The sequence below is a fragment of the Aulonocara stuartgranti genome (assembly GCF_965226115.1).
Source record: "Aulonocara stuartgranti genome assembly, chromosome: 3".
Lineage (NCBI taxonomy): Eukaryota > Metazoa > Chordata > Actinopteri > Cichliformes > Cichlidae > Aulonocara > Aulonocara stuartgranti.
The window spans coordinates 46,733,284-46,877,462 of record NC_138941.1 but is presented as its reverse complement, the minus strand read 5'-3'; the positions used below and the strand labels follow the sequence as shown (position 1 = coordinate 46,877,462).

Here is a 144,179-nt window from a genome sequence, read left to right as displayed (position 1 = left end):
GAGGCGGCCAAATGGGCCGAGGAGTGACACAACCCAAAGTATGGTGACCTTCCTGTCAGAAGGTCAAGAGAGGGAATGTGGGAATAAAGAAAGTATTTTACTGCTACATATAGCTTTCATCATTATCATTGCATTAAAACGTTCATTAAAAGCTACCGGCATTAGATTAAAACTTTTACTAAAGGTGCAGCTATAATCATTTTATACACACATTGCATTGTGCTCATGAAGAGTTGATGCTCAGTCCATTTAAAGGTCTTAAGCTTCATTTGGCGCGATGTCCCGACGATCCATGGTGTAAGTGACTTGGAGCAGCAGAAGGTTAAAAAGGCATACACGCTTACAAACATAAATGATCATAAAGATAGGCCAGGCCAAAGGCCTGGAATTCATTTACCTTCTAACTGCATTTGAGTTTTCCTAGTAACAGGTGACAGAAGAAGAGTCGAGAAGATTGCAAGCCCACAGGGACCATCTGGAGGGTGAAACAAATTGCCATGTATGGAAGAATGTGATAGAAAGAGGAACTTCTCTGTTTTTAGCTTTTTAATTGACCATTTACTGTAACTGATCCATGTCATATTCTTGTTAACGCATGAAGGGGCAGAACCCTGATGTATTAAAAGCAGTCTGAAGTGTATTTTTGGGCGAAGATCTATGCTGATGTGTTGCAGTGTATATCTTTCCACGCCTGTATTCAATAAAATCATTGTTTGACTGCACTCTTCTGGGCCAGTGTTGGTTTGTTCTTATCCTCAATATTTAGAATTCGGGACACAGTGTAGCAGAAATGATGAGGATGATGATGGCAGCAGCAGCCATTCTTCTCTACGCGACTAGCTTAATGTTGTTCGTTTGTAATTTACGTTGAGTTGGCTAACCACATTATTAAATTAATGCATGTAAGGTGAACTAGCAAACACCGTCGTAGTTACATGCAGCTGTCTTCTTGTTTGATGGCAGATACTCCCTTCACCCTGGCCAAAAAGGCTAAAATGACTAAAGAAAAAGTGGAAAACAGTTAAACATGAGAGGTTTTTGGACAAAGGTTTCGTTTAATGTAGGTCATGCTATCAAGTCGAACCCCAAGTTGGCATTCATGCTCAGCGACTATACTCAGGTTTACCCACCTCTCTGACTGCAATAATGACAATAATTTACGCAAAATCTACTTCAAATTGTATTCAGAAAGGACTTGGATCTAAAGACCAAGCACTCAGATTTGTCAGAAAACTTTCCCTGTGGCTTCTATACAGCCAGACTTCCCAACCATGAGCTCCCCGCCCCCTTGTTGGCCATTAGAAAGAACGTTGTCCTGATGATAAAAGAAACTCACAAATTGCCCCTTTAAAGAATTACGTGGCATTTGCCCTTCCATGAGCCTGGCTCTGCTGGCTCTTCCTGTTAAAAAGGAGTTTTTCCTTACCACTGTCGCCTAGTGCTTGCTCGAAGGGGGCTTGTCGAGTATTGTGGTTTTCTCTGTATTATTGTAGGGTCTTGACTTCGCAATATAAAGGTGATTGGTGTTGCGATTTGGCGTTGTGTAAATAATATTGAATTGAAATAGTCAGAGCCCTACTTACATTTACATCTGTAATTACAAAATCTTCACGCTATTAAACTGGGCTGATATTACTGATGTATCACAGACCAGATGTGTCAGTTTTAGACATTTCTTAGAAACATTACAGCCATTATTGAAAGATGGTAGGCAAGGTTGTGTCGTGATGTTATATTTGAACTTTTAAATATTAATATGCCTCAACAACTCTCAGACCGCCTACTGTTAACCACTTAATGCCGTAATTGGTGTGGTAATGGTAACCCCCTCCATGAGTCTGAATATGGATGCGTGATGCAAACCACCTCCTTCCGGGCATAATAAATAAATAAATAAACAAGGACAGAGCTCATATTTTCTCCAGATTCACTTTGAGCTCAATTGGATCATCGCACCTTAAGTGCAGGAAACTCCCGAGCCGGTCCACAAGCACTCTGACAACCTTTCCCTCCTCTTTGTCTCCTCGTCTTTTTATTCCCTGCTCCTCTCTTCTCCTGTCTCCTCATTTATCCCCTCATTCACTGTGAGCCACATGAATAAAATAGCGAACAAGGTTGTGATTTCTCTTGATGCACAACAACGCACGCACACACTCATGCTGCCTTCAGTTAAAGCGTGCCGCTTCCCTTCTCTGTGCTGTGCACATCGTTATGTATGAATCACGCCGCATGATCAGAATACAGATGAAACGCGCGTGTGCACGTGTGCATGTGTGCTTTCATTGACGCCCTCTCCATGTCCAACTTCATTCATCTTTCCGGCAAAGCACCATGGGTAATTGTGAGCCGTTACTTCATCTCGCTGTTTTGGTATGCTTTGTAGCGCAAAGCTGGTGTGTCTGTTTCACTTTCTCCTTCCCTCAGTATGTGTGTGTGTGTGTGTGTGTTTGTCTTGATCGACTCCATTTCTGCAGCACTCACACTTTTCTCGCTTCTGCTTCTGTGATGACAAAGCACACCAAAGTCAAACTGTATTACATCACTGATGCATTTCCAACATGAGGCTATGTTCTTCTCCTCCTCCTCCTCTACCTCGTGTAGTCTGGGCTGAAAGTCACCAGAGGACAGGCGATTCACATTGAGGAGACTGAGTTGTGTAACGTCTTGATATTTAGGGCAGTGGTGCCTGGTTATGCTTAGGTATCACACATACTGGGAAGATGTAAAGTGAATCCTTAGAAGTACAAAAACCCTAAACTGTGGGCTCGGTGGGGCTATTAAAGACCAGGATGCACAGGTTTTTGCTGGGTTAAATCCCTGTGCACGCACAGGCTGGGAACATCTCAGCAGTGAGAGTGGATGACTAATACTACTCCCACCCATTCACTCCCCTCCCTTCTCTCTTTGTCCCCTCACTTTCACACACACCTACACATCCCTTCACAAAACAGCCGCTGGGTTTCCCTCGAGCGTGATGCTTAAAAAAGAAAAAAAAATCACCTAATAACTTCTCTTTAGTCTTCCTTTCCTTCGCAGTGCTTTTGGGAACATCAGATGTGCTGTGCTGACGTAGCGGTGGCACCCACATATCTGTAGTAATCCACATCGCGGCACTGACGGCCAGGCGCCACAATGAAACAGCATCTCATCGTTAATTTATGAAATGACAGTCAATGGGGAAAAATTCAGGAACAGTGCAGTAGCAGAAACCATCTAACACTGTGATGAAACCGGCTCTCACGAGGCCCATTTAGGCGAGGGTTCCCTCTGCTGCAGAGGAGAAGTTTATTAAAGCTTCAGAAATCACCAATTAACAGCAGCTCAGCTTGGAGCCAGCATCAGCCCTTCACAGAGGTTGAATCACAGCCTCATCTCATCTGTTCAGTGGAGGCTGCGTGAATCGGGCTTGATAAAGAAATCCCTGCTGATAGATGTGCTCGGGAGATGGACAGCTAGACCAGTGGAAGTTCTGAGTTTGATCTGGTGAGTACAAATCTGTGTAAGAGAGGGTTCATGGATGATATCTGAACGTATGGTTCCCACTGTGAAGCATAAAGAAGGAGCTCTAAGGATGTGTGAGTGAAGAGGCTCAGGGAGGGGCGGCCATCTTTTTCCCCTCACCCTGACAGGACAAAGACATGCTGTGGAAGAGAGCAGGTGCAAAACAAAAACAAAAAAAGTCAAGCAAAAGTAGAAAATACAGAGATCCTCCCAAGGTTAATGAAACCAAGCTAAAACTTTCCATCCATCCATCCCAGGGTCGCCAGGGGGCTGGAGCCTATCACAGCTGCCTTAGGGTGAGAGGCAGGGTAAACCCTGGACAGCTCACCAGTCTGACGCAGGGCTAACACATCGAGGCAGACCATTCACACCTATAGGCAATTTAGAGTTACCAATTAACCTAACCTCACTAACTTGATGTCTTTGGACTGTGGGAGGAAGCTGTGGGAGGGAGAAGTACCTGGAGACAACCCACGCAAACTCCACACAGAAAGACCTGATGGTGGAATTGAACTCAGGACCTTCTTGCTGTGAGTAAACAGTGCTAACCACCGTGCTGTTAAACTGAAAATAAATGTGAAAAAAACATTTTCATTAATTAAAGTGATTAAAAAAAACCTAGACTTATCTTTGTGAAGAAGGAAAGGAAGAAACTGGGATTCTCAGTTCATCCAGTTTTCACAATAAGGCAGCAGCAAGGAGAATTTCATGGGCTGATCCAGGAGTTGAAGCTACTGCTAGCTGTGTGTCTGAGCTAAAACAGAAGTTATCAGTGTTGTTTTACATAAAAAGCACAAAAAAATGAGCAGGCAAGACCAACCACCTGTGGTTGGATCCTGTTCAGAATGGTACAAATGTTTCATGGAACTGGTTAAATTCATAGAAATCTAGCTGTCACTGTAAAACTTTCTGATCTGCACTGACCCAGATCTGATGAGCTGAAGCAATGACTCATCTCAACGCTGATCTTGTCGCACTGAGGAGTTCCTACACCAGTCACAGGCCGCGATGATTTTCCTCTTGTTTCTTCTTGTTTCTCTTGAACTAAGGTCTTAGGGAGCTTTTCTTCAGATTGAATCACACGCTGAATCACCAGTGGCACGCTAGTTTCTTTCCCAAGCAGGAAAAAACATACATTATTCAGCACGCTGCTGTAGGATTAAGAGGAGGACACTGACTTTTCAGGCCTACCAAATCCCTGCTGCACTGAGGCTGTGTGATTCGGTAGTTAGCAATAGCTCCAGGGAGCCATAACTCTGCTTTGATTAAAGGTCTCAGTGAAAGGTCAAGAGGGAGAGGGAGGCTGAAAGAGCACAAGAGAGCAAATTGATGGACTACAGAGAGCTTTTGGTTGATGGGAATGCAAATGCCCCTCTTCACAGTCCAAGTGAAGCTTGAAGTGAGTGGGTATACTGCTGTGATATCATAATGAGTTGGAATGACTGTGCTCTAAAAACATTTTAAAATAATCTCCTTCATTACCTTTCTGTGGAGCTCGTAAAGTCCTATTTAGTCAAAACAAACAGCCAAATGTTTCTAGTTATTATTTTTTATTCCCCAATTTCTGCACCTGTGCGAGTTTAGACTTTATTTCATTTTTATTTCCCCTGTGGGTTTTGTGTTTCTGCTGCTGTTTTCTTTTTCTGTTCTTTTTCCATCCTTGTGCCTGCCATGGAAGATTTCGGGACACAGGAAAAAATGGACCATGAGTTTGGGAGAATTTTTATAACTTTTCTCTATATTTTCTCAGAATTGTATCAAAATCAGAACTTTTTTCTCATAAGTTTCTTTTGGCAGTTAGCCTTTGATCTCAGAATTTAGATTTATTTTAGAATTCTGAGTTATTTCTCAGGATTCAGGCTTTAATCTAAAAAAAATTTGGACATATCTCAGAATCTAGATCTTTTTTCTCAGAAATTAGACTTTGATCTTAAAATTAGACACATTTTAAGATTTTATTTTCTCAGAAGTCAGACTTATCTTTTTCTCTCAGAATTCTGACAAACTGAAAACATTTTTCAGATTCTTTTCTTAGAATTCAGATCTTAATCTCACAATCTCTCTCAATTCAGTAACACTAAACTTTGATTTATTTTTTAGAATTCTGTTTTTCTGAGCATTAATTTCAAAATTCAGATTTATCTTTTTCTCAGAATTCAAACATTAATCAGAATTTTGACTTTTTTTCAGAATTTAAAATGTATCTACCAGTTCTCTATGACTATAATAAATCAGTCGCTTCAGTGTGTGTGTGTGTGTGTGTGTGTGTGTGTGTGTGTGTGTGTGTGTGTGTGTGTGTGGTTATGCAGCTTGTTGTCTTTGCACCTCCATCTCAGTTCACAGAATTCTCTGTGTTCCACTTTCGGGCTGGATTTTGGACTTGGGTTTTGTCTGCCCTTTGCTTGAATTGTCAGCCTTACCTTACTACCTATGTTACTGACTTTGGGTTTCAAGGTAGGTATATTACTATTTTAACTTACGAACTCTAATTTCTGGTGGAAAAAAAAAAGTCAAAATTGAGAAAATTTCAAGTTATCAAGGGAAAACTTTGAGATGATAATTCTAAATTATGAAAATTTCATTTATTAGAAATTAATTGAAATGTTCCTACTATAGACCTAGTTTCCTATTTAAATTTCGTAATTTAATCAGCTGAAGGCATGTGTTTTTCTTTTTATGTTTAACTGTCAATCCTGACAATCCTGCTTTTTGTTTTGTAGTTATTCCATGAGTAGGTGGTATTAATGTGGTTTTTGCATTTTATCTGGGATATATTAACTGTAGTTTATGGAAGCCTATTTTCGACAATTTAAAAAAAAAAAAAAAGTAACCATAACTCAAAATTTTGACTTATTAACTCAAATAGCGACTCAAATTTCAAGTTAGCGCTGCCAATCAGTAATCTACGTGAATGACGTTGTTTACTTGTTACCCGGAAGCTGAAGCCCTCAGCTACAAATGCTACAGCTAACCTAGTATTAGCTTAGCCAATACTAACTTAGCTAATACAGTATTACAGCCAGTCATGAATGCACAAATTCCTGAGTATTTTTAGCGTGGCTTCACAAATGATGAAATCCTTCTGTTATTAGTTGAATCACTTGGCGTTACTATCAGCAAATGTACTCTCGAAAGCGCCAATTTGTTGCTATACATTGGTAGCTCACAATCCGGTTTTGAGTGCGAATTTCGCCACAAAAAAAAGTATCCATATCTCGAAATTTCACATTTTCTTTTCTCAAAATTTCAAGTTAATAAGTCAAAACTTCGAGAAAATAACTCGAAATTTTTAGTTATCAAGACGGGGTTTTTTTGTACGGGCTTCCATAGTAGTTTCTAAGTAAGTGTACATGTAAGTAAATTAGTCTTTAAAAAAAAAATTCCAAATCATGAATTCAGACGACTTTATAAAATCCGGAAAGTCGTCAGTGACTCACCCTTCAGACACTATCACTCAATTGCTGATTACAAATGTAACCTTTAGCTACTGTGACACCAGTATGAGCAACGTCCACAAGTCCTAAGTTTGAGGCTTTTTTAAAAATATACTCTGCAGATTCAGCTCACATCTAAATCCCATTCATTTATTCACATGGCCCATCACAGCTGTAACAATCTGTCATGCGCTCATATTTTGGCTGTTGCACTCCATTCCTCTCTTCTTATGCCCATCTGTCCATAAAGTGCAACATGTCCTGTTTTCCTGCCTCGGGGTTTTCCCCAACCGTATCTGTGCATTCATTTATCAGTCACAGCAGCTGGACTCAGACCTGTGTGTTTTAGCGACTACCCTCCAGTTTCTGGCTGGGGTCCTCTGGATGGAGTCCAGGTCATGGTGACCAGCTGCTGTTCTGCTTTAATAGCTCTTGCCCAGACCATGTTGTCACCAGATGGCCTCTCACCTCTGGACACATGTTGCCTTCAGTCAATCAATCCAACTTTATTTCATTTTTTTCTTATTTTAATACTTCTATTGTGACAAAATAATAATTTTTAGATATATTCAGCTGTTGCCATAAAGATTATGCTATCAAGACTCACACCAGCATTTCCTATTGTTAGCTGGACCCTCTGTTTCCTTCAGAGAGGTCTTAATGGTTTGAAGCATGTATTCAACAAGGTGCTGAAAACATTCCTGAGAGATTTTGGTCCATATTGAGACAACAGCATCACACAGTTTTGTTGGCTGCACATCCGTGCTGTGCTCTGTTCGACTGAGATCTGGTACCTGTGTGGAGGCCGTTTGAGTACAAAAAATCACTGTCATGATCAGGAAACCACCTTGAGATGATCTGAGCTTATCAACATGGTTTGTTGTCCTGCTGGAAACAGCCATCAGAAGGTAGTATGCTGTGGTGATAAAGGGATGGATACAGTCAGCAACAACACTCAGGCAAGAGTTAAAATGATGCTCAGTAGGAGCTGAAAATGTAGGATGCATGATGGATCCAAGCTTTAGTGTCATTTATGCTCGGCTGGCACCTAGTGTGGTCTTCTGCTGCTGTGCATTCAGAGATGCTCTTCTGCACACCTTGATTATAACGAGTGGTTATTTAGGCTACCATAGCCTTCTTACCGGCTCAAAGCATCAACACAGCATTTTCTCCCAGAGAACTGCCGCTCACGGGATATTTCTCTTCTTGCGATCTTGAACATGCTCTGTAAACTCTAGAGATGTTTGTGTCGGAAAATCCGATCAGCAGTTTCTAAAATACTCAGAGCAGCCTGTGTGAAATCCACAACCACATTCAAAGTTACTTAAATCACACTTCTTCCTCCATTCTGTACTCAGTTTGAACTTCAGCAGGTCGTCTGGATCATGACAGGTTGGTTAATTAAATATTTAAATGATATATTGTGGCTGGTGAGTGAATAAAAAATTCTATTTGGTATGACTTTTTTTTTTATCTCATATTTTGTTTTCCCTTAAATGTCATGTGATCTAGAGCAGACAGAGTGCACTACATGATTAAATATGAGCTCAGACCAGATCTTCAATCTGTTGCTTGCAGAGCTTGTGAAAGGGGGGAATAAAAATCATTTCTTGTCTGGAAAAACAAAGATAATATTTTAATTTTATAGCTCAGTCTTTACTCCTAATAGTGCATTTTGACTATCAGTCATTCTTAAAGCCCTACAGGCTGTGTTCAAAGGGCCTGCTTTGTCCTACATACAATTAAAATTTAACCATATTCAGCTTTCACAGCTTTCTTAAGAAAAGTAAAGAAATTAAGTAACTGATTAACGATTACGTTAAATAGCAACTTGTAAAAGTAGGTTTGCTTTTTTCAGTTCACCCTGTAATCTTTTTAAGCAATCACAGAATGACAACTGCTTTACTGCAACTATTCTTTACTGCAATTTCTCTTGATGTAAAATGTCACAGCGCAGCTCAGGGGAAGGATGAATGAGACTAAATCACATATAAATTTAAGATTTATTTAACAGGCTAGAGAATGAAGAAAAAAAATATAAACATCAATCACTTCAGTATCGCCTGCAACTCTTGGTTGAATGGAAAATGCATGTTGTAAAAAACAAATGGACTCAATATCTAAGTAACCAGCACCAGAGTGTCTAATTTTTTTATGACGTTTAAGAGCGTGAAGTCAGAAAGTGGTCAGCGAGCGGTAACAGGAACTCACGCCAGGCCCAGTGGCGTACCGTATACGCACATGGATGACACACGTAGACACAGTTGTGTCTTTTTGCCCATAGGTCCTACTATTCCAGTTAATTCGTGTTAAGGCGACTGGCAGGACTGAATGTGTGTGTGGCCCCTGCTGTGAGTGATGTGGCTGAAGGAGTTTCCCGCAGAGTGCTACAGTGGTGTTTTGTTGTAAGTCAAGAGGCAGCCAAGGACCCCAGTGTGTGTGTGTGTGTGTGTGTGTGTGTGTGTGTGTGTGTGTGTGTGAGAGAGAGAGAGAGAGAGAGAGAGAGATGGAGAGAGAGAGAGAAACTGTATAACGCTGGCAGAGGGGAAAAAGTGAAGATAGACAAAACAGTTATTGCTACCGATATTGCTCTCAGGAGCGAAGGGATCCGGGGAAAATTACAAGAAAGATGGACTGAAACGAATAAAAATCACAACAGGGGGAAACCATAAAGAGAGATAAATAAAGAATGAGAGAGGAATGCAATCATACCTTTCTGCAAACTCCATAAAGTCAATAAAATAACTTATAAATAAAAGTGGAGACCGTCTCAGTGCTTACAAACAGCACACAAAGTGTTCTGCTGTAGCCTGACCGGGAAAATCAGGTGATAGCTACCTGTAGGCAGGGCTTTGTCCTCTGTCCATACAACAGAAGGACATGTTGTCTTTAATCTTCTCATAAAATGAAATGTTGTGCTTTTGGAAATGTCTTTGTACTTCAAGGCTTCTGTTTAGGTAGATAGTAACTGTGGTGTTATACAGTAGAGAACAAGTCGAACTTACGTTCGATGTATAACCTATATGAGAGAGATAGCCTTTATTTGTCAGTTGCAGGTCTTTTGCCCACAACCGAGATGACAGACCTTGCCGACCGTACATAAAATACAAAAATCATCACATTGGGGAGACAGGTCAGGCTAGGTAGCGAGGAAAAAAAACATCGAAATGTGTAACACAGAAGGATAATACAGGAATGCACAGGTATCAACACACCATAGCACAATAAACACAGCATGGGATAGTGTTCCAGTGTGTACATCTGATCTGGGACCGCTGCAATCTTCGACTGCGCCTCCAGCTGACCCGATGTCCACATCATGGGGGAGGTAAGCGTTGGAGGTGGCGTTGGATAGGGAGGGTGATGCGTCAGTGAGTGCTTATCAGTATCAGTATATATGTGTGTGTGCGTGTCCATAGTTCAGCTGAGACAGTGTCCTTCGCCCCGCCAGGCTAAGTGAACAGTCTTCCAGCCAACCCAGGTGGCCTTGTAGGGAATGGGAAGGAACAGACTCAACACAGTCGTTATCAGGGAGTTTTTGTTCAGCTCCGGCCTTGAGCCCACAGCTGGCGCCGAAGGGGTAGCCGCATTATGATGGTGATTTTTCTTTTGCAAACAACTCGTGAGAATTTCAAGCTGTTTTTAACACTCCGACACTGGTCTGTCAATCTCCCGTTAATAGCTGCGAGTTTCTCCGTGATGTTATTAGCCGTCGATTCTGTGGTCTTGTCACCCTTTTGCTCACAGAGCAGATTCTGAGACCTCGCGACCGCAGCCAACTGATCCGAGATGTAATCCAGCTTCCGCCCAGAGATGTTGTTCTGAGTTGATTCTTTCCTGATGTAATCCAACATACATACGCTCAGAGGTCTTATTCTGAGCATTCACTGCAGTCGTAAGCGCCTCCAAGCTCTTAACCATGCTGCCTTCAGTGAGCCCTTTCTGAGAAGTCGCACCTGTCGTTTCAATCCCAGCGGGCAGCCTTTGAACAGCTGGTTCCGCTCTCTTAATTCTCCGATAATCCAGGGCCAAGCCAGCTCCGATCAGCAAAAACCCTGTTATCATGGTTCCGAATAGGTAGCTATCTTCAGCGTCCTCGATCGACAGTCCCGCCAGGCACACGATCCTCTGCCACCCGTCCGTCGTGTATCCGGCAGGGAAAGTCCCTCCAGGGCACTCGGGTTCTCCCGAGCCCAGACTTCTCGTTAAAGGGTGTCAATAGCATTCAGAGACCAGTTGATCAAATCCATAATTCTCTTTTAGGTTTTAGACACAGACTGTGAGAGGGTGTTCCAGGGAAAGTAATACAAAAAAACCACGAGACTAGACAAGGACATAAGAACTAGCAGGGAAGATAAGGGAGAGGAGAAAAAGTCCGTCCGCCTCCTCCGAGAGCCAAAGACAAAAAAATATATGTATATGCACTGTGTTGGGTCATTGTGAAGACGTTGTTTTCACTACATTTAGCACTGATTTGCCCTCATTTCAACTATCTCTGTGCAACCCAAACAGAGAGAGCTTCATTAGCGTTAGTATACCTTTCTAATCAGGAAGACATCAGGGCTTTTTATCTGTCTGCACACTCTGACTAGGGAGGGATTACGTAGCACGAACATCGTTTTCCTGCGGAAAAGATCTAGCATTGATGTAGTTACCACTAATATAACACCTACTATAAATACTTAATTCAGTGTTTAGGCTGCTGCAAACATCTGTTTGGTATTGAAAAATGATTTATCCATACACAGGGACAATAACTACATTTAATCTAAGAAAACTCAATTCTGTTTTTTTTAGGACAGTAAAAAAAAACAGAACATTTCCCATCAATGAACAGAAACTTTCTGTTTTATAATTATAGCACATTCAGGGAAATGAACTACCAGAACTTTCTGTAGTTTTACATTTTTTATTTCTTGGTGTTCAAGCTAAAAGAGCTGTGTTGACAGACTTCTTTCATTTATCTTTTTTCCATTCTCATATTTTGACGTCTCAGGGCTCAGATGCTTCAGTGCTGCATGTAAGATGAGTTTGACATCTCTGCACTGAATGCTCCGCTATGTTCACCAACTTGTGGTGAGTAGACCGCAACAGCTGCTTATCTTTACTTAAACCCACTAATCAGGTTGTTAAAGCAATGAAAGTAATCCATAGAAAAGCTAAAAACCTACTTTTCTGTTAGCAGGTATGCTAGTTTGTTAGCATGCTACCTAGCTAGCTAAAAGGAGATTTTCATCACACTCTTCAGTTTTTTCTTTGTTTGTTTGTTTGTTTTTGGCGCGGCTGGCATCAAATATGGACCCACCTTTGAATTACAAAAGCTAGAGTGGCAGCTTTTTAAAGATGGAAGAAAACGGAGGCAGAGAACATGTGCGTGTGTCGGTGTGTGAATGTGAAAGGGTGATGCGGTCGGACAGGCTGTTGTCACAGTGAGCAGCTGGAGGTTAGGACCCCACTGTGCCACACCAAGGCTATCTGACACACGCACGCATACACATAACCACGCACCTGTCGGTCCAAATTACTGTTAACATGGGTGACTTGAGAGCCACACAGGGGCGTCAGATGAAAATAGCTCACTCTTCTTATTCATAGAATGAACAGCTTTGACGCTGAGTGAAAAGGGCAGTGCGGGTGCGTGTGGTGAACCAAAGCTGCATGTCAGTGGACATAAACGTGTCACTTGGACTCTTTGTTGTGGCTTAAACGAGCTCTGAGAATCCTGTCAGTGATGCTGCGGTAAGAAATTATTACTTTAGCAATAATTCAAATGAAGATATGAAAACGCTTCACCATCCATTCATTATCCACTTTACTGTTTATCCATCCATTCGCTTCCGCGTATCCTTTTCAGGGTCGCGGGGGGCGCTGGAGCCTTTCCCAGCTGTCATAGGGCGAGAGGCGGAGTACACCCTGGACAGGTCGCCAGTCTGTCGCAGGGCTAACACACAGGGACAGACAAGCATTCGCGCTCACATTCACTCGCACATTCACACCTAATGGCAATTTGGCTTTTCCAATTAACCTATCCCCACAAGCTGCATGTCTTTGGACGGTGGGAGGAAGCCGGAGTACCCGGAGGGAACCCACACAAACACGGGGAAAACATGCAAACTCCACACAGAAAGACCCCGGCCTGATGTTGGAATTGAACTCAGGACCTTCTTGCTGTGCGGCAACAGTGCTAACCACCGTGCCACCGTGCTGCCTAAACTAAACTTTACTGCTTAGTTTATCTTAAAGTCAGATTACTGGTTTAACCACTACACACTATCAAAATAGATAATTAAAGCAGTTAATTTCCTCAGCATTTGTTTGTATTATTAGCAGCTCTGCACACATTGATGTGAAAAGGAACATTTTTCGCGTCAGTGTGTGCAGAAACATGCACGTAGAACATGTAGAATCACCTTTAGCAGCAACAGTATGAAGTAATCGTTTTTTGTATGACTTTATCAGTCTCTCACATCGTTGTGGAGGAATTTTGGAACACTCTTCTTTACAGCACTGCTTCAGTTCATAGAGGTTTGCAAGCATTTGTTTATGCACTGCTCTCTTAACGTCTTCTCACTGGTTCTTTCTTTCTTTAGCAGAGAGATGAAGCTTTCTCATGGTAACCTTTCCAAACAACTCTTTTTTTTTTAAGTCTTTTTCTAATTGCACTGTCATGAACATTTAACCTTTAACATGCTAACTGAGGCCTTTAGAGTGTGAGATGTAGTTCTTGGGTTTTTTGCAGTTTCTCTTACCATTCCACGGTCCAACCTTGGAAAGGAAAGGAAAAATTCCCATTTGACAGGAAGAAAACTCCCTCAAAACCAGGCTCAGGGAGGGACAACCATGTGCTGTGATTGGTTGGGGTGAGGGGAAGAAGTCAGGACAAAAGACACACTGAGAAAGAGAGCCAGAGATTAATGATAACCCCACCCTGCCTGCAGTCTCTTCTTCTCTCTCTTTTTCACTCTCCGTTGCTTTGGATGGCCAAGTATTTAAACTCATCCACCTTCACTCCACTACAATCGTTCACACAGTCATATGAAGACTTTTTGAAGCTCAGTATCCTACAGACATGCTGTGTTCTCATATACACAACAAATTGGATGAGTTTGTTGGGACATTCACTCCTGGGAAGATTGTGGCATTATGTTAAAACACATCTGAATCCTCCAGATGTGCAAACTGCCAAAACTTCTGCTTTTATAGAGGTGATGATCAGTTAATGATGATGACTTAATCAAGTGTATTTGATTGTCAGCACCTGGCTGCTTCCTGTGGAAACAGTAAGGGACTGCAGAGTCTTGTGAAACTTTATTTTACACATAATTGTAACTCTTCATCTTTGGCCTGCATCCGGTGATCACCAAAGCTATAATTTCTTAAGATACAATCTTTCTCTTGTCTTGTTATTAATCATTTTGCTTGCATAATAAGACTAAGTAGCTTCTATGCATAAAGACATGGATTTCCAAAGCTCACATACTTGCTGTTATGCTTCATGAGTCATTTCAGCAGAGTAAAAAAAGCAAATTTAAGAAAGAAATGTAAAGAAAAAAAGTCCTCACAAAGTATCAACAGAGAAAAGCTAAATTCTATTATTAGGTCATAGCAAATAAGCAGAGTCATCACCCTTCTGTTGTTCTGGGGTGACAGTGGTATTAGTAAGTTCAACAAATGCCCAAAACAGTATGTTTTACATTTACCAGGAGCTAAAAGGATTATTTTTGCCTGTAGTACAAAGTCAGGTGGGAAATGTAATAAATTGAGGAGGTCGGGGTGGATGGATGGTCAACACACAGTCTTCTTTTGGCTTCTTTGCCCCGTCTAACCCTATCCCTCCTCTGTCACACCAACCCTCTGCATTCACTACATCCATGACTCTTCTCTGAGGTCTTCCTCTGTTCCTCCTGCCCGGTGGCTCCATATTCAACATCCTTTCTCCAATACATCCACTATTCCCCCTCTGTACATGTCCAAATCATCTCAGTTTTGTCTCTCTTAGTCTGTCTAAAAGTGTTCAACCTAAGTTATCCCTCTGATGTACTCATTTCTAGTCCTGTCCATCCTGGTTATCCTCAATGAAAGTCTTAACATCTTCAACTCTGATCCATAGATCATACCATCATGTAAACCTTCCCTTTCACTCTTGCTGCTGTCATTAATCACCCTTGACACTCATCTCTGTTCAGTTCAGTTTTATCACAACAACAGTTGCCTCAACACACTTTATACTGTAAGGTATAAAACCCCAACAGTCAAAAGACCCCTTATCATCAAGCACTTGGCGACAGTGGAAAGGAAAAATTCCCATTTGACAGGAAGAAAACTCCCTCAAAACCAGGCTCAGGGAGGGACAACCATGTGCTGTGATTGGTTGGGGTGAGGGGAAGAAGTCAGGACAAAAGGCACACTGTGAAAGAGAGCCAGAGATTAATGATAACCCCACCCTGCCTGCAGTCTCTTCTTCTCTCTCTTCTTCTCTCTCTTTTTCACTCAGACAACCACAGCATACACGGTGCTGTGCAGAAAGTCTTGGGCCACCCATCATTTCTTTACCCAAATGGAAAATAGGAGGGATTTATTGAAATGTGCAAATATAAATGTAAATGCAGTATATAAAGCAAACACAGAGGTCCTGTGTCAGGTCTTTGCTTCATTTTTTCTTAAGGACCTGGCTTTAAATTGGTTCTCTGAAGTTGTTTGTTATGCCTAGACTCAAAGGAGTTGGGAGCCATTTTTATGCTTGAATGATTCATGGGCTAATGTTCAGTAGCTGAACAAACAAAAAAGCATACCAATGAAAATGGTCAGGTACAAGAACTGGACTGATATTGAATGAAAAACCAGCCCATATCCAAACAAAGACTTTGAGAGACCTTCAAAACACCTAGAGAACTATTGCTCAAGACCAGTTTGATAAAGTATAACTACACTACAACATCTGCTGTAATTGTGTGGTACAGCAACTGCTTTGAGGTCGAAAACATGTGGTAACATTTGCCCAACAGATCATTTACAGCAGCTTCTCATCATTAGAGGACATTTATATTAACAGATGCAGAAATCTATCTATCTATCTATCTATCTATCTATCTATCTATCTATCCATCCATCCATTTTCATCCGCTTTGTCCGGGGCCGGGTCGCGGGGGCAGCAGCCTAAGCAAAGAGGCCCAGACCTCCCTCTCCCCAGCCACCTCCTCCAGCTTATCCGGGGGAATACCAAGGCGTTCCCAGGCCAGCCGAGAGATATAATCTCTCCAGCGTGTCCTGGGTCTGCCCCGGGGCCTCCTCCCGGTGGGACATGCCTGGAACACCTCACCCAGGAGGCGCCCAGGGGGCATCCTTGTCAGATGCCCGAACCACCTCAGCTGGCTCCTTTTGATGTGGAGCAGCAGCTGCTCTACTCTGAGCCCCTCCCGGATGGCCGAACTTCTCACCCTATCTCTAAGGGAGAGGCCAGCCACCCTTCGGAGGAAGCTCATTTCTGCCGCTTGTATCCGCGATCTCGTTCTTTCGGTCACTACCCACAGCTCGTGGCCATAGGTGAGGGTAGGGACGTAGATCGACCGGTAAATCGAGAGCTTCGCTTTTACACTCAGCTCCCTCTTCACCACGACGGACCGGTGCAGCGTCCGCATTACTGCAGCTGCAGCCCCAATCCGTCTGTCGAGCTCCGGCTCCCTTCTCCCATCACTCGCGAACAAGACCCCGAGATACTTGAACTCCTCCACTTGGGGCAGGAACTCATCCCCGACCCGGAGTGGGCACTCCACCCTTTTCCGGCTGAGAACCATGGCCTCAGATTTGGAGGTGCTGATCCTCATTCCCGCTGCTTCACACTCGGCTGCGAACCGCTCCAGTGCGAGCTGGAGGCCCTCACCCGATGAAGCCAACAGAACCACATCATCCGCAAAAATCAGAGATGAGATTCTGAGGCCACCAAAGCGAAAGCCCTCCGCCACTTGGCTGCGCCTAGAAATCCTGTCCATAAAAATTATGAACAGAACCGGAGACAAAGGGCAGCCCTGGCGGAGCCCATCACCCACCGGGAACGAGTCCGACTTATTGCCGGCAATGCGAACCAAGCTCTTGCAACGGTTGTATAGGGATCGAATGGCCCGTAGCAATGGGCCAGACACCCCATATTCCCGCAACACCTCCCACAGGACACCCCGAGGGACACGGTCGAATGCCTTCTCCAAGTCCACAAAACACATGTAGACTGGTTGGGCAAACTCCCATGCACCCTCAAGTATCCTGGAGAGGATAAAGAGCTGGTCCAGTGTTCCGCGACCAGGATGAAAACCGCATTGTTCCTCCTGTATCCGAGGTTCGACTAACGGACAAACTCTCCTTTCCAGCACCCTGGCATAGACTTTCCCAGGGAGGCTGAGGAGTGTGATCCCCCTGTAGTTGGAATACACCCTCCGGTCCCCTTTCTTGAAGATGGGGACCACCACCCCGGTCTGCCAGTCCACAGGTACTGCCCCTGATCTCCACGCAACATTGCAGAGGCGTGTCAACCAGGACAGCCCTACAACGTCCAGAGCCTTCAGGAACTCGGGGCGGACCTCATCAACACCAGGGGCTCTGCCACCAAGGAGTTGTTTAACTGCCTCAGTGACCTCGCCCCCGGAAATTGGCGGGTCATTCCCCTCATCCCCAGACTCTGCTTCCTCCTCGGAAGACGTGTCAGTGGGATTAAGGAGGTCCTCAAAGTATTCCTTCCACCGCCTGACAATTTTCTCAGTCGACGTCAGCAGCGCTCCGCCAGCACTATACACAGTGCAGGTAGAGCACCGCTTTCCCCTCCTGAGACGTCTGACGGTTTGCCAGAATCTCTTCGAGGCAGCCCGAAAGTCTTTTTCCATGGCCTCTCCGAACTCCTCCCACACCCGAGTTTTTGCTTCAGCCACTGCCCGAGCCGCATTCCGCTTGGCCTGTTGATACCTGTCGGCTGCCTCCGGAGTCCCACAGGCTAACCAAGCTATCTATCTGTCTATCTATCTATCTATCTATCTATCTATCTATCTATCTATCTATCTATCTATCTGTCTATCTGTCTATCTGCTAGCAAAATATAAAGAAATGAAGGGTGGCTCGAGACTTTAAGACTTTTGCACAGTACTATATTATGTGGTATAAAAAGATTTAAGAGACACTTGCATGTGGTGTAGTGTCTGATACCTCCTCTGCTGTCTTCCTGCAGCTGATGACTTCACTTCATTACTTCAGTTAGCATTTTCAACAGGCATGCTGCCGGGTTTATAAACTCTTGGTTATGTTTTATTTTGTGTTTGTGTAACGTAGCTTTTAGTGCCACTCTCAAAAATTAATCAGCATTACATTTGTGAAGGGGTGCTTAATGACCAAATAGTTAAAGTGGTTAACTACGATGTCAAGTGTATACAGTCAGCTGTCAAATAAAGGCAAATATGGTGTGTTTTAATTTGTAATAGCAGTTGCAGCAAATTATTTGGAATGTTAAGCATTACTTTAAATTTGTGTGTAGGAAGGTGTGATCTCACACAGCGTTGATGGTCTGTGTCAGTCATGCACACGCACATACAGTAAGAAGGCAGTTATTTCATGTGTAATGGGCCAGCTGTTCCAGCTGTGATGCAGTAGACGGGTACCTTTTCCCCCAAATTTAATTACGAAATTTCTCTCTGCCTTGATTCATGTGTGACATGTGGGCTCACATACTTACATGCACATGCAATCTCCCCGCTGTTAAGGTTACATAACGCAGATGCATCAGCCATACCTACTGCTGCGTCGCTCACTTTGAAGAGCCTCATTCTTCTTGCAGCACGCAGCTTTTTAAATGCCGACGACTTTAATAATATTACATTTTGAAATTTTGTTCGGTTGATTTTATTTTTTTATTGATGAATGTATGAGTGTGGTTCATATTTTTAAATGCAACAATCATCTCGGTTGTTTGTGTTTTATAAGAGATGCTTCTTTTTCTATTTGTCTGATTTCTTTTGTCTGACTCACTATCTTAATTGACTGAGTACAAATATTGTTTCACCATTAACATCGCTAACGTCATGAGAAAAGGCTTGGCATGCTGTTATTCAACTAAGGTCCTTTGTGCACAGACTGAAATAAAACAGATAATTCCCCATTTTGTTCCCTAAAAACTATAGAAAGACTCCAAAAATCTCTTTGCTGTTTCAGAAACTTCACAGAAAAGTTTAAATCAAATATTCCCAACACATGCACATGTACAAAATGCATATGAAATACTTTCATTGCTCTTAATTTGAACTGTCAGTACTATTTTCTTTCTCTTGTGTCAAAAATGGTCCAGTTCTAGTCGGACACCCTGGTAAATAAAATGGTTCAGTTTAAACATGCTGAAAGTATGAACGTGGGAATCACAAGATTCCTTTCTATACTTTAAATAATTTCAGCTTTGAACCATTTACAGTATAGCCATTTGACAGGCTGGGGAAGCCTAAGATAAGGTGGAGATGCACAGAGACCCACTTAAACTTAATACTTAAATGCATTTTTTAATTTTTTTTTATACGGGGTGTTGTAAACTCCAGTGGGTTTGCTTTTTTGTGTACGGACAAAGTTATCAGTTGATATGTGCTATTATTCTTTGTAGATTCACCCAGCTCAATTCAACAAGATAAAAGCAGATGTTACATAAACTATCACAGCTTATTTCAAACACCTAGACAGTTTTAAGCTGGAATAAAAGGTAGAATTTGGTGAGTGAATCAGCTTAAACTGATGTCTGCTGTCTCTAATGTAACCTAACAGGTTGCTGGGGCCCTGGCTGGGCCTTGGGGGCTTGGGTCCTGGTTGGTGTGTCGCCGGGGCTGTGGGTGGATGGGTGTATGGGGGCTCAGCCTTGGCACGGGGTGCCGCCAGTGCATCAAGCCACCTGGGGGGCTCTTCAACTGGTGGGGGAGGCTGTTACGTCTTGTAGGAGGTCTCCTCTCTCCAAGAACTCACTCTGCAGGTGTGGGAGATATAGGAGAGGTGGAGGAAGAACTCAGCCTGTGTGTCTATTGTCTTGTGTCTTGAGAAGTCTGGGCTCGGGTGAGCCTGACTGCTGAAGATATCTATCTATTCGGAACCATGATAACAGGGTTCTTGCTGATCGGAGCTGGCTTGGCCCTGGCTTATCGAAGAATTAAGGAAGTGGAACCGGCTGTTCAAACCCCCACAAGGCTGCCCGCTGGGATTGAAATGATGGGACGAGGCGTGAGTTTCTAAAAATGGGCTCATTGAGTGCAGCACGGAGAAGATCTTGGAGAATGCACGGCTGCCGTGAATACTCAGAACAAGACCTCTTCTGAGTGGAAAACTGGATTACATCTGGAGGGGCTAGCTCGAATAACACCTTTGAGCGCAAATTGGATCAAATCTTGGGAAGTGCACTGCAGTCGTGAGTTCTCAGAATTGTCTCTTTGAGCAAAAAGAACGACAACATCACGGAACGTAAGTTTGGATAACATGGAGGAGAGTTGGCCGTCCGATCGGAGTCTGGATTATGGGGCCTCCCTGCTGCTGCCAAGTCGGGGCAGTCTGCTTCTCTCCACCCCAGGGAAGGGGGTAACACTACCTGGGTCTGGGTGGAGTTTCCCCCTCCAGGGGCAGGGGTACCTAGACCTGGGGCATAGAGTACGCTTGGGGAGTGTGATTGTGAGTACAGCGTCTCTTTATGTCTGTCTCCACGTTGGGTGAGTGTTGAGTAATTGCATATGAGAGCATGAGGGTGGGAATGGATGTTTGTATCTGTGTGTGCCTGTATGTCTGTGTCTATATGTCAGGTTGGGACGCCACCTCTCTGGGGACATCTCAGGCCCTCCAAGGTATGGAGGCCTATCTCCCCCCACCACTCCCCCTGCCAGTGGCAGACGCCCTCAGACATCGGTGCGTTGGTGGTTCTTGGTGTCCGGGGATGGGCGTCCAGGTACCCACCAGCTCACTCCTGGTGGCTGCTTGTCGGGGCCTGGAGCCTGGGGCTCGCTCAGTCCACTTCAGAGGTGGGGTGCCCCCGGCCTCTCGGCCTGGGGCTCGGTCACTCAGGCACGGCTGGCTGCCAGCAGAGCTCACGGGCGCGTCACTGCAACTCCCCCTGGCTTCTGCTCCGCGGCTGCTGAGTGAGCCCTCATCTGGGACTCTCCTCAGCTCTTTCCGGGACAGTGGCGCAGCTGCCCCTCTGTTGGTCTTCCATGGTCTCTTGTGTTCTGGGGGCCTCTGGATGTCTGGAGTTTTGATCTCCTCCATACCTGCTTCATGCCCCGGAGGACGGGGCTGTGGCCCCCCCACACCCTCTAGCAGATCATTACATGAAGGAACCTTTTAAAAACAAGCGCGTCCATGCTCACAGGTGTACACACGGGTGCTCACACACACAAACTACACCCTTTTTGGCTCCTACCTCAAAGCACACTGTGCGCTGTCCATCCAACGTGTGGCACAATAATATTCAATATTTAGTATTTACTGTTATATTCACATAGATCATCGCGATGATTGCTGTTTTTTTGCTTTTTTTCTCTTTCTCAACAGGTGATCCAGGTGATTGATATATGTATTTTTTGTCTGTTTGTTTTGTTTGCTTTTGGGGGGTTTTGCCCTTTATCACTGTTCCTCTTCCCCACTGTTTTTCTTTCCCTCTTTCTTTCCCCCAGTCAAGTCTGTCCCATGTGTAGCAAGTGAAAATAAAATAAACAATAAAAGCAAAGGTGAATCAAATAGACCATTACGGCAAGGCCGGGATGGTCTATTTGGTAAAGTAAATCCGTTGGGCATCTTTCTTTGCCTTTAGACAACAATTCTGATGGCAAAAGAACCAAACAGGACAGGAGAAAAAAAAAAAAGAAGGGTCATCCAAAACTGACACCTGTACTGTGAACAAATTACAAGAATTGGGAAGAGAAAGATAGATTGAGGCTCTAAGTGAGACTGTGGGATGACATTACTTTCTTATTATTGAGCACCTCCAGGCAGTAACACATGAAAAATGAACTCATTCCACAGTTTTAGCCATTATTCTACCTTTCCTACATTGTTCAAGCCCACTTTAACGCTTGTGTGTAGCACAGAAAACATAAAAGTATTCTAATGGAACCTCTACAGGAGCTCTTATCCTCAATTAGGATGCAGAGAAGGAAGCTGTTGACCAGATTTCCGCTGGAAACACAAAACATATGCAAATTTTATTCAGCAGACATTCTAAAGATACATTTAACAGACTTTGACGTGTAGTAATATGTCGAATTGCCCCTTAACTTTTATGCTCTTTACTCATTGTGCTTTTAAAATTCTCAAAGGCCTTATCCCGAGCAACTCAGTGATTAGTGGCACAGTCCTTAATTTGAGTCCATGCATTATAAAAAGCTTAAGTCAAGTGCTCTTGTATGTGATACTCCAGTCCCAGCAGCTCTGTGGTGTGGAGGTGGGGTGGGTGTTGTTCAGTCTCCATTTAGCTTCGGCGTATTCCCCTGATGGGAGTAAGGAGGGAAGCTGAACTCAACATTTACTCAAGACAAACTCTTCTTAGTTTGACATTTGGTGCAATTCAGATTATGTACAGCTTCATCGATTAAGTTTCCATGAGCCTGACATAGACTGAGCTCTGTCAATGATCGTTTCGTGTTTCCCTGCAGTTCTGTGCTAATTCCTGAGCTCTTGTTGTCCGGGAAATGATTTCTTAACCACTGACACATCAGATTGATTGGAGTTTTAGGTAAATGTCAGCCTGTAAAGTGACTCTATCACATTTACACAATCCTATGAGGTAATCTATGTAAACATGTTGGTGCTCAAACAGACTGATGATTTGGTCAATACTTTTTTCTTTGTTCTTGCTCCTTGGACTTTTGTTGTGTTTCACATATTGCGATTTGTCCTGTGAGACAATAATGGGTATATTTTGAAGCATGCGCAAGATCGCTTTGATCCAAAGATATAGAGGAATTAATGTCATTTTTTTGCAACACAGTGTAGCTGTGCTGGATTCGTAATGACAGTGAGAAATCTTTGCAGTACTGTGACAGCAAAATTACATTTTAATTTACTGCATGAGCGCGTCGCTGCTCCTGTTTTTGGTTGTGAAATTTCCACGGGATTAGTACAGTTGTTGCTATTAATGCTTCTTACAACAGGACTGGCAGCTCCTCTGCTGCTGCTAGTGCTGATGATTCACCTCCATTATTTGTTGTGTCTCTTGGTAAATTAATTTGTTGCCTGAGGTTTAGTAAACTGCACTTTGAGGTTAACACCTGCATGCTTATCTTGATGCCTCTGGTACAAGTATGAGTAGTTCACTCACTGGCAACACAGTCATAAATAAAGTTTTGTGGTTTCAGTCAGCTTCTCACCAAAATGTATTGCTTTTATTCTTTGGGCCAAACACAGCTGATTAGTGCATTTCTTACCATATTAGTTACACTTGTTACATTGGTTGGTGCATTGGCTCCTGCAGCATGTTAACATGAATCTACAACCGGTGAAATGTGGACATCTAACTTCTTTTGTTACATTATTCCGACTGAAATCACTTCAACACCTCTAACCAAGCACAAGATTATTTATTGATACACTGATTTATATTTATTTATTATTAAGTGGCAATCGTGGCTCAAGAATTGGCAGTTCGTCTTGTAATCGGAAGGTTGCCGGTTCGAGCCCCGGCTCGGACAGTCTTGGTCGTTGTGTCCTTGGGCAAGACACTTCACCTACTGCCTACTGGTGTTGGCCAGAGGAGACGATGGCGCGATATGGCATCCTCGTTTCCGTCAGTCTGCCCCAGGGCAGCTGTGGCTACAACTGTAGCTTGCCTCCACCAGTGTATGAGAGTGAATGAATAGTGGAATTGTACAGCGCTTTGACGGTCTTGAAAAAGCACTATATAAATGCAATCCATTATTATTATTTGGCGATGTTAGTCCTAATAACATATTTAACATACATGGACCCCATGTTGGTAGTAGGAATGTTAAGCCCTAAGAAAAACTCACTGTTTTCCTTTGTTTTCTTGTGTTGTTTCTTATTGGGCTAAAAGCACAAATATAGCTGAAATATGAAGGTTTTTCTACTTATTTTATTCAGCAGTACTCAGTAGTTATTCTGCTGGCTACCTTTGGCCCTCATCCGTTCATAAGGGAAGCGGGTAACTGGGGATTCGAACCAGCGATTTCCACCTCCACAGTCGTAATACTAACACACTGAGCTAAACCTCCGCGAGAAATCTGTTCATAAGCCTGTCTCAGCATGTTGCTTCATTAGCAGCTCTGTGTTTGTGTGACGTGTAAGACTCCTGGTTGTAGAAGCCAACAGGATGTGTTGCTCTGCTCTTTGAGGTTACCACCTGTTCGCTCTCTCAGTCTTGTGTTCTCATGGAAACCAATATGGTGAAGAGCAGGCCCAGTCAAACACACAATGGCCTCTTTGTTTTTCCACTTGTGTCTCTCTGTCTGTCTGTCAGTGGATGGGTTATGTTCATCTTTCCCCTCTTGTTTTTTCCCCCCCTGCTGCTTGCGTTATTGACGAGACTCACGATGCACTCACCTAATTTCCAGTCCTCGTGTTCACCTGTAATTTTCTGCCAGAGCCATTGAAGTTTGACGTGCAGTCTGCACTTGTGGCTCAGCATGGGTGTTCAAAGCAGGTCGGGTGCATTAGACCAGCCTTCAAATGGCAGATGACTCAAATGTTCCTGATCTATGTATCCCACAGTGGTATTTATAGCTTCAATAGATCACGGAGGGGGGGATGCACTCAATTTTTTTTCTTTGTCTCTGTGTACTGTACCTCTGGCTCAGTTTCTTTCCTGCATTTGCTTCTTTATGTTTAGTTATCCTCTGCCTCTTTTTCTCCATTGTTCTTGCTTTAACAACCTTTCTCCCTCTGCCTCCACATGCCGTGTTTCTTTTTTTGCCATCAGGTATCATTCATTAAATGTCTCTGCTGTTTGATTCAACTGTGTCAGTGGGTCTAACACCTGTAGGAGACCCCAGCTGAGAGCAGAAATAGCATTCAGAAACTGACCTCGCTCCCATTCGACAGCTATTCAGGAGCTTTTACTGTACATGTACACGCAAATGTAGTGTACATGCAAGATGATAAAACTTTAAATGGACTAGAAGTTAGATTACTTTTCCATCTGCAGATTTCCAGAATTCAGTAATGAGCTATTACAGCTTTCTTCATATGCCAGTATTATTGCAGACATCACCAAACAAGTTTTTAAACTAGCATTTTTAATTAGTTTTACAATATTTTAACGATATGGATACATCGGCTGATACTGGCTATTTGCTGATATCTCGTGTCTGCATTTATAATGGTCATTAAATGACAATTAAAAATCTAAAAAAGAGATGGGAGAAACACCCTTGAATCATTGGAGGAGTGTTGACATTGCATTGTTGGTCCTTCTCTGCAGGCTCGGTCCGCATGACGAAGTGTTGTTGGAAAAGATACTGAACCCCAAATTGCCCACAGTGCATCTGTTGAGAGTATGCAGAGTAATTAAAATGTGCATAAAAAGCACAAAGAAGCAGTGTATGGATGAGTGGGTGCAAATGCAAATACAAGTGAAGCAAAGAATGCAAAACAAAACAAGAATATTATTGTATTCTTAAACAAATACAATCTGTCATCTCTCAGGGTGATAATGTTGATATTTGGGGAGAAAGTTATCTTTTTTCTTCGAAACAAAAATAGAAAGGAAAAATGAGACTTTGCCGTTTTTAACAGACGCTCACGTGCCAAACTATTTCTTGGGGTCAACATGAGATGTCAGGAGGTTGCCTGGTGACTGCTCAGCACCAGGCAACCAGCATATAACCATCTGTAAAATGATTGATTACTGTGTTTGCCTTTTTTACACAGACTCGGTTATTAGGCTGTGAGGATGCTGGGGTGGCTTGTCACCTTTGAATGGAGTCCTGTCAGCGGTTTATCTCTCTGTTTTTATACAGAGCTGGGTTAAGGAGGTGGTGGCTCTTAATCCCTACTCGATGCAGATTTTTCAAGTCTTTATGTTAATCTCAGGAAACCACTGCGACAGCCACAGAGATGTGTGCCACTCAAGGTTTTATTTGTGACTCATACGTTCTTGTATTTTTCAACTGACACATAACAGACTTACAGAGGGTTTGTATCCTATGTGCACAGCAGCCTCGCATAAAGCTATTTAACTCTATGCAAGAATATAAATTCACTAAATTAAATGAAATTGGACTGTTTTAGAGCACAAAGGTACCATTTTATGTATTTTTGATTTTCTTTATAGGCTCCTAAGACACTCTGGAGTTGGATTTTCTTCATACTGTACACACAGTGGTGTGAAAAACGTTGTTACCCCCTTAAATCTAGAAGAAACATAGCATAAACAGTATACTACCAGTGTAGAGGATGGAAATAAGCCAAACAACTGCTTACATCTTTTTAAATTCAGTTGTGTACATCCACAAAGAGTAGCCTGTACACTTTTTTGTAAATAGGTTGTACACTAAGAAAAGCTAGTAGAGCTCTCAATAGAAATTAATATGTGTTTTTGATGTGATCTTTTCCCCACACTGAGCCACCAATTTTAGGGTTCCCCTATCTGCTGAATGCCGGAAGGACGCAACCCATAAGAGCAATGCTCAGTGGCTAATGGATCTAAGAACAGACCATAGCAACCTCCCTGACCTGGGTCCAGTAACAACCACTGAGTTGGACAGTACAAGACCCCGACACGCCTACTGGCTGAAGAAGCTGACAGCACTCCAGGAGTGTCTGGCAGCACAAATGAACCAGCTGCTAGTTGATGAGCGAGACAACCAGAGTGGTTAACTGAAATCCGGACAGTTCTGATCCACAAGGATCCCGAGAAGGAACCGGTTCCATCCAACCGGCCTATAACTTGCCTCAGTACCGCATGGAAGTTCCTGTCAGGTGTCATGGTGGCTAAGATGAACAGGCGTATGCCTCAATACATGAGTGGGGCACAGAAAGGAGTTGGCAGGAATACCAGAGAAGCAAAACACCAGCTACTGGTAGACGAAGCAACCACCTGAGACTGCAAGACTACGCTGACCAATCTGTTCACCTGGATTGATTACAACCTGCAGAAGGTCAGGCAAGTCCTGAGGATGCAGCTGAATGGTAAGAACAGTATCTGGGCTATCAACACCTCTGCCCTCCCCGTGATCAGATACCCTGCTGGGATAATAAGCTGACCAAAGGAGGAGGTGAAAGCCACTGACATGAAGACAAGGAAGCTCCCGATCATGCATGGTGGGTTTCACTAGGAAACTAGGTGAGTGTCAGAACCACGGTCGAGGATAGGACAATGAATATCCACGAGTACATCAGGAAGATGTCCACAACCGACAGCATGCTCAGTGAATACCTCAGGCAGGAGAAACCCAAGAAAGAGGAGCAAGGGGAGGAGCCATCATGGCAGGACAAGCTCCTGCCCAGTATGTACCACCAGCAGATAGAGGAAGTGGCTGACATCCAGAAATCCTACCAGTGGCTGTAAAAAGATGGACTAAAAGACACTCCAGAAGAATCAGCAAGAAAAAGAAGAGGCCAGCGTTACCAAACAACAAAATCCAGAGGCCCAAAATGAAAACATGTCAGAGGAAAAACAGAAAAAGAAGCGCAACTGGCTCCTTAGACTACTCACTTAAATGACTTCAACTCTGTCTCCTATAATATCACAGCCTAATTAAAAACGATATATCAAAATCACAATACCATTACAAAGGATTGGAAAATGAAATGTAGGCTGTTTCTTACAGAAAATGTTTTGGTAATGTAGTTAATCCACTGGAAAACAAAGAGTAGTCAAAGTGTAATAGTTTGTTGCTCCTCATATTTGAAAAGATGGAAGCAAACACAAAATTTTCTTCTTTTTTAAAAAAGAAATACACATAGAAAACTTGCAGAATTTAATCAAAATATTTTTCACTTTTAATATGAAGAAAAAGGGATTTAAAATATATTAAAAAACAACTCTGATCCATATCATAAGTAAAAACAAACACATTTAAGTCACAATAACAAAACCGTCAGACTGATAAAAGACACTTCAGTTTAAAGAGGAACGTATTCAGCACTGATCAAACGCTAATCACATTATCCATGACAATGTAATAATCTATTTAAATGAATTTCATAACTAATCAGGGCTGATTATAGTCACTCACTTTTTGTAATGTGACTAATAAGAAATAACCAAAATATCGCTCGAAGTATCAGTCTTGTTGACTGATACCAGTCTATTAAATGACGCTCTCCGATGTTGGGGGTGCGCGTCGTATCACATGAAAGTTAAAAACATCAAAGATAATTTGAAGTATTATTATGACAGAAAGGAAAAAATAACTAACAGCAAAAATAAACCGTTATGGAAAAAAATATCGGTATTCTGCAAACCTGCTGTTTCAAAGACTGTATTGTATCAGCCCAACATTTCATAATCATGCAACCCTACTCTGTTTAATTCAGATTATATGTAATGACACTTTTTCAGATTTGTTAAACTCTGTTCAATGAAGCCTTTAAATCAAAACATTTAAATACAAGAAAGCTTATTTTTTATTTTATGCTCAACATATTTACTCTGGAGGTAGGTGACACTGAGAAGATTGTATTTGAATTTTCCGATAAGCAAAATAATGATTCAGCAAGCCACTCTAATCCTTATCACAGACAGACACTGTGGTGAGGAATAATGAAATGTCCTCCTTTTTTCCTCGCCATCTTCCCCTTTAATCCTCGTCTTGCCATTTCCCGATGTTACGAGCGGCCTGTCTCCCATCCCCATCCTCTTTTCTTTCTGTTCTGCTGCTCTTCACCTCCCCTCGTCTCATCACACGCCTCATTAGCCTTAACCGTGATTACCCCTTCCCACAGATCAAAGGAGAAATCGTAGACCACACTTAATAATTAATACCCTCAAAGAGCCTATCGTTAGACTTCACCACCGCTTATCGAGCTTCCAATAACAAGTCAGCCTCCTCTTCTTCTTGTTTTTTTTTTCATTTCCTCTTATCCTTTTTCTTGAATTTCCTCTGCATGCTGAGTCTGTTCCTGTACACCCCAGGTTCATTTCTTTTAATAGAACAAATCACTAGGTGGCAGCATAGTAGCGCATGGTGCATACATTGACAAGGCAGAGGGTGCACACACTAAGTGAGCTTCAGGAACTGCATCATGTTGGCTCCAAACAATTTAAGATGCAGTACTGAGGGCTTGATCCAGGATTAGTGAAGGAATAACTGGAATAACTGCTGCTCAATTCCCCTGAATGTCTCTAATTACCCAACGCAATAAGCCCGGGGTCGATTTCAGATCAATTCAAATAATGTTGCCCTCACCCATTAATGACCTTTTAAAAGCATATTGGTTCTTTGCCAAGTTTTTAACCTCTGTTGTCCTAAAGTTAATCAGGAGATCAATTGCAAAGCACTTAGGAAGGCTTTAAGGGTTTTTAAAATCTCAATTATTTGGAAGGTATAAAGCAGATACAGTTTGCCTGTGCAGTTTTAGCATGTTACCACAATCAGCCTGAATATGCGGTTTGTTATTAGTTGTATGTAAATAGTAAAAGTAGACATGGTTTGAAAGCAAGAAGCAGGTTTTTTTAATCAAAACTGCCACAACAGATAAGATCAATAAGAAAGATATTTTATTTTGAAAATATTCTTGCCTGAATGTGACTTTATGGTATAACATGTAATATTTTCTCTGATAGAAAGAAAGCTTGTTAACAAAACCTTAAATCTTGTTTCAGTATCCTGTAATTTAGTCAGATAGGTATGCAGCTACTGCTTTGACAACAAACAAAAATAATAACAGCTGATTTCAAAAATAACCGTTAAAAGACACATTTAATGGCTGAGTAAGGAAACGGTTTTCTTCAACAGAAGCCATTAACTTCCCTCCGTGAACTCTCTTATGTGACTCATATTCGATATTTGTGGGCCGGCTTATTTTAAGATCTGATGTAACAATTTCTTGCGCTGTGTGTGTGTGGGTTTAGTTGTAGGTGGTGACAACATGAATGACAGTAGGATTAGGACTGGGATTATGGCATTTCCCATCTGATATGTGTGTCACTGAATGTGTGTGTGTGCCATCAGACAGGCTTCCCTGTTTATGTTTGACCCTTCTGTTTCTATTATAGAGTGTTAAATATGAAATAGTAGATTTAACCAAAAATAAAGCTATTCAGCTCTTGGCAACAATGTAAAGGAGTGTGTTTACAACCAATTTTTGAATTTGATTGTACACAGGTAGGTAAAATAATATATTTGGACAGTTAAGGAGCATCCAACCAAAACAAAGCCAAACACTACAAACTGCAGTTTGTAGCACTGTTACCTGCTAGCACTGTTAGCACTAGCATTTCACTCACCTACAGCAGAGACTTCCTGAATGGTCTGTTACTACAAGTAACTGCACAACAAGACATATTATAGGCTGGATAATTCTATAAAAATGCTTCAAAAGGCACTAATAGTTCAATCATCTAGAAAGAGCATTTATGTGTGCTTTACATGCAACTCAAAGGCCCAAAACACGAGCATAGTGACCACAGAGAAACAGCAGCACCACTGCTTTCTCCAGAATACTAAATAATGTGTATTTTCTCTGCAAACAGCAGCAGTAATAAGCATGAGAATACAAAGCGAGAGCAGTTCCTGCGATGTGTTAGCTGCACATTATTAAAGAGATAAATACAGGGTGTGAGAGTATAACTGGCTTTGTGAAAGATTAGTACAGGAAGTGCGACAGTCTGCTGCATGATGATAATGATTGTGCGCTAATTTGCCCTTCAGTTTGATACGTAACACAGAGCTGTTAATTATCTCTCTGTTATCAGTTTCTTTTATTGCTCGCCTCTGATTGCTGCTCATGCTGCGCGCCACTCGGATGAGGACGAGAGGAAATTTGACAACCTGTAAGCAGCTCCCTGGGAGACCTTGAAGGAGGTGTGTGTGTGAGAGAGAGAAAGAGTTTGTGTGTGACAGATCGAGCGAAGGCGCCAGGGCCTTGGCTCTTCCTCATCTCTCCTGCCTCCTCCTGCTTTTCCAAAGAACTGTAGCTTCTTTGGTCTGATTGGTAAAAGAAGCACACGAAACACCTGATTTATCTCACTTTTAATTAGCACAATCAAATGATAAAATAAAAAAGGTTTAAATTTTCCTAAACGTGACACAAACAACACAATCCACCACCTTTTTGTTTTTCTGCTCTGCTTTCTACTCTGTGCTCACCCCAAATGGTGGAGGCAGATGGCGGCCCTCTTTGAGCCTGCTCTGAGCCATGTTTTTTTTTTTTTTCTATTCCCCTACTGCTGCCAAGTGTTTGCTCATAGGAGATCACTGGGTTTCTCTCGTTACACAGGTGACTGTGAAAAACGTTTCAGTGGATTTTTAGGGTTGTTTTTCAAACAGAACTTGAGCACAGTGTTAGTTCACGCAGGCCATGGAGTTAAACTCCGCCTGCAGTCCCAGTACATCATCTAATAATAGCTGATCTCGATGCCAGCCCACATCATCTGGTGCCTCAGGATGGCACCTTTGAGAGACCGAGGTGATTACACATAGCATAAAGACACGTTGGTTCTTTTGAGAAAAACTGGTTTTATTTGCCCAAAACTGCAAAAATATACAAAATAAAGTAACAACACAGAGGTGAAATGAACAGAATTACCTGCTCAACAGAATAAAACTGATCTAAAGTGGACAGAGCGGACTTAAATTGTGGCTAATCAGACACGGTTGATCCATAAGGGGAACAAAAATAGAAACAAATCTAACAACAAAAAATTTAACCAACTAGTAATACTCAACACAGCACTAAGCAAATAGGCAATACATAAGTCAAAGAAAATATATAACATTGGAGATAAATTAGTTAATACCCCCTTAGAGAGCTGCACATGGTCTGGTCCAATCAGCACATACTGCATACTGTATATAAGATATTTAAGTATATAAGTCAAATACATAAACAAGAATCGTGTGTCATATTTGTGTGTGCAGTGTATGACGTTATGATAATTAAGATCACTCCTACTGTTTAAAAGTATTGGTTGATGGGGGTAACCAGCTTGATAGCTGTGTGGCTTCAGGTGTCTTCTTCTTTTCTTTGATCCGTAGCTGGCATTAGGCCTGGATTGGCTCCTAAGCCTATACGCTGCTGTGGGTGCCAGTGGTTGTCGCATTTCCTTTACAACTCAATTCCATGGATGGCGATCGTTGGCGATTGTCCTGGCCTCGTCGAGATTTATTCTGCGATCTCTGATGTCATCTTCAACCTGTTTTAGCCATGTTTTCTTCGGTGCCGTTTGTGGGATTCTCCATTGGTTTGATCATTTACGCCAGAGGAACTCCTGTCAAACTTGCTCCTCGTTTGGTTATCGTATCTCTGTTGGATGTCCTCATTTCAAAGGTGGTCTCGAAGTGATCACAGCAGCATATATAGGGCAACTTAAACAGCTTTAGCCTGTGCATAGGTCTCTCTCTTGCAAGCACCTTTGCAACCCACCTTCAAACTAGTTCCATGTTTGTTAGGTCTATTGGTATTGGTGTCTTCTCTGTTCTGTACAGGGTTATTACTGCAGATCTGCTGCCTTAGCATGGGAATACAATTAATGCATGTCTTTGACGCCGCATCGTTGATGCAGTCTTGTTCCATAAAGCTTCCCATGCCTTCATATCACTCAGGGATCATCTCAGAAGCTAAATGTTTAGTCTGGCTGAGCACTTTTATTTTGAAAATTCATAGTTCCCTATGCCGTTCTTGTGCCAGACTGTCTGCCCTTCTTATCTGCTCTGTTCAGTTTAACATGGCTCTAGTAGATATAATAGAACGCAGTGCTACTTTAAGTGATCGGATGCTTCTGCAACACCGGAATTGCGGGAATTGTCTTGGGTGGGTGCAGTCAGCTCTAGTGGCTGCATCACAGCTAAATTGGGAAGCCACCAGGCGCAGTGTATTCCCGCTGTTCACCTTTCCATTTTTGTACATCACAGCCTTGGGATGGTGGTCTTAGAACAGAGCCATAAACTGTAGAAATGTAAATTAGTGGCCAAATCTTCAACACACTGGGAACTGGATATATCTGAATTTGAAACAATTTTCTGGACAAAAGAAGAGAAAAAGAAAACAGCTTTTATTCTTTGAAACAGAATAGATGTGCTTCCCAATTTTCTGATCCATGTTTAAATGGTTTTCTTCTTCCCCACAGTTGCCAAGTGCTTGCTTTCTGGGGACTTTGTGATCATTGGGGTTCTTTCTGCAATATTCTTGGGTTTTTACTGCACACTATGAAGGTCCTCCCTCCTACTGTTACTGATAGCATTTAAACAGATCAATTAAAAGAGAAATGAATCTGGAAAGGCTCTCCAATTAAAGTATCTGTTAAGGAGAGATTTAAAAGAGGTCACTGACTCTGCTGATCTGATTACCTCAGGCAGCTCATGCCATATCTGCAGGGCTCCGTTACCTTGATTTTTTTGGCCATGCCAGAGGAACAGATAAAACACATCTGTCTCAGGCTTCCTACAGGCTCAATGCTACTAATCGATCGATAAAATACTCACCGCATATGTCCCACAGTGAAGTGTTCATCTCTAACCCCAGCTCCAGAACAATTCCTCATGGAAATACTATAAAAACAAGTCCCATACTCTCAGCTGACATGTGTTTTATTTCTTTCGCCCTCGGTCGTCTTCCTCCCTCCCTCATCTCCATCCTTTCGCCCTTCCTTCTTTCTCACTGTTGTCAAGGGCAACCGGAGGAAAGAGTCTAATACAATAAGGACATCACCTGATCGTCAGGGGAGTTCATCAGGTGTGAGCGCATGCCTGTGCTTGTGTCTTGTCTTTTTTTTCTCAAGCCAACAAACAACAACAACAAGAAAAAAACACACATTTACAGGTGGAGGAAGGCTGAGGCTGAGGAGGGCACACACACACACACACACACACACACACACACACACACACACACACGGGGCGTAAATGAAGTGACTGTTGGCAGGCTCACCGCTAATTCAGCATGAATATTTAATCAACTGTAAACAAATTACTATTGCACTGAGTGCTGCCAGTGTGTGTGTGTGTACGTCTGCCTGTCACTCTCCTTGTATCTGTGTTAGTGTGCACGTGTCACTCGCTCTGACTCTCTACCTTATTAATGCAGATCTCTCTGTCTCACTATCTCTCAAATGGAGCTCCAGCTCTCCATTAGGTGTGGGCTCTCCTTATTGACTGAGCTGAAATTTGAGCGCAAATCAGTCAGCAGATCGAGATCTGAGAGAGCCGAAGCGCAGACGCTTAAGTGCGAGGCGAGTTTTTGAGAGCATGTCTGGGCAGCACTTTGAGCGAAATAGATGCGTTATTGTGTGCGAGAGGAATGCTGTGCCACTACATTTTTAAACCAGTCCGTTTGCACCCCCCTTCCTGTGAAAAGCAAACACATTAAAAGCAAAAGATTTGACTGGACCGGCTCTCAATTGCGTCATTATTCGTCTAAAGGATTATTATTATTGTTATTATTTTTTGGCTCATGGTTATAGATTTAGTGCAGCATGAGTTGTGAGGAGTTCAACTGTGTTTTATCCCCTTTCTCGGTTGGTTTCACTTGAAGAAGCGTGAAAGGCAAAGCAGTATAGGAAAGCAAGAAAAGAATAATCACTGGTTTTTTTCTTATGCTTTATGAGCCCTCGGGATTTGTCATGGCTTGTTCTGGATTTAAAATTAAAATATATATGTATATGTATACAGAGAGAGCGTTCATTTTTCAAGCCGTGCACAGGTTTCCACAAACAAATGAAAGCTGGAGATCATGTAAAAGGACTGAAAGCTCCAGAGCGGCTGATAAATGGAACACGAGGTGAGATTGTTTGCTGTCTGCGAGCAACATTTAAAGCCTCTAACTCCAATTGTGGAAGGTGTATTTATTCAATCCACGGATGACTCTGTTTGACTTTGATTTCTCAGGCATTGGCAAGTGCTCCATTCTGTCCAAAAATGCTTGATACCCCAGCCTGTCAGCCAACAAAGGCAATTAAATGTATACACATAGGAGGCACTCAGTGGCTGTAGGTCAGGCAGAGCTAGAGCAGGTGGTGCAGTCCTCACATCCCTCGGTCTACATTTCGATTGCCGTTGGGTTGGATAGTAAAGCTCAAACTCCATTGCAAAATGCATCTGTAAGAATGTGTGTGACACTTAAAAGTGCAAAAAAAAACAAAGGCTCTGTATGCATGTGAGTGAATTGGTAAATGCTACCTGTAGGGTAAAAAGGAGGAAGACTAAATCTATATCTGTAAACTTGTACACCATTTAGACAGTGGTCCTAAATATGACCCGGGCTTTCGTGTAATTCCATAAGCCTCCTTTCATGTATGGGACCGGTTGGGCCGGGGGTCTACTAAAGCAGCAGACAGGTATTGGAAGGCCAAAAGGGCAGCTACAGAAGCGTTCGGGAAGGCTGTGGAGGAGGACTTTTGGCAGGCCTCAAAGAAGTTTTGGTGAGCAGCAATTCAGTAATTGGTTGGGTAGGAGAACTTCTGGCCTTTGAGGAACTCCTATCCAGCCAAAATTTCCACTGTAAAGGAGGCAGAGCCTTAGGACTTGGTGGAAGTGTCACCAGTTACATTATTACTTGTAGATGTTGCTGGGTTATTGGAAAGCTCCCTGGTGGTTTAGGTGAGATTTTCCCTTAAATCTTAAGGACTCTGGACATTCTGGAGCTGTCTTGGTTGACATATCTCTTTTATGTTGCATGCAGGTCTGGGACTGTGCCTGTAAAGAGGCAAACCAGTATGGTGGTTCCCCTTTTAACAAAGGGGGACTGCAGGGTGTGCTCCAATTACAACCTTCGAAGGAAAGTTTATTTTAGGTGCTGGAAAAGAGACCCTGGAAGACTGTTGAACCTTTGATTCAGGAGGAGCAAAAGGGATTCCTTCCTGGCCATGGAACAGTTAACCAGATCTTCACCCTTGTAGGACCGCTGGTGGAATCACAGGAGTTTGACTATCCAGACTATATATGTTTTGTAGATTTGGAGAAGACTTACGGCCTTACAAAGGTCCCTGGGGCACCTGACGGCTATACTGTAGGAGCATGGTGTCCCAATCCTGTCCTTGATTTTCATGGACAGGATCTCAAGGCATGGCCAGGATAAGGAGCATTTCTGCTTTTTGTAAATGATGTGTTGCTGTTGGCATCTTCAGAGTGTGCACTGGAGCACTTTGCAGCTGAGTGTGAAATAGCTAGGATGAGATTCAGCATGGTGGAATGCTCCTACTTTGTACGTAGAAATAGGTAGAAATAGCATGCCTCAAGCAAGGGACTTCATGTATCTTGAGGTCTCACTCACAAGTGATGGAAAGGTGGAGTGAGAATATGACTGACGGATTGGTGCACCGTCAGCAGTATTGCAGATGCTGTACTGAACTTTCCTGGTGTAGCTTTATGTCCCGACCCTCACCTCAGGTCATGAAATCTCGGTAATGACCTTAAGAGTTCTGAATACAACTGGACGAATTTTCTAAGCCTCTGAAAGCGGGTGAGGAGCTGACACATCTGGAGAAATTGCACAGTTAGAAACACTGCTCCTACATGTGTCAAAGATGCAGTTAAGGTGGTTCTGCTTTGCGTTGTGAAGAAGTCACTTGAACTTCTTAAGAGGACTTCTTCAGTAACCAAGTGACTGAAGGTCACCATGTGACGTCTACTGTTTGAAGAAGTCACTTAGATGAGTGACAAAACGTTTCTTCCACTGAAAATGAAGAAATGAATGAAGAGAATGAACTTTCTAAGATTTCCTTACCTGGATGATTGAGCATGCTTTCCAGCTGCACACAGGTGTCCATAAACCAACCACGTCCATCATGCGCCCAAGTCAGCCCAGGCTGAGAAACGGTATACCGTGTGCACGTAACAACAACAAAGGATTGTTGGCATTTTAATCGACTTTTGCCTTTCAAATCAACGCTTGGCAGCGCTGTAATTACACACTTATTGTTAAGCGCTAATGCACAATCAGTAAAAGCTCATTGCGTGTTTGTTTTTTCTTTACCTCAGGACGATTTTGATTAAACGATGTCTTCCCCCTCATTCAAAGGTCCACTGTGTTAATTAACGTAGCTCTGCTTATGTTCAGCAGGTCTGTTTTTCCTGCTTGCAGGCGCATGCGTGTGTGTGTTTGTGCACGTTATTTGCTCTCAGTTTAACCCCGATACGGCGATTTGAAGCGTCTCAACACGGCCGCTTTTAAATCTCTCGCTCGCTCGCTCTCTCTCACCCCCTGCTCCCTCCCTCCCCTTCCTCCTCTTGCTACCTGATTCAGATCCGCTCCGACGCTATGCGTATGACCGCTCTCTCTGCAAGGCGAGCACCACCGGAGAGACCCGCACGCCGCCGCTGCTCCTCCTCCACCACCACCTCCTCCTCCTGCTGCTCCTCCTGCCGCTGCTGACCGCCGGCCGCCCGCGCAGCAGCACCCCGACGCCGGCTGGCGAGCCACCCAGACAGGGTAACCGGAGCGGGGCAGAAACAGCGCACCTGATCAAGCTCCGCTGGAGGAGAAATCAAGCAGCGAAGGTGAATAATAAAAACATTTTATAAAAACAGGAGGGCGCAGGAGGGGGGTTAGATATATATATGTGTGTGTGTGTGTGTTTGTTTTTGTGTGTGTGCAAAGCAAAGGAGGTGGTGCTGGCCGCAGGTCGCTGATGGACGTTTTGAGCTGAGGCTGAGCCCAGCTGATAGATATGCACGCGGTCCTTGTACACGGACCGGACTGTTTTTGTGTCGCGTGTCCGCCGACAGCTCCCGCGGTAAACAGCGAGGACAGACACGGCTGATGGATGGTCTGCGCTCGGCTCCAGCAAGCCCGCTGTGCGTGCATCCGTCTGCGTGTACGGCTCTCTGAAACATGTGAGCCACAGCAGCGCAGTTTGATCGGCTTTTTCAAAAGGAAAAGCCCGCACACGCACACACAAACACACACACACATTCTTCAGCGTTTGTGCTGAAGTGTGTTTTTGAGCGCTTATGTGTGCAAGTTTTTTGGTGTCACCGGGGGCGGCAGAGAGGTGAAAGATGCGCAGACAGGTTTTTGAATAATCTGTCCAAGTCGTAATCAAGGAAACGCACACACACACACACACACACACACACACACACACATATATATGTTGACTGTAAGGGTGTGTGTTCCCGGCACTGCTGCATGCCAAAACACGTTGTGTGTGAGATACGCAGAGGCTGGTGATGAAGCATGTTTCTGTCTCCACCTCCCAATCATCGCTGTATGTATTATTATAATTGTTTGAGTTTGTGTGACTTGCCTAAAAGGGCCCTAAAAAACCCCCAAAACACCGTAAACCTCAAAGTGTTTAACGCTCGGAGACAGGAAGACCCAAAGAGGAACCGAGAAACAGAAGCGCCGTGTGCATTGTGTCTGTAGCACTGTCAGCTGAAAGCCTGCCATGGAAGGAGGAAGGCAAATTAATCAGCTGTGAAAGCCACACTTTGTTTATACATGTTGGGAACTTCCAGCAAAAAAGAGAGAGACAACCTCCCCCTGCCAAAAAAACCCGAGCTTTTCTCTGTTGATCAATAATTCATCTCTCCGTCTTTTCCAGAGTTGGCCCTGGATAGAGTTCGGCAGGAGCGTGGCGTCCCAGATCCTGCTGCTGCCGCTGCTGTCCCGTTCCTCATCATCTCTCTTCTCAGCCCGGCTTTCACCTGCCAAACTCCACCCTTCTTCCCTTCCTCCTCTCCTCTCTCATCCCCCCACCCCTCCACATCTTCTGCAACTTTTCACCCATCTCTCTCACCCCTTTCACACCCGTGTCTCTGTTTCTTCTTTGTTATCCTCGCCCTCCTACTCCTTCTCCTCTCCTTTCTCTGTAAATTCGTGATGGCGTCCAAACTGAACCCCAACGTCCTGTACGTGGCGGGGGCTGGGGAGTCGCTGGGATCACCGCAAGACTCTGAAAGGACTCATATTGTGAGTACAGTCCACTTCTTCTTCACACTTAAAGCTAAAATTGGAAAAAAAAAGAGAAAGAGAGAGAGATTGTGAAAGTATAGGTGGGGCTCCTCAACAGGTTTTGCTTCCACTTTCTTTTCCTTTCCCTTTCAGAAGGGGTAAAAATACAAAAAAACAACAACTCTACACTTTTAACAATGGGACTAGTCAACTTACACGCCCTAATTTATAAGTAATACAATCCCTTAGCGAGAGTCTTTTACCTCGGGTCGTGTCGAGATAACAAAAGCCTTGACTAATCTCGACCTGCAGGTGAAAGAAGACACGTGCTTTTAAACGAGATACCTCATCTGCATGGAGCAGCCTTTAAATACAGGAATTATTAACAGCCCCTTTGAGCAGCGAGTATAAACCTTCACTATATGTGACAAAGTTACCCTGGAAGGAAGCAGCCACGGGGAGATGTCCACTCTGCAGGGATCAGTGTGGATAAACTCTGAGAAAGATTCGGGAAATGTGTGAATGGGAACACAAAGTAAGAAAATGTAGCCGTTAAACTGTGTTTTTGATGACCAAAGACAGGATTAGAAATGAATACATCAGAGGGACATGTGCAGGATAGAGAATATAGTGGACAAAGGGTGCTGAAGATGGAGCTTTCAGGCAGGAGGAGAAGAGGAAGATCTCAGAGGATGTAGTGAAGGAGAACACACGGAGGGTTAGTGTGACAGAGAAGACCCTAAACGGAGCAGCTGAAAGAAAACGACTACATCCATCCGCCCCGACGACCTCACTTTATCATTTTTCCCACACATTTATAGAGTATCAGCGACATGTACTGAATTTGACATCCCTGACTTCTTGACTCGCGGAAAAGCTTTGCAGCAGGCTCAGATTTCCCACTGGGGAGGAGGAGGTGACGTTCTTGTTTTTTTGGGGTGGTGGCTTTGTTTAAGAAGTTAAAACTACTCGCTCCACGATGGTGCGTACACGTAAAGCTCAGTCATCTTTGTTTGTTTTTTTTACGTTGCGTTTCAGTGAATGCAGAACCTCTTTTGTTCACCACAGGCAGCTTACTCGCCTGCAGCTACATCCTGCTCAAATGTGATTGGTCAGTAGCACTCAGGCTACAAACCAGAAACCTTCCGGTACCCAAAAAAATCTCGTGCCTATGCTGACATTTTCTGTTGTATATGCAAATATTCAGATCAGCGAGTGCCTAAAGTGCACTTATGTAGTCTAGGTACATCTTTTACAGTTAGTGTCTTTTATTTTGAAAATATTCATGCTAAAAAAAAACCTGAATCATTGGAGCAGCATTTTTTTTTAAGTTTTTTTAACTCCTATAAAATTAATATTGCTTTATTTTTTTTAAAGAGCTGTAAGAGCTACCTGAGTTTCTATGATTAGGTGATTACTTGGTCGATACCAAAAATTTGTACTATCGGTCCATTTTTACTTTTTCTGTGTAGGTGACGGTGGGATTTTACGTAAGTTTACCATAAAATGTTGCTCTGAGTAAAAAGCCCAGCAGCCAAACTGCTGAATCAGTGGCTGAACGCTTCCACTACAGTTTGAAATGAGGACATTTTACGGCTCCTGATCTCACATTCATTTTCGGTGATTTTATCTCCTCTTCTTGCAGCCCGGTGAAGCAGGTGAAGAGTCATCAGACAGCGATGGAGAACAAGAAGAGACGTCACACAAGCTGATCCGCAAAGTTTCGACCTCGGGACAGATAAGGGCCAAGGTAGGAGGAAATGGTGTATGTGTGTGTAGGTGGGATTATAGCAGGTAGAAGAGCTTGTTTTTGACACAGAAAGAAATGAGGTAATATTAGTGAATCTGTATCATAGATGATGGATTCAGCTGCTTTTTTTTTAACCTTTCTCGACACGTTGCAGTGCTTTTAAGAGCTTTTCTGAACTTTATCCATTCTCGACCTGACTCCTCTGAGGTAAAAAGCATCATTAGCGAACCAGAGTGCGGTAATATTTTTGGATTCAGGCAGGCGCTCTTCAGTTAGAGAACATTCATGGAAAAATCATGGAATTTCCGATCAGGGCCATGTTGATAACCCTGATTAAACATTTGAGCTGCTTACTTATTGAAGAACCTGCACAAAGTTTAGACTTATCACTGAAATGTGGGCATGTGCATGTGGGTCTGAAGGACCCTTGCCTTTCTCGGAGGCCTCGCATATGATAATCAAATGTATGTGAAGGGACGTTAACCGCTACCTTGCATCTTTAGCAGCCTTTTCTCTGTGTGACTGTCTCTGTCGCAACTTTATCAACCGTTAAATCAGACCTCTCATCCGACCTCTCCTCTGAGGTCAGCTAACTTCCTTCTAACGCCTGGTCTGTTTCCTGCCTGCGTCATTTTCCTCTCTTACCGCCACTGTGCTCATGAGCAGTGTTCAAATCAATGACAGCAGTAAGAGCTCCCTTTCTTACTGGACTTCTGGTAGATGTTATTGGCCTCTGGACTCACTCTTACAGTAAGATATTGATGGCTTGATAGTATCCTGTTACTGGCATTTAAACACATACACAGAAGTGTGTGTCGTTAGTTATTGATGAGCTAATAGCAATAAAGAGAAATGCATCATTATCAACAGAGTGATTAATGTGCAAATTATTATTCTGTATGAGTGTGTGCGTGCGTGTGTGTGTGTGTAAATCATTATCCATTACCTGTATTGACCCGCAGCTGTAAAACACACTCAGATCAATAGAAGACACAGGATACCTGCTATCCCTGTCGTCATGGGAATGGCATCCCATAATGCCTCATTTGTTTCTGTTGCAGACAATAGGATTGGATAACAGTCTAGTATTGATTGGCTGATCTCACTCGACACTTATATACACTAACATATGTGTGTGTGTGTGTGTGTGTTTTGTTTAGCGTTATCAGCAAGACTAGAACGTAGATAACCAAAATAAAAATAATAAGTAGTGTTTTGAAAAAAAAATTAAAACTTATTTGGAAAAGAACTGAACTAAAAAATAAAGAGGTATAATAGAGGAATAGTCCTGTCTCTGACATATGCCCTCCATACAATAATAATTAAAAAGATTAAAACTAACATTAAAATTAATAAAAACTCAAATGAAAATATACTGAAATAAAAGCAAAAAAGTCTGTTAATCTGCAAAATATTTTCCTGTTTTTTCACATGCATCATCCAGTTTAGATGATTGGATTAAAAAAAAAATTAAACAATTGAAAGTACAAGGTACGGTTAAATCATACCGAAGGGTATATAACCTATAAAACACAAGACAAAAGCTTAAAAGCAATGAAAAAAAGAAAATTAAATTACTTGTGTCATTTACGTATACATATTTTTTTTTTTTTTTAGAGAAAACGAACTAAGAATTATTCCAAAATACTTGAATTACTTCTCACCAGAGCATCCATTCTTAAGTCATAAACCTATCTGCATACATATTCTATACTAGCAAAAACCTGCAGCACATTTTAAAAATTTTCATTTTCAGTGGTAAGTCAAACAAAAGTTTTTTGTGAACGTTACGTTACGTATTTGGATGCCGCGCACGGAATGTGGCACATGAAACAAATGCATACAGACAAATTTAAACAATTGATATCTGTAATAAATTTAGGGAAAAAAACATAGATGTTAAAAACTGCCGTATACGTGATTGGTATATGCTAGCTAAGGAGGAACGAGGGTACATACAGACATATATATGTTTATATAGACATATAGTGAGAAAAATTTGCAGTTTATTACATAAATAAACTTATGAAAAACATTTTTCATTTATTTCCTGAAAGACACAACCAAAGGTTACTAGGGAAAAATATGTATTCCCTGACCAGGTGGTGAGTGGTTACAGGCTGCTGGCTAGGTGAAAATTGCCAACGTCACCAATGGAAAGCGCAGGGTTGCGCGTAAACACTCAGCAACTTCATTTACTCTTGAAGAGTAAATGTGGAGTGTGCGAGGTTAACTCGGCGTTTTCCATGTAAAGTACAGGAGACCACACCAATCATAAGGACATCTTTGCTGCAGCAATGTCTTTTTGACCGATTCAATTCAGTGCCAGCCAGCAAGCACTTGCCAACCGATGGGGGCAGTGCACATTTTTCCTCCAATGATATGTGCTTGCCAGCAGGTTGCTGACCAGTCTCTCCAGCCTGGTATGACAGAATCCTAAAACGTCACATTTAATTGCTGTGATATTGAAAGTAACAGCTAAAATGTGCCCAAAATGTGGCTTTAAAGATGTGTAGATCGTTTCTCATTGGATGAAACAAAAATTGCTGCTGGTTCGGTTGCTGGTTGTTTGTGTGCAAGTGTGAGATGATTAGAGTTTGTGTAACTAGAGTCACATGACTTGCTGTAGATTAAGCTAGTCATCGACTTCAGGATTATGCTTCAGTGACAACAATAGGTTGAGAGGATTAATGAGCTTGTGTGTCCCTTCATTTCTCTGAGTGCATGCAGGCGTGTGTTGGGTGATTTTGGCTGAGTTTGTTATTTGCCAAAATGTCTCTTTCTTCCTCTATTTTTTATGGCTTTTGCGTGTGTTATAGCTGAACGCCATCACTACATCAGTGCTTCCTTGTCTGCTTCATTTGACTTGCTTCAGTTTGTCCCCTGCCTATTACCTGCCTTGTTAGAGCTGCGGTCTGTCGGCACACTTGTTAAGGAGGTGCTAATTCTCATCAACTGTGACATGACTTCCTGACACCATTAGGTTAATTCAGTTCCTCGGCGGTGATTCGCTAAATAATCATACAGATGTTGTGGTAGCTCTCAGAAACAAAGGGCGGGTCATTTCCATTTCACTGTGGAGACTGTGGTGTTAATTAAATATGTTTGGGTTTAAAGACCAGCTTTAGATGCACTGTACGATCAGCAGGGGATATGCTGGTAGTTAACTCATGAGATTTTCAAGCTAAACCTACATATTCAAGGCTCCACACAGGCCTTTGGCGGTTAACTTTGCCTAGTTAGCTGTGCATTTTCATACTATTTCTGATCGTTTAACAGTGTTATGTGTGAAATAATAATAGCACAGTTAACAAAACAAGTAAAAAAAAATACATTTCCTGTGGCTCCGGGTAAAACTTCCTTGGTGGGTGCCAAATATATATACATTTATGTAGGTCAAACCTTGATATTTATGACTCTGCATGGCAATGACTTATGTTATAGTAGACCTGCAGACGAGCTCAAAAAGTGAACATAAATTAGGTAAATGTTCATTAGATTGTCCCTCTATGTTCATTAGTTAGAGTAAAATTAGAAGTCCTTGTTGTGTGTTTCTCTTCTAACAAAGTTGTTTCCTTTGTGCTCTTTATGGTGACTTGAAAGACCAATGATAACTAAGGGGACCCAAGTCCCCTCAGCCTGTTGCAGCTACATGACGCAAAAGTTTGTTTTAGTTGGGTACAGCGGTTAAAAGGTTCATGAACATAGTGACCTGAAATCTGGCCCATGTTCGTGAAGTCAGAATCAACTTTTATTGACTTCATGTTCACAGGTCAAGATCAGTGCAGCGTCTGGAAAAAATAAACACATAAAATTAGCTAACTTGACAAATTAAAATTAGACCTGTCACAATACCAGATATTTAGGGCTTCCTAGTTCTTAAGTATGTAAGGATAGCCTAAAATACTTGTACCTGTATGCTACCCACCTGATTTCAAGAATTACTGGTGTATCGGCATTTAAAGTAGCAAACAAATTCTTGGAATTTTGATATTGAATGGTACCGCAAGTATTGTTTTTGGTGATATGCTAATCATGACATAATGTGAAACAAAGACATTTTATATCCAAAGGTTGAAGTCTCCACAGATGGTGAAATGCAACTTGACTAGTTGACAAGGCGGTAATTCTGCTGTTTGTGAATTGACTTCAGTTTTTGTCTTGGACTGGCTTGTTTATGCAGGCTTTTCAGAAACTAAACCCAATGCTCTCTGAAAAAAGACAAACCCTTTTGTATGTGTGCGGGTTTTTTCTTTTCTTTCGGTGTTAAAGTTGTAGCCTGGGCGCAAAGATGGGTGTACTTCATAAACCACAATTTGAGCGGTTGTTATATCTCATGTCCTGTTCTCCATTTCCTGTGTTTCTCAGCCTTTAGTTCTCATGTCTGATATTGTTATCATTATTGGTAAATGGTACATTCATATCAGTATAATGACATGCTCAAATACCCTTCAAACAAAACCAAAATCTTCAACCTCTAAATAGCTTGTTTCCCTCGTTTCTACGGTGCTTAATATCCACCAGCAACAGATAAAAGCCAGCTGTTGGGACGTGAAGTTTCAGCAGAGCTGTGACAGCATTTCTGTTCACACAGCTCTTTAGAGTAAAGATGACGGTTTCTAAATTTAGTGAGGTTTAATTTATCTAACCAACTACCTGACTAAAATAGAAACAGACTCTGAAGAAACTCTGAACTGTATTTAGAACTGATTACTACGACGGTTAGGGCCAATACAAGCTGCCAGGGTCATACTGTTTGACTCTGCTCTTTATTTCTCCATAATTTTGCTTCTGTATTTAGTAAATATAAAGTGGAAGTCTATTAACTTTTTGTGTCAGATAGACAATTCAGTGAACATACTGCAGCTTCACATATTTCAGCCAGTAAGTAGCATAAATTAGAACCACATAAACGATGCGTCACTAAGGATTAGGGCTGAACGATTATGGAAAATAATCTAATTGCGATTTTTTGCCCCAATATTGCGATTGCGATGCGATATGCGATTATTTTTTAAGGTCTTTGTCTTCTGTATTATTAAACAAAGACAAGCAATACATCATATAGTATGGCCAATACTATATTACATTAATTTTAAACTGTTCTTTCCTGGAAGACAGACCTCTGTTATGATGACATGAGGTGATGCATGAATTGATGACTGACATTTTTATTTAACTTCTTCAATCACAACAGTATATTTGAACATACACAATAGTTTATTTTTAGCTTACAAACATCTGAGCATAAAGTGCTGACAAGGAACCCTGGTGTAAACATTAAAATGAAAGTCAGTACAATGTGCAGATTGCAGAAATATACATAAACAAAATCAGTGGCTTTACCACACTCAGTTTTTCGACATCTGTGAACTACTAGACAGTCATTCAATTAAAAAATAATATTAAATAAATAAAACTAATAAATAAAAAATACACACATCTTACTGATCTCTGCAGTCAGTAACATTACACATAAAGTGCAAACATAATAGCAATTGTATAAACACACACACAAACACGCCTTTAAAATTTAAAGGCGTGAAATTGGACGGTCTAGTTCTGATTAGCGTCACCGCTGTCTCGGTGGAGTTTAATAAACTCGGCCGTCTGCTCCTTGCTATCTAAAATATAACCAGACACTGGTGTAAATTCTCGACTGTCTCATACTTCTGTTTAATAAGTTTTCTGTTTGACGTTTAGTCAGCTGTGTGAAAACCAAGGAGGAACCCACCCGGGGGATTAATAAAGTTTTATTTTATCTAATCTAATAACTTTAATCTCAGCCAAACCGATTTACTCACGAACAAACAAAACACTGAAAAAAGCCCAACAATAACATTTTTAGGTTGTCTAAGTGACTTATATATTACGTTTAACCCGAGCAGCGAAACTCCGCGGTGATCTGAAAATGATGTGCCGGGAGTTGTGCCGTTCAGTAACCCTCGAGCTCCCGGCTAGCTGTCGAGCTGGTGGGTAGCAGACGCCTCTGAAAACGTCGAAGCACTTTTGCAAATATGGGATATCTTGATAAACCGAGCAGATATTTGATGTTTACACAACTACTTTCTCGCCTGAAAATATGTTAAAAGTTTATTTTGTGACCCAGAAAGATTAGTATGAGTAATTTTAAAACTTAGTAGCGGCCGCCATTGCTGGAAACTGGAGTTTGGCTGGGCCGCGCTATGAATTCTGGGATATGGTAGTAATTTGGACAGCCTTCGGCGCGTCGCTGTGACGTAATCGGTCTACAAATGCGGCCTCAGGAGGATGCAGCCCATGAATTTGGACATGTCCAGAGTATAATCGCAGCCTTTGCGGTTAGAAAATTGCACTTGATCATGTCGCGATATTATCGCAAATGCGATATATCGTTCAGCCCTACTAAGGATACGGTAACAGTTCAGTATAGGTCATCAATACTGCATCTGATAATGAAAAAAGACACATTTTTAACGTGCTTCATGTAGTAATTTATCTATTTCAAGGCAAATAATTACCATCAATTAACATCTTAAAAGCTTTTTTCAGTCTAAATTGCTGACATTTAGACCCTGTGCTATATGAGTATACGATGACTGCAGGAACTGTTTGCATTTTATTTCAGCTGCAGTACACTGTGCATGCAGGCATTTCTGCAACCTTATCTCAATAAGACATCTTCACTTCTCTCCACAGAGGGCAGCTATTTGTTGAGCATTGTTGATTATCTTGGGAAGCTGTTGAAACAGTGGTTACATGTTTATCGGCCTAGCTGCAGGCTGATGGCTCACTTGAGATCTTGAAAAGACTAAATCAACGTTAGTTGCTAAGGATTGTTCAGCATGTTGTGTCTTAAAAAATGTGGCATTTTTGCTTAAAAAAGTGAAACAAAAAGAAAGGAGAAGCTATGCAAGAGAATTCATATATCCACTTTCATTTTGTTAGCGTTTGCGGTGTTCCAGCATTGTGACATCTACATGGTTAGGGCTATTTCACCACTTGCTTCTTTGGCATGCTCTTGACAGCATGTGACAGCAATTTTTTTTCGCTTTCATTTGAATGGAGATATTTTTCAAAATGAAAGTATAAAAACCCTAAAAAACAGTTCAATAGTTGATTGGTAGATTGGACTGTGAAACTGAGGGCACTGCACTTTTGATTGACGACTTGTTAGCCACCTAACATATCCTGGATAATCCTCCTTTCTGGCTCTAATAATTATGTGAACTTAATTTTATTCAATTTTATCTGAAACGGCCAATTGAGCACATGAAGTCATCGGAAAATTTTTTTACAGAGGTCAAGAATTATAGCCAGTTCTTGAAGCCGGGGGTGAGAACACCAGGGCCTCCACCTTTGATGGCCACCTGATGCACTAAGCACCGAAGCATCTCCACATCAAAAGGTTTCAGTTGAGGTGCCTCTTAGGTGAGGTATTCCTACTGGGAGACCGAAGACTCGCTGGATAGTCTCTCGACTGTCTTGTGAACGCCTCGTTGTCGCCCCAGATTAGCCGGAGGAGGTGGCAGGGTTGAGCTTTTTTTTCAGACTGCTGTCCCTGCGACCTAAACCTGGATAAGCGGCAGAAAATGGATGAACATGACAATATTATTCAAAGAAATTTAAGTTACAAGTACTTTCATGATAGCTTTTTATACCTGGAAGGCATGCCCATCTTTTCTACGCACTATGGTGTGACAACCTTGACAGATGTGCCTGTCTTTGAGAGGCAATGGGAAAAAGTCAGATACAGAAAAGCTTGCTAGCTAACTAACTTGTTTCTTTCCCCCCAACCTTTCTTTGTCTGGCCTCCCTTTACTCAAAACCTGGCACTATTAAGATGTTATGCTAGTGAGTAGAGCCACAAACCGTTTACCACCACAGATTTACTTTGATTTGCCTGTTTCCACTGCACAATGGATTTCTGGTTTTCTAATTCACCACAGGATGGTCAGGCAGCAGCATCTTTGGAACAGGGAGCAGTTCTCTTGAGGGAAATTATCATCTGATGTTAAATTGTGAGAAACAAAAACTGCTGGATGTGGTGGCTTTTAAGTTTTGCGCTGTCAGCTGTCTTTTTGTCACATGTTGTTGCAAAAGTTCTGTTTGTAACTCAATGTGTCTGCGTTCTGCGAGCGATCTCTGATTTTCTTACTTTCTTTTTGTCTTTCCTTCTTTTTTTGTCCTTGTCTACCTCCAGGCTCAATTACGTAAGGTTTTGCACTCTTTCTTTACTCTCCTCTTTTTATTTTCCCAATCCTATTCTCCTCCACCTCCTCTTCTTCCTCCTCCTCTTTGCAGTACTCACATTTACTGTGTGGAGGATAAAGGAGACACAGGAAGAGAATGAAGCAGAAAGGCTTCTGTGAATTGTGTGTTTGTGTGTATGTAGCACTACCACTTACGTTTTGAGTAGGCCGCCAACTGTTATGTTATGTTATGAAAGTAGACAAAGACACACACACTCATAAACGTGCAAAGAAAAGGCCAGTCCCGTCATTAGGTTTTCACCTTCGTCTCCTCTCTACCTTCCTCTTCTTTCTCATTTGTCTGTTCCCTATTCTTTTGTAATTTCTTGCTGTGACTTCCCCTCCTTTGGAGTGATCACGTCACATCCTGTCCCTTTCCTAACATCCAAATATTTTCTAGAATTTCTAAAATTGGTAACTTCTTAACCAAAACCCTTTCCTTCTAAAATAGCAGCAGCGCCACTTCAGATTATGTAACCAGTCGTATTTCTGGCTTTTAGAGTGGTGATTAACAGGTAACACTTCTTCTTTTTCCCCCCCTCGCTCCTATTCCTGTGGATTTCCTGCACGATGCTTTGCTGGAATCAAACCCACTATATTTGTTCTTTTTTATCTGCATCTCGCTCCCAGTGCAGAAATCTGTGTGGGTGTTCACTGCAATGGAGATGAGGACAAGTTATAGATGTGTGCGGATGGATAGAGAGGGGGGGGTGACAGACATGGCTTTAGGAGAGTGCACGAGCGTGTGGGACGGCCGGTGTTGTGTGTCTGTGTGCTGTGCTTTGATTTGTGCCCTGGGCTTGATGCGATACAGATGCAGAAGTGTTCGGTTCAACACGGGAGAGGGAGAGATGGAAAAAGACGGGGAGAGGAGAGAGAGATGAAGATGGACAAAGGGGAGAGAATTAGCAAGTGTAAGAGGGAGAGAGGTGGAGGCAGAGTGGAAACACATCCAGAGTCGGTTATATAAGAAATCCACACAGCGAACAGCAGGCTCTAATATCCATATTTACCGTTACAACAGGTTGGCAGGACTGGTGAGGAGGCGGCTTGACTATTTAAAATGTGTTATTCAGTCACTGGTACAAAGATTGCTCAAAACACATTGTTTGTATCCTTAAGGCTTAAAAAAACACGTGGTCGTTGCTAGGGCTGTGCGATATGACCAAACTCTCATATCCCGATATAAGAAATCTATCGTCCCGATATCGATATAAATCACAAAAATGTAACATTTTCTGTAAATTCTGTGAATCTCTGGCAGCTCGACTTGCGTGAAGTGTTTCCAGCTGCGCGTCATGTACCTGGAGTTGAGTGTTTTAACCGATGCATGAAACTATACATTTTTAGACATAAGTTGTAAAGGCCGCCGTTTTCTTTGTATTTATTACACGGCGTGCTGCGGGGAAAAGCCTGTTCTAACGTTTGAGTCTAAGGTTTATTTTCTAGCACCTGGCGGCTCTTTTTTGCTTCTCATCCGTAAATAATCTGCTCTTTCACGAGATTCAGTTTATTTTGAAAAGTCTCAACAGGATCTTGAGCTTTATTGTGAAAGGTTTATGTGGAACATAAACAAGCGGACACGCGATGGTGTTACCGTCGTTGTTGCTAATGACAACGCATAAACACAGACACTTGTCCGTTCATAGTGTGGTTATATAAAATATAAGAGAAAGAGAGAACTTTAAGAAATTAATATAGCCACTACAATGACCATCAAAATGATGAAAAAATATTGCCGTAAACAGTTTATTTTGCGACACCACGAAACAAACGATAGCGTAAAATGAAACGATAGATGTTTTTATATCGTCATCCGATATATATCGTTATATTGAACAGCCCTAGTCGTTGCATTATCTACCTCAACATTTAGGACATTTGATCAGCTCGTTTTTGTATATTCAGCTACTTAACCCGGCTTTCGGGTTTTCTTCTCCTCCTTTAAAGCTTTCATGATACACGTTACGTGCTTGTCCCCTGCTAGCTGCCAATTTAAATCCCGATTTAAGTTCTGGAAGGTTTCAGTGAGGTAAAAGACTGAGAAAAAAAAAGGTTCGATTCACTTGGAGAATGCCGTTACTTTTCTCGATGTGTAGATAGCAGGATTGTCTTTAGTTTCCAGAAAGCATCTATACCCCATGAATGTTATTTGTTGAAAGCAGTGACACAGTCCTGAAACAGAGGAATAACTCCTTTTAGACCACTTATTCATTTTATGTAGGATTAGCAAAGCCTATTTACTAGTTGGAAATGTTTCTTGTGCACACAGCCAAGCCAGCTAAAACTGTCTTTTAACTGTAATGAAACATCTAAGCAATGTATTCATTTCTTGGAATAAACATCGAGAAATACAGTCAGATCTGCCTGGGCCTTAATGATGGAGCAATTAGGTAGGTACGTTACATCATTGATCCCACAACAACATTGTTGGATTACAGCAGCAAGATAAAGGACAGAAGGGCCTTATATTGTGAGAGAGTACAGACGTTTCTATGTAGAACAGTGATAGTGATTGGTTTGGCTCTAGCAAATGTGTGCCTTTTAGCCTGGATTATATATTTGTTGGTTCACATTTGTTTAGGGATTTTTCATATTTGCAGTTGGTTATTTGGTACCAGCTGAAAGCCCTCATAGCCAGAACTTTGTTTGACTTACCAAGATGATAGCCAGCTCAGCACGACTGACTCTTTTTAGGTTTATGTAATCCTGATTACAAAAAGATATTTTAAGTATATTGTACTTACTTCGTATTATAATCCCGTGAACATTAATTAAAGTAAAACCATGATTTATTTATCAACAAACGACAAGTTAAAATTCACACACATTAAGAAAAAACAACAAAAAACTCCAAAATGTCAATCCCAAAAGATTTAACCTACATTTATGCACGAAGAGGTTGATGATAAAAAAGCATGACAAACTTAAAAGGAAGTGGCCTCAGTATGTGCCCAGCTGTAGTAAGAATGTACTAAGGATGCTAAATTTGTAGAAGGAGAAATACAATTTTGTGGAAACTCTATTACTGGGTATTAATATTATTAATGTAACTAAATAAGTTAAGTTATGACTTGATAAAACAATTCAGGTTAAAAATAATTTCACACAAGTAAACCTGAGATTAGTACCTTGACCCTCTTCTTTACCGCCACGCTGGTAAAACGCAACGCTTATCAAAGACAGGAAAGCACAGACTAATTAACTGGTCAGTTGGTGATGGCGAATGAGAGGTCATAACTGCTCTCTAGCCTTGTGTGACTGAGACCGGGACTCAACAAGTACACCCAAATCAAAGAATGTGCTGTAGTAGGTCTATAACTACTATATTTTGTGCCCAGTCATGGCCTACTGACGTTTTACAAACACACGACCACTAACCACGCAATGTTAACTTGTTTGCCATTTTAGATGTATGACCATTATTGTGACCCCAATCATATAGACCTAGAGACTGGTCTGCAACCATCTGGCAACCACCAGTTGTGAGGGGGAAAAACAGTATCTTCTGCTACAAAGTGACTGCTAAAGTTCAAGTCAGGCAGATCTACATACCGGTCAGTGACACCCTGCAAACCACCCATCACTAGAGAAAAAAATCCATTCCCCAAACAGTTGGCAAAAAAACTCCTTGCGATTTCTTTGGTTGCCAACATATTGCTCTGATCGTACTTTCAATGGAATCAAAGGGCTTTATTACAAACTCTCAGCTATCCAGGGATTACACTTTGTTTTTTACAGTACCTATCCAATATGGCGAACAACTTTGAATAATGTGCGCTTGACGTCACGTGAGAAACCTCAGTAGTGCCACAGTGACATTTCCTTTACTGTAAAGCTTTGTGAACTAGGGCAGATAAATCGACGTTTCTGCACATGATAAGAGTTCATGTGTTTAACTATGTGCGGTTGTTTCTCAGATGTTTGATTCCTCACAATGGGGCAACCGTGGCTCAGGGGGTTGGGAATCGCATCTGTAACCGGAAGGTCGCCGGTTCGATCCCTGGGCTCTCTGTCCTGGTCGTTGTGTCCTTGGGCAAGACACTTTACCCTACTTGCCTACTGGTGTTGGCCAGAGGGGCCGATGGCGCGATATGGCATCCTCGCCTCTGTCAGTCTGCCCCAGGGCAGCTGTGGCTACAACTGTAGCTGCCTCCACCAGTGTATGAATGTGAGAGTGAATGAATAGTGGTATTGTAAAGCGCTTTGGGTGCCTAGAAAAGCGCTATATAAATCCAATCCATTATAATGACTCTGACTAAACATCAGTATCTGTCATCAAATGATGAACAATGCTCTTTCAGCCAGACTCCTGATTCGTTGCCTGTAAGACATTAATTTAGTTTTGAGTTAATAAATGTTAAGCTTCTTTTGACGCTCGCTATCATTATATACATTTGAAAATCAATGAAAAGATTGATGGTTAAAATATTTCTTGGTGGTACTTTTACTGTTCCTGCGTTCAAGTACGAAGCAACGACACACAAAGCAAGTGGTTGTGTATCCCCTTTCAGAGTATTAATGGTGACATTTTAAAAGTAGTTTGAACAGTGAATAAACATTTTTTTCCCCTTAAAAGCTTCTTTCATGATTTGCAGTTGCAGCGTTCAGCAGAGCACTTTAAAATATTACTCCCTGTAATTTATAGGTAATGTATGATAAAGTGGCTAACTCCCAGGATCCACAAAGGGCACCAATGTGTATTATTGATCTGCTCTGATGAAATTACTCTACATAAGCTGTTTATCATACATGCATGAACACACACGCACACAGTCTCAGGGCCTAATTCGGAGTCATTCTGTCTCCTCGACTTCACCGGTGTTGGTTAATTGGAGCCGTCAAACTCAGTTTCTATTGATTTGACCTCATGTTTCCCCGAAACGCCAGGCCGTTCGACAGGGGGACTCTTTACAGTCAAAGAAAGAAGAAAGTGCTAGAAAACTCTGGGCTGCATTTAAAGAAAGCAGGAAATCATTTAAAGAGGTGTGAAGAAACAAGCTTTGTTTGTGGGTTCAGGAGGAAAAGCAAGACTTGTTAAGTCATTTTTGAATAACAGGAAAGTTCACAAATCATATTGTTGTAGCGAAACTCTACGAGGTGTGATATTTCTGATTTATCATGATGAAGAACATTCAAATTATTCTTTTTGTGAACTTAGCTAAAATAAGATCACATACTACAGAAATGAGTGAAATCTACTGAGGGAAACAGCCTTGAAGCCCCCCCCTCCCCCTGTTATAAGAACGTAACTTCCTTCTTATTGCTGCCTTTACTTCCGATCTTTTATTTATGTCCTCTTTTCACCGCATGTCTTTTGCGGTCATTCATTGAGTCTTTCATTGCTCTTCATTTATCCTACATTGATCTCTAAATGCTCCCCTCTTTCTCTTCTCCGACCTGTCCTTCATCATCCCGCTATTCCTTCCTTTCTTTTCATCCGCTCGTCCTTCATCTGTTTTGTGAAACCCCTCATAGTTTTTCAAGCTTCTTTTCAATCGTTTAAGTTCAGGTCCTGCTCACGTTCAGAGTAGTGGCTATCTGGCAGTCCAGAATATACAACATACGTGTTCGTGTTTTGTAGCTGAGAATTACCGGTCATTGTAATGTGACTTTTTTTGTATCATTTGTGATTGAACTGGTGAAAGATGCCTTTGAAAAACATTAAAATACTGCAGAGGAATCTGAGTCAGCTCATGTCAGGTCTGTGTGTAGTACACTTGTAAATTCCGTGCTTGGTCCAGGCTGGATAGATTGGGTCTAGTCTGGATTCATCAAACAACCCTACAAACAGAATTTGGTTGAGTCAGTGTAACAGGGGTGTCAATCATAAGGACCAGAGACCACAATCGGCCCAGGAAGAGACTCCAGTAGACTCCTGTCCCAATAGACAGCTTTGGAAAATGGGAAGGAGGGCATGCATTTTGGACCTTTACCTGTGTTTTCACAAGTTTTACAGTTTCTCCTGCTGATAAAGACTTCCCTCACATCCATTCATACAACACTAAAGTAACTAAATAGACACTGCCTGACAATAGATAAAGAGTTAAATGTCAGAAAAGTCCCTATTTTTTTTTACTATCCATTGTAGACATTTTCTGCGACTTAACCAAACATGCCTAGTAATATAGTAACATAGTAAGTAAGCCACATTCATTTTGATTAGCTAGCATTGTGGCAACATGTCCATTGGTCACAAGAATCGCTACTCCTACTGAATTAACTTAAACTTAAACAAGCTGATCATGGGAAAGGTCTTAACCCAAACTGTGCTAAAGGTTTTAAAGGAAGAATCCCTTGGATTTAGATGAACCGCAAACTGGATGAGTAACATCACTGATGTTTGGTTATATTGGTCTGTAAGGTCTTAATGCATGCTCAATCATCCAGGTAAGTAAATCCCAAAAGTTGATTCTGTTGATCTGGACGTAACGTTTTCAGTGGGAGAAACGTTTCGTCACTCATCCAAGTGACTTCTTCAGTCTCAGCTGACTGCAGGTTTCCCCAGACTTATTGTACATTTTCACAATAACTGAACCTAGCCCACTTAATGAACAATGGGCTGGGAGGCCTCTCTATGGTAAATGGCCTGGACTTTGAACAGTGGTTGTTGATCAATGGTCACAACAGTTTGCAAATTAGTGGTCAAGAAACTGCTCTCACAGCCCATTGTTCATTCAGTGGGCTGGTTTCAGTCACTATGCAAATGTACTGTTTATAAGATTGGGGAAACCTGCAGTCAGCAATGAAGAGAATGAAGAAGTCACTTGAATGAGTGACGAAACGTTTCTCCCACTGAAAACGCTACGTCCAGATGAACAGAATCAACAGAATCAACTTTTTGGGATTGGTCCGTAACAGTATCACAATGTGACTAGCTGGGGATTCTACAGAGTTAGCAAATGCTGCGTGAATGGAACAATTACATACTGTAGTAAGTTTGCAAGCCGTGCATTCTCGGATGGTTGCATTCAGAACTGGGAGGGTAAACAGCTTTTAATGTCTGACCTGAGTGTGTGACATTTTCATTCTAGGCGATGCAGAGGCGTTAATGTCTGGGTAGAAACAATGGCAGGCTTTTGAGAGCCCTTATTCCTTCTGTTGTTGAGCTAACTTGACAGGTAAAGCTAATTTTCTTCTTCTCTCAGAGCTCTAAAGGTCTAAAGAGTCCTTTGAATGTAGATTATGTAGTGTGGCTGAAGCAATGTGAAAGCAGTTGAGATTGTTTTGATTCAGCAGAAATCTATATCTATCAATCTATTGCGCCTGAGTAAAGCGCGCATTAGAAAAAAAAAACACTGTTGAGCTTTGATTCTATTTTTATAGTCTTGATATAGCACTACTTGTGGTTATTTTCTTCATGATTACATGTTTATTGTGGTTGCCATCTTTGGCTTCACTCCTGCAGAACGTGCTGTGCACAGAGGTTTCCTCCTCACATCTCTCATGTTTCACTGCAGGTTTTCGTGTCTTTCATTTTTTTTGTTTTATTCACGTTTTAACATCATTGTTTGAGCTTAATGTGTCTGTCAAATGCTCACTTCCCACCCTCACCTCAAAAGCTGCAGCATTTCTCTCACAACAATCTGAGCTGAGCACAAACATCAAAAAAGATTTAGATCAGTCAAACCAGGTTGACTTCAGGTGCATTTCCTCGTCCCGGCATCCCCGTATTGATCTCTCTCCTCACGCTTTCCTTTCTCTTGATTTCATTTCCCCTCCCCTCGTCTCCATTTTGCTCTATCATTCCCTTTCCTATGCATCTACCAAGCCTGAACCGTCATCAGTCTTCCGCAGGCAGCAGGCCATTAAAGAAAGTGTGTGTGCTGTGAGACAAAGTTGATGAGTTATCTGCAGCAGCTGTGTCTACCATGTTGACGCTCACTCATGGAAATGTGCTAATGATGAGGAGAGAACAATATCTTGTGTGTGTGCTCATGTGTGCTCTCGGTCATTAGCAGAAGTGTGTGTGTGTGTGCATTTGTGCTATCACTGACGGGCGTTTCAGTCTCGGCAGGTGTGCAGTTGTGTGCTAATGTGCTAACGGTGCGTTATCAATCAGTGAAAGGTGTTGCGTCCATGCGCATTTACCGCTCGTGTTCCTCTGCTCGTTACCGGAGACTGACAGCACAAAGCACGAGTTTCGGCGCGCGTTTGTCTCGTGCCTCTGAAGCGATATCTCTCTCTGCCAGCAGGAGATGGATAATATACCCTCAACTGGTTCCGTTCGCTGAAGCTGCGCAGTTTGAGTTGACTTTCCTCACAGGTTTCTGATAACATCTGCAAATGTGTCTGTTTTTTTCCCTCGTAGCACCTGCAGGTAAAGGCGCTACGTGCAGCGTTTTCAACATTTTACAACTACATTTACAAAAAAGTGTAAATAAACATGAAATGATTTGCAAGTCATTCGAATGCTATAAAACAGCATATGAGCTGTTGCAGCTGAGAAGTGTCATTTGTCATTTCCTCGTTTTTAAAGCTGAAAAAGGAGCGTTGTGTTGTAGCATCACAGCACTTTTTTGCATTTAAGGACTGCCGAGACCAGTTGTTCAACTTCACAAGTGCTTTGCTATTTTTGCTCGATGGAGGATTTCAGCTGCCCAGGATTGCGTGGTGTCAGTTGACAGCTGTGGACAGCAGCAGGGCCAGCCTAGCACCTGGACTCTCACTACGATGACGTGCTGTTGGAATATGTGCAAAGTCAATAAAAGCAAGTCTTACGGTAGTTCATGGGATAGGCACGGTCTTTATTTTCATGTCCCTGAGCACAACTTTTCCTGACTCTGCTTGCATAAGTATTGATTTGTGTTCATGTGTATGAACAGAAGTAGTTTTTTTTGTTTCGGGTTTTTGTTTTTCCATTTTATCGCTTTGCTGTAAAAAGCCGATTAGGTATTGTTGTCACCCTGCCGCTCGGGCCGACAGCATAGACACCCAAGTTTGCGAACTCAGAAATTAGGCAGTGTACAATTCTGATACACTTCCATAGGTGTGTTTTATCTACTAAAGATCTCAGATGAGTTTGAATCTCGGTCAAGTTTTCTGAAAATCTTGATAACAATAACCTGAGAACAAGGCGACTGAAACTGATACGATAGGTGTATCTACCAGAAGGCTGAGTGGTAGCAGTGGCGGCTGGCAGTATTTTTTGCATAGTGCCGCGAAGAAATCGAGGTGCATGAGGCAGCAAAGCAAGGCCGTTGCATTCAGCCTTGTGACACGGGTCACCTGCTCAACCATCGAGCTAAAAACCCAATATTTTGTAGTTTCAAAAGGCAAAAAAACGTCTGCGTTTGGAGGGGTCATTCATACATCGAGTGATCTCACTGCTCATGCTTCAGGATGAGGTTCAAGTCATACACGTCACAGATTTGTGTCATTTTAAATGTGTTGCTTGGTTAGGTTTCATATATAGAAATCACATGGTTAGATTGGTTAGAAAATGTAATGCTTACCAGGTCTTTTTAAGCTGCCTTGCTATGCTGACACGTCCTCCCTTTCACTGGACAGAATACACGCTTCTGATTAGAATTATACATCTCACTAAAACATGTCACTTACAAATTTGGTAAGTAACATGACATGAAAAAAGTGACCTGGCGATTGGTGTTCATTGCAAATAATTGCTTTCTGCTTTCACTTATATTTTACATGAAAGACTTTTGTATTTTGTATACAAAAGACTGAAGGCTGTGCAACTCTAAAGTGAGGTTGCAGGGTGGTACACTTGCGTTTCAGTGCATGAAAAAGTAAATTGGGACAACGTCCAAATATTGCAGAAACCCTATTAATGCTTGGCTGAAAGGGGAAGTTGGTGCAATGGAAGGGAAATGACAAATAAATGAAGATGCCTGTGAAACTTAAGGCTTAGATACCCGCTGCCGTTTGTGCTCGCCTATATTTTCCTTCGCTGATAGATTTTCCAAGCAGTATGAAGCAGTGTGCTAACTGTAACATTATTTAAATCAACACATGAATAAATCAGAAATCAGCTTTCCATCCTGTTTTCCATGTTATCGTTTCTGTAACCGCTTCTTCTTCTGCACCAGCAGCAGCACTTTATACCCAGATCCTAATATTAATGTAACAGTAAGAGATGGAAGTGCACAGTAATTTGCAGCTTCCGTAGCTATTATTCAGTGAATTTGCTTTAAATTTGGCGTTTAATTTCGTCGGAAACCCGGTAGACTGCTGCAGCCTTGAATGAGAAAAGGCCTGAAAGTTAGAAAATTGGAGCTTTATTAGCTGATTGCATTGTGGGATTGTTGTTGTTTTTTTTGTTTTTTTATTGTGGTTTAGTTATTTTCAGTTGTTGCTTAATTTCAGTTTTTTTTTATGGCGCTGCAAATGATGTGTGTGCAGCTGTTATTAGAAGCACAATACCCTGTAGAGTAGAAAAAAGTGTTGCGTTAGCCTGGAAAGCTAACTGGAAAGCTAACGGCTTAAAAGAGAAGTAAAGATGTAGCTTCATGTCTCAGGTCTCGTATATTGTATATGGGCTTTGTGCAAGTGTGGGAAAGTTGATTGCAGAAAGAAAAAAACAAAACAATACATTAAAAAAATTGTGCCACTAGTTAGATGCCAGATCGTGCTGTTCAGTGAGTGCAGGCTGTTTCTGTTAAGAGGACGTGGAGGCCAAAGCACTTCCTCTGATGCATACACCTCGTCCTATCAGGGTGTTGGCCTTTAAAAGCAGACAGTGTGCATTAGGGCAGTTTTACACTTCTCTCTCTATCTTATTTCCCCGTTTCCCTCTTTCTGTTTGCTTAACTTTTGTGTTTCATTTTTCCTGTTTTGCTTTCACGCCTCAGCGCGCCTCTCGGTTTTATTTAACCCTGCTGCTATCTCTTCATCTTTTTTTTCTTTTTTGTCTCACAGGGGCCAAAAATAGACTCACTCTCTCTCTGGGTTTTTGTCAGCCTCGCTCTCTCTCTTAAAACCCCTTTAACAGGAAGTAAGAGACAGCCACCACATCGTTCACACACACACACACACACACACACACACACACACACACACACACACACACATATATAGTGCTTTTGCAATACTGCTGTCCTGAGAGATCACATATATTTAGTGATTCCATTTATTCTTTTTGACTCCACCTTGCATTGCAATACTTGTGTGTGTGTGTGTGTGTGTGTGTGTGTGTGTGTGTGTGTACATGCATGTGTTGAATTGCCTGTGAGCCCATGCACTGTTATCAGCCTTGACTTTAAGTACCACATGAAGAGAAAGAGACTGAGTCAGCAGCACAAAAACACATCTGTTAATGACACTTGAAATAAAGTGTGTGTGTGTGTGTGTGTGTGTGTGTGTGTGTGTGTGTGTGTGTGTGTGAGTGTGTGTGTGTGTGTGTGTGTGTGTGTGTGTGAGTGACAAAGAGAAAGGGAGAGCCAGCTCTATTCATCATATTCACTAGTGCATTTCCTACAATTACAGTAATTACAATTATTATTCTTACTAATGCTGCTGCTTACCTGCTGTGTTGCAGTACATATTTCATTATTACAGTGTCGTGATCATTAATTTGTCCTCCTCTGACAGCCTGTCAGCGGCACAAACTAAATGCATGCTCATAAAACTGCTTTTTTTTTTAGGTTTAAAAAATATTACACTGTCATGGTTTTTAATGTAAAATCCGTCATAGAGCCTAGTACACTAAGCACCCTGGGTATGCAACTCGTTTTTAGTGCTTTATATCATTATTTCCTCATCGGTCTTGAAAGAACAGGCCTCTTCAGCATACTGGTGGACAGTTAGTCCGCTCTTATTCTGAAAGTTCAGTAGCTACAAACCAGGTAGTTATTAACCCTTCTCTATGAAGTAGTTCGGTATGTTTTAACGATGGCGGCAGTGATAGTTGTGTTTTGTGTGAACGCTTGTAGTGAGTGTTGTGTTGCTTTCTCCTTCCATATTTGCCCTTTTGCTCCATCTTTGAAGGTGGACAGTTGAAACAGCTGTGTTTAAAATACCTTTCTCTATTGGTGCAGTCAGATGACACCTAATTATAGGCAATACCTTAAGGTTACACTTTGTGAAGTAGCAAGAAGCAGCTGCAGACAGCATGTGTCACTGAGGTCTTTGTCCATAGACAAAAGGCATCCCAAAAACTAAGAAAACAAACCAGGAATCACCAACTATTATCCATTTAGTTTGTTTTATTGAGACAGTAAGGTGAGGCCCTGTACATACATTTTTATAAACACCCGTATACGTATTTTTATAAATAACGTATACGTATTATTTTATAAAGATTAGGAAGAGTATCGTATATGCAATTTTAAAAATAAAAAACACATATACAGGTATTTTTTACCAATAGTGTGTGTACATATAGGTTCACACGAATACAGTTATGTTTTTTAAAAATACACGTATACGTTACATGTATTTATTTGTCAGGCTCTGTCCAGAGCATGCCAAAGCAACAGTTGGCGATGTATCCATGAAGCCATGAGTATACTTTCTGTGACTGCTGAGGTACGGGTGATGTCATTAGTGATTGTGTGGGATGGCCTTTTTGGAGCAAAAACTGGCGTAAATCACAAAATGCACCTGCTGTGTGGCAGCTCGCCTTCCACCGTCTTGTTTGTTGTTTGGATGTTGGTTTGTTGGTTGCACTGCTTTTGTCATCTTTGTCGATGCGTACGACTCGCTGTTTCATTCAGCGGATCCCTCTCGGGAGATTCATAGTTTCTCAGTGTGTGAGGGCTGAAGAGAAGTCGTTTGATGTAAGAAGACGCCTTTTAGTGTGTCACAAACCTGTGTAGGTGTGTGGTTCACTTCCTGCAATGTGTTGCGCAAGAGGGCTCCCCCTGTGGATTATTTAGACGGTGACAGTAATATGTGTAATCCTATGGATCTGAATTACTCAGAAACTTGAGATGTTACTGATAACATGTAAGCATGCGTGGCCAGTTTAGTCTTTTAGCTGTAATTACTATTTGTGTACTATGAATATTCATTTTGAAAGAGTAGAATTACTTAAATGTACAGTGGAACCCCGACTTACGAATACCCCATTTAACAAAAAATTCAAATTACGAAGGCACTTAACTGCAGTATTTCTGCCCGTGTTATGGCAAAATGCCCGCGTAACGAAATCCGCTGGCTCTGATTGGCTGAGCCCACAATGCCCTCCGAATCATGTGACAACCCCTTTGCTTTCGTACTTGTGCTTCGCTGTTCCACTTGAACGACATATTGTTGTTGCAGTTAGCAATTAGCCTATAGCCTATCGTTCACTCAAAAGGCGCGATGGGTGCTTCGACTTACGAAAGACCCTTGGGAGCGAATTAATTTCGTAAGTCGGGGTTCCACTGTGACAGTAATAACAAGTCTGCGAGGTTGATCTTGAGTGTATTGAGTGCATTTTATAAAGCCTAATTAAAATCCAGATTCAGGGCTGAAGAGAAGAAAGTGTGGCCAAATGAGGACTTTGAGCTTATACGTGGCATGCAAATACTTTGATTATCTGGCTCACACCGCGACCTTGCATTACAACCTAAATCGACATCCTGCTACACCACATCAGATTTTGTGCGCTGCAGATGTACAGCAAATTATAGTGATAACGGCAGGGAAAGAGATCAGAATATTAGAGATTAAATGAGTCAAAACCTGTAGTTCACAGAGGGGCTTCGATTGCAAAAAAACAGAGAACAAAAAAACTGTCCTTAGATATTAGCGCATCTTCCTGGAAACGATGAGTAAAATCGAGAACGAGAGCGACGTAGAAGTAGAGTACACTGGCAGTCAGTGTGACTGTACTGGAAGGATGTGGCTTCCCTTCTAAAAACAGCACATCTTATTTTTACACAGCTGTGTGTGTGTGTGTGTGTGTGTGTGTGTGTGTGTGTGTGTGTGTGATGTTCGTAACAGAGGAAGACTGTTTTCATTATGAAAGAAAGGTACAAAGTGAGACACAGGCGCAACATGATAGACTGACATAGATGTAGTAGATAGATAAATTGATTGATATGATTGGATGCTTCTGTTTTAAATTGTTTACGGAATGGAGGAAAAAGACGATGAAATTCATTTATTTTCTATTTCTGCTTTGGTTGTTGCTCGTAAATCCCCCTCATCTTCTTTTTGTCTTTTCTTGCTTCTCACCTTGGCTCTCACTCCTCAGTTTATACATCGCTGCAGTACTTTAGTCCATATGAGTGACTCACATGGACTAAAGTAGAGAAATTGGTTTAAAAGTGATATGAGTTAGACAAGTAAACAAAAGCATGTGTGAGAATTTTTGCACGGTTATGATAGAAATGCACTGCATGTAAGCTATACTGCTGATAATGATGACAGTCATAACACAAAGTTGAGGGTTAGCCTTATAAGTTGTGTTTTGGCTAAAAAAAATACAAGTTCAATGGTAAAAAGATTGTTTACGAGCAGTAAACCCGAGCGAGCTTCCTGCAGGAGCGTTCATTTGTGCTTTCGGTTTCAAGTCGCTGGGACTGAGCTGCGCCTGTGGTAGCGTTTGTGCAGCACGGTAGCTCAGTGGTTACCGCTGATTTCATACGGAGAGAGCGGCGTGGGTTCAAATTCACGTGTGGCATTGAAGGCATGAAGAGTATCACTTCATGGTTAATTAAAGTAAAAAGAAAAAACATCCCAAGTGTCATAGCGATGTGCCAGCAAAATTCAAGCTAGCAAGCAGCGTACGTTTTTTAAATGTTTGAACTATACTTAAGGCTGACTCCAGAATCAAGTCAGTCTCCAAAGACTTCCTTGTTAAAATACCCAACTTTACGGGATTAAAAAGTTGGTTTAAACCTTTGAAAAATAGTAAATAACAATCAAAAGTAAGGTTTTAAGCTTTAAGGATAGTTACCCCACGGTGGCCAGAATGCTGTAAACGCATTCTGGTGATAGTGTATAACAGGTATAACAGGTGATAGTGTAAGTCTTTGGGTGACATGAATGTAAAGACAACCCCAAAGGTGCTGCTGTAAGGCTGGGCCAAACAAGTCAAACAGTCCTAGAGACCAGTCGGTGATCCCCTGGAAACCTCTGGTCACTAGTGACTTATGGATGGCACTTCTTTTATTTGTTTTTCACTGGCAGAAAAAAGCTTCCACGCTGTGCGACTGAAGCCGAAATGTCCACCATATAGTTGTAATCTCCTAAAAACGTTGGTCAACTGTGCTAAACTGCTATTTCATGGTCACAATGGATTACAAAACCAAAGGGAAGGCATGAAGTCTTGAAATGCTTTTGGCAACACAAGGTGAATTTCAGCATTTTCTTGCAAATAATGATGGTATTTTTCATTGTGTCTGCTTGCACAACCCTAACTGCTTTGCAGTTTGTAGTTTCTTAATGTGAGCACTAAATAAGGAGTTGGCCCAAGCATTTCCTGTGCAAACACTGAGCAGCTTTTCACACATGCCTCTCTTAAGCATGTTATTTTGAATACAAATATTATTTTCACTCTTGCTAATTTGACTGCATGAGTTAACACATGCAGGAAAAGACCCAAGACCTTTACAAGGGTTCAGCGCTGGGTGAAATCGAGAGGGTATAAATAAAACCCAGTCGGTCTCTCAAAGGAGCTTGCCTCCTTTTCTCCATTTATGTTGAGCGCACACAGGCTAGAATATTCATCCCACTGACTTTCTCCTCATATAAGGTAAACTCCAATTTTTCCAGTTGGAGGCTTGCAGGACACGGCTGAAGGAAGGCGGCCAGTGCGTTGGTACTTTCTATGCAAAGACCTGTGTTCATAATCAAGTATTTGGGTTTACACTCATAGACATAGACAGTTAGGGTCTTTTTTGGTGGTCGGGCCCCTGCTGCTGACTATGAGGGGAAAATGTGTGTGTTATGACCAAATAAGCTGTCAGGGCCAATCCATCGTTAAGTCTGACGTCACTAGCCGTGTCTGGGCCTAAACTCCGCTGCAGGTCCATATATCAAACAATCACTATGGCATTACTGAGAGTTGAAAAACTGTCTAAAGTCTTTCATCTTTAATAAAATGATCAGCGTTCTGCTCTACCAGGTGTAACAATTGAGTTTAACATCCAGCCATCCATGAAAATGGAATTTATGACATTTAACGGAGTTAGAAGTTAGCAGGAAGTTAGCTCGCTAGCTTCTATCTAAATACAATATAGCATGTCCTGACTGCGGGGTTTTGGAAACAAATTAAAACGTACAGCTCTGTTATCACTTCCAACATAAATGAAGACAGGAAACTAAACAGCAGTGACGTTTGTAGGGTTACTGAAGTTTGGCTAGCTGGTATATAACGATGTGCTACCTGACCGCTAGCGACACAGCTATGTTAGCATAATATAAACAAGCTAACTTTTTTTCCACTTGATAAAAGTTAACGTGAGTGTTCTCGGTGGTCAGGAACAAATGTAATCGCATGGCAGGATGCTGTAAAAGGACCAAACTTCAGCCAGGAGAACAACTGAGATAATCTATCCACAATACAAGGTTAGTCATTCATATACTGCTGCATGGGCTGGGCTGTAGTTCCATCCTAAGGTTTTAAAAACTGAGCTTAAATAAATGATTAGCGGTAATAAAAGCCGAGGGAGGTCAACAGGGATCACTGACTGTTTTAGGAGCTTTTTGAGATTAAATAGAAGAAAATACATAACATTAAACATGTTAACAACACCCGGAAGTAGGATTCGTCATGTCATCACTGAACGACCGGATATCTCAGGATCTAATTGTGTTTTTGTTTTTTTTTGTCCTCAAACCACAGTTAAAAACCAAAAACAAACGAGACGTTCTTGCTTAATAAGTGACTTAAAGTAAATCAAAAATAAAGCTTTTATTTTGTCATTACTGATGAGTCACGCTCCCCTCATGAAGACTTTGGAGTTTTTTGTTTACATAGGCTTCCCAACTTCCAGCTGGCGTCTGTCCGGCACACCTTAATTTAATTTAAGGACATCCAGCAAATCAACAGCATCTCAATTAGTGGAGATGGAACACTGCTGTGTGGATCCAGCCCCCCTTTGCGACTCAAGCCGATGACGCTGGCAGATTTTATCACACAAACCTCGCTTTAGTCTGGCTTTTAAAAGCTTCATTTCATTGATTGACCCTGTTGCATTTACTCTAATTGCTGATGCCTACATATATGTGATTTTCTTTTTATTTAAGTGTCCTTTTAACCTTAGCAGGCAGTGTTATTTTTTATTTTTGACCTGACACTTAGCTTAGTAGGCCGCAGAGCCTTTCCAGGTTTGGAATGAAACTTCCTCCCAAGGACATCACTGGCACAAAAAGATGAGGACAAGACGAGGTATAATCATATTAGGAAGGAGCGCTTACCCAGCCCGAAGTCGCCAATTTCACTCCATTTCCATCTCTGTCTTGTTCTCTGACTCGGCCTTTTTGGATCTCAGTGTCTTCCCTTAGTCATCAAGCTTGAGGCTGAGCCAGACACTGAATCATATTAGAGTTAGCGGTATTGGCAAGTTATCAGAAAGACAAATATACCCCAAGTTTCTCTCCATCTTTTCCTTTTTCTCTTGACTCGTCTCAAGATTTTGAGTGTAGCTAATGCGATTTGGCCTCATGTATGTGAGCAGATACATGTACTCAAGACACTCCTAAAGTGTTGACATGCACCGAGAGTTGTACCAGGAAATAAAAACACATCAGGGTCATGGGAGCTTTTAAAACACAAAGACCTGATTAAATATCTCTAACAATGGAGAGGACAAATAAAGAGAGTAAAAGAAGAGCGAGAAGGGGTGATGGAAAGGAGAATAGAGGAAGTGCTGAGGAATGGGTGTGTGAATAGGTGTGTTTACTGGGTGTTATGGTGTGTGTCTGCTTACTCCAGACTCCTTTTGTATTTAAAGTAGGTCTGTGTTTGTGTGTGTGTGTAAGGCTAAAAATAAATTGTCAGGCAGGACCGTCTCCTGGAATTTCATCTTTAACACCGAAACAAAGCAGTGTCCCACATAACCCCTGCATGTGCATGCACCACACACACCTCAGTGTTGTAAATCTGCAGGTGAAGGCACAGAAAGATTGCGGCCTGGGAATCCAGCCTGCGTGTGGCTTCCTGAATATGTCTGCCGTGGAAGTGCGTATGCAAATGAATGCGCATACATGTAAATGTCAGCATGATTTACCCCACATCCTCATACCGTGTATATAAATAGCAGCAGAACAAACAATATGGGAAGGGTGCATTAACGCCACTGTGTCATGGTTTTAGGAGGGAGTTTATCACTGTCCCTTAAATTAAATAAACTGGGCAGTGGATTTGTTACTGCTCAGATTTAAAACCACGTTTCCCATGAACACGTGTGGGTCCTTTCACAATAAAGTAAGGCATTTGTTGGTTCACGTTTTTACCCCTCGGCTGTTAAAAGCTGACGAGGGTGTTGTCACCACCTGGCAATGACCCCAAGTTTGTGAATATTCAATTAAATTCAAGTTTATTTATAGCACAGCAACAGTTGCCTGAAGGTGCTTTATACCATAACGTAAAGACCCTACAATAATACAGAGAAAACCCCCAAAATCAATCCACCCTCTATGAGCAAGCACTTGGCGACAGCGGGAGGGAAAAACTTCCTTTTAACAGGAATTCTACCTCAACAATAACCTTTAGTTAGCCTGCAGGCTGAGACTATAAGGCCTGAAACACATTTAAAAAATGGCATTATCTTGTTCACAGTAAACAAAGCAACATCTGAGACTAAAGACGTAACCGGTTACGACTTACAGTAGCACTTTTTTTGTATTTCATGCATGTCTGTGCAACATGTCTGCAGATGAATGAGTAAACGTGTGCACATGATAAGATCAGCAGCGTGTTGTTGTGGCTGAAGCGCAGGATTCCCTTCAGTCTGACGAATAGAAGCAGGAATCTGAGACACAGATGGAGCGCTGGGGCTCCTGCTTCTGTGAAAAGCCACACACACACACACACACACACACACACACACACACACACACACACACACACACACACACACGTTTGTCATGCTTTCTGCACCACCACTAACCACTCAGCGAACTCTTTGCTGAAAGTCTATTTTTGTCATCCTGTGTCTATGTTTGAGAAACCGAGCTTATTCTAGAATCACGCTCTTTACTGTATTTGGTAAATCCCCGACCGTTCTGTCTCTCTTTGTTTATGCATCAAGTTCCTGTTTTTCTTTTATTTCTTTTTCTTTTTTTTCTGCTTCTGTCTTTTGGCCTTTTTCTTTGTTGTGTTCCTTTTTTTGCCTGTTGTTACTTTTTTTCTCTCGTTTCATTTCCGTTCTTTGTTTTTCTTTCTTCTTTCATTTGCTCTTCCTGACTCTTCTTTTCTTTTTATTCACTTTCTTGCTTTTAAAAAATGCTTTTTTTAATCCCTTTTGCAGGCGTCCTTATTTTCATTTTTGCAGAGGTCTGTCAGTCCGAGCGTACAGCCATGCTGCGCCGCAATCTGGCGCTCGTCACACGAACACGCAGGGATACACACTTTAAGCGCAGCGTCGCACGAACGCCCACGCACGCTCCCACCCCCACCTGTCGTGCAGGCGAGAGAGGGGAAGAGACCTTGTTTTTACCGCAAAGAAGCAAAGTTCAGTGCATGTATCAAAGAAAGGAAAGTCTTTTCTTTGACTTTTGTTTTCTTCCTTTCTTCTAATAGGGTCGAGCACAGCTCTTCTTCTTCTTGTGTCACACCAACGTTTAGCCAGCGTGGCTTGATTTTCCAAAACTTTCGCTACACAATATATTTTCAACACGATAAACGTCTCAGACTTGAATGTTTGTGTTGCTATTTTAAGCTTTCTTGCAGGGCGATGTTAAAGCAAGACGTCTCACCAGGCCGCCGTGTTGAAATGAACATGAGTAACACGTCTAAGTGTAAAAACATCTGATAACAACAAAAAAACATTAAATAAGAAGGAAAGGTTGTTTGAATCTGCCTTTAGAGACACAAAGTTAAAGTTCAGAGGACGACAAAGGCTGTAGATGTCTTCTTTAAGGTGTTAAACTAGTTGATAAGTTTGTTGTGTAACTTTGGTCAAACGACTGTTCATACAGCTAAAAATTCATAAGATGAGTCAAATATAGACTGCTTTCAGACAAACTCTGACATTTTTCCCTTCACTTGGTTTCTTTTCATACTGAGAAAATTACAGGGAGACCAAAATGTGTCACTACAAACCACGTGAGAATGTTGAGTCAGCTTACTGGTCAGATGTTTCTGGTGCTGGAGGAACAAAAGTAAATACTGTGCTCTGGACTTTGACCACCTTGACCCTTTCTCCTTTGCTTCCGTTTTCTTACTTGTACCTGTATACAGATTCGATCTGCAGTAAATGAGTCATGTATCGTGTCTTTGTTCTGGCTCCTTCCTCTCACCCCCAACCTGTTGCAACAGATGGTCGCCCCCTCCCTGAGGTTTCTTCTTGTTAAAAGGGAGTTTTTCTTTCCCACTGTCGCCAAAGTGTCTGATCATAGGGGGTCATCTGATTGTTGGGGTTTTCTCTGTATTATTGTAGGGTCTTTACGTTATGATATAAAGCACCTTCAGGCAACTGTTGCTGTGATTTGATACTATATTAATAGAACTGAACTAAAAATTAAATTGAACATTCTCATATGCACATTTTCAAAACAAACATGGACAACAGACATTAAGAATACAACAAAATTACAAAATGCTTAAGTTATGATAAAGAACTCATCCAATGTCAGGATTGTGGCATATCATATCATATATCATGTAAATGATGGGGCTGGATCAGGTGACCCTGAATCCTCCCTTAGTTATGCTAGACTGCTAGGGGCTTCCCATGATGCACTGAGGGTTTCTTCTTCACTCACCTTTGTTCACCTGGCTGTTTTAGCGCTATAGAAGAACCAGTCCATATACCATTTGCCATATACAAGTAAAAATGGAGGCCTTTTAAAGCATATTTTATGGCTTTTTGTATGACAGTGCTAGTGTAGTTTGCTTCTTCTGCTGATTTTTTACTTTTACTGATCATTGGCACTAAATACAGTAGAGTGAGAGTCACCTAGGCAACTGGAGCCAGAGTGCAATTAAATTTTCACTTCAGCTCATTTGTATTTATATAGCACCAAATCAGGTTAACAGTCACCTCAAAGCACTTTAAATTGCAAAGTAAAGACCCAAGAATATCAGAAAGAAATCCCACCAATCACACGACCGCCTGTGAGCAAGCATTTGGCAACAGTGGGAAAGAAAAACTCCCTTTTAACGGGAAGAAACCTCCGGCCGAGCCAGGCTCAGGGCTCTCTGCCCTGACTGGTGGGGTGAGGGGAAAGAGAAGACAGCAGTAGTGGTGTCAAAATATGAACGAAGAAGAAACAGTGCAGCATGGGAAGTCCGCAGAGACCTATTTCAGCATAACGGAGAGTTCAGGGTCACCGGATAAGTCTAAACTTAAAAGTAGAGATGGTGTTCGTTAGCTGAATCCAAACTGGGAGCTGGTTCCAGAGTAGTGAGGCCTGAAAGATGACGGTGCTGTCTCCCATTCTACTTTTAAACACCCTCGGGACCACAAACAAGCCTGCAGTCTGAGGCAAAGTGCTGTGTTGCCCCAAAATGTGTTTTTAGCCAAATCTGGCAGTGCTTTTCCTAAAGACTCTGAAGTCCAAATGAATTCTGACCTGACTTTTTAAGCTGAGACTTGCATATGTGATTTAGTGCACATGTGCAAGTGAGTTTGAGTCACTTTTGCTTGCCCCCAAAAAAGCTAGTAGTAAAGTCGTATCATGTTCCTTTACTGAAAAACAGTTCTTTATGTAAGCGCCTCAGCATCAAACTCCACCCACATCATTCAAACGTCCACGTGAGGCAGCCGAAGCCAAACAAAGGGATTTTCAGCCCAGATAGGGAGGACCTCAGAAACGCACAGTAGTTTGATCATGCTACATTTGAATGCAGTAAAAAGAAATTGTCTCACAGCATCAACTGTTTTTGCATATGTTACGTAGAGCAAGCATCACTTCCCTCTCTGGTTACACAACGTGTTTCCAATTGCACGATGCCACCGTGAAAAGGCGAAATCATCGCTGTTGTGTGCAGCAGCCGCCCACCCGCCTAAACGCATAGAGCCAGAACCCGCCTACGTATTAAAGCATACTGTAATCCTTGGCTTTTTGCACCTCCACTACCAGGGCCGAGAAACCACCTGAGCAAGCTTAAGCAGAGAGAGATAAAGAAAACAGTAGCGTCAATAAGGGTGTATCCGGCACTGTGTTTGGGTTTCATAATCACACACTCGAGGAGCGAGGAGTGGTTCTTTTCTTACTTCCAAGTGTCCGACAAAAGACCACAGGCGCTGGTATTGATTTTACTTGAAAGCCAGAGGAATTTCTGTCGTAGCCGCAAGCCGTGCACTCAAATGGATATAATAAAAGCAGGGACACACACACACACATACACATAAGGGCCCGTCTCCATTTTTAGAGCCTCCTCTGGGAAACGTAGTCTATATTTAGGAGGTCAATTTGTTAAACAAATACAGCGTCAGCGTGTTGGAAGACTGTCAAAACACACAGGCCATGTGCTTCCATCAGCGTGTGTTTATGTGTGTGGATTTATCGTCTCGCGCATGCAGACCGAGGCTATTTTAACTTCACATTTTATGTAAACAGCGAGCCTCAACGTGATGGAGGTGATGGAGGGAAGAGGGGGGCAAAGGTGAGCTGGTGCTGTAGTGGAATTTTTTTTTTTTTAAAAGAAAAGAAAATGAGGGGGTTGGGTGGTGTTGGTGGAGTTCAGTTTCATTAGCATGACAGATAGGTGAGGGGAGAGAAGTCCTCTTGAAACGGCGCACTTTCACATGAACGTGTGTGTGTTTTGCAATAGCGGTTGCTCTGCGTGTCTAAATCCATCACGTGCAGCTTGTCCTCACCAGTTCGGTGTTTCGACACTTTGTGCAGTCAGTTTGCCAACCTGATCGAAGGGCTTTGTTGAGTAATGTTTCTGCCTGCTTGGATTTCGTGGTGAAACCACATATATGTAAATGTCTTATGCTGCTTCCTTTTACTTTGACATTTTTGTTGTTTTACCCTGGGGTATGGTAAAGAGAGGACCACGTGATGGACAGCTGAAACCTGATAACTGGATGGACGCATGGATGTTTGAGAGATTAAGCCAGATAGTAGTTAAATTGCAGGAATGTCTTAAAGACATAAAGACCTGGATGACCTCTAACTTTCTGCTTCTTAATTCAGATAAAACTGAGGTTATTGTACTCGGCCCTGAAAATCTTAGAAATATGGTATCTAACTAGTAGTAAAGTCGTATCATGTTCCTTTACTGATACGAGTCTTACTCTGGATGGCATTACCTTGGCCTCCAGTAACGCTGTGAGGAACCTTGGAGTCATTTTTGACCAGGACATGTCCTTCAACGCACATATTAAACAAATATGTAAGACTGCGTTCTTCCATTTGCGCAACATCTCTAAAATTAGAAATATCCTGTCTCAGAGTGACGCTGAAAAACTAGTTCATGCATTTATTACTTCCAGGCTGGACTACTGTAATTCATTATTATCAGGATGTCCTAAAAGTCCCTGAAAAGCCAGTTGATCCAAAATGCTGCAGCAAGAGTCCTGACAGGGACTAGAAAGAGAGAGCAGATTTCTCCCATACTGGCTTGTCTTTATTGGCTCCCTGTTAAATCCAGAATCTAATTTAAAATCCTTCCATCTGATCTTAAATACCTCACATCACCGTATCATCCCAGTAGAGCACTTCACTTTCAGACTGCGAGCTTGCTTGTTGTTCCTAGAGTATTTAAAAGTAGAACTGGAGGCAGAGCCTTCAACTTCCTGTTAAAAGGGAGTTTTTCCTGATTTGGAGCTATATAAATAATCCGAATTGGGATGAGATGTCAGCTTTAGTTTCAGGGAACATCATGTGATCCAGCCTCGTCTTATCCTTTCACCTGGCCTCTGTATCACCCCATCGTCCAAACCAACCTCTCTAACTTTGTCTTTAACCCTGAGCTGTCCCTCTGTTGTACTCATTTCTAATCCTGTCCCTTCTGGTCAGTCCCAACATCTTCAGCCTCCTGTCTTTTTGTCAGTGCCACTGTCTGCAGCCCACACATCACAGCAGGTCTCACTACAATCTTGTAAGCCTTCTTTGCACTCTTGCTGCTATCCGTCTTCACCCTGCCTGCACTCTCTGCCTCCCCTCTGCTGCTGTCCGTTGCTTCAGATGGTTGACCTCAGGTATTTAAACACACATACCTTCACTCCTCCTGCTCCCTGCGGCTTCACTGTTACATCTGTCTCTCTGTCATTCATGCACAGATGCAGCTTTTGTTAGTATGAAGTTGAGCAATGAGAGCAACCAGTGGTCATACCAGGTCCAATGCTAACCGTGTCTTACCATTACTCACAAGGTGTCCTTTGTCACCAGTGACTCGGGTGTCCACTACAAAGCTCACATTGTAGGTCAGGAGGTGTTTTGCTCTTTGTTCTGCTTTAAAAAAAAAAAGGTATTTACTCAGTTTTCACTTTTACTCTCACTCTCTGTTTTTTCAGTGTAATGATATGGCAATTATCCAGCTAGTCTGTTGAAAGTTACAATCAGCAATTAACAGACTACTTTATGAAAGTTAATGTCCCTTCTTGCGGCACCATCCTGTTTCATTTTTCATCCGTTTGCACCTTGCCACATAACTTTGCCACAAAAAGAAGGAAAAGGCGTCATGACCTTTACAGTTTTATTCTAACTTGTTAAAATCAGGACACTGATACATCTTCATCAGTGCAGTGTCGGTAAATTGGATGTGTACTATGAGCTTGTGTCAGATTTAAGAGGTGATCGACTGCTTGCCTCATAAAGGGAGAATTAAACCGCAGGAACTGAGGTGACCTTGTTCCCTGCTCCTCTCCTCCACGCCTCGTTTTGGCAGGTTTTGTATTGTGATGGATGGAGCAGACCTCTGCATGTCTAGACCACATAATCAGCTTTTTTTTTTTTTTCATGGTGATGGCTTTGACGTGGTGCTCCATCCTGCACACTCTGGTGGTCTAAATGGCTTAACCTAGAAGACCAGTGGCACTATCGGCATTTTGAGCTCTGTGGTGACAACTCTCTGGAGATTTGATCAACTTCTCTTTGTTAGTGGGAATTTTACTGTTTCTGAAGACAGTCATATTATATGAACTAGAAAGGTGAAAAAAGTGAAGAGCGTTGATTGATAGCTTTGAACATATTACTGTCTAAAAAAATGTTTTAGATTATTAGTAGCAGTACCCTAAAAAAACTTTCTGACAATGCTCTATTTTCTAAGCTTCCAGGTGATTATTTTAAACCCAAGCCATCATCTTCATGTGTATCAGATGCTAGCCAGCTAAAATACTTTACTTAGCATGTGTACATTAGCACAGTAGGCTAATTCTGAGTGCAGCTCTACCTCTTTTATTTGCTAGCCAGCTAAAACCTTTATTTCACCCGAAATCTCCAGCAAATGCTCTAATTCAGTCATTCCCAAAGTCACTTTAAAAACCAGAAAATCCCACAGGGCCCACCCAATCGTAAATCTTCACTCTAGTGAAAGAGAAAGTAATGCATGTTCTTAAAAGGCTGTTAGCTATAAATTGCTAATGCTACCCAGTCATATGCAAAGTGTTAAGGGCAATGTGTGAAAAACCTGCCACTGGGACACAGACACGATTACCAGTTTCAGTTCACTTTTTGTTTGAATACATAAACTTATATTACTACGTAACTGTACTAACTTATTACTGTGGCCCGCCTGCAGAACATTCACAGGCCACCAGGGGGCCCACACTTTGGTAATCACTGAACTAGACAAATCAGTTGGTGGGGAAAAAAATCCCACAAAGTGACCTTCTGACCTCCAGTGTGCACTTTGTAGTGGACGGCTATCTATAACATGGCCAAAGGGTGTTAAGTTACACACAGGATGGCAATGCACTGGTTACTTTTGTGGTTTGACTTCAGCTGTCCACTGCTGCTCGTTACCAGAGGGATTTACACGTCATGAAACATAGCTGAGCTCTGAGATCATAATATTTCAGCTGTATTGAAAATTTCAGCTATTATGCATGAAAGGGATGATTACAGTTATGTCCCCTATAGCTACTCCAATCTAGTAACCACAGCTGAAAGTGAAGTTTGAGCCAAGTTGTTGTAAGTTATTCAGCTGCATTCAAATTTAGCTCCCTGGTCATCAGTTTTACAGCTATGCTGTGATAAAGCGAAATATGCAACAAGTATGAAGTTTGATTTTTTTTCTTGTGGTGATAGATGAAAAGATCCACAATCAAAGCAAATAAGGAATGAAAGGTGGCCTCACAAATCTTAAAATGAGACGAGTAGATGAAGAAGAAATGTTTGTTTGATAGAGGAGAAAGTGGAGAAGATGAAAGGAGGAAAAACACTGACGGTGAGTTGTGGGAATGACTGCAGAAGGGGCGTCTTATAACGCAGATGACATGAAACAATGATCCAAAACTGGCTGAAGACTGTAGGCGATTAAAAATAGGAAAGAGGCTGGAGAGCTGGAGGTGGCATGAAGAAGAAATCAGAGTGAAAAATAAAGGATGAGGAGTAGGAGGAGGTATCGATTTGGGTAGTAAACAGAAGGCCTGGATAGAGGAGGAATTGTTGAGGGGGATGAGATGGAAGCATGATATTGATCCAAGGCAAAGAATGAGAGTTAATGGAGTGAGAGGAAGAGACTGGAAGAACAAGAGCTTTAAACAGCAGGAATAAAGAAAGTAAGAGGTAGAAACAGAGCAATGTGGAAAGAAGACGAGACAGAAGGAATAGCTATGTTTAGGACTTTACTTCCACCTTTATATAAACCAAGACTGGACTCTTGCCCACAGAATATGACACGTTATTGTGTTGAATCCATGCTATAGCACTAGCGCTTTCAGATTTACACTTGCCAGCCACTTCATTAGCTACGCCTTGCAAATCCGGGCTTAGACCCTCTTTTGTCTTCAGAACTACTTCAATTTATCGTGGCACAGATTCAAGATCCTGGAAACATTCCTCTGAAAGATTTGCTGACTGAAGGCCCATGATGCAAATACATCCCCCACACCATTACAGCACCACTGGACCACTACAATTCTCAACCTACCATCCAAATGTCGTAGTCAAAATCGAGATTAATCATCTATTGTCCAATTTTAGTGAACCTCTGTGAATTGGAGCCTGAATTTCCTCATCTTAAATGACATGAGTGGTAGGTGTGGTCTTCTGCTGCTTTTCAGAGATGCTCTTCTGTCTCCTTTGGTTGCAATAAGTGGATATTTGAGCAGATAAAAGCAGTTTGGCCACTCTCCCCTTACCTTTGACATCAACAAAACATTTTCACCCAGAAAACTTCCATTCACTGGGTATTTTGTCTTTTTCAGACCATTGTTTGCAAACCCTACAGATGGTCTTGTGGGAAAATCCCAGCAGATCGTGGCTTTTTGACCATGCCAATTTCAAAGTCACTAAATTCACCTTTCTTCCTCGTTCCAATGCTCAGCTTGGGCTTCAGCAGCTCGTCTTCACCATGCAGTTAGCTACTGCCATGTGACTGGCTGATTAAATATTTACATTAAAGAGCAGGTGAACTGGTTGGCGAGTGTAGATGATGCAGACTAATTGCAAATCCGCACTTGAAAATAACAGTAATAGTTGCTGCTTTCGCTGATATTTCATCAATGTCTTCATATGATTTTTTTTTTTTTGCCACTTTGTCGAAGCCGCTTGTACTTGTTTTTCGTATGCACACTCCAGGGTCGTCTAACCTGTGTTCAGTAGCTATGTTTCCTTGGCTGTCAAACCTTTCTCCCTGCTCTAGTAAAGATCAGTTGATCATTGAAACCTCTTGACCAGTTATTAAAATAGACTTTGAGGTGAATTTGTGCTTTTTCCCAAAACAGATATTTCATGCTGATTTGAACACCTTAGACGCGACTATGCATCACCATCCAGTGAGTTCATGTTTTCACTTTTGTTTCTGTTACAATTCACATTGACACGGTGACTGAAATGTTTGGCTCCATAGGTAAGCTGACCTACTGAGTAACTTCTGAGAGTCCTTGCCATAGACTGTCTATAAAAGATGGACGTAGCCTCGAGTGTAAAAAGTCAGTGTTGAAAAAACGCATTATTTGTAAGGGCCTGCAGGGGGCGACTCCTTGATGAGGTTTTTGCTAGCGTCATGTATCATAAATACAGCATAGTGTACAGTTATTGAAACATGGTCCGACTGAGTATATATTAAATAATAATGCAGGGTATGCTTTGAGCCATGTCTACTTTGTGATTGACAGGTTATTATGATTTAATTCAATTCAATTTATTTAAGTAGGTGACATCACAGTGGCTTCATCTATCTTTTAGACACAGTCTGTGGCCATTTTTTAAATTCCTTCATTTATTTTCTTGAAAAACCGGATGTTTAATTTTTAAATGGACACCTCAATCACTGGTTGATTTGCACCCACGTTTTTCTTGTTAAAAGCTTCTACGGGTTTCAGGTCTGCTGATCATATCTCTCCTGTGGTTTGACAGGAATGCATATACATCATTACCATCTCTCTTTTTTCACACGAACAAATGCACACACACAATCACTATATCTGATCTCTAGGCCGTTGAAACTTTTAGGAAGGAGAGAGAAACATTTTTGTACTTTGGTCTTGTTAACGTTGGTTGGCTGAGGTGGTGACGTTGTTAATGTCTGTTGACCCAGTAAGTTGACACCTTACCGAACTAGCCTCCCCATTCGGTATCAAAATGAAAGGAGTTTGAATCCGATTTTATCAGTTCTTGGATTCATGGAAAATTTTCTTAAAGGTCCCATGCTTCACTGTTTTGGGTTGTTGACATTGTAATCACTTATGTGTATGGGACTGTAATTTTATCTTTTCTTTAGTTTTTCTAAAGAAAGTTATGAATTCCATAAGAGTCGATTTAAGCAGAAAACAAATAGTTTTCTTTTTGCACTGCAGCTCCAGCAGCAGAAATTAAAACCATCTGCTTCAAATATGTATCAGAACTGCTCTGAAAAACAATAAGCTCAGTCTGAAATGAATTTTTATGAGAGCTAAAGGGAAAGCTGTGTCTTTTATTTAGACAGCGAATGAATCTCCATCAGCAGCAGCGAGGACGCGGGCACATGTTGCAGTGACGGGACAGGTCCTCTGATTCATCTTATTTGATTTGATTCGGAGTGACTCGACCCTGGGCTGCAGTCACAGAACCAGTGCAGAGGCTCGGAGCTCTTTTATCACACTTAGCGGTGCGGAGGAATTGGAGCTGCACAAACAAGTGTTTCTTCTTTGTGCTCTAATCGCTCACGTCTTACAGCGTGTGTTTATGCAGTCATCCCACCTACCACTTCACATCTGCAGGCCCTTTGTAGTTAAACAATGCGTGTGGAGAATAAAATGTTGCATAGAATAAAAAGTGTCGAGGCCGTTTGGTTCCTGTGTGCATGGCTGGAATATACATGTAAAGTGAAAAGTCAGATCATGCGTGTCCTCAAATCATGTCCTCAAATAGACAACACTGTAGAGCCTCTAGTACTGTAATACATATGCCATAATGAAATTCCTACAGCTATTATAATTACTGCATTATGTTATGTGCATACTAATTCAAGATGCAAATTAATATTTATGTAGAATTCACAAACTCTCATGACTTCGACAGGAATGTTTAAGAGTATTTTTTAATACGTTCTTTATTCTTTGGAGTTCAAAGTGTAAATCAGAAAAAGTTAGGTGAGACAATTTTTTCCCCCTCAGACACGGGACAATTTTGAAATTGATGTCTTCTTTAAAAGTAGTGAAAAGAAAATGTCAAAAATACAAATGTAGGTGTTTATATACACTAGTACAAACTATGTGTTGGATAATTGCACAAAGCATCCCCCTTTACTCATTTCCATATTCAATAATGTCAGAAAACTTGCATTAGAAAAAAATAATAATCATAGACGCTTAAAGTTATAGAAGACCTACCTACCGAGACCTACCTGGAATTTAAAAAAAGGAAAGCTTACATTTATTGAACAAGTTGTAAATTAATTTTTATGTATGGCAGTTACGTGATTTTATTTCTTTATAATTTTCTTCATTTGCTTCTTTATTGCCAAAATCTGGGAAAGGAATTTAAGAAAAACAAAATGACCTATTCTCATTGGTTAGAGCTAGAGATAGGGATGGGTATTGATAAGATTTTCACGATTCCGATTCCAGTTTCGATTCTGTTTAACGATTCGATTCTTTATCGATTCTTTTTAAAAAAGGAGAACACTAAGGTCGATTAGCTTAGAACTTTGTTTTATATCTTCTCTTTGAACAAGATAATTTAGGAGTAACACGGCCTTACAAACCCAACAGTGAGATCTTAAGAGATCCACAGCCTACGGCTCTTCAATGGGGTGTCACAGGGTCCCCAGGAAAAAAAATTTGTAAATGTAAAATAATAAAATAAATGTTCTTCTGTAGCAATAACAAAGGGTAACATAAATTATTCTGTAGCAATTACACACGAATATCCAGTAATGTCCCTGCCTACAATTAAACACATTCACTTTAAATCAGGGCATCTGCTGTGGCAAATGGGTGCAAGCCTTTGACCACAAACTTAGTCACTGCTCGGTGACATTCGTCTATCCTGGCCTGAAAGGAGACGCTACCGGTAGACTGCAGCGAGAACTGCCAGCATCTGATCCAGACTCTGTCTCTCTCATCATGGTCACCTAAATGCACAGTAATGGCAGGTTTTGTAATAAGGCAGATTGCGCTAACATAATATGCACTGTTAGTTGATTATTTACCTGCCGCATTAACGGGAGAGGACGTGCAAACGTTACCGCTGCTGCTGGGTTGAGATTCACGAGTCCGGAGCGGAATTAAAAACACGACATTCATTTAAGGTTATCGCGTGTTTTGTGAGCAAATGCTTTTGCATATTCGTAGTGTTTCCTCCCTTAAATGAAACATCTACTTTGCAAGTATTGCAAGTTGCCCTGTTGTCATCCGTTCTCGTAAAGTATAATCAAACTTTTGAGCGTTTGAGCCGCCATGTTTCCTGCCAGGTAAATGATGCTCTGCAACGTGGTGACATCATTCGGGGCGACTGGAATCGATAAGGGAATCGTTTGCAAAAATGGCAAACAATTCCAAGGAATTGAAACAGTGGGAACCGGTTCTCAACAAGAACCGGGTTTCGATACCCATCCCTAGTTAGAGATATATTCAGATAGAAATGTCATGTCATGAGCTGGCTTCAAACAAATGATGAACACACAGAGATGTGGTGCAGAATATGCCGTTTGCCATTTGTTTGAAGCCAGCTCACCTCCTGCAACCACTTTTTCGAGAATAAGCGCTTCTTTTGCGGTTCGGACTCCTTCTGATATTTCTTTGGAGGTGGAGGAACACCAATGTAATTGCTTAAAGGAGCTTGCTTCTTCGACATCTTTAACCCTCTCAGGCTCAAATTAAACTTTTTGTTGCTAATGCACAAGCAAGTCCTGCAGTGGTACTTCTGAGTAAAAAAACCTCATAAAATATGTATGTGGGGTAATCAGGTTGTTAGTTTTTAACTGTTGCAAATCAGCAACGCCTGCCTTGAGAGGGTTAAGAGTTCTAAACAAATGTCTGTCCTCCTCCAGTAAATCTTATTTACACAAACGTGCGTTGCAACTTCTTATCTTGTGCGCGTTTTTTATTTTGACAGCGAATGCGCACCTGCGGACCACTTATGTGCAGCCCTGGTTATTTAGCTCATCATATTGCAGCCACAGAAATTATTTTGTCCATGAAACCATAAAGCTGCACTTTCTTTTTGCCTTATAGTCTGATTTGTCATAACTTCTCCGTTTTGTGGTAAGCTTTTCTTTGGCTGTCACTTCTTCACCCTGACCTGTCTTATTTGGCTCAGCAGAACTAAAATTTATATACTGCTACTTTTACACACGCACTCACATAAGCTCAGCGATTCTCTGCGATCAACCTCTCACATGTTTAAGCTGCGGGAGATTTCACTTGTCATGTTTGCATATAAGCTAACGATTAATAAGACGATGTCAGAGGAATTGGTGCACAAATTATCATCACTCACAGATCAGTACTGTCGCTCTCTATACACAGTTCGCACGATTGCAAAGTGAAAGCAAAAAAACAAGCGCAAATTCAAACGCGATTTCAACATGTCACATATTGACAGTGGCTCACCGATGCCAATGACATAATTACCCAGCTACATTTCTGAAAGAATGCAAAAGCATTGACATATATTTTTCCTTCCTACAATAGCCCGACGGGCAGGGAAGAGATAGATTTTGGTAGCCCGACTGAAAAAAATCGCTAGCCCCAGGACGTCGGGCTAGCGATATTGCAAGCCCTGTATCTGATTGAGGAATCACTCATCTTTGGAAAAGAGAGTTTATTACAGAGAAATGTCTCTTTCCAAAATAAAAGCTATACTATCCGCTTCTTCTGGGCTATATTCTCAGCAGCATAAGGAGAATCATGTGCTAACAGCTGTCTAAATGACTCGGCTAAAGTTAGTAGCATGCTTGTTGTTTTGGTCTTTGCACTAGGATGATGTCTGCGTAAATGTGCAGTCATATTCGTCGTGTTCCCACTAGTGCTTTCAGGTTAATCTCGTTGAAATGACCTTAACGCCACAACACGGCAAATCTCCGTTAACGAGCTACCGCCGATCGCCCCGTGCGTGGGGCTGGACGGCCAACACGTTAACGAGCTAACTGCGCTAACACACTAGTTCCCACCCATGTAATTGAGCATTGCATGGCACATCCAACATACTGTTTTACTTTAGTCCATGACTCGCTTACCTTCAGGGTCATACGTCACATGAAAACCAAAATAATTCCAAACGCCAGATCTGAATGAGGGTGGGGGAGGTCCATGTGTCTTGCTAGCTTGCCCTGCGCTCTTCCTTCTGACTATGCTGTCTGTGTTGAGCGCTCAGTGGATCTGCGCTCGACAGTGCAGCCTAGGCGGAGTAGTCGAACGCAGATTCACTGAGCGCTCAACACAGACAGCATCGTCGGAAGGAAAGTTGATAAAATAAATTACAAATGTTGTATTGTTCGATACATATGCGTACCGAACCGAAAGCACTGTATCGAACGGTTCAATATCGATACGAATATCGTTGCACCCCTAATATATATATATATATATATATAAAACTAGTATAAAATATAAGTATAAGACATGACTCTTATATTATATCGGTGTAATTTAATATAATAACTATAATTAACATATATCATTTATTATTTTTTTCATACACACCAGAAATCTCCACTTACATGTAACTGATCTGAACATTTTTTTAAGACACTTGTTAAAATGTGGGTTCAGTGAGTTTGCAGTCTAGCTTAAAAAACACTTGGTTTGGTGGTTTTATTCTTTAATTTGTAATATATGGAAATTACATGAGGCTAGCTTTTAGTCATTCTGGGCAATGAGAAATTCATTCGGTGCTTTGTGTTTGAGTGAAAACATTACTTAAGTGAAGAAGGAAGAATCCTTCACACTTCACAGTGTGACGTTTTGGTTGAAATGGAGGTGTGTGTGTGTGGGGGGGGGGGGGGGGGTTGAGTCTTTTATTTACGCAGAATCTAATTAGCTTCAATCATTTATCTTCAGTTTTAACAGGTGACCACACAGAAGTCTTTAAATAAAATGGTGGTAAAGTCTGTGGTTGGTGGTAAATGTTTGGGTGTATGTAAATGCTGAGCATAGTAAGGATTCAATAAATTGTACTGGAAAATCTGATTTTCATATATAAAATAAAATGGGTTACTTTGCTCAGATGCAAAGAAATTAAAATGTATGCATTCGTCTGCAGTGTTTCTGTACTCCTGCAGTACTACCTGTACTAGTAGTTCTAAACTGTTCCCATGAGGCAGAAGAATTCAGATCTGTATTTGATCATAATTGTGAAATTAAAGTGATTTTTAATAGCTGTCAGCAGCGTTTGCTGGAGCGCAGCACAATTCAGTTTACTGCAGCAATTATGTTCTGAATGAGACTGTCGGGAAATGAGTGGAGAGGACAGGAAAAGCCCCCATGGGTTGGAAATCACTCATCTCCCATGACGACAGCACAGCCATTGGCGCAGAGAGAGAAAGCTAGACGGTTTGGTTTTTGCCTCTATCTCTGTCTGATTACTGATGTGTGAGTGTGTGCTTGTATCTGTCTGTCTTTGGGAGGATCACTGAGAGTTTCAGAACATGTTTTTGGGATGTGATGACATTTCAGTGGTCTTCACTTTGAGTCAGAGCTTCAGGTGACAGTTTTAAGCTATTGGGTATTGCCATCGTGGTGTTTTTTTAAATAAAGCTGGTAATTAATGCTAAGTAAAGCCTCAGTCACACGGGTCCAGAGACTGGTTGGTGACCCCTCTGGAAAACATACTGAGTACCCCCAACTGATTGGCTAATGGTTGAAACTGGCTGCAAAGAGGATGCTGCACCGGAAGCCTCGTGATTTTTTTGGTCACTAGCAGTTTACTGTGGTTGCCTATAGTTTCCATGGAAGACTTCGACTTGTCTGCAAAGACTTGCTAAATAATCACATTTCACAAAGTGCAACACAAACAGGAAATCGAGAATACTCGCCTTCAAAGTAAAAGTGGTACATCCCTCCTACAGCCAATACATTTCAAAGGACTCAAAAACAAAGTTGCATTTCAACTTTGCAGCAAAACATTTTCTGTTTCCAGCTTGCGTTGTGCTCTCAGATTTACTCTCGCCCTGCTAGCAGTTGGAGAGCATTTGCACACAAGTTGGCATCTTCCATGCAAACCATGGACAACCACAACAATCTGCTAGCGACCAAAGGAACTGCGAGCAGGTATTGGGTACAACACCAATAAATAAACCTCAGCATTCAACCTTCGTTTATTCAGCTTGTTGCAGAATACACACTGCCTCCATCAAACTGTGGTTGAGGGGCAGTCACTGATTGGACTCTAGTCTTGAGTGAATTAGGGTTTAGCCGAAAGGCCTCGTAACTGGTTGGGAATCACACCGAGCGTCTTGCAGTTGCTAAATGTTCACTAATAGGTCTTGATGCCTGTGTGTGTAAGGTCAAAGTCATTTTACTGGTCAGTTAAAACGTTAGAGTCTATGAGGACTAACTCATTGTTATAGCCAGCCACAAGTGGCCATTAGAGGACCTGCATTTCTTTCAGGTTAAAATAAGATTTATTTTATGGTTCAGACCAAACGTGAAGCAAAGGTTGGCTTCATTACTCACACAGATCCAGTCACTGGAGTTCTTTTGCTGCCTCCTTCCAAAGTCCAGCCCATAGCTGGGATCAATCAGCGGTACCAAACTGTCAGAACTTAAAAGGAAGTCTGCAGTTTCATTTAGTTTTCTCCCTGCTCTCTCATTTTTCCCTCTAGTCTCTAAAAGCAAACCTGGGTCATACAGCTCTGATTACTGATGGTGACTTTCGAGAAGCAGCATCAGGCGAAATCCATGGCTGAAATATTTTCAGGTCACTTGGCCTCCATTCACCTGTGTGCTGCGGCGTGGCGACGGCTCTGCATAATCTTTGCGGAGGCAAACGTTGCTTGGCTTTTGTGGCGAACACCAAAAGCGAAGGTTAGGTTGCAGGGGTGGATAATTCATCATGTGTGAGCAGGTGTGCACAAAACACAAGCTGCGGGGACTTTGCTTCCTTCGTTAAATTAATTCAGATCATTAATTTAAAGGGTGAACATGTGGTTTAGAGTTAGAGCTTCTACAAAACTAAATAAGTCAGTGTAACGTCTGCATGTGTGCACGCGCGTATGTGTGCGTCTGAGGTAAAGCTGCCAGAGGAAAAGGAATTGAGAGCACACACACACATCATGCACATCTTCACATGGACACCCTGATTATTTAGATTTATTGAAATTTATCACATTTACATGCACACTGGGTCCCCCGGAGACACACGCACACAGGAATGTACTGACACACAAAGGCGTGCACACATCCCCCCAATCTGATGTTTTTTGGATGCTTTGAGACCAGATTAAACAGCACGGTGTGATCATCACGGATAATCACCAGTGCGTTCACACACACATGCATGGCCATATAGATAATCTTGGCTTACCTCCTCCTGTCTTTACACTCCTCTCCTTCTTCCCCTACCTGAATTACATCACAACCTCCTCTCGTCTTACCCAAATGTAAAACTTTTATTTGCATAATTCTTTTCTAACGACAGCAGAACAAAAAAAACCATCACCAGAGTGATTAACATCACAAATCTAAACAACAGGAAGAGCACACTAATCGCATCGGCACATTATGAGAGCCTTGCACCTTTTTTCCATCTCTCTGTCACTGTGTGTCTATTTCTGGCTGAGAGACCTATCTGTTCGCTTGTGTGTGTTTATGTGTGTGTATGTATGCGAGGATTATACAGCATCAGGGCCAGATTTGGTCCATATGCTCCTGGGAAACCCCCCCCTTCTCTTCCTCCTCCTGTCACCATCACCAGCAGCAGATTATGTGTCCTTCAGTGCACAAACCTCACGGGCAGAAGCCAAAAACTGGATGATCTTTCAAAGACACATTAACATAAAAATGTGAAAACTGGGCTAAACCTGAAGAAATGCGTGCATGCGTGTATGTCAGAGGGTTAGAAAGTGTGTGTGTGTGCGTGCGTGCGTGCGTGCGTGTGTGTGTGTGTTGTGTCTGGCTGTCTCCATCTGTCCATCTAAAGTACGACAGAGTGTACGAGAGTTTCTCTCTGGCTGCTTTCTGCACATATCACTGGCGTGTTTGTGTCTATTAATAAACACACAGAGGTACATGAGAGAGGATGTGGTCGCCATGGTGCAAAGTCCTCCCACGCCTTGTTCTGACTCTCCCTCTGTGTGTGTGTGTGTGTGTGTGTGTGTGTGTGTGTGTGTGTGTGTGTGGTCAGATGTTTTTTATGTATAACAGATGATGCAAGCTGTTCTATTTCAAATGATCTGTTTAACCGCGTTTCTTTGCACCGTTTAATAAAATTGCTTGCATAATGAAAGTTATTAAGGACGGTGAGGTAACGCAACCTTACGCACACAAACGTCACACACACACCCATAGGAAGCCTAGTTTACTTCCTGTTTGATTAACTGAAGAGAAAACGTCCAGGTGAAAAGGAGCGCAAGTTCTGTTTTTGTTTTTTTCTTTTTGTTTTTTGTCTGTTTGCGCGCTGGTCCTTAAATTTCCAACGCTCAAGGTTGATTTGAAAGTCGAACTGTTGCCGTGGCAACCCCACATGCCTTTGCATCACCAACTTCAAATGTCACAAAGCAAAAAAAAAAAGAAAATAAAGACGGCGAGAGAGCGAGAGAGAAAATAAGTATAATTAACAACAACAGACCCGGGTCAGCTGTTATGTGCTAATGATACGCTGCATTTGTTTTAGTGACCTCTGAGTGCCGGCTGGGTGGGGCTTTACAGCATTGGGGTGATCCAGGTTGCCTACGGAAGTCTGTAAATGCCAAAAAAATAAATGTAGAAATAAATACGCGACTTAATACCTGAAATTCCACTCACTAGCCACTTTATTAGGTACAATCTGCTGGTTACATGTTGAACTCCATTCTTTGTGGCATAGATTCAACAAGTTGCTGGAAACATTCCTCAGAGGTTTTGTCCCATGTTGAGGTGAAAGCATCACACTGCATTGCTGCAGATTTATTGGCTGCACATCCATATGCCAAGAAAATGTGCAGGCTGGATCCATGATTACATTTTGTTTGCACCAAATTCTGACCCTACCATCCAACTGTTGAAGAAAACATTTGCTGTTCTTGACAGAGTGGAGTAAATGGTGGGTGGGTGTGGTCTTCTGCTGCTGCTCTTCTGCATACCTTCATTGCAATAAGATTTCTCTAATCTCTCACATCAACAAGGCATTTTCACCCACCGTTTAGCTCACTGGACATTTTCTGTTTTTCAGACCATTCTCTGTAAAGCATAGATATGGTCGTGTGGGGAAAATCCCAACAGGTCACCAGTTTCTGAAATACTCAAACCAGCACGTCTGGCACCAAAACCATGCCACATTCAAAGGCACTCACTGTGAATCCCCTTTCTTTGTCGTTCTGATGCTGGTTTTGACCTTCAGTTTGTCTTAATTGCGTCCACATGCGTCAGTGTACTGAGATGCTGTGACGTTAATGGCTAATTAGATATTTGTGTTAGTGACCAGTTGAAAAGTTGTACTTAAAAAACTGGCAGGTGAGGGTCTATTCTTTTAAATACTTACAAAATATATAGATGTCAAAATAAGGTGTAGCTACATTTATTTACATTTTAATTTACATTTCTTAAAAATACATCTATTTAATTATTTGTTATGCTAAAATTTAATTTTTACTTTCCATTTTTATTTATAGTTATTTAAATTATTTTTTAAAAAAAGGTAATATAAATAAAATAAAATAAAAACCAAATTATAAATATAATATTTTAAATGTATTTCATGGCATATATGTTTATTTTTGTAATTCATTAAAAAAACAAATGCAGAAGAAATTTAAAACAAATCTATGAATTTAAGTAACTTTTTAAAAAAATACTTGTTTTGATGCTTTTCTGTCGAGTCATTCCTTATTTCTTCACGTCTTGTTCCTGTCATTGGCAGTTTTGGTCCTCCATAGATGTCTGCTTGTGTGTCAGTCCTGATGATGTGTGTCTGTGTTGGATGTGTGTCGAACTCCAACTGGGTGGTGCCAGAAACATGAGTTTGTTGGGTGCACAGGGGGATTTGCATGTCCACATGAGAAACCCTGTGTGTGCGTGTTTGTGTGTGCGTGTGCGTGTGTGTGTGCGTGTGTGTGTTAAAAAGCCAACACAAACAGCTGGGAGGCTGCTCCGAGTTAAAGTCCTGCCAAATGTGCTGCAGATTACTGCACCATTCTCCTTCTCTCATCTTTAATGTTTCCATTCGGTCCTTACTCCAAACCCTTTGCAGTTCCTCTCCCCGTGCACCCGTCACCTTTTCTTCCCCGCCGTTTCCCCCACCACCCCCTTCATCTCTTTCTCAGTCTGCCATCTGCTGGAGGAGAAAAATAACCGCAGCTTGTCCAAAGGCAGTGACACGGGAGCCGAGCTGCATTTGGCATTCCGGTGTTGTCCGTCCCGGGGACGGCGTGGCCTCATGATTACAAAAACATGGCCATATTTGAAAGGCCAGGTGGTTCTGTGTCTGCAGCAGCCAGCCTGAGACTGTTTTAATTAGTCGTGGGGAAAAAAAGCACCCGCGTTCTGTTTATTCATGAATAAACAGCTGCTGATTAGTGTTTAGTAAGACCACAGCTGAATAATCTTCACATTTGGGCATCTTGAACAGGGATTGTTTAAAAAAATCTGTTCTTTTAATGAAAGCAGCTCTTTTAATTCTTCTGCACCAAATTTATTGCAGTATTTACAAAAGAGTGATCAATGATACTGTAGAACAGGGGTGTCAAATATAAGGCCCGGGGGACCAGATTTGGCCTGCCAATGACTCCCAATACGGCCCACTGGACAGCTTTGAAAAAAAGTGAAGGCGTGCATAGATTTAATATTTTTAACTGTATTTTTACAGATTCCTGTTGGTAAATATCTCCTCCATAGCCATTCATACTACACCAAAGTAACTAAGTAATAGATAAAGAATTAAATTTTGCACATATAATTCTTACAGTTTAGTCATGCTGACAGATTTCTTTCATTTACTACAGAAGCATTATTTTAATAGAAAACTGAGACATGCTGCTGAAATTGTGCTGATTTCATCTTATGTGAAGCTGTCACAAGGATGTAATATGGTTAAACAGTTTTACACAGACAGAAAGGGGGATTTTCTTCACCTACTGAAGGTAAAATGGGCTCTGTGTGGCCCGTGAGGTCAAACCAGTTTGACATCTCTGCTCTAGGATAATGAAAAAAGGGGAAAAATCCGTAAATGATGAAGGAAATAAAATCAAAACTTGAATTCAAAGCAATTTTTGTGATGTTACATTGCTATAAATCCCACCCAGATAAAAACATACGTGAAAGCCTGGTGCACACAACTTTAAGGAAACACGTCATTCAAACAGGGAATTTTCAGATTAAAGGCACCACCAAGGATGCCCCGTGATCCCACATGGTTGGTTTATCAGTGTATTCAACGCCTGAAATCAGTCGATTTCCGCACGTCGAAGCTGCCACTTGCAGTTTTTAAGCAAAAACATCATCGTACAGATTACTGTGAATTTCACGGGGCAAGATTTGTACTGTCCATCCATCACTTATAAGGCTGAAGTGTTAGCCATGGTGTGAGGTGTGGTTACATGTGGCTTGTGGTTTAACGTGCTTTGGGTGATCAGTAAGTCTTTGTTTTGTTGTTTCTCGATGATCTTTTCAAATTCCTCCGCTAGATTTTACTGGTGCTGCTTATGTTAGATTACATGGCATTTGAGCCACGTTCAACCTGAGGGCACTCGTGCATTACCAGCTCAGTTCAGTCTCACTGAAACAAATGGGACTCCTGCTAATGTTGCTCAGAGTGGCCTACATGAGTAGATGAGCGTAACATTTAAATAACTGCAGGGATTCTCCTGCCTCAAAATTAGGCCTTAACTACACTCATAAGCATGATTGGTCCATATATATGAAGGCTATGAGGCTGTGCTTAACAGAATTTGATGTGTTTTCCTATCGTATCTAGACGTGCGATAATCAAAAGCGCATTATTTTATGCTCGAGTAAAATAATTGTATTTTGGCATGGGTTTTTATGGGTGAACAGCTCTTGGAGGTTCTTTTGGTACTTTTTTGTCTTATAGTGTATCTCCTTATTATATTTTGGGGGCTCTTATCTGTTATCCGGTTGTTCAGTGATGACGTGACGGATCCTACTTCCGGGCCTAAAGTAGTCTGCGTTTAATATGGCTTTTGTGTTGTTAACACACGGCTAGTGACTGGGCCTAGTGACTTAACGACCGGACTGCAGTAGGACACTGGAGAAAAGACTGGAACTTGTTTTCTTCCTGCTGTAAAAGAGGACTTTCTGTCCCTCCTTTAGCTCTTTTCTGTCCTTGGTATTTATTTATTTTTAACGAACATAAGAACATGTTACATTAAAATCGTTTAAAGTTGCTAATGAAGCTCTTTGACCTGATGCTGAATTAGATCAGCAGTGGGAAAATGTTCTGGAGGGGGGGACTGAAGACAAGTAGAGGAGGAGAGGGAGCTGGTGTCACTGAGTGAGTCTGCTGGGAACAGCATGCTGCTGCTCATTAAAGGCAGAATGATATACCGAGTGGCAGAAAACACACACGCACACACACACACACACACACACACACACGCACTCTTACATATGCGCTCGCACAAATGCGGACGCTTGCTGTAATTTGCCTTGGCAGATGAGATGCTGATCTGACACTGAAAGCGGTCCGATGACAGCGCGTAGGCAGCGCAGAGCAACACACACACACACACAAAAACACACACGCAGACACACAGAGTCAGGACAGCTCACGCAGGCTGGCAACTCGTGAGTTTGTGTGATCACAGTGACGTTTCCAGCTCTCTTATAAACCACAGCGGCGTGCCATTAACCTTCCCGTCATCTTGATATATGTGCGTGTGTGTGTAAAATGAATTTGATGCCTTAAATCAGCAGGAATAGCAACTACCATGTGTGTGTGTCTGTGTGTGTTGTCACTGCCGACCAGACAGGTTCTTCCGGTTCTATTTTTAGCCTGGAGGAAGTCGGCCTGTCCTTACATGAACACGCAGACGCACACCTGCACGCTCCACCTCACCTCTCAGGAGTTACGTCTGAGGCGGGGGTGGGGGAAATTGCTCAAACACATGCACACCTGAGGGGGGAGTGGTTACCTGCCACAGGGAAGTTTGCGAGAGAGGAAGTAGAATTGCATTGTGTGAGAGAACCGCTAGTGTGAAACTTTGTAGACAAAAGAAGGAAGCATTCGAATATAAGAAGAAGGAGAAGGGAAAAACGATGGGAAGGAAGGAATCCAGATAGCACACAGAAAGGAAGTAAAAGTTTCTTACCACCGTCCTGAGGATAAGACTGGTTTTCAGTGAAATGCTGGGGCTGTGTAGGTGCGGTGGGTGCTGCATTGCGCCCCTGTTGTTCGGGCGAGGGAAGGAGGGTGATGACAAGTGGCTCAGCCACGAGGACCATCTGGAGTCGGCTCACTTTGGTAAGGCGGAGGAGAGCCGGCTGGTTGAGGAAGAGGTCAGTGTGAGAGGCAAACACCAACAGCCAGATAAGCCCAGTCCTAGACTGTGGGAATGTGTGTGTCTGTGTGTGTTTTTTTTGTAGTTTGTCAGATGGATTCTTTGCATTTTCTTTGCTGCTTGTTTAAAAGTACAAACTTTTCTTGACATCATTCTTGACATTTTCTTCATACCACACCAAAGTAACTAAGTACTGGATAAACAGTTAAATGACATAAAAGTTAGGACAGTTAGCTTTTCTCTTCAATGATTTTAGAGTTTGATACTTTAAAGAAACCCCAAAATATCACTCTGTCTCTATTTGTGTCCACTTTATAGGTGTGAAAGTTTGGCTTTAGCAGCTCCTGGTTTCCAGAACAAACTACCAAACATATATTGTTACCTTTTAATGTCCACGCAGCTGCAGAAATGAAGCTAACTATTAACTCAGACAGTAGGTGTGACTGTTAAGGTATTGGCCTTTCTGTGTGGAGTTCACAGAGAAGTGGGTTGTTTGGGATTGGCCGTGTCCGTCTTCTCCTACAGTCTCAGGTATTGCTTATTTCACCGAGTGGAAATAAAACTGCAGGAAGTTTTTGTGCAGCAGTCTTTGTGTTTACGCCAGAATACTGGTCAAGTCACTCGTGTCGCTCTGCTGTCTGGGAGAAAGTCCAAATTTCAGTGATTTGTTGATTGAGTGTTTACACTGAACACTGAAGGTCAGTCTTTCATGCAGGACGGAGGCTGACAGACGTGTGTGTGTGTGGTCTGTTAGAGAATTAAATGAAGGGAGAAATAAATCAGGGTTGATTCAGTCGGATGTTTGTGTGGATGTGGGCGCCCTTCAAAGCTCCGGGTGTGTGTGTGTGCATTTCGCAGATGAGTAAGTATATGTGTTAATGTGCTTCAGTGTGCATATCCACTTCACTGCCCTCCTCTGAGTGTTTGTCTGTGTGCGTGTGCCAGGATGATTGTTGTGATGTGATTAGTTTGCTCTAATGAATAGAGTGATCTGTGTGACAACATCGCTCAGCTGGAGAAGAGAGGAGACACTGTGACCTTTGAATATCACATATGTCTGTTTATATGTGAAACACACGTGTGCTGTTTGCTCTGCCGATATGTTCCTGTGTGCAGTTTAATATAGTCCGTACACTGAATTAGCTTGAAGAGGCTTTATGGCATGTGTGACACCCACTGTGCTCAGGTGTGTGACTCAGTCAGGAAAGCTAAGGAAACTTTACCTGGGAAAGATAAATTGGTCGGGCTCTTTATTGTTTTAATGTAGGGACTAGTTCCTTCTGCACGGTGATCAAAGGTTAATGACGACTCAGTGCAATTAATAAGTAGCAGAAGACCAGGGATGCTTGCGTAGCTCAGTTTTAAATACACAAAATTAAGCTCATCGCGAACTCTAGCAGTAGGTGTGACTGTTGAAGAATTTAGTTGCTTGGTCTTGTAGCCGGACAGCGGAAATTCAAAGAGAAGTGAGTGAGTGGGAAGTTCAAGTGACAGATAGTGATAGATGGAGTTTTATTCAACAACAGTTGTCTGAAGGCGCTTTTAAGAAGCAGGGACTTGGTGATAGCAAAGGGGAAGAACTCGCTTTTAACAGGAAGAGACCTCCGAGTGAAGTAGGCTCAGAAAGGGGCAGCAATCTGCTTATAAGGTAAGTGGAAAGAAATGACAGACTAGAGGAGCGTAGGTTTTCTTTTTTCCTTCGGTGGATAAAAAAGGTTTGCAAAAGTTGCTTTTTAATTGTTGTTAAATGGGGGGTTGAAATATATCTCTGTGGGTGAAGGGACGAATGGTAGTTACAGCATGTAAAACATTTTTCAGAATAAATTGGCAAATGTAGGCAAATCGATTGAATTTGCATTTGAACATCTGCTGGAGAAGACTGAACTTTACTTTATCTGATTTTGCTGAAACGCTTATCACGTTAGCTTTTGCCAGCTCTAAATCAACTCAATTTCTCAATGTTTTCCATATAACCTGCATTTTTCATGCGCTTGGGATGTTTAGGATAGTAAGCTAACCTAGCCAAATGTTAGGCCCTGGTTTGGGGATGGGGTCATTAGGCTTGACGAGTTTCTCTGTGTTGGGTCTGACTTTCAGGTTGTCCTTTACTGATACCCTGGGCTGAAATGCTGTTAGCATTCGTCAAACAAAACCGCTCTGATTAGCTCCTCGACTGACGGTTTGTGACGGCATTGTTGTGGCAACCACGGATAAGCTTGATTGGTGGAACATGGTGGTTACACCTCACCGTTATCTCTAAAGTGTCAAGTGGGTCAGTGGAAAGAGACCTTTACACCTTCCTGTTGGTGCATTTTGTTCTTTCTTCTACTTCCTCAAGGGACCGTCTGCTCTTTGGTTTTCTTTCAAGTCAACTCTCTAGAGCCTGTGGTTGATGTAGTTTTTGCATCTTTCTCTTTTTGTGTTGTTCCTCTTCCTCAGTCCTCACCGCTCTCGCAGCTATACTTCTTTTTTCCCCTGCATCTCCTGTTGTTAATGATCCATACCGTGAGCCTATCTGTCATTGTTCCCACCATCGGTCCTTTCCTTTCTGCTTCCTTTTCTCTCCGTCTTTCTCTCTCACATGGTGACAATATGAGATTTTCTCTCCTGCAGGGTATGAAAGCACATTTATTCTAAGAAAGAAACAAGCACACTGAGAGCACAAGCAGCTGTATGCGCCATTACTAGGCGGGATATCTCATGGTTGCACATTGACACAGACAGACGGAGACACACGCACACACACTGCAAGAGAGAAATGAGATTGTGATGGAGCGATGAATTAGATTTATCACTGGTTCGGCGGTGCCTCTGCCTTGTATTACTCCCACTGTTCACACAGCCAAGGACATTACTGCTAAGAGAAATAGCCGGAGAAAGTAAGACAGAAATCGCATGAGATGAAAGAGGAAGGTCAGGAGAAACATAAGCAGTAACAGAAGTTATGGAGGACTGAAACTGTCAGAATCATCTGTATCATGGACTAGTAGATACATGTGCTATTGAATGCACCAAAATATTTAAAGTAAATGGTAGGTATCAATATATAAAATGTGGACAGATGCTATTATCTTGGGTTTGCCTCTGTGGTGCAGAAAAAGGCAATTAGACTGATGTTACCAGTAGCAAGTATATAAATGTCAGTGTCTATCTTTGTATCAAATAATCCCATTTGACAGTAATGGCTGTCTAATCTAGGTTGGCTCAGTTCCTCTAATACAGCGGTCCCCAACCTTTTTTTGCGACACGGGCCGGTTTATGTCCGACAATATTTTAATGGACCAGCATTTAAGGTGTCGTGGATAAATACAACAACATAAAACCAGTACCGGTACCAAAAAACAGAAGATTTATTTATAATACACAGGAAATTCTCCAGGGAAACCGATTTAATGATAGAAATGAAGTAAAAAATCACGATAAAAACCCTGAAAACCATAAATTTCGCACCAAGCCTCAACTCTAGCGGCCCAGTACGAAACGGCTCACGCACCAGTATCGGTCCGTGGCCCGGGGGTTGGGACCACTGCTCTAGTAGACGCAGTCCTTTCTGTTGTGAGCCTGGCATCCAGCTGGCGTTAAACCCATGACAAACACAGAATGACAGAAATGCATTTAGATCAGTAAAAATAAACAAAAAGTAATAATTTTGAGGCGTAAGATACAAGGTGAAATATAAGGACTGAATGAAAAGCCAAACCCTAGAGATGTTAGAAGCGTAATGCATTAATCTTCTTCCTTTTCTTTTTGTTTGCACTCAGACCACTAAAGATAAAAATAGCCAACTACCTGCTCTGCGAGATATTATCAAATTTGAATACTTTCACTTTTGAAAGCTCCTGTTTGCAATTTCCCTTAAGGGAAGACTTCCGCTCTGAAATGGAAACGCTGCCAAGTGACTGCTGAGCCACCTGCCATCGAACCATGCCTGAGCTGAGACGTTTGTTAATTTTCACTAGGAAAGTAACGTACACGTGTTTTTGAAAAGCGCCTGAAACCTCCCCTAGAAAACTGATATTAATTTCACAGTGAAAAATATCTTCAGACCGTATCCTCAAGCAATGAAAAAGATCTTGGATGGAAGTTGACATACTTACACACACGATTTAACTCCTGGAGAACTGGTTTGTTATGCAAGTCTTATTTGCTGAAAACAATGGTAAGAGGAAGGTAAGATGTGATTACCTGCAGTCCTCCTGGTTCGGCTTATTGGCTGAAAAGTTATCTTGAATAGTTCTTGAGTTATTCATTAAGACAAAGAAACTGAGTATATGGAATGCCATGAATGCAAAAATATCTTGTAAGCGCTCTTTAAATGACCTTTACTCTGTTACCTGGTGCTAGACACAAAATTCAAACTGTTTTGGAAAGAAGAGACATTGAGCTTTATGGGGACTTTTGGTGTATCAGGGTAGCACAAAGCATTTATAAGGTATTGCTGTCTGAACACAGACAGAAAAATGAAATCCACCTAGATTTTTCCATGTGCACTTCACATTACCATAACTCTTCAGCTTTGTGAAGTTTTACCTCCAAAATGACAAAGAAGTCCACGTGGCATGTGCGACACTTGGAATAAAGTGTTAAGGTGAAGAAACATTAAAAAGGAGCTTGTAGCAGTTTTCACAGATGCCTTGAAAGTGAATTCTTTCCAGTTTTATCACGTGTGTGATACAGCTGTTTTCTGCCATGACATTCGGGTGACTCATGCAGGCACACGGTTATTCTCTTTATGTGGAAGCCTCTGGGCTGTTACGGAGGCAGATCTAGTGATTTGTTGCTACATTTGGTGATGAATGTGCAGGTATGCAGGGAGCTGCGCGTTTTTAAGATCCTATCTGCATGTGCCAGCGGTTGTTACGAGAAACGAGGATCTCCATGGCGACCCCCTCCCGATGTCCTGTCTCAAATTGATTACCCGTGGGGGATTCGGCCCTCTTGCACCATGTAGTCACAAACAGGGGGAAAGAAAGAACGAGCGCATGTTAAGCAGAGATGAGGAAAAAAGACAATAACAGCAACCGTGGCAGAATTGGTGATGAGTTTCAGCCAAGCGGATCGATTGTATCAAATGAAATCATTCGATCTTCTGACGTTCTGACCGTGGTAATAATTTCTACGTGGCCACGGATGACTGCATCTCCCACCTGCTGCTTCCCTACCTGACTTGAATGCTGCATGAGTGTACTGCAAACCAAATCAAACGTCGTTATTTGCTGCTTTAACAGATTAGTGTGCTGTTTTTGGGCCCCTGATCTCATCCACACACATATCGGGTGAAAATACAGAAAAAGCCCAGCGGTGCCTTTGGGCTGATGCTTCTGTTTTATCGTGACAGATCCAGTCAACACCGCTCTGCTCATGTGTGCAGCTCTGTCTTTGTTTGACAAGAGCAAGCCATCCGAGTGACACTATCCAAACCGATCTCCTTCTGTTTACGTGTGAACTCCGAGAAGAATAGCTGTCACGGCTGATATTCAGAGGTTCTGGATGCGCTAACGTCTGTTTTATCTTCCTCCTCCTCTCCTTCTATCCCCTCTGTCTCTGTTCTCTCACTACAGAAAAGTGTGAAGGAGGGAATCCTGTTAAAGCAAACAAGCTCCTTCCAGAGGTGGAAGAGGAGGTACTTCAAACTCAGAGGGAGGACCCTCTACTATGCCAAAGACTGCAAGGTACAGAACTGTGTGATCGTTTTACCGCCGTAGCTCTTAAACTGTAACATTTTTATTTAAATGTAACTGGCTAAAAAATAAGCTGATGGGTTTTTTTTCTCCCATTAGTCCCTAATTTTTGATGAAGTGGACCTATCAGATGCCAGTGTGGCTGAGACCAGCACCAAGAACATCAACAACAGTTTCACAGTAAGCCCAAGACAGGCCTTTAAAACTTTTCTAAGGGCAAATTATGACAAAATAGCCTACATGGACTAATGCTAGGTCAGAAATAGACCATTTTAATGGATGCCAGCTCAGCTATTTGGTGGTGACATGGCTGTTTTTTAGTGTAAAAGATTACTGCTAATCAGCTAATTTAGTTAGCTAAGTTAGCTTGTCTGGTTAGCAAGGTGTGTTTGTTATTCACTTTAATATAACAGGTAATGTTAATTTTGGCTTATAAAAAAGTTTAAAGCAAAATGTAGGAATTGAACTTAAGGGGTATACAGAGCTGCACAGAAACCTTCTGATTGCTTTGGTCTCTAGGAGACTGCCCGTAGTTTGCACTGAAGACGGCAACTTGTTTGCGCACGCTTGCTAGCTAACCACCAAGCAGTAGAAACCTGAAAAAGAGCGACGCAATCCGGAAACAGAGAACATTCGTCTTAAAAGTAAAAGTCGTCTTCATACCAGGCTTAATTAACTTCAGGATTGATAACTTCTAATAAGTTTGTTTAATTCAGAATTTTATTTGGGGACATATATCTGAAGAACAGCTGGTGCTTCCATTAGCCTGTCATGCCATATTGCTCAACAACTACAAGAAATTCAAAGATTGGAGTCAAGTTTTTTGCTCTCTTCTAAGCTTTCCACTTTCTTTCTTTCTCAGGTGATCACTCCATTTCGCAAACTAATGTTATGCGCTGAAAGCAGGAAGGAAATGGAGGACTGGATCACGGCGCTGAAATCCGTCCAAAAGTGGGAAACCTACGAGGTTGGTGCTTCTCATCTCTGTGTCGGGCTCTTGTTATGTTTCAGCCCCATCCTTCGTTCTCCTGGCTGACGTGAGAGTAAACTGGGCCAAACTGATTATCATTAGATAATAGCTAGTCATGAGTGTGTAATTAATTTTGATGAGACCAGGCTTTCACAGCTCAGTTCTTCTTGCATCTGTTTTTCACATAAATGATCCACCTTCACATCTTCTCGTCTCCTTTTTATCTGCCTCTCATTTCAGCTCTTTGCCTACCGATTGATGTCCTCATAAAACCAAGCCTCCTCTTTAATTGGTTATAAAGTGGAGGCTCTGATTTTTTTTTATGAGCTTATATTCTCTTTGATTTTTGGCCTTCCTAGGCTTTTTATTATAAAAGTTAATTTGGGGTTTCAATTTTTGCCTTCTCATCTCTAGTTATTCATGTGATGTGATTTTAAGCAGGTGATGAATTGTGCAGCCATCGTTCTCCTACCCCAGCCTAGTTATTTTTTTTAATTGTAGTTCCGGGAAAGTTCTCGTTTTTGTCCTTTTGTGTTTCCTCTTGTGTAGAGAAGTGCTGACGCGTTTCAACCTCAATGTTTCTCCTTCCCACCCCCCCAGGCCAGTCAGTTTAATATGGAGCATTTCTCCGGGATGCACAACTGGTACGCCTGCTCGCACGCCAGACCGACCTTCTGCAACGTTTGCAGAGAGGCGCTGCCAGGTGTCACCTCCCACGGCCTGTCCTGTGAAGGCACGTAGACACATGCACACACACACTGCATCTGTGTTCTTGCGCTCACTCATATGAAGTCACTGGAACGTCGAGTCACTCATGCATTAATTTCTAAGAAACAATCCTACCATTTTTGGTCAAACAAGAAAAATTACATCACCAGCGTTCTCTTTGTCTGCGCTTGATATGCAGTAATAAAGTAGCTTTAAAGCTCTTTCCTGCACTGTGACAATGGTTGCTTAACAGGTTTGTGATACAACTGGAGACAGTTGTATAAAGTACGTCACCTCTCATATCAGGGGTAAAAATCAGATTACAGACATACTTTAAATCCACTCAACACATTCAATTGTAATTCAGAGACAACTTCAACAATCCAACGACAGCCTGTAAGCCAGAACTTGGCGACAGTGGGAAGGAAAAACTCCCTTTTAACAGGAAGAAACCTTGAGCAGAACCAGGAGGAGCAGCCATCTGCGGTTGGGGGTTTAGAAGGGAGGAAGACGGAACAATTTCTGAAGAGGACAGGATTTTAAGAGCTTATTTTGAAAAATATCTCAGTGAACATTGAAATGCGTAAAACCACCTCAAAGTCTATCAAGATCATGCCAGAGCAGCAGGTCGCCATATAACCCTTAAGCGGCAGCTCAAAATCCAACAAACAACGGCATTTACACGTGCAAGAAAGGCCAAAACACACAAAAATCTAGGTTTACCAAAATATCCATGTATGTCGACCTCAAAGTCCAAGAAACTAGAAAAGGAGACCAGTCTCCTTCAAAGTAAAAGCACCATGTACCCAGCGACTGCTAACAACAACCCGCCAACTGATCAGGAAAAACACGTTTTTCCCTAGCAACTGCATGTTGCCAGGGTATCACTAGACTCAAGGTCTGTGTGATTGAGGCTGCAGGTTTCCAATTACCATTAAAGAGAATTTCTCTTCTCAGAGAACATGTTAGTACCTGAGGGCTCCTTTTGTTTAATTTCAGCACAACATATCTTGGAGAAAGAAAGTGTTACAGGTATTTAAGTAACACTTTATTTTAATTTGGTCCCTAATATGAAGTTGATTAGGTAAAACAAAGAAATTAACTGATTAACTCTAATTAGTCGACCCACTGTCCTTGCTTCAGATTAATTTTGTTCTCGTGCTTTAAAAACCCAGCAGTACATTTACCATAGACTGTATCTAAATGATGGCAAAACTCAGCAGTAATTAAGCAGTAACCACCTCTGAACTTGTGGATCCCTGCTTAGTTTTTTTGTTTAACTTGTAGTGACCATATTTGGACTCAGTTTAAATATCATTTATATAAAATTCACAACAACAGCAGCCACCTCAAAGAGCCTTAGCATGTCAGCTATAGCACAGATAGCTGTTATAACCTATAACACAGAAATAAAATATCAGAGCTTCAGTGACCAAAAGTGCAGATGACTGTAACGAGCTTTTAGTGCTTTAACTGTGACTGTCGCTCAAAGAGGCCACGCCCCAATTGATAACTTTAAGCATCAAAAACCACGTTATACTGCACATGCTTTCCAACTAAAACTGAGTTTTGCAGCAGGCTGCAAACATGTTTGTCTTTGCTTTAAAGTTGTGCCTCTTAACATGGGAGTCTATGGGGACCAGCCCTCGTTTAGAGCAGCCTCAGACTAGAGGAGCTGCAGTTTTTAGCACCCCCTCCAGCTGCTCTCCAGTCCATATGTACACTGTCTCATCATGTTATCGCATAGTTTTACACAGCTCTATCAGGAGTACAGTCACACACTGTGACCATCAGGAAGCTTACATCATACACTCACCCAAATAGAAGAGGATAAAAGTGGAGACTTCCAGTGTGTCTGACATGATATTTGTTCATCTATCCTCTGCAGTTTGTAAGTTCAAGGCTCACAAGAGATGTGCTGTTCGCTCCACCAACAACTGCAAGTGGACCACGCTAGCCTCCATAGGAAATGACATCATTGAGGATGAGGATGGGGTACGAGCCGAGGCTTACTCACGAGTTGCATTTGGTTTTGTTTTCATGCAAATTATTTTGCCTGATGTGCATACCTTTGGTTTGATGTCTTTAGAGCAGAAGGGCTTCATTTGATATGCTTTGTTTATTTATTTTTCCCTCCAGGTGTCCATGCCCCACCAGTGGCTGGAAGGCAATCTGCCCGTCAGCGCCAAATGTGTGGTGTGTGATAAGAACTGTGGCAGCGTGAGGCGACTGCAGGACTGGCGCTGCCTCTGGTGCAAGGCTATCGTAAGTGTGGATTGAGTTTAGCCTCCATCCCATCAAAAACTGTCACGCTGAATCAATATTAGTGTTTATCTGGGGCATTGCTTTTAGCTGAGAGTTATTTCCAGCCTTTCTTATTTGAACTTCTGTCATTCGAATGCGTCGATGCCCACGGAAATGGAGTCATAGCAGGGGTGCACTGGGAAAAGTGTGCGATGCAAACAGACTCAAAGCAGCTCCATCCAATAATGGAGGTAATTCGGGAAGTGATGTTGTCAGCAAAATAAAAGTGCATCATTTGTCATATTTAAATATGAACGCAGGGTTTTCATTAAGCACGATACACATCTCGTTATCTGGAACCGTGTGAGCGGCTCCGTACAGAACAGAGAGATCAAATTCAGATAAATTCATAAGATTCAATTATCCCTTTATTTGTTTGTCTGCCCTTGGGACATGTTGACTCATGCGCAGGAAATTGTGATTCTCCACATGAGACGCTCCTCCCACTTCTCTGGAAAAAACAACCAAGAGCTTTTTATTGTCCTTGACTTCCCGCTCTCACCTCCTCCGAAGACTCAAGGTCTGAGAAGTTCAGCAGAGTCATCAGACTAATGGGACGGCACATAGATTGGCAGCAGAGATCCCCGAGGGGAGGAGGAATAGGAAGGAAAGTTAAAATGAGAAATGGAACAGGGGCTGATAAATTCCTGTCAGCTGCAGGGCTGCTGAAACTGACCCGACGCTTCGACCGCCTCAAGCACGATGTGGAGAATCATTTTTTGTGTGCGCTGGAGTATTAATAATATTTAGGAGGGCATTGACAGGCTGGTTATAATCCCGCAAAGAAAGTGGCACAAGGACCAACAGCACTTGGTGCATCTTAACATAAAATTAAAGTCCTTCAAATTCTGCATAAAATACGTAGACGTTTTAGTTAATTTTTCATGCTTTTAAATTCATTTAAACCATTATTTTGTAATGTTTCCACGTATAAAATGGATAAAATAATCTTGCCTAATAGAAAAGAATATGTAAAAGCTTTACAGAGAGATGCCCCTGAAATCCGTGGAGCATTTTATTGCCTTTCAGCCCATTGTTCTGGTTTTACAGCCAGAAACGTTTCGTTTTTTTATTGCAGTAGCTGTGATGTACTAGACCCGACTGTACAAGTGAGAAATATTGACATCGTAGTAGAACAATCTACTACGATGTCCCCACACAAGTGATTTCTGTTTCTTTGCCCATGGGGTTGTTTTGGTTTTTCTTTTCGTCAGTTCCTTTGGCTGCTGTTTTTCTTTCAAGAGTCTAGTCCAAACAAACAAGGAAAACAGAAAGCAGTGGAACAAACAGGAAGACTAATCAAATTTGATGGCAGTGGCTGGGAATATAAATGCTAAATCCCACAGGCCTGCAGACGAGTCGGCGATGGGCTCGTACACAAACACAGTAAGATGTGCAACAGAAATCAGAAATGGAGACCGTTTGCCTTCGAAGTTGCTTTCTTTGAAATGTGCAACCAGCATAACTTTTACTTTGAAAGTGAACCTTCTTCACTTCACTTCTTCAAATTTAACTACCAGTGGACTAGTAGTTAGCAAGTATTTGCAGGCAAACATGAAAAACTACAACCGTGTGGCACCTTCTTTGCAACCGATTTCAACTAGTAAGACGCAGAAACCTCCATGAACCACCAGCCAGTCGGGGAATAAGCCAGCCAGTTTCCCTAGCAACTGAGTGTTGTACCACGTCCAACTGTTAAGCGAAGCACGTATGACATCCCATGAGAAACCTCAGTAGGACAGAAAGTCTTTTCCAGTCACAGCTATCTCCATCTGCTGGCCTTCAGAGAAAATACAGGTTTAAGGCGCTTTCTGACCTGAGAGCTGCGTCCATACCGTCTGTCCCCAAGTGGCAAAGAAAGTATGAAACTGCAGCTCTAATATTAACTAGAGTAAAACCAGAGTGTGCATATATATAGTTTTAATATAGTTCTTCCACATGTTTTAACGTGAAATACAGTTCCCATTACTTAAGTGCAACAGTACAATTAGGCAGGAGACTTTGTAAACAGATTGATTGATTTAGCTCTTTTCCACTCTACTAGTGCACTCAAAGCGTTTTATGTGCCTTAATCATGCATTCATACAAGCACTACACTTACTAACTAACATTGGAAGGAGACCTTGGGGTTCAGTATCCTCCCCAATGATCGAACCTCCAACCTTCAGTCAGTAGATGAGATGAGTTGGGAGTTGATTTGGGATAACTGGGAAATTACTGAAGTGAGCATCGGGCTGCTGAGTGCATTTTTACCCATGTGGTTTGCACTATAACCACTTACCCTCACATTATGGATTAGTGTCATTTCACCCAGTGTACACCAAAAGACCAGCCCAAGCATCGCGCTGGAAAGCCTGAAACAGCCGCTCTGCAGGAGTACACAGGAGCCTGTCTTTTATTATGTTTGTGCTCTACTGTAGTGGGTTTTGAAACACTGATGTAGTCAAACAGAAAAGTCCAGTGGAAGCATTCAAACACACAGAGAGATGTAGCTTTACTCTATCCTCTTGTTCCATTTAGCAAGAGCGGCATTGTGTTTTTTGAGCGTTCAGGCCAAACGGGCACACATAATGCGAAGTCTGATCCTCGGTATACAAAGACACACGCGCATACACAGGCTCGCACACTCAAATGAATCACAGTGGCATTTGTAAAGGTTACAGAACTGGCATTTTGGTGGGTTTCAGAGGGATGTAATGACCTTTCTGCTTCTACTGAAATATAGAATTACTGGAGACCACTGACTCTGTATGTGTGTGTGCATGTGCGTTCACAGGTCCATAACAGCTGTAAGGAACAAATGGGGAAGGTGTGTCCCTTGGGCCAATGTCGAGTGTCCATCATCCCTCCAACTGCACTTAACAGCATCGACTCAGACGGTGAGACACCTCTTACTCCCACCCACATGGACACACAGTATTACTTTTACAGTAGGTTTTAAAGTTCAGTCATGTAATGAAATTGTGACTTAGCCTGACTTGGCTTTTTCTACTGACACTGACAATTTGTAATTCCAAGTTACTAACCCTTATCCCTGGAATTTGTGCATCTATCATCAGCAGTTTACAGTTTGAACACGGTCCCAGTGGCGTTTGAACTCCACGCTGTGAGCTATACAAACATTTCTGCTCGTTTACAGGCTTCTGGAAGGCCACCTCGGCGTCCTGCTCCAGCCCTCTTTTGGTCTTGGTCAACTCTAAAAGCGGGGACAACCAGGGGGTCAAGTTCCTCCGCAAGTTCAAGCAGCTTCTGAACCCAGCGCAGGTCTTTGACTTGATGAACGGAGGGCCAGAGCTCGGGTATTTAAGAGCTTTTTCTTTCTGAGTCCTTGTAATATCTACGGGTCGTTCTCCAGTAGAACATTTAATAAGTGTTGCTCTCTGTAAACACCTGCCTCTCGTTCTCTCCTCCTCAGCCTGCGCCTCTTCCAGAAGTTTGTGACATTTCGTATTCTTGTGTGCGGAGGAGATGGCAGCGTGGGCTGGGTGCTCTCAGAGCTGGATAAACTCAACCTCCATAAACAGGTGAGAACAACGAGGAGGAGGAGGAGTGGATGTTGCCGATGATGTAACGCCGATGGGTAGGAGAAAGCAGCGAGATACCTGTTGTTGTGTTAATCTTGATGCTGGCGAAAGGTGCTTTCAGAAGAAACACCAACAATAAGCCAAGTTTACATACTTGAGTCTATAATCGAAGTCTAATATAACATTGATCCTGACTGGAGAGGGAGTGGTTCATGGTAGAGAGAAGGGCAACACAGCCTCCTTAGCTGAACTAATTCATTCATTTTATTAAATTAATTTCACATAAATTGATGTTGTGGCAGATTAACATGGCTTTTATGTTAAATTAATACTAATTTTATATAAAGTGCCACGTCTAATCAGTTTTGTTCCAGGCTAAATGAATAAGATTAACCGCTTAAGTCAGCATCAGCTTTAAGATGTTAGATGAACAAATCAAGGAGTCAGAATTTTTGTAACCTCAGCATGATTTTTATAGATTTGTTGATCATTTAACATTGCAGTTGAAACAAACCTCTCAGAGAAGTTAACTACAGACAGTTTATTACCGGCGCTAAATGAGCATCACTTTTCTGTCTGCTGCTGTCAGGCCAACGGGTGTGGTTAGAAGTTTATATCCACTCATCCTGGGAATGAATGTCATGGTGATTTTTAATTATTTTAAAATATAAGACAAATATACACATGCCCAGTGCCCTCTGGAGACAGCAGCACTGCAGCCACGGTGGTGCCAAGCATGGTGATGGTAGCATCGTGCTCTGGGGCTGTTTCACTATCAGTGCTCTTGGTACGTTGCACAAAGTGGACGTAATAAAGAAGGCAGAGGACTACCCCCAAATTCGTCAAAGTCATGTCAGATCAGCAGCTAGGCAGTTTAAGCTAAAACAAATCAAAGACATGTAGCCAAATGTTATTGGGCGTCTAAGTATATTTTTAAGCACAGGAAAGGGTGAGGATGTCCCAGAAGACAGATGTAGTGCAAAACTAAGCCATTGCAGTGAGCTTTGTCGTAGTCATCAGTTTGTTTGCTTTTTATTGTTCTGTACTTTGCATCAGTTTCTCGTTTCTCCACGTGTCTGTAGTGTCAGCTGGGCGTGCTGCCTCTGGGCACAGGTAACGACCTGGCTCGCGTTCTGGGCTGGGGCGGCCTCTGCGACGATGACGCTCAGCTCCTACAGATCCTGGAGAAGCTGGAGAGAGCCACCACCAAAATGCTGGATCGGTAAGACCAGAGGGAGTGAGGGTGGAAACTTTGGTTTCAGCTGGGTTGGCTCCTGTAAAAGTCCTCTGAATTTAAAGGTCCAGACTGAAGTGCTTTTAGCTGTTACTGCTAGTGCACTGTAAGTGCAGTTTAATTTATTTGTTTGGGTTGTGAGACGAGAGATGTTCACGGTGTTTTCTTGAAATAACTTGCTGGAGGAGGATGTCCCAGATGAACGAATTAATGAAAAACAGATCTGGTCCTGTTAGGTTTTTATATTTCGCTTCATTAGGTTCATTGAAGGGCTGCAGACAGCAGCAGGTGATACTAAAAGTAATAAAAAGAATTAAATAAAAGTACTACAGGCTATTCATTTCTGTCTGCACTCCTGAGAAAGATTTATAAAATTAAAAATTAAAACTTTTAATGCCACAGAGTTCAGCCAGCGACGGGCACAAAATGAAACGGACTGAGTGCACAGACAAATTCATACAGAGCCCCCGAGCTTCACAGAATGTTGGAAACCACCTTTTCATATTTGCCATAAATGGTGCCGATTAAAACCAGAAAATGAGCCGCAGCGAGCTTTTTTCTCCCCGTGTGCCATCATGTGAATCCAACACAGCCTTCCTTAGCCTCAGCGATTTTAAACAATCCAACAGTGACCTCTTAAATGTCCGCTTCTACTTGCACCTTATTTTTAAGATTTTGACTCATAGCACAATTAACCACAGAGTAGGTCATCATTTTTGTCAGATAATTAGATTAAAAGTTTTCCAGAAGGGTCCAACGCCACACTGCCTAGAGGTCCAGTGGCTCCAATTATCTAACGTGACATCCAGCAGACAGCTAGTGGCTGCCTGTGCTGGCACAGCTGTTACTTAATGATGTCTGTAAACATGTTTATTTCTGCTGCAGATTTGGGCATTTTAACGTGGGAGTCTGTGACTTTTCAGCCTCGAGTGGAATTGCAGTTTTTAGCACTTCCTTGTGAGGCTCACTTGTCGCTCAGAGGTGCTGCCACGACCAAAAAACTGAATACGTGATCGGAAAACTGGAATATCAAGCACAGAGTGTGGCGTTTAAGCTCAGGAAAAATTGGATTTGGATTTTAAAATCTGCAAAATAATAAGGAAGTAAAGAGTTATAATGAATGATTTGAACAAAGTAAAATATTTGTAATAGAAGGAGTAAGGGCCACGACATGGATAAACTTTAATAAAGAGCAAATATATTAAACTTTACTAAAGTAAACGAACTAGACCAGGAAAGTTAAACTCATTTCACATTGTGGGCCACATACAAACTACTTTGATCTTAAGTGGGCCGAACCAGTAAGACCTAAAACTTTTAATGGCTGTGCCCAACACTACGTCTTGGTTGTTTACATGAGAAAGAAATGCTGCTGTAGTAAATGAAAGAAGTCTGTCAACAAGGCTCTTTCGGCTTAAGTTGTAAGAAATAAATGTGTAAAAGGACAGAAAGATCTGTAGCATGTCATTGGACAGTAATTATAAATAACAAGGTTTTTTATTAACTCACAGAAACCATTCGATTTCTATTTATCTAATTAAACCACTGTACCCATCAGAAATTTTTACAGTAGATAATAAAAAAAACAGTTACTTAATTACATTGGTTTAGTATTAATAACCATGGGGGAGGTTCTTATCTGTAGAAGTTATGAAAATACAGATAAAACTCAAAGTTATTCACTCCTCCACATTTTCCAAACTCGTCCAGTGGGCCAGATGGGAGTCCTTTTGGGGACCGATTCTGGGCCCTGGACCTTATGTTTGATGTGTGATTCTGGAGAAATCGTGGGGGGTTGCTGCTACTGCCGGACTCAGTCTGTAGGTTGATGCTAAAGAGCTGGAGGTAAACAGGTTGGCTTCAAACGCTGAAGGGAGAGAGCAGTTTCATACTTGTTGTAAAAAGTTAAAACAAAGCTAAATAGAAGGCTTTTATAAGTCACAGTGCGAGTAACCCTCATGTTTGATTTGGCAGATTTATTTATTTATATTTTATGTATCTTCATTTTTTTACATTATAGAGCCACCATCAAAGCCTCTTTGTAGCTTTCATTGAATACTCAGTCTTTTATTTTGAAAATTAGACACCGTTTTTGTGAACTCAATAACTTCCTGGAATTAAATGAGGCTTTTATGTTTAAAAAAAATTCAGATTTTTAAAGCGCACATGTATTCAATTGAGAAAAACAAAGGCTTTTATTTTGAAAATCTGACACACACCTATGACCTGCTGTTAAAAACTGTCAGGCTCCAGGAATGTCGTGAGTTGACTCTATTGACCCTATCCTATCTACGCTGTTTTCCAATGGCGTTGGGACTATAAAGAACCAATCACAGTGCGTGGTGCCAGCATTTGGACACTCCCTTTATTGTCACTTAAAATAACCTGAAGCTTATCTTAGTGATGGAGCATACTCTACATACCTGGCTGTAAATGTAACTGTTCAGGTTGGCCTTCTTCCTGGTTCTTCATGCGGGCGATGATGCAAACGGGAGATAAAATGCCTTACATGCTTCACCCATGAGTTTGGGGTATGTTTTCTTTAACTGTTAATCATCTACCCCAACCGGTCACGGCAGATGGCTGCTTCTTCCAATTTTGTCTTTTGGTTTTCATTCAAGTAAACAAACTATTCTGGAGTAAAAGGACAGTGTAGGCTTTACCACACGCTGCGAGTTGTGACGTCTTTTGGGGTGAAATTAAATGATAACGTAAACTTTTTTATAGGCAGCAGAGGTCAAACTTCTCTTTGAACTCACCTTGAACTGCAGGTCATTTCTTCATTGACCTGCTGTTTGAACAGGATAAGGAGGCTGTTGCGTCTTATCTCTGTGTGATTATCTGATAACGGTTTTCTTTTTTTTTTTTATCACTCTGTGTTCCTTAGATGGAGCGTGATGACATACGAGGTGCCCACCACCAATAAACAGACGCCGATAGTGAAGGAAGAGGACTGCCTCGATTCTCCTCTACAGGTAAATCACCCCGCACGGCTCCTTTTTTTTTGTTTTTGTTTTTAAAAAAGAGGCTGTCTGTCTCTTGACAGATGGTGACCGTAAATGGCTGAGCTTCCAAGCTCTCTGAAATTATTTTGGAAAACATCCGCTGAGAATCAATTGAGCCTGGCAGCTGCAACCAAAGCAATCAGACTCAAACCACGGGGAGCGGCGGTGATATCGACAAAGGGCAGCTCTGTGTTTTCAATTCAAGCTGAGCGCTGCCTCTCAAATGCCAGATATGCAGTAGATGGTGGTTAACGTGCTAAAATCATCTTCACTCACATAAATTAATCCTCTTTACTAAATGATTTTGCCATTGCAGTAAAATTCCAAAGAAACTGGAGTTTTTTGAGTGATAAATGGGGATTGACTAACTCCACCCTTACCTCTTCTATAGGAATTCAGAGGGTAAGTAGGGTGAGAGCTGCTCATCAGTAGCTCTTGATTACCTGCTCAGAGTGCAATGCTCAGAGAAACGGCGAAAACCCCACAAAAGCTTCATCTAAGACTTTGGCCCACCAAAGACTCCAGTCTGGCCTACTGGGACAGCTTTTGAAAACACAAAGGAGGGAATAAATTTTTTAACTTTACAGCTTATTAGGGTTGAGCCCAAGCTCAAAGTGGGCTGTATGTGGCCCACGATGTAAAATGAGTTCAACGTTACTGCTCTCCAGGCCTCAGTTAAGTCGCGAAGGTCCAGTCAAAGTCCAGAGCTCAAGTTGATGAAACATTAGAGCTGTGCATAAACAAATGAATGAACTGAAACACGGTCGTAAAGAAGAGTGAGGTGCAATTCCTCCATAGCAGTAAACGTTTACTTCACATCATTGAGGCTAAAGGTAGCTCTGCGGGCTCTTGAATCATCAGGTGCACCTCTTCACAGGAGTGTACATGCCCGCTCTGCAGAAGGATTTGTTGCACAAACTGCAAACCTGGACTGACGTTTTCTTAAACGCAGATGAATTTAGTTGAATTTCCTGTGAATGGATGAGTAATACGAGCGGGTAATTCATGCCTTGTCACGTCAAACATGACCTGTGAAAAGAAGTCGCACAGGTTTATGTGGCACTTGTGACAAGAGATACCGTACTAATCATGCATTTAAGAAAATGTACCATTTGAAAAAACATATTCAGGCTTGCCGTTTGCGCACAGAGATTGACGGTGTTAGGAAATGTGGATGAGACAGTCAAAGCTTTCACAAATTAGATTATTTTGCAATTGCTCCACAGTTTGTAGATGTAGTTATTTTGCAAAGTGGTGAACCTCTGCCCATACCTCATCTCTGAGAAACTCACCAAATAATGTTCCTGACCTGTTGCTAGTTGCAAAATCTTTGGCCAAAATAAAACTGAAATTAATTTAATCTTAGCTACATTAAATCTGATAATTAATTCTATCTAAGATAATAATGTTAATCATCTTTAGGGGACTGAGTTTGGGTTCCATATTGCCCAAAAGTGGATGATTTTGCTGCTTCAGTTCTCAAAAAAAGATCTTAAAATAAAAGATCTGAGTAGGCTTGTGCTAGTAGTCAGTGGTTACAGCCTCTATTAAAAAGAAAAACAATAAATGTCATCTTAGGTCCTTTAAACTCACATAATTAGTGCCAATACCAGTAAATTAATATTTCCAGATGAAAGAGAAAAATATCTTGTGGCACTTCATTAACCAGAGCGTTTGATTAAACTACAGATCAAGTTTCTTTGGTTTCTCTGTTAACTTGAAACCTTCCTCTCTTCTTCTCAGGTTCACATCACTCAGTATGCAGACTCCGTGGCCTCCCACCTCGCCAAGATCCTGGACTCGGACAAACACAGTGATGTCATTTCCTCTGCCAAGTACGTGCCACGAATGCTTCCAAACTCAGAAATGAGACAAGAGGGGAGGAAAGTAGTAGATGGGAGGGTAAAGGATAATAATGATGGGTGAATGAAGCCTGGGAGAGGGGCTGACGATGAGACGGGGATGTCGAGTGATTGTCTTGGTATTTTTTAAATGTGTGTATATGCTTTGCTCTCATCTTGAGGTCACACATACACTTGAGAGTGCGAGCGTGTCTGAGTGAACGAGACAGATGAATCAGTGTTTAGGGGTCATCCTAAGTGCATTAGTGCATTAGTCGTCTCCCTTTGGGGAACGGTGCAGCAGGACTCGTTTTAAAACAATGCTTATTTTAGTTCAGACCTGCAGCACATTTACAACACCCCGGGGACTTTCAGGACACGTTCACAGCAGATTTTCCATGAAATATAACAATAATAACTTCTTTTTAAAAAACTTTAAAGCAGCAAACAGAATTTTAACAGGATTTGATGTGTGAACAGAATTCAAGCACGAAATGACATTAAAATAATATTTATGGAGTTCAGCTGGGTGCTGTTCTCACCCTGAGTTTACTATCAGTGAAAACTCATAGACGAGTCTGGTGGAGCTCCTGCACAGGGCCGGGACTTAATGGAAGAAATGGGATGTCACTCTGCCAGCGAAGCCATTAGAGGAGTAAGTAATGTAAGCCTGCCGTCACACTCTAATGGAGCCCTCTAAACATTAACAATGATCTCCCACTAACATGCCAGGGACAGTAGAGACAAATAAGTGTGCTAGATTTACGAGAAAGTTCGAGAGAGTTCTGGGATTTGGCACACAAAAATCTAAAACCTCACCTGGTTTACAGTTAAGCTAGTCTCTCCTTCAGGATCATCCCCTGATGCACCTCTGGACTTCTTTCATTGTGGATTTGATTTTTAAATCTCTCCCTTGAAGTCTGTTACCGGAATATATGTTAGCTGTGCCTCAGTGATGCTGGCTGCAACGCATTTAAATTGCGAATCCAGCAGGTTGGGCCTGAAATGCAACATTTTGGGCTCTTTTAAACTAATATCTCATATCTAGAGACCCCAGTTCTGTCAGTTTCTTTCACTTATCCAATTCAGGGTCGCAGGGACTCTGGAGCCTATCCCTGTGACAGTCGGGGTACGCCCTGGACAGGTCCTCAGTCGATCATAGAGCTAACACAGAGAGACAGACAGCCATCCGTTACGCAAACGTCCAGTTTAGATTTGCCAGTTAACCCTGTGGGCTGTGGGAGGAGCTCAGAATACCCGGACAGAACTGATACAGCCACGGGGAGAACATGCAAACTCCTCAAGGTGCTAGGTGGTGGATTCAAACCAAGGACCTTCTTGCTCCGAGGTGACAGCAAGTGATCATCCTCCACACAAATTTGGATCAGTTTGAAACAGAAGTTGATTTTTGCTTTTGGACGTCCAAGGTGTGCAGGGAAGATTCAGTTCAGTTATTTATATAGCACCAAATCACACCAGCAGTGGTCTCATAGTGTTTGATATCGTTAGGTAGAGACCCTACAGTATGCAGAGAAAATCCTAACAATCAAACTAGAGCTGGGCGATAGAACGATAACGATATGTATCGCGATATAACTTTTACTCGATAGAGAAATTAAGCTATCTCGATAGACCTCGCCGCTCTTGTCCTCTTAAAATAATAAAAAATAAAAAAAAAAAGGTCAGCCAATCCAAACTAAGTAGCGCAGAGCCGAACCAATCACAGCCGCAGCGTCACGTCGCGTGACTTGTTACGTACAGCACAAGTGCCAAGCTGCACGTGTGTTTGTTTGCGAAGCAGCCAGCGGGTAATGGAGGAAATGAGTGTGCCGACTAGAAAAATCAACCGAGCGTGACCGAAGAGAAAACAGATGATGGTTCCAATGCCGGAGAGATTGTCGAACGGAAGAGCCATAGAAGTTCCGTTGTGTGAAGGTATTTCGGCTATTTCAAGTCTGACAAAAAACAGAGTAGCGTGCACTGTAAATTGTGCCGAAAGCAAGTCTGGAAATACAATAAACTGGTGCATGCGTCACACTGTGCGCCACGTTATTGTTTCGGTGAAATGAATTTCTACAATACTGTTACTGTTAATTCTACTCTCTGCAGTGTTTAAATGCTTACATATACACACAGTTACTGTCCGTCCACACATACGACTCGGTTCTGCTTCTATGCCGCAGCTTTGTTTACTTTTTCCCACCGGGGCTTCTAGACTTCTGATTGGCCAACATTTCTGCACGGTTAGGAATCTAGCGCCACCTGCTGCTTTGGCATGTTCATAGCAGCGTTTTCCTTCATTTCTGCCTTTATGTGTGGACGGGATTATTTTTTAAAACGAAAACGGAAAATCTCAGTTTTCAAAAATACCCGTGTACGTGTGGACGTAGCCTCAGTCTCAGACTGGAAGCGCTAATTCGTCATTCGGCTTTTGTCAGACTAAAGTAACTGTTAAAACTGTTTGAAAAGCTCAGCTATACAACAAGGAGAGATTGAGAATTTCCTTTTAGTTCTCAGTTTATTTGATATTGACAAAAGTTAGTCAGTTTTGTCTGTTCTTCTGTAAAACAAACTAAGATTTATTTTTAGAATTAATATTTTGTTTCTAAGTGGAATTGACAATTTAGTCTGTTTCGTTTGTTCTATTTTGAAACTTAAACGCTTTAGCGGCTGCCTTTTGTGTAGTTTGCAATATTTGCCTTTATTTATCTGAAAAAGTCTCATGTTCCTTAAGTACATCTACCCTGTTGAACTTATTATGGGAAATAAATATTTAAATAAAAACAAGCTGCTGATTATTTCACATTTTACTTGTGAGCAACGGCACATTTAAATCTTACAAATATAGTTATTTGGCTTATATCGTGATAGATATCGTTATCGCCTGAAATGAAAAAAACATATCGTGATATGAAAAAATCTCATATCGTCCAGCTCTAAATCAAACCATCCTCTTTGAACAAGCACTTGGCAACAGTGGGAAGGAAAAACTCCCTTTTAACAGGAAGAAACAGGAACTTCCCTTTCAAGAAATTTACTAAATTTAAACATAATGAAGTTTTTGGACCTTTTTTTAATCACACATCAGATAGTGGCTGTTTTATAGAAACATATGATATACATAGAGATATATGTTAGGGGGACTAAAAGTACTATGATATGTGTATTAAGTGAACCGCTACACTATAAAAGTACTATGAGAAGAAAGTTTACAAAAGCATAATCTATGGAGTAACTGTATCTGACTAATCTGAACAGTAGAAACCAGTCTGTCCACCTGGCAAACATCTTGTAAGAGCCTCTGGGCGTTCTGCTTAAAAGCAGTTACACCTTAAAAAGAGCTTCCAGATAAAGTTGTATCTTCTATCCTTTAGTGACATCTTTACCGTTATTAGCGCGTCACCTGCAGCTGCTGAGCCATTGCACGTGATTGATTGTAGCACCGGTGAAGCTGAATAGATATTCATCAGCACTACAAGCTTTACCTTTCAAAGATGACGCTTAAATTCATTAAAAAGGTGCGATGAGACGTGTAATTTCCACACATCTAATATAGAAGTAAAATAAATAGTCTGGGCAGCACTGGAGGACATAAACTGCGTGTTTCTGTAGAAGGCGAGAGGCGATCATTTTTCAGCATCCAATATTTGCTAAAAAGCACGACGAGGACTGTGAGAATTTGGAGAGGCCTCCCTGCTGAGTCATGCAGCGGCAATGTAACAGCTGTGAGTAAATAGTGACTGTGTGGAGGCGACGTAGCTGACAGGCAGGTAGGTGGCACTAAAACAAGAGTGTGTGTGTGTGTGTGTAATCTTCAGTAACTGCACAGTGACTCACACAATCTGAAACCTGTTAGCCGTATAATTAGTTTCACTCTCTGTGTTAATCACGTTAACCTTCACCTTCACGTCCCCCCCCCCCTTTCAGATTTCTGTGTGGGACGGTGAATGATTTTGTGGCGGAGGTGGGGAAGGCGTACGAGAGAGCCACGGAGAACAAGGAGGAGGCAGATGCCATGGCAAAGAAGGTAAATGGGTTTTGTGTGCGGCCGTGTGGGTTATGTAAGAGCTTGTATAACAGTAACTAGTGGGCAAGTGTAGGTGTGCGTGTGTATAATTGAGAGTGTGAAATATAGTTGAAGGTTCAGTGTTATCACTCCCTGCTTTAGTGTTCTGCGCCTTTGGCGGTTCATGTTTTCTTCTTGCTGAATTATTTGACTCTTCATTAGAATAAATGGAGACACTGAAGCTGGAAGTCTGAATGCAAGATTAAAAACTGAGTCAAAGTCACTCCTCGCTGTCTGCACAAAACACTAACCCACTCATGCTTTGATCATTTTCATGCTGCTTCTCGTTTATTTGGGACTTAATAGGATACAACGACGGGATAACATCTAAATTCAGAAATTTCAGGTCTTGCTGTGTCTGATCTAGTGTTACGCACTCAAAAGTCTAACAGGGTTGGATGCACTTGCTGTTTTTTTTGTTATTTTACCCCCAGTTTTCACATCATTTTAGGGCGACTCAGGTGGTAGAGTGAGTTTTCTACCAATTCAGGGGTCGATCCCCAGCTCCTCCTGCAGCGTGCCAAAGCATCCTTGGGCAAGATCCTAGTCCGTAAATGAGTCCTTACCTTAATCATGTTTAATGTCTAGCAGGTGTATTACTCACTTCAGATATAAAGGCTTAGAGAGCGGTCAGTGACCGTCTGATGCATTCCCAGTTAGCAAACGGTTGCTAGAGGTTGTTCACAGTTGCTAGGTGAAATCAGGTGCAAACAGGGTGCTGCACCAAAAAGCTGCTTTGGTCGTAGTTTGCTGCAAACGCTCACCACAACTCACCAAATGCTGGTTGCACGCAGTTTTCTTTTGCATCCAGTCTGTTGTCCTGATGGTGGACAAGTTAACACCACATAGATGACGATCACGTGACTACAACCCCTGAATACAACATTTCCGCTCGAGTCTCTGCATAGAAAATCACTTCGAGACGTAAAAGATTCTAAAAAACTAAGAAAAATCTTTTAAGCTTCCACCCTCTGACTTACCCGCCTTTTTCCAAATACTGCGAAGCAGCGTTGATGCCTCGCAAGTCTCCAAATAAAAGTCCCACGAGCACCAAATCAGAGCGAGTATTGCTTTCACGCTGGTTTGAGGTGTTGCTGCAGCCTCACAGAGTGACGATTTCAGAGTGATGCGTACTGCATGTCCAAATTTACACCGCACTCGTGTAATTTTGAAGTGAGAAAGAAAGCAATGCGGATAATGGAAATCTCCCTCTCTGTTCCTCTCTCAGTGTGCGCTGCTCAACGAGAAGCTTGATTCCCTCGTCAAGGCCTTAAGTGAGGAAGCTGAAGCCCAGGTAATGATAACAAGTGTGACAACACACCAACATTTCCACACTGACAATGACATAACACAACCAGTTATACTGAACCCAGATCATGTTTACAGTTCCCACAGAGTACTTAGTTTAATAACGTGCATGTGGGTTCCTGTAGGTTTTGACTCACTTATGTAACCTCCCATCCACCGCTGTTCCTTCACTACTTTGATTTTATTCTTACTTCTATCCTTACGCTTTATAAATGCTTCTTTTTTTAAATGTCTCTGCTCCCTTCTGTCCTTGAACAACCATCATTTGAATCTGTATAATGTTAAAAGTTCAGTAGTAGTGAGTGGAAACATTCCTGTAGTTTAACTAATTGGTGTGTGTCATCTGGCTTCATGGACAGATAAAGTTGGGTGTCATCTGCAGTGCTAGGCCTTCTGATGATGCTGCCTAAGAGAAGCATGTATAATCTGTAATGTATAATGTAAACAGAATTGGTCCTAGCACTGAACCCTGTGGAACTCCATAATTAACCTCAGCGTGTGAAGAGGACTCTCCATGAACACATTGGAGTGTGTTAGATAGATATGATACAAACCACTGAAGTGCAGTATCTGTAATACCTACAGCATGTTCTGATGTATGTATTTAAATATTGTGGTCAGCAGTATCCAATGTAGCACTCAGATCTCGTGGAACAAACACAGAGATGAGTCCACTACTAGAGGCCACAAGAAGATTATTTGTAACCTTGAACAGAAGTTTTTTTTCTACAATAAATAACATTTTTATTACAGCTGCCTTCATCTCAAAAGTGAACCATACTTTTAATTTTTATTGCTTCATGAAAGTGCTTAGACTGAAAAACAGCCTAATATTTATGATTGATTGCTTCATAATTATGCATGATAATGTCGTCTCCCCCTAATTATAGCCTCTCCCTTCCCAGTCAGTCGTCTTGAACTGACGATTGCGCAGTAGACGAATTACTAAAACAAACAAAGCAGTATTTGTACTGCAAATAATAAACACATACAGTATCTAGGAATTCAAACTAAACAGAAAATAAGGATTGCAATGATAAACTAAGGACTGTCTGAAACATGAGGTCAAGTATAAAAGAAAAAGGTGGCTTTGCACACATTTTAAGTTTCCTCATGGGAGCTCAAGAGCAAAACATCATCCAGCTTTCTGTGCCTCTGCACCCTGTGGAGCCTTTTATCCAGAGATTGATGTCATTGCTTTAGAAGAAACAGCCCAGCCCTCAAAATGTCAGCATGATTTAAACTTTCTGCTCAGTAAAAGGGGAAGTGCATTGAATTTTTACCTTTGATTCAAAGTTCTGCGTGTAGCCGCAGTTCTGTCGTTAAAGGATGATAACTGCTGCCTCTCGCTGATGTTGCGCCGCTGTAGAGGGCTGCGAAGCAGGGATCGTAAAAAATTATGAATGAGAAGACGTTTTCAGGTTGAACACTGCTGCTTTGGTGATATTGTGATGCTGGGCTCCCGCTGCTCGTAATATGTAACAGATTGATGGGAGAAGTCGGATAATATCAGGAATCCCACAAAAGAAGCCATCAAACAGCAGCATCCCAGGGCCTATTTCACAGGTTTTATAGGTTTTTACTTGTACTTTCATCCAGGTGGTGCCGGCGGGTACGGTGCCGAGCCAGGAGAGCGGTGGCTCGAGCCACGATGAAAGTGGCAGTGAGCCGGGATCGGAGGACAAAACGTACCGGTCCAAAGAGCAGCTGATGCTCAGGGCGAACAGTCTGAAGAAGGCGCTCAGGCAGATCATCGAGCAGGCCGAGAAAGGTAGGCCGCTGTTCTTCTCTCGTCATTTAGCGCACAACATCAGGGCTGGCTTATTTTGTAAAATACAAGCATGCTGCGTGCAGTTCACCGGTTGTCTATCATCATGTCAGTGGTTGACGAGCAGAACCGGCACACACAGGTCCAAAGGATGTCGTCTTCATCCTCCATCAAAAGAGAAAACAGCGAGGAGCTGAAGGACGCCGAGCCACGTAAGTTTGATCACAGCAGGGATACGCGCCACGCCAAAGTGCTCTTAGTTCATGCATTAGCAAATTAAAGAGTCAAAGCAGTGGACAGAGTGATTTCTCTTTAAAGCTTTGGAGGTTCCTCACTCCTTAAAAAAAGCCACCAGTTTCAATCTAAAGACGCTTCTCCTATTACCGCTGTTCTATCCAGGTCAAGGAAGTTTGAGTCCCACCTCTCCCATCGTCCTGGAGAAGCCAGAGAGCCTCAACACTGTCACCTTCAGCGAGGACTCTGTGTAAGCGCACACATGAGTACACACACACACACACACACTCACACAAAATCAGGTATTAATAAACCGTCTGCATGCTTCATAATTACAGACAGTGCTCAGAGAAGTGTGTGATGAACAACTACTTCGGCATCGGCCTGGACGCCAAAATCTCCCTCGAGTTCAACAACAAAAGAGACGAGCACCCGAAAAAATGCAGGTAAAAAACCCCAACAAACACACAGACGCACAAACCTAATTATAAAGGGCCAACGGGGCAAAATGACGTGTAAGCACAATCCTCAAACAGTCAATTTATTTCAATGTCAAGTCAATAAAAATAAGCTTTCTAGCTTTTTTTCTAAATTGTGTGTCACCATAAATACACATCCATCAGGGTCAGTCGCATCAAATCTGTGGGGTTCAACCTTACACCCAATCTTGTCACTGCACTCTTTGTAAATGCCCACAGTAATCCCAGTTCATTACGCTACATGTGACCTACTAGTCCGTGACATTCTCAGTCATGCCAGTAAATAAAGGTGCATATCAGAAAGAAACGTCCGATCAAGATGACAAAGTTCCCCCAGTAATGACCACCTAAGGCTAGCAGCAGAAGAATTTCTGCTTAAATTGCTTCAGTTTTAGATTTTATGGTGTTTTTTAGTTGCACTTTGTTAAGCAACACATCAGTTTATCATATTGTGCTCAGGCCTGACTGGTTTGCTTTTCCCTCTGCAGTAGTCGCACCAAGAACATGATGTGGTACGGAGTCCTGGGGACCAAAGAGCTGGTCCAGAAGACGTACAAGAACCTAGAGCAGAGAGTTCAGCTGGAGGTAAAAAGCAGGCGTACATGAACACACACCCAACGGTTTTCTTTAGGGAAACAAATGTCTGTCAGCTGATTTCTGCAAACCTGCTGAGTTTTCCTCGTCTTGAAGCATCTCCTCTCCTCTGTCCACAGTGTGACGGGGTTCCCATGTCTCTGCCGAGTCTGCAGGGCTTGGCTGTCCTCAACATCCCCAGCTATGCAGGCGGTATCAACTTCTGGGGAGGCACCAAAGAGGACAATGTGAGTGTTGTCCAACCGGGCCTTCAGAAGCATTCTCAGTAAAAAGAAAAGACAAGAAAATAAATCAGAATTTTTACTTTACATTTCAAATTCATCTAAATTTGAATCTGACGGTGTTTGATTTTATCACGTGCACCTCCAGAACTTTGGAGCTCCGTCTTTTGATGATAAGAAGCTGGAGGTGGTGGCGGTGTTCGGCAGCATGCAGATGGCCGTGTCCAGAGTCATAAACCTGCAGCACCATCGCATTGCACAGGTAACACAGACACATATAACGCTTACCTCTACATGTCTGACAGAGCCTTTTTAAAACCTCTTCCCTACATCAGCATCTTAGTTTGGCCTTCAAAAGGACACACCGAGCAAGTTAAACCACTGGTAAGGTTGGCTGAGAAGGTGAAAGTCCACAAGATTTCAGGACCTGCAAACACTGCACATCAGCTCTTATCAGAGGTTGAGCTTTAATAACAGGAAGCAACTCAAAACAAACTGGAATCAAATCCCGTCACTTTCTGCACCAATAAAAGACGAATATCAGATGCAAATATTTAATTTCCACTCTGAACCAACAGCTCCTTACTGTATATAAATAAAAACTCTCCACAGTCATCTACATATGAAGGATAATAAAGGAGGCCATGGAGTAATTATAATATTTATATGGAGTCAGAGTGTTTACATGAATGTGCAACATGAGTAATCTAAAATGTATATTCAGATCAAAACAGTCTTTGAATAAGCTACACACCGAAGATATTTTCATACACTGGCATTTATTTTAAATAAGAGCGTCCCAGTGCACCAATAGTTCAATAACTGGAGGAGGATCACAGCCCAAACTCTCCCCCTGTGGTTGTACGCACATAAAGGCGAGCTTTCCTTTTCCTCTCGCTGTTGTCATCCTCTTTCAAAGGCATCCGTGGGATCTGCCAGGTGCCCACCGTCCCCAAAACCAGCTTGTTGCTTGTTTTCACTCACTCTGGTCATGGCCCCTCCCTGAACCTGGTTCTGCTGGTTTCTTCCTGTTAAAAGGGAGTTTTTCCTTCCCACTTTCGCTAAGTGCTTCCTCTTAATTGTTGCAGGATCTTTACCCTACAGTTTAAAGCACCTTGAGGTGATTCATTTTGATTTGGCACTACATAAATAAAATTGAACGATCAACAGATGTTTTTCACGGGGATTTAAAGCCCTTGGCACTTCAACGTAGTAGGCCTGGTATTATTTCCACTGTGCTGTTATCATGAATTATTTTGGCTGGGTAATCCTGCTAATTTAATTACAACTAATGACAAGGATCTTTTTGTGGCTGGTGAGCTTTCTTGGTTAGTACAAATTATCAGGCCTTGGTGATTTGGAAAATCAGAAGTTGTTTGTTCTGAGCTTTGAGGGCTGTCAAGAGGTATAAAATCCAACCGTGCAAGAAGAGCCCCAACCCTTAAACTTGCTGTTTTTTTCACATGAATTGCTCAGTGTTCATCAGTAGAGGGCAGAGGAGGTCAGTTTAAGGGGTTAGCTGATAAAAAGCACTCAAACCCCCGCATCTGACAGCTGCTGTTTTCTGCTCTGCCGCTTCTCAGTGCCGCCAGGTGAAGATCACCATCCTGGGGGAGGAGGGGGTTCCTGTGCAGGTGGACGGAGAGGCCTGGATCCAGCCGCCCGGCATCGTCAAGATCATCCACAAGAACCGCGCTCAGATGCTCACGAGAGACCGGGTGAGCGCTGAAGCACACATAAAAAACCTGCACCTGACACTTTGCATACCCATGTCTGCGGCATGCATGTTAAAACCAGCAGTGGCTGGAGATACTCCCTTTTCCTTTCATAAATATTGCAGCTGGACACTCAGCGCTCTGCCCGTGTTGTTGAGTCTTTCTATTTTGGGATTTCTTAAATCACATCCATACCCACTGTTTGTTCTCCCTTCATGCTGCTCAAACCTCTGAGAGCTCTCTTGAGCCAAGCACATTTGGGCAGTTTGTTTCCATGGTTTCCCCTCCTTAAGCACCACAGAGTTGGCTCGCTGGTTTTATCCTCCCTAAATGCGGCTTTATTCAGTGAAATAGTGACAGTTATGTGTCGGGTAAAGCTTTTCCCTGCTGGTTGCCTGCTCGAGGCACGATTATTGGCGAGTTTTTAAATTAAATTCATAATGAAACACTTTTCTTCCTTTGCTCCTTCATGAGATTAAAAAGATGTCTTTGCTGTTGTGTATTAGTCTTAGACGTGAAATGAAATGCACCCTGACATTTATTTCTACAAACCGCACAGTGACTGACAGGGGAACTCCTTCAAAGCAGACATCGGGTGGCTCTTGGATTTGTTTGAAATGGGCTTCTCTTTCAAAGATGGCTCAGCAGCACTAGCTTGGCTGAACATTGATCTCTTTACAACCAGGCGTTTGAGAGCACGCTGAAGTCGTGGGAGGACAAGAGGAAGATCGACAGCTACCGCGCCAGCAGGCCCCGCCTTAACTCCCAGCAGTCCATGGAGTACCTGACCGAGGAGGAGTGCGCCCAGGTTCAGCAGCTAGGCATCGTGGCCGACACGCTGATCAACAAGTAGGCACCGCTTCAGATTTTCTTCTCGTCTCAGCTGTCCTACAGTTTATTAGTGCGTGCTGACGCCACACAGTGGTTTTAAAAGCTGGATGCTGTTTTGTGGTCAGAAGAAAATGTTAAAAATACAAAAATTTAGCACTAAAACTGAAAAACACATCTCCTCTCTTCTTTACATCGAAGGTGGGGGAACTCCAGGCCTCGAGGGCCGGTGTCCTTGATCCAAAACAGCTGATTTAAATGGCTAAATTACCTCTTGAAGTTCTCCAGAGGCCTGGTAATGAACTAATCATTTGATTCAGGTGTGTTGACCCGGGTGAGATGTAAAACCTGCAGGACACCGGCCCTCGAGTTCCCCATGCCCGCTCTACATTATTTTAAAATATATCATTCAAACATTGCAAACAGCTCAGTCTAACTGAGCTGCATCCGTCTGTGTGTGGAGACCATAAAGGGGTAATTTCCTCATCCCACCGCAATTAACTGGCTTATTTGCAAACTTGCGTTGAGCTTGTCTCCGTTGCACTGATGAGCTGTTTTATTTATCTTTTTCACATTTGCAAACAAGTAGTGTCCCCCTGCAGCTCCTTCGTCCTGTCTCAGTTTGCCCTGTTTATGATGATGTCTTCGGTTATGTTTCAAAACTGCCGTACTTTCAGGATGATAAATATTTTAATTACATTTGTAAACTTTCCTCAGATGTGGAGAAACGTTCGTAAAGGGAATTTCAATTCAAGAGAGATGTGTTACAAATAATTTAAGCGCACAGTAGAAGATGCTCCGGTTATATTTGAGAAAGAGGCAATACAATAATAGACAATAAAAGAAAGTAAATTCAGAGGCGGGTACGTATCACCAGGCTACAGCGGCCATAATTGTGCTTTTCTGGGGGTTTTTTCTCACCATTTCCTGCTTTGTGCCCGCTCAGAATCCGCGAGGCGGCCAAGACACACAAGCTGGTGGAGCAGGAGTTGGCTCACGCAGTCAACGCCACTGCCCTGGTGCTCACAGAGGCCAAACTGTCCAGCCCCGAGGTAAGACACCGAGGCGGAGAGCAGATGGGAGTTTATTGATGGCACAAAATGACCAGATTTTCAGAAAAATGCTCAGATTTCATGTCAATTTAAAGGCTGTTAAATTTGCAGCCTGTTAACCTGAACTCCATCAGTGATGTCACCTCGAGGACGACGTATGTCTTCAAAACAGTCACTTTTGAATTTATTTTTTTTTCTCAGTGTCTGAGTCGCAGCACTGCAGTGGAAATTGTTAACAGCAGTAAAGTCCTCCAGGCTGAGACCAGGATGCTGCTCGATGGAAAACTACTGGTACGCCTCAGCCGTTCATCCCTCTCGTCTCTCCGTTCTTTGTTTCCCTCCTTGTTTGCGTTCGGCCCTTCATTTCCTCTGAAGCCATTCAGATATTCCATCTCATATTTCAGCTTCTGCTGTTCAACATGTTTGTTCAGTTTGTGTTCGCTGTAGCTTTAAGGAAATCTCACAGTTTAACGCAGTGAGCCTTTGTGCAGACGAGCAGATAAAATGAGAACTCTGCATATGACTACTGTATACTGAGTGTTAGTCGCTACTGGACGATCAATCTCACTGTGTAGGTAACCCTCTAGCAAATCTTCTGCCCTGTCATGAGTCAGTCAGGCGTATAGTTCATTCCCATTGGTAGTCAGGAGGCTGCGTTCACACTGGAAGCAGTTTGCTCCTTGAAGCAGATTGCTTGTCACTTTCGAGTAATCGCGACTTCCAATATATTTATTAACAGATCATATTTCATATATCCTTCACTCTCACTGGAAGTTGCTTCAGGCACTTACCTGGTTATCTGAGGTCCCGCTCACGTCCCATCATGGTGGTTGTTTCGTTCGTAATCAGCATTTCATTCAGTTTCGGTAGTTTCTGGTCACCACATCGCTGCAAATCACTTCCAGTGTGGATGTGGCTTTAAAGTTGACATTAGTTTAACTGCTTGTTAATTTATTTGGCTTATTTTGCTCGGCACTGATACAAGTTACCTTTTTTTTCATTGCTCTTCCTGTGTGTACACCCGATAAGAAATAAAGACTAGAGCATGGCTCAACAAAGACCAGAAGGAACAACTCCCTTTGGAGAAAACATGCTCTGGCACCTTCAATAAACAGTTCCCGTAAATAACTAGTTTCAGTGTCAGCAGTAATGATGAGACATCTTCCTGATGGCCTTCTAGGCAGAGTTGAAAGGAAAAAGCTTAATTTGACTTTGGCCAATAAATGGAAAAGGAAACTGTGGGGAAAGAACACAAACACTGGACGGAGGAAGATTAGAAACCAGCCTTACAGACCCATTAATCTAAAGTTTGAGGAGTTGTGGTCAAAACAGAACAGAGATTCGGAACAAATAGGTGCTGGAGGAGCTCAACAATAACTTTAAAGCATGGTGAAGAAATCCAATAGTTTGGTTGCAGAGGGGGGGGAAGGTTTGTGTAAGAGAAACTATTGTTGAAACAAGGGAGGATATTGCTCCATTTTTCAACACGAGCCATACCCTGTGGCGATGCCAGTTTCCTCCCACAACAGGAAAATGATCCAAAACAAAGCTCCAAACTAGGTAAGAACTATTTCAAGAAACAGTCAGCTGGTATTCGGTCTATGTCCAGTGCAGTCACCAGATCTCAGTCCCACGGAGCTGTCGTGGGAACAGCTCGACTGTATGGTGTGTCCAGACATTTCAACTTGTGGGTGGCACTTCATGCACAGTTGGACAAATTGAACAATCCTTTGTTCACAGCTAGAGGGAGAAACCGAGAACAGCATTAGTGCGTGCTGAATGGCTCATGGCGGTGCCAGACAGCATTGGCTGATGGCTCAGATGATAGCCTTCTGCTCATCCTTCTGGTAAATCTTAGATAAAGCACATTTAAGTTGTTTTAGTCTTGCTGCAAGCCGCCTTGCAACCCACCTCTACTTCTTTTGATGCTGTCTTTAACACGTCTACATGTTAGAGAGTGTCAGATACAAATTTCCTGGGGATGCAGTTTAATCTGCTTCCTTTTTTGAAGTATCTAAAAGCCATTTTTTTTAGTTAATAAACAGGGTTTAACTTTCGCTTCCTTTAACACTGAATGGTGAACCACAGGTAGGGATTTTACTTCTGTAAACTTGTTTTGATGAGAGATGAAATGAAGTGAACATGTGATGATTACACAGGTGCAGGTGCAGCAAAATATTAGCAAAATATACAAAATATTTTTCCTTTCAAAGAAATTGGAAGTAACCACTGTTGACACATTAACAGGTGTTTATGCATTTGTGAATCAGAAGGGGTCAAAAACACGCAGAACAGGTGTTGACTTTTTACCAGCTTTCAGAGGGTTAAATGTCAAATGTCCCATTCTGATTATAATTGAACTCTTCTTCACCTTCTCTCTGTCTCAGTCGGAGTCTCCAGAGCGAGAGGAGCTTCGCTTGACTTTGAACAGCCTCAGCGCTGAGCTTCACAAGCTGGATGACATCCACTGGATCTGCCCGCTCATGCAGTGCACCGAGGAGGTGGGATGGGATGCAGTGTTTGTTTGTGTCAGAGAGAAGCCGTGGCATTATCGCAGACTAACAACCAGCAAAGTGCCACAGTGTCACTTCTGTTGCTCAGTAGCAGCCCATCTGCCTTCACTGACGACTTTCACATAGCAAAATATCCCTCACTGTGTACCCATCAATCTCTTATTTCTAGGACTCAGTGAGGAGCAGCACTAAGAGCAGCAGCAGTATGAAGCTTAAGATCATACCTAAGGGGAAGAAGGAGAGAGAGAAGCTCCACAAGCAGAAGTCCAACAGTTCTCTCTCAGGTAAAAGATCTTAGCATGTCAGCATGCTAACAGTTAAACTAGTTTGTTGACCACAGCAGGAACAAATTTATTGTGATCGTGTCCAAACATTTCGCAGTCTTGTTGCCTTTGAAATGGTTGCTTTGAAGACTGGGAGCAGGTTTGCAAGCACTCGCAGCCAGTTGTCGTCTTCGAAGCAACTTTGGTCTGTCAAGACTTGTGCGTCAACACATCAATAAGATGCTGATTAACTATAATAAATCAGCAAATCCTGTTGCCATCTCCATGCACAGAAATTCACATGAACTACTTGCGTTAAGAGTTCAGAACCTCATACGTTTAAAATAGACAGTTATACATTTCTAAAGAGTTACAAATAGTGATGCAGTTGCTTCAGGATGGCAATTTAAATGCAAAATAGCTCAGGCAGTTTGGAACCAGTCAATTGTATTCCCTATTGCAAAAATAGACTCCAGTTATTTGCAAATCTTGGCCAATCTGTTGGAGAGTGACTGCAGTCAGGACACAGGTTGCTTCCCACCACAACTTGAGCAATAGCCTTGTGTTTGAGTATTCGCCCAGACAAGGTTGTCAGTTGCAACTCTTGACATCTGTCATTGTCAGCAAAAATATTGAAAGCAATCATTGGGCAACGACCAGAATTTTAAATATTTATTTCCCCCAAAGTCAGAAAGAGTTTACCGTCCTATTTTCGCTGTAGTGTGACTGAGCCATTAGCTGTGTTTGTTCATTTCTTTGGGATGTGGGTTACAGCAATACAAAGACCAAGGTGTTGTCTAGACCAGGTCAGCAACCTTCAACATCAAATGAGTCATTTTAGCCCCTGCTGTCCAACAATGAGAGAAAAAGGAGCCAAACACACGGCAGGAGACGGTTTCATCTTAGAGCCGAAGGTATCGACCTGCGAAACCTCTGGCCTAAGATTAAATGAAACTTTCTGAAATTAAACTGACTGAAAAAGCTCTCTGTGTGCTGTGCAGCAACACTCATGCGTCCCTGTCCTTTATCAAGGACAAACTACAATTCCACTGAGGTTTTGCAATCAGAATACTTTATTAATCCCTAGGGAAAATATGGATTATGTAGTACTTCTTGGTTATAGTAAAAGAAAACAAATACACATATGAATAGTCATGAAAAAAAAATCTTTTCCTTGAACTTTAAATATAACTCAAAGGAAAGGTTAAGTTTGTGTCAACATGCATTTTGTTGACCAAAGGCTCCTTTTCTGTCTTCTTGGGTTTAGCAGAACTAAACAGCTACTGACCTCAGCCTTTTAAACCTAGTAAGGAAAAACATAAATGAATCCATCTTTTATCTCTATTAGCTTTTCATATTAAGTGATTTGATCCTGTCCTGATTTGATCTCCTAACCCAATTCATTATAAATTGGCTGGTGTTAATACAAAGTAGAACACAAGCATATCCAAACCAAATAAAAATTGATGCACGCAGTATAGGAGTGAACAGGTCCTGTCCTGAGAGGATGATTTGAAAGACGGATACGTTTTGGGTTGTTTGGTGCAATAAATGGAAGCGTTAATCTTTTTTCACCTGGTATCTGTCGTGTATGTAAGTCACAGTGCCCACGGTGGAACTATAAAAAGGACCCTTTGACGAGGAGACGGTTCTGCATGTCTCCAGGACTTGGATCAGTTTCTTGTGGATCGGTTACAGCTATACTGAGTCAGCCATGCCATTTAGAGTTTTTCTTTTGTTTGCAGTAGTTACTCCCGCTGGGCAAACCATTTAATTGATTTTAACCACATAATCAAACTGTGCGACACTGGAACCAGACCACAAAGGATCAAGTTTGCCAAACAAACAGCAGCTAGCATTTTTCTTCAATTATACATCAGTGAGCAACAAAAAGAGAGGTGGGGGATGCTGTCATTTTTCAAGGTCCTGTTGTCCTTAACAGCAGTTTACTCCAAGAACTAAAAGAAGAGGCTTTGTCAGCTTCAGCCTGCTTTTATTTTAAAAACACACAGTTATGTGTCTTTGTAAGCAGGGTCAGGTTTTCATTGTTTTCTGTTTCGTCCACAGGAACCTGGGATATCAAAGGTGGGACCACTGAGGCAGATTCTTCAGGCAACTGAAGTCCTGTTAGAGGTGCTTTATTACCGACCCCGTTACCCTGAAAACCAGGTGTGAGGAGCGCCCCTCCTACCCTTACCTCTAATCTAATGCCCATTGGCTTGAGAGAGGTGTTTCCTCCCACTATAGGATTTATTTTATTTTACGTGGGTTGAGGGGGGGATTTTATTTTTCCTCCCCGTTTCTGTTGAATTTTTTTCCAAAGGGCCCTGGCTTTGCATCGCATTGCTTCACCACTGGCGCTCTGCTTCTGGTTTGGTAGATGTGGCCAGCAGCGAATTAAACTGAAATCAAGGCAGGCGTGGAGCAACAACGTCCTTCCTGGCTTATGTTTTTTTTTTTTCTTTTTTCGTGACCAAGAAATGTGTTTACGTGGTGCTCTCCTTGCATGTTGAGTTCAGCCATATTATTTTATATGTACAATCATAAGTTGTTACAATCTTTTAACTTTAATTGTTTTATTTCGAAACTTCTTGAATCGCCTTTAGACGTTGATTAAGACTGAGTATTTATTCCGTGATGCTACTGCTATGAGAACTCCGACGCAACAAATCAACAAAATGAACAAACTGAAACATCTCGACCTTACTGTCTACTGAACTGGAGATTCTCTTATATGTTGCAAAAAATATATATATACTGAGGAATGTACTTGTGTGGACTTGTACTAACCTGTGAATAATGATGATGTTAAATGATAAATCGTATATGATTTTACAGAGGTTCTATTGTTGTGGTTTTAAAGTGGTTCTTAATAGGCTGTTGTGTGGCTTGTGTGGTCCGAGGCTATGCAGCCACGCTGCAAAAAGAAAAAAAAACTTTACTGTGAGTCATTTCATCTGGCATTCAGCCCTGTGAAAAGATCCGACTGTGGGATTTTTAAAGTACGTTCTTTTGGTTATTATTGAGGTCTAAAATGTGGCTTATGTGGGAGTTAAATATTTCTTCCCACTGTGCAGTTTTTCAGTTCTGTGAACCACTATGAGGCACAGTACCAGATGAAGTGACTCGATAAGAGCAGATATTTTTGGTAGCGTCTGGTAAATGCGTTTACAGAAGGAGGAAGCATCAAGGATGCACACAAACAAAACATTACAGCTACTCAGTGTGTTACTAATACTTTGCCATATTCATGATTGTATATGTAATATAAGAGTCAGTGGATATTTGACTTTGCCTTGTTGTGGTTAAAAGCTATTATTATTATTGTTATTAACATTACAAAATGTATATCTATTTTTTTGTATATCTTATTTTCCCAATGGTAACCTGTGAAGCTGTTCTGGCTTTGCTGCTTCCCCCTTTGACAAACTCTTTGGCCACCATGCATATAATCAAGCCAATTACTATTGTTATGTGTGTCCCCGCATGCATACTTAGCCTTCGCCTCACAGTGGATATTGCCTCATGAAAATGATTTTTTCTTTAAATGTAATTTTTTTTTTTACGTGTTTGTTCAGACCAGCAAGATTTGTGAATGTTACTTTTGTTTTAAACCAGGCTGGTTGGAGTTTAACTGAAAAGCAGGAGTTAGTTTAGCAAAAAAAAAAAAGACAAACCACTTACTTACATACTTACACCCTGCGTATTGTAAATTTTGTCAAGCCGTGTATCAATAGTGTATTATTTGAGTACCTAAATTGTTGTTCTGCTGTTTGGAAATCCCTGAAATCGAAAATTGTTCCTTCACAATACTCCAGAAACTTGTTAACTCGTTTACTGTTTGTTTTTTTCCTTCTTTTCCTACTAGCCTAAAAGTGAAATACACGATCCAACAACACGCACATAAAAAAATTAATAATAAATGTGAGGGAAATCTGTTTTGTTTGAAAAGAGAATGGCCAAATGTTGGAATATCAGAGTTTTAAACCACCAAATACTCATATCAATTACAGCATAAAAAATCCTATAATCATTTCAACCCACAAGTATTTCTGTGCAACTAGGAATTGCAGTAATATTCAAGCCGACTGGTCCTGTACATCCCTACTAGAGACGGTGGCAATGGATCCGATAATTGCTACTCAAACAGTTGTTAAGCAATCAAATCCAACTTTTGGCAGGATTTGACATCTTCCTTTATACATCTTTTTTCAGAAGCAAAGCTAAATTTGTAAATAATAATAAAACATTCCTCTTGCCTAGCAAAAAAGTAAATTTCATAAAATTTTTGCTATCAGCATATAATAAAGAACATTCACTAGCTAACCTTTACCTAAGTTTTAATGTTACAGTACAAGTTAGCTATACTTTTTTTTTCTTTACACTCACATTTTCACATTTATTGGCCTGAACTACACCATGAGACATAGTTACTGCCAAGTGTTTGATTGTCAGAATGTAAGAAGTAAGAAAATTAAAGCAAAATGAAATACTAGCTAGTTTTAGCTAATACTAGCTTTTCAAGCTAGCAATATGACGCAGTGGTTGTTAGATGTTTTTTCATAAGAAGCCTACATAATCTTAATTTATAACTAAACTGCTTTGAAAACTAGAAAAGGGACAGAAATGTACATTCACAATCTCACTTTGACTCAGGTCTGTTAAAATAAAGTTGTTTGTGCATCAGCTTTGCTTCATTTACACAGAAGTGCTCGGTTGTTGAGTTCGGACATCATTTTCCACATTTATCAAACTAATCCTTTACCAGACAGAATAACTGTGAGGCGTTGTAGATGTAGGATTGTGCTACTGTATCCATAGTGTGCCAGCTTACGCTCTACACCTTAGAGGCTTTCGTGGTGTTGTGCCAAGTTTGTACTTTTGTGGGTTATGAGACATACAATAACGTGCGCGTGATTGAGCGATGGCGCTCACATGCACTTGAGATGCAGGAGTTGTTGTATGTCATATATTTCAAAGTTTACTGTATCTTGCCTTGCACTTTATCAAGAGGTTAACTTGATTGGGGGGTAATCACGTGTACGTGTGTGTGTGTGTACGCTAAGATTTCACGTGTTTACAGGGTTGTTTTTTTTTAATCGAATGAAATCTTTATTTATGAAAAATGTATACGGACATAAGTGTTTCGATAAAGTGTGATATATGTAACCTATCACAAAAAAATATGAATATATGGAGCTGTATACACAAATGTTTATTACATTCGTGGCGGTACAATTACTCCAACAGCAGCTCGACACCATTTGACACCAATGTTATTCGTGATTGTGTCATTCTACTATCACAGCGATGTCATCTAAACATCCTTAGCCCAATTGGTACGCTATCCCAAAGAAGAAGGAAAAAAAAGAAAAAAGTAATACTAATTTCAAACCAAAGTTATTTAAAATGTAATCCAGTGTTATTTACAAACTACTAACACAAAGAAGTTGTTCAGCTTGTGTTGAGCCTTTTTTTGGGGGGGGGGGTTGAAATTTTTGTGTATAGTTTTTGATTTGGTTTGTGTTGTGCTGAAAATTACTGCAAAGATGTTGGGGAACATAATATATGGAAGCCATTTTGGGACAAGTAATTGCTTATTTATTGCTCTTTTAATTAAATATCTCCTAGTTTTGTTTTTTCTTTTATAGGGTTTTTTTTTTTTTTAATTTTCTGATGTCGCAAACTGAAACTCTTCCCAAGGAGTTACGTGAAGCTGAAAAGAAAAATGCTAGCAAAGGAACTTAAATGAATCCACAGATTACAAACACTGCCATGTTTGTGCAACAGTATTCCATAGATGACATTTGTGAACGCACCCCTGATTCTGAGCAGCCTATATATTGAGACAGTGCTGGAAGCCAGACTAGATGTTGCACGACCTTGTACGTTGCGAGGTGTTTTATTGTGTTATCATGTGCAGTTTGTAACAAAGACAAAGTCAGTGCAACCCTCTGGAGATTAAATGAATTATTGAAGTGTGAATCTTGTGTGTTGTTTTATTTAGTAACTGTGTGATTTGTGGTGCTCTTGCGCCTTCGAGTGTTTTTATTCCAGGTTGACAAAAGAGTCAAGGCCTCGGCGTGCTTTAATCAAAGTAGGTCACAACTAAAGGTAAAGACTTAAATAGTATTTTCACTATTGTCTACCCACTTAACTTTTAGGCACTGTCTCATTGCTTGATTTTTCTCTTTGATTTTTCTATGTATATTTTTACACTTGATAAATCACTTTGATGTCTGTGAATAGTTAAAATTATCTTTTAGTTTTTGGAGCAGATTCTTAATTTCTGTAGCATTTTTTTTAATAGCCTTTTTCTTACAATAACATGCTTCTGCAGCACAAAGGAGGGAGCTAATCGTAGTTTCTGCAGATTTATCCACTGCACATCTGGGACGTGAATCTCTCGTTTCACCACATCCCCAAGCTGCTCCATTTTATTAGGATCTGGATCTATGGAGGCCATATCTCAATCTAAGTGAACAGTGAACGTAGCTTTGTAAGGTGATGTGTTACCGTGCTGGAACAAGTTCCAGAAGTTTTGGTCATAAAGGAATCGGCATAGTCAACAACAAGACACAGGTAAGACTGTGTTGTTTAGATAACATCCTCTAATAGTACACCAACACCACAGCAGCCTTATAGAAGCCGGGATGGAGTGATGCTTTCTTGTTGTAGTAAATCTGGGGACTCATCAGACGAGGCAACATTTTTCTTATACTGTCCAATTTTAGCAAGCCGGCGTGAAATGTAGTTTCAGTTTCCTGCTCTTAGGTGACAGAAGTAACTCCGACTTCTGGGACTTCTCCAACAAACTCCCGCATCAAGGAGGCATTTTCACTCACAAAACTACCCCTGATATTTTCTCGCCTTGTTTACTAGCCACGCTTGCTCTAAACAATTAGCCCACATGCTGTATGTTCTTTGTTTGGCTGTAGTAAAGCCAGTCGGTGAGTAATACTGTGTAGGCTGCTCTCACAGATGTACAATAGGCTTATAATAATGAAAACAAAGTGTGGAAATACAATTTAAGTATGACTCATGAACTAAAGTCTGACCTAAACTGTTTTATTTACAGCACCAGTGGATTAGCTAATTATTCATTACAGGCTTTTGAAAAAAAATCATTAATCTTTCTGCTTAAAGCCCAGGGGACTTGTGATGGATATCAAGTCTTTATAACATTGATCCAGCTATTTATCTGTATGAATGTAGCCAACAGTGGTGAAATGCTACCAGTCGGTACACATACAAAATGAAACAACACCCCCCACAAATGTAAAAGTAGAAACTGACATAGAAAACTTTATTTCTTCTATTGAAGGTACAGTTTTGTCTTTACATCATGTTTTCCATATCGTGGTCATTTAAACACGTCTCATTGGGGTTTGTAGTGAGTAATTATTATTTCAGAAGTAAATATGTCCTATGTTATAAAAATCTCTTTTGATTTTCTATTTCTAAACCACAAAGAAATCTGACGTTTCTCACTCTAGCTCTGGCATGTCTTCATATCCTTCCTCTTCCTCCTGCCTCCTCTGCTCTTCTAGCTTCTTCCTCTCCTCCTCCGCCTTCATCCGCTCCTCCAATGCCCTCTTCATCTCCTCCTCCACCTCCTTCCTCTTTAACTTCTGCCTCTCTTCCTCCTCGTTCTTCTTTTGATTTTCGTCCTTCTCTGCCTTTTTATTCTTGGGCGTGTCATAGGCCCACTCCTCGTCCGAGTCACTGATGTCGTCATCATCGATGTCCCAGTCGGGCTGGTACGACTCATTGGATTCGATGAACGGGTCGTCTGCGGGCTCGGGCTCAGGTTTGTAGTTCGGGTCCTCCAGTTTGCCCCAAGCCACTTGGTCGGCCTTGCGGAGGTTTATCTCCAGTTTAGATGGGACCATATTGACCGAGCTGTGCTTTACGTTGATCACCTGCAGGTAAGAGAAATTCAAACTTTGGATGGACAACATTCAAGCGCAATCTAGTTTAAATGTGTTCATCAGAAACGTGTGAACTGATAACTAACTAACCACGGGATAAGCTAATGATTATGATCACGGTTATATTTTTAAGAAAATCTAGTTGCAACTGAATTACTTATTTCTAAACTTCAGATTATGTTTAGGTGTTCACAGCACTCCACTGCTGAGGAAAGGTCCATCCAGCGTAGTTAGTCGGACACAAAGTCTTTATCTACCTCTTTCTCTCCTAAATACTTTTTTCCAACCACAGCCAGCAAAACCTGCCAAACAAGAGTCGGGCGCTTTGTGTGCTCACCATCCTCAAACCTCAGTCCATTCACTGATCTTTGAACATGAGCTCAAATGTTCCAAGTGTAAGTGGGAAAGGCGATTCCCAGCAGACAGCAGATACTTACCCCCCAGAGGTGGAACTCTTTCTTGAAAATCTTATTGTTCTCAAACTGGATTTGACACGAGAGCTAAAGAGAGGACAGAAGACAGAGAAACGGTGTAGGTCTTATTGCATAAATGGCTAAATATACAAATCTGTTAATGAAAAAAAATCTTGAGTTAGACCATGATTATTAGTAGGCTACTGGGTATAAAATTAAAATAGCACTTCTTAGTAAAATTAGTAAAAAGCTTGAAGACGCTTGGCTTGTCTGTCCTTTTCTATGGTTTCGACTTCCGTAATCAAAGGTAGAGTACAACCCTGTCCACATCTAACAGTTCAGTTATTGGACATCGCTTTTTTGCTCACAGTCGGTCAATGCACGTTTACACTACTCTCCCGAGAACCCCTTCGTGGTCACTTTGGTCGCCTGAGAGAAGTTTATCGGTAATGGTTATTTCACCCTATGTCGCCACATGTCGCTGAGTTTCATCGACTTTCGATGCTCTCTGGTTGCTACGGTGTTGCTAATATTTTTGTTTTTTTATTTATTATTAGCAAAGTTAACTTCATGTATGCTCAGTATGACCTGAAACTGGCGATTGAGCTCATACAGTCACCAGGCTGCCACTGTGCAGCATACAAGGACCAATCAAATTTCTTTTGCTAACAATGAAGGACTTCAAGAAGTTGCAGCAATCAAGTTGTCATGGTGATGCTGAGGGTGGCTGCGTTCACTCGCAGACAGATTGGTGACAGTTTGCAGTGAATGTGAGTCAGTCTGTTAATGAGTGCAACTTTTCTATGACGCATCTCTTTGACCTACGGACGTTAAAGCGCTGATGTACAAAAGTAATTTAGTAAAACCTGTTACATAAATGCAGTCACTCTAATACACAACATACACATTGCCATCTTATTGTGGTTGATAAATTATCTACATGTGCATCATAGACCCTCTTAAAAATCACTACAATCTCAGAAAGTGTTACAGGATTGTCATAAATGACTCATTTTTGGACCTCAACAGGAAGTTGAGCTAAATCTCATTAACACCTGTTACTGTGCTGAATCCTGATTTGTTAACAGTTAATTAAACCACAAATTATTAGAATAAGCTGCTTATTAATGAGGTTGTCTCATTGCAAAGTCATACTAGATCCAACCACATACGCTGTGCGTTGTCTGTTTCATTAAACTCACCACCGTCCGGTTGGCCTCTATGCTGGAAAACTCTGGGTTTGCGTTCTTGGCGTAAATGGTCACGACGACGCTGTTGCCAGTCTGATGCCAGTCATAGCGACACGCCACCTTTTTCTTGTCCTGCAAACACACACGTGAACCCACACACACCGGTGAGCTGCACAGCCAGACTGCTGCGAGACCGAGGAGCGACTCGAAGGCTGATAATCATAGTTATCAAATCTAAATCAAAACATCCCAATGAAAGAAAGAAACCTTTTTATTCCTGCCCTGGCTTGAGTGGTTGGATTGCTTTAGCGCTCTTCAAGGACATTTGAATTTGTGGTAAACATGATTTGTTTGACTTGAAGTTTGACTTGTTTTTTGTCTGCACTCACAGATAAATCTTCCCACTCAAGTCTTTGTTTTATAGTGATCAAAAGGACGAACAAGTGAACTGTGCACGCAAAAATAGGTCACTTTAAAGCTTTTTTTGATGTTGTTGTCAGCCCTTGGGATCTGTTTTCCTTTTTCTCTGCAAACTTTGATCCGATCCCCGGTGTCCCACCAGCAGTTTCTCTAGTACATTCTCCAGGTGGTGCATGTACCTGCTTTGGGACCCAGCGGTGTTTCCCCATGGTGCAGCCCTTCTGGTCCAGGAAGGCGTTGAAGTCTGTTGTCTTGATGCAGCAGCAACTCCAGTACTTGTACCTAAACAACAACAAAAAAAGAAAATACAAAGAAATGGTCACAGTTTGTAAGAAACAAGCCGTGTCATCCTGGAGACAACAACAACCCTACGTGATCCCCATGAAATGAGACTAATTCAGGTTTTGTTAGGAAGCTCCCCAGCAGTAGGAAGCCCAGCGTTACACTTAATGTGATTTAAAAGCAGCGCTTGCAGTTTATTTACTCTTAAAGTCTGTTTGTAATGTTGCAGATTTGCTTTAATTACCAATCTTTAATTAACTCTCTTATCTCGACGTGTTTATGTTTCTTGCTTTGCGTGCACGGCCTTCAGTTTTGTTTTGTTTGCGTCCCTCCTTTGTAGAAGTCAGCTAATTGTTGTTTTTGATACGAGCTATGCAAATAAAGAATGTAATTACGGTTTTGTTACAGTGGATTAGACTTGTTTTTGTTAAAAAAGAAAAAATCTCCAGTAAACAAGTGGCAGGGTAGAGTTTTTGTTCTTACCCCTCGTGGAAGACGGGAGCTCCAGGATGGTGGGTGCAGACCTCCATGTCGGTCTGTGGTCCTTGGTAGACCTAAACACAGAAACATAGCACACAATGCAAAGACCATCGGATCAGTTATGGGGACGTTTGATAATATTAAAGATTTAGGCATAAAAGATTACGTTTTTCTTCCATTTTTAACAGGGCGATGTCATATTTTCTGTCCAATAAGCGGCGTTCAGCCATATTTAATTGTAAAGGCAAAGACCTTGAAGGGTGAAGTGAAAGGATAGCTCCCTTTTATGTCAGCACTGTTTGTTAAATATAAAGCAATTAAAGTTAAGGTCATCAGTTCGTTCGTGAATCATAGTGCCTTCATAAATAAACATCAATCCTATCCTCAGTCCTTTGATGGGAAGAGCTTCAGGAACAGAGTTCATTTCATCAACAACCTTTTTTGTTTTTGGAGGAAAACAGTATAGTGATACAAACAACAAAACGGTGACTAAATAAAAATGAGTACACAAGGAAATCTTCATCTGCCTTATGACAATCAAAGTAGGCGAGTAGTAGCTTCGATTTCTGTCCTTTCAGTGACGTTGTTGGCTCGATTTCATTCAAGACTGGTCTGTTGGTCCTCCTAAATTTATAAACTCAGTCTTCTCACCACATCTCAAAAATACTGATGATTTAGTGACTGCGCTGTTTTCTTATAGTTCAACTATAGGTGACCATGAAGGAAATCAAACTGTACGTAAGCCTTCTTTTCTTGTCCTTAGATTTCTAAGATATTATCCGATGATTTCATCGTTGCCTTGATGTGGCTCATACGTTTTATTGATCCTAGCAGGTTAAAGTTCATGATCATTTCTATATCATTGCCTTCTATGTCGAAGGTGGCACCAGTATAGTTTTTAGTTCAGGACTTATTTAAATTAACACTTATTAAATATTAATTAAGGTTCGATCATGTGATCAAACTGAATTACAAATGTGGATTGCACAACACTGGACAGTATATTTCTTCATTTCCATTTAATACTTGTACAGCTGCTGTTATTGTGTATATATATTTATATTTCTTATACATTCTTATATATTTCTATACTGTGTATTTGTGTATTTTGTTGTACAGTTATTTTATTTTCAACTTTAATTTATATATTTTATTTTATTCCTTCCTATTTAAATTTACCCTTTTTAATTTTCATATTTATTTCCTCTCATTCATAGCCTTTTCTTTTTTCTTTAGGTCACGAGCAGTTGTGTAAGCATTTCACTGCATATCGTACTGTGTATGACTGTGTACGTGACAAATAAAATTTGAATTTGAATGGGTTTAAAATCCAAAAATAATTTGAAAGTAAAACTAAAGACTTAAAAAAAAAATCACCTGTGAACGTGAAAGCTTGGTGTGGTTTGTGAACTGTGATGTTTTACTGTATTTAAGAGGGTTAAAGGTCAAAATGATGTGAAAACACAGAAGCGATGTGTGTGTCACCACTCAATTCTCAGTTTCTCCACTCACTGCCTCCATCTTTGGTGACTGATAGTGATGTTGCACTCTCAACCCGTGGGTAAACACTTTTGATCACAAGTCAAGTGGTGGAAGGTAACCAGTCTCCAAACACTTGCAATCACGCTCAGAGAGACTGGTTAAGGTTTACGAATAACTACCATCCAATTTATAAATGCAGACAGATCACCAGCATGTTGCCATCAGTCTGAGTGGTCTTTCTGCAGTAGGTGACTGGATTCAGCTGGCTGCCAACTGGTTATATTCCAGTTTACGGTCAAGACTGCCAAGCACCGATGTCATCTGGCAGTTAAATCTCCATCCTGCTGCAGCTATTTACAAATTTGTGTTTCAGATCTGTGAGGTTCTGTCCACACTCTGGATTCAAGTATGAATTTCTGTGTATGCAGATGGCAACAAATTAGCCATTTTCACTCATTTATCACAGTTAATTGCCTGATTATCACAAACAGGTTGCATGTAATTGCCAACCTGATAACTGATTACAGACCGACTCCGTCTTATTGCACTTTTATCATCGTCTTGACGCACAATTATTTTCAAGCAGAGTATTTATAGTTTTGTGCTCAGGAGTACAGTAGCAATCCCATATATCCTTATATTTTTATGCTGCAAAAAGAAAAGAAAACATTAAAGTAGGTAGAAGCCTTGCATTCACTAGTCCATTAAAAACGAAAAAGCAATCACTGGGCAAACAGCGCCCCCGATACCTGTAGCATACTGTAGTTATAAGGAAGCAGCATTTTTCATAGAGTTCTAGTAAATATGAAAAGTCAGTCAACTGTTTGGAGGCTTTACTTTTGTGTGTTTTCTCTACATTTGAGGAAACAAAGAGCTGCTACAGTTAGTACCAGCTGATATGTGTTGTTGCCTGCTTTGTGCACTAGATGGCGCCCTTAATAAACTTTACAGAGGCTGAAGCAGAGGCTTGATGGCCTGAACTCAAACGAAAGCGCATCAGTGAGGCTGCGTTACTGCCTGGGTGCATCTGAGGGGGCCGGGTCAAGTATTACAAAGCTCCAACGCCGCTCCACTATGTCGTGTAATAAATGGTTAAGAAAGCTGCCACATGTGTGTATTATGATGACTACTTTAGTGTGAGTCTTTTAAAAGTTGTTAAGTCTCAGCTTTAAGTAGTAAGTAAAATTTATTTATATAGCGCTTTTCACAGATGAAAATCACAAAGTGCTTTACAACACAGGAAATGGAAATATAAAAACAATACAACAGTAAATAAAACAATGTAAAACAATAAAACTATAAAAACAGCATAAGAAGAAATTAATCAAATGCTTTTCTAAATAAAAATGTCTTCAGCTGTTTCTTAAAAGAATCAGTGGAGTCCGTGCAGCAAAGAGACAGTGGGAGAGAATTCCCCAACCGTGGTGCCACAGTCTGAAAGGACTGATAAGCTCAGATTCAGGCATTAAATCACACAAATGACAAAAAGACACTCACTGTTTTGCATCCTGCGTTTTTGCAGCGGGTCCCGCAAATAACAGCCTGACTCTCTGTTGGAAAAAACAAAAACAGAGATAAGACACTAACAAGTCCAAGTTTTATTCTAACAGAGCAGTGAGAGTGCACGCAGCTTTGATGTATTGATTTGTGCTGTACTGAGATCAAATTATTCTCAGTGCGCAGACATTTTTTCCCCTCTTTTTCAGAAACGTGCGATAAAACTGGAAGTGTGCAGCACATACTTAGAAAAAAACTACACTTGTCATTTGACGTGAAGCTTACACAGCTGCTGCTGAGGTGGTGGAGGGCGGTGAGAGACTGCATTCCTGATATTTTTTCATTGTATCACTCTGATCTGGAGTAAGAGTGAGACACGTGCACTCCTGGATCCACGATAAACCCGCCTTACCGGCTCATTCTGACTTTAATTGAATCTGAAAAGTTTACTTTTCCCTAAATGAGAAACACCTGCTAGTGTAGCATCAATATTTCAAACTGTTTCCAATACACGTCGACTCGTCTTTCACAGATATCGATTTGACTGCGGCGCCTCGCTTACTTTGCCTCGTTTAAAGATTTACGCACCCGATTTCAGAAAAGTCTCAATGCAGAGCTGATTGTTTTGAAGAAAGTTTATTTAAGTGACTTTGAGGTTTTTCCCACACTAACATCTCTAGAGTTTAGAGAGAATGATGTGAAAGAGAAAATCCAGGGAAAAGCAATTCACAGGGAGAAAATGTCTTGTTGACACCTGAGCAGAAAGATCAGTCGACTCAAATAACCACACTCGTCACAAGCAAACTATGCAGAAGAGCATCTCTGAACGCACAACACGCTGAACCTCGAAGCAGAAGACCACGCCAACTATCTGCTGCTGTCAAGTTAATATGGACCAAAGTCTCTGAGAAGTTTCCAGCAGCTTGTCGAATCTGTTCCAGGAAGAGTTAAAGAAGCTGTGAAGGCAACCCAGCGATAACGAAGTGTACATTTAAGTACTGAGCTCAGAAAAAAGGTCAGACTTCAGACTGCTTATGGGTCTGTATCACATCAGTCAGCACGGACATCCCTAACATAGCTTCAGAAGCCCCGCCCACCCCTTCTGTTTGTGAAGGAGGTTGGCTCAAAGCAGGAAGCACAGGGATTATTTTGAACTGTGAATCATGCAAAGCTGCTCTATCAGAGTTCAAAAAGTTAAAGTTTCATTTCTCTGTACCACCCCTGAAGAAACAACACTGTAAACCAGGGGTGCGGAACTCCAGGGCCGGTGTGACTCGGACCCGGCCTTTTCTGTCTACATGGGCTGGGCCCTTCAAAGACCGGCCCACGCAGCGCTAGCTCAGTAGGTAGAGTTGTTGCCGCATGATCGGAAGGTCGGTGGTTCAAATCCACTGCACGGCTACCCTGAGGTACCCCTGAGCAAGGTACCATCCCTACACACTGCTCCCTCTGCAGAGGAGTAATTTCCCTATGGGCACTAACACATACACATTACACACATTACACATTAGAGGGCCGGAAGTTCGAGGCTGTGAAATGGGACAGTCTAGGCTTCAGATTCCAGGCCTCTGGAGAACTTCAAGACATGTTGAGGAGGTAATGTAGCCTAAATCAATTGTGTTGGATGAAGGACACATCTAAAACCTGCAGGACACCGGCCTGTGAGGCCTGGAGTTGCCCACCCCTGGAGTAAACGTTTGTTGTGATTCTTTTAAACGATGAGCGTTTGTGTACCTTTCTTCTCGTTCTCTCCTCTCTTGCTGATGTCCAGTTTCTCCAGCGCCTGAGCCAGCGACGCCGACACCTTCTGGGGAAGTTTGGTCATGGGCTCGTCTGAACTGTGCACGCGCAGAGAAATGAACACACACACACACGTTACAACAGAGAAATGAACACACACATACACAAGCATGAGCAGACTGACACACAAGAGTTACGCAGTGAATAATTTATTCCAGCCGTAACCTCACGGTGACCCCCGTGACCTCCCCCCCCCCATGACTTCGCTGCACAGATAAAGCAAACAGGGACAAACACACAACGTGACAAACTCCAGCGATCACACGCGCATCAGAAAAAGGTGGATGCTGATATAAATGAGAGCTGACTGCAGATCTCAAACACACACCTGGGTCTCTCCTTCTGCAGCATCTCTGCAGATTTGGGGCCCTGATAGATTATCTCTCGGCCTTCGGCGTGTTTAATCTCGCCCTTATCCGACGACACCTCGGGCCTCAGAGGCTCCTGGGGTTTCACGTCGCTGTGGCGCCCGCGGGTACAGCCCTGCGTTCAAAACCACACGGGTCACTTCAGTCATGCTCAGGTAACGAAGCTCTGGATGAGATTCCAGATCCCACATACCTGATGAAACCTTTCGCGCTCCTGTGACAGCTTCAGTTTTTCGGTTCTTATTAGTTTGTTGCTTTGTTAAATACAAGTCATTTAAGCTCACACCAGTGACTCCAACCTCGCTCATCTTGGCAGAAAAACATCAAACATGCAAAATGTACTTTTTTGCTCTTACAGTGCAGAACTGATGATACTGATACAGAGTGTGTAAGTATTTGGTAACAGCTGAAACAATGTACACAATATTTTTGTACTCACGTTTTTGTTTTCATTGATTGTTTCTGTCACAAAAATGTAAAAGATTCAGGTAATTAACCAAACTAACTTGAAATTTTGAGATAAGTCAATATTTTGAGATGATAACCTGAAATTGTAACTTGCGGAGCGCAAAACTTTGAGGGGCAGACACGAGCTTCCATACGTTAAAGACCAATTAAATATATTGTGTACATGCAACTATTACCAGCAAATAAAAGTTCAGTCTTCGCTCTGTCTGGAAGAATTATTTGTGTATTTATTTTATGTATTTACCTTTTTCAGTGGCTAAATCAACCTCCCATATTGGTTTTTACATCTTTGTGTACGCTCTTCATCTTTAAATGCCATCTGCATGTCCTGGGCTGAAGATGAAACATCCTGATAACTGGGCAGCAAATTTTCAACATAAAACAAACATAGATTTCCCGCTAATTAAGCCTTCACTCATCATTCAGAGCTAACCTCTCCGTCCTGCATGATTAAGCTCATTTTAATGGTTGAAAAAGTATCATACTTCATTACAACACTGGGGTTTTAGTTGGTTTAAAATAAATGTTGGAAATGCCCGACACTAACTCTCATTAGGTTTCACTCCACTGCTTTTGCTGCCACCTGATTAAACATTCATCAAAAGAGCTCCATGTTTTCTCCTAATTTATTCCCTGTTTTTTTGGTACTTTCACCATGACAAACACTTCTGGAGCGTGGACCCTGAGCTTGTATTACCTTGATGGAGAGAAACTCAGAGAAGTCTGTCGTCCTTTTCCTACAGCAGGACCAGCCCTGGAGACACAAACAAGCAAACATGTGATTAGTGTTGAGTTTTATTCTCCCACTCGAGTCAGACTCTGAGAGGAGAGTTTACCTTCAGTGCATCGTGGAAGACGGGGGCTCCCGGGTGGAAGAGGCAGGAATCTTTTAGAGTGGAGATAAAGACAACATGAGTCTGCATATAGACACTCACTGAGACCCCAGCTGCTCACAGGGTCACTGCAGTGTGGAGGTGCCGTGTGTCCCTTATAAGGAAGGAAGATGGCCGTCTCTCTCAGCCACGCTGTCTCAGACTAGACCGTCTCTCTCTCTCAAACTTCTACTTGATGTCACGCAAACCAGCGCGTGATCAGTCAATCTGTCACGATCACAGGTTCACACACTGTTCATGTTTAGTGCACACAATCTGAATTTGAATCGAGTCCCAAAACATTACATTAAAGTAAAACTATTCATGGGTGCTCCCTTTCAAAATAAAAGTGCAGAGCTCCTTTTAAAGGTGGCTGAAAATTTAGACGTCATCATCATCATGAAGGAAATTCTGTTTCTTCGGACAACCTACAAGTGTCATCTCACACCCAGTTTTCTTCCACTTCAGCTCCAGGTCTTTGATAACAGGATGACTCAGAGTCGCAGGTTTAAAGTAAAGGAGCAGACACATGCAGGAGGATCTTACCATCCTTGTTCTTGTCGGGGTCAAACGTCTGCCCACAGCCTTTGTTGTAGCACAGCAGAGCCATGTTGGCCTCGTGGACTGCGATGTCTTCTTCTTCACTGTACAGTCTGCACTCGTTCGCTTGCGTTTAGATATGTTCCTTCACACCGGCCGTGTCTCCAGGTCTTAATGCCTCGGTCGGGTCTCCAGAAGTTTCTCCAGCCAGGCAGAAAGGAGAGATCCAGAAGGACTCGTCGCCTTGTGGAGAAGTGAGAGATAGAGAGGGGGGTCTCCGTCTCTCTCTGGTTCAGGCCTGGCTGAATGAAAGATAAAAATAGCAGCTCACCTCCCTCCTACCCCCACGCCCCTCTCGCAATTTACAGCTGTCAAAACTTATCTGGGGGTGGGGGCTGACATTCCTCCCGGTGAGTGTCGGCTGTCACAAACAGGCCTGCCGCGGCCCGGCAGCAGCCACAATAGGACTGACAACTCCTGGATTTCCTGTCACTCTGTGCGCTGGATCCACTGCAGAGACGGCAAACCAGTGCTCGAGACGCTGACAGACATTTTAATTCCACCCTGTGCTGAAACTTCCTCAGCGCTTTTAAGGTGATTGTGTTCCACATGTGACACTGAGTTAATAACTGGTCTTCAGGGAAGATTGTCCACAACACTTTGGAGCCCGCCTAGTTCAGGGACCCCTAAACTCATGTGACACGAAGCCATAGGAAGGGAATACTTAATCCCAGTGTGTCCCAGCACCATGCCACTTCTTTTGTGTATATTTGTACCTCCACAAGACTACAAGACCAAAGCACAGCGATTTAGGCGAACTTATAGTGGGCTTTCATTCGTATAACATTTTGAAACTGGGTTTTTTTTTTTTTAACGTGCTAAAGATATCAAGAGATGCCATCATGAATGGAAGTGCAGAGGATTTACAACAAAGTGCAAACCACTGGTTACACTCAGGAACAGGAAG

At 41.9% G+C, this 144,179-nt stretch overlaps 2 protein-coding genes across 3 annotated transcripts; one reads left to right on the top strand and one right to left on the bottom strand.

The window, feature by feature from the left end:
- The first annotated feature begins 37,409 nt into the window (after nt 1-37,409).
- On the top strand, nt 37,410-131,454 carry LOC309697582 (diacylglycerol kinase delta). 2 transcript variants are annotated; one of them, XM_082519602.1, is made up of 32 exons: nt 37,410-37,534; nt 38,581-38,948; nt 40,576-40,680; nt 76,811-76,861; nt 96,723-96,833; nt 96,942-97,022; nt 97,705-97,809; nt 98,413-98,545; nt 100,409-100,515; nt 100,660-100,785; nt 103,601-103,703; nt 103,964-104,123; nt 104,240-104,348; nt 105,431-105,570; nt 108,470-108,557; nt 110,331-110,422; nt 114,356-114,455; nt 115,723-115,788; nt 117,402-117,573; nt 117,684-117,782; nt 117,970-118,054; nt 118,143-118,250; nt 118,772-118,868; nt 118,997-119,104; nt 119,247-119,360; nt 120,682-120,816; nt 121,499-121,662; nt 122,588-122,693; nt 122,895-122,984; nt 125,081-125,194; nt 125,376-125,490; nt 127,537-131,454. In XM_082519602.1, exons 2-32 carry the CDS (start codon nt 38,859-38,861, stop codon nt 127,587-127,589), a joined length of 3,327 nt encoding a protein of 1,108 aa, XP_082375728.1. In that variant the 5' UTR covers nt 37,410-37,534; nt 38,581-38,858; the 3' UTR covers nt 127,590-131,454. The 2 variants fall into 2 exon arrangements, with proteins under 2 accessions (XP_082375728.1, XP_082375729.1); XM_082519603.1 differs by lacking the exon at nt 76,811-76,861 and having other exon boundaries at nt 37,412-37,534.
- A 1,067-nt stretch (nt 131,455-132,521) lies between these two features.
- LOC309702901 (cysteine and histidine-rich domain-containing protein 1) lies at nt 132,522-143,532 on the bottom strand. Its single transcript, XM_082527535.1, has 11 exons — nt 143,219-143,532; nt 142,637-142,686; nt 142,498-142,554; nt 141,293-141,447; nt 140,899-141,002; nt 139,165-139,217; nt 136,189-136,259; nt 135,603-135,705; nt 135,016-135,135; nt 133,838-133,900; nt 132,522-133,391 (listed from the first exon to the last, which is right to left on the bottom strand). The coding sequence occupies exons 1-11, from the start codon at nt 143,280-143,282 to the stop codon at nt 132,957-132,959; spliced, it is 1,275 nt and encodes a 424-aa protein (XP_082383661.1). The 5' UTR covers nt 143,283-143,532; the 3' UTR covers nt 132,522-132,956.
- Between the last annotated feature and the right edge of the window lie 647 nt (nt 143,533-144,179).

What these genes read in the sequence shown, in the direction of transcription:
- LOC309702901 (XM_082527535.1), bottom strand. Translation starts at nt 143,282, where the DNA reads ATGGCTCTGCTGTGCTACAACAAAGGCTGTGGGCAGACGTTTGACCCC. An exon ending in CCCCGACAAGAACAAGGATG is followed by an intron (nt 142,687 to 143,218) that starts GTAAGATCCTCC and finishes CCACTCTAAAAG; the next exon opens with ATTCCTGCCTCTTCCACCCG. An exon ending in TCTTCCACGATGCACTGAAG is followed by an intron (nt 142,555 to 142,636) that starts GTAAACTCTCCT and finishes TTGTGTCTCCAG; the next exon opens with GGCTGGTCCTGCTGTAGGAA.
- LOC309697582 (XM_082519602.1), top strand. Translation starts at nt 38,859, where the DNA reads ATGGCGTCCAAACTGAACCCCAACGTCCTGTACGTGGCGGGGGCTGGG. An exon ending in CGGGACAGATAAGGGCCAAG is followed by an intron (nt 40,681 to 76,810) that starts GTAGGAGGAAAT and finishes TTCCCAAAACAG; the next exon opens with ATATTTCATGCTGATTTGAA. An exon ending in CATCGAGCAGGCCGAGAAAG is followed by an intron (nt 117,574 to 117,683) that starts GTAGGCCGCTGT and finishes TCATCATGTCAG; the next exon opens with TGGTTGACGAGCAGAACCGG.